Source organism: Lampris incognitus, chromosome 2 (assembly GCF_029633865.1).
Source record: "Lampris incognitus isolate fLamInc1 chromosome 2, fLamInc1.hap2, whole genome shotgun sequence".
Lineage (NCBI taxonomy): Eukaryota > Metazoa > Chordata > Actinopteri > Lampriformes > Lampridae > Lampris > Lampris incognitus.
Window position 1 is genome coordinate 111,186,293 of NC_079212.1, and position 144,179 is coordinate 111,330,471.

General features: G+C 42.1%; 7 protein-coding genes and 1 pseudogene across 11 annotated transcripts; 3 read left to right on the top strand and 5 right to left on the bottom strand.

Moving 5' to 3' along the window:
* Positions 1-19,469: 19,469 nt before the first annotated feature.
* sh2d5 (SH2 domain containing 5) lies at positions 19,470-25,491 on the top strand. 4 transcript variants are annotated; one of them, XM_056272763.1, is made up of 11 exons: positions 19,470-19,483; positions 19,577-19,632; positions 21,264-21,319; positions 21,434-21,514; positions 21,626-21,700; positions 21,854-22,000; positions 22,831-23,031; positions 23,268-23,451; positions 23,944-24,043; positions 24,165-24,324; positions 24,788-25,491. In XM_056272763.1, exons 2-11 carry the CDS (start codon positions 19,620-19,622, stop codon positions 24,992-24,994), a joined length of 1,224 nt encoding a protein of 407 aa, XP_056128738.1. In that variant the 5' UTR covers positions 19,470-19,483; positions 19,577-19,619; the 3' UTR covers positions 24,995-25,491. The 4 variants fall into 4 exon arrangements, with proteins under 4 accessions (XP_056128738.1, XP_056128739.1, XP_056128740.1 ...); XM_056272764.1 differs by lacking the exons at positions 19,470-19,483; positions 19,577-19,632 and adding an exon at positions 20,249-20,334; XM_056272765.1 differs by lacking the exons at positions 19,470-19,483; positions 19,577-19,632 and adding an exon at positions 20,448-20,613.
* A 579-nt stretch (positions 25,492-26,070) lies between these two features.
* Positions 26,071-34,199, top strand: kif17 (kinesin family member 17). Its single transcript, XM_056301168.1, has 14 exons — positions 26,071-26,301; positions 26,554-26,700; positions 27,004-27,105; positions 27,348-27,537; positions 27,883-28,335; positions 28,609-28,700; positions 29,068-29,233; positions 29,502-29,599; positions 29,826-29,950; positions 30,366-30,594; positions 32,811-33,088; positions 33,333-33,393; positions 33,520-33,643; positions 34,009-34,199. The coding sequence occupies exons 1-14, from the start codon at positions 26,071-26,073 to the stop codon at positions 34,197-34,199; spliced, it is 2,487 nt and encodes an 828-aa protein (XP_056157143.1).
* A 4,007-nt stretch (positions 34,200-38,206) lies between these two features.
* Positions 38,207-40,460, bottom strand: zgc:158258 (uncharacterized protein LOC791186 homolog). Its single transcript, XM_056275300.1, has 3 exons — positions 40,356-40,460; positions 39,859-40,054; positions 38,207-39,731 (listed from the first exon to the last, which is right to left on the bottom strand). Exons 1-3 carry the CDS (start codon positions 40,458-40,460, stop codon positions 38,497-38,499), a joined length of 1,536 nt encoding a protein of 511 aa, XP_056131275.1. The 3' UTR covers positions 38,207-38,496.
* Positions 40,461-40,497: 37 nt separating this feature from the next.
* Positions 40,498-59,608, bottom strand: yod1 (YOD1 deubiquitinase). The gene is made up of 4 exons (XM_056275038.1): positions 59,551-59,608; positions 48,291-48,503; positions 47,121-47,908; positions 40,498-40,510 (listed from the first exon to the last, which is right to left on the bottom strand). The coding sequence occupies exons 2-3, from the start codon at positions 48,496-48,498 to the stop codon at positions 47,211-47,213; spliced, it is 906 nt and encodes a 301-aa protein (XP_056131013.1). The 5' UTR covers positions 48,499-48,503; positions 59,551-59,608; the 3' UTR covers positions 40,498-40,510; positions 47,121-47,210.
* An 8,674-nt stretch (positions 59,609-68,282) lies between these two features.
* pfkfb2b (6-phosphofructo-2-kinase/fructose-2,6-biphosphatase 2b) lies at positions 68,283-81,390 on the bottom strand. The gene is made up of 17 exons (XM_056301182.1): positions 81,163-81,390; positions 80,547-80,687; positions 79,652-79,777; positions 78,577-78,673; positions 77,227-77,293; positions 76,921-76,995; positions 76,680-76,736; positions 76,394-76,518; positions 75,870-76,077; positions 75,020-75,166; positions 74,069-74,173; positions 73,759-73,888; positions 72,805-72,867; positions 72,597-72,661; positions 71,531-71,698; positions 70,691-70,713; positions 68,283-68,382 (listed from the first exon to the last, which is right to left on the bottom strand). Exons 2-17 carry the CDS (start codon positions 80,629-80,631, stop codon positions 68,283-68,285), a joined length of 1,641 nt encoding a protein of 546 aa, XP_056157157.1. The 5' UTR covers positions 80,632-80,687; positions 81,163-81,390.
* Positions 81,391-81,653: 263 nt separating this feature from the next.
* On the bottom strand, positions 81,654-99,032 carry phtf1 (putative homeodomain transcription factor 1). 2 transcript variants are annotated; one of them, XM_056273462.1, is made up of 17 exons: positions 98,673-99,032; positions 98,271-98,419; positions 98,114-98,170; positions 97,928-97,997; positions 97,661-97,819; positions 96,909-97,089; positions 96,538-96,658; positions 95,610-95,810; positions 95,050-95,304; positions 94,290-94,418; positions 93,413-93,682; positions 92,776-92,907; positions 92,569-92,655; positions 92,086-92,241; positions 91,808-91,903; positions 91,375-91,500; positions 81,654-82,519 (listed from the first exon to the last, which is right to left on the bottom strand). In XM_056273462.1, exons 2-17 carry the CDS (start codon positions 98,304-98,306, stop codon positions 82,499-82,501), a joined length of 2,097 nt encoding a protein of 698 aa, XP_056129437.1. In that variant the 5' UTR covers positions 98,307-98,419; positions 98,673-99,032; the 3' UTR covers positions 81,654-82,498. The 2 variants fall into 2 exon arrangements, with proteins under 2 accessions (XP_056129437.1, XP_056129436.1); XM_056273461.1 differs by having other exon boundaries at positions 95,050-95,307.
* An 867-nt stretch (positions 99,033-99,899) lies between these two features.
* Positions 99,900-100,764, bottom strand: LOC130108209 (olfactory receptor class A-like protein 1; annotated as a pseudogene).
* A 15,302-nt stretch (positions 100,765-116,066) lies between these two features.
* On the top strand, positions 116,067-116,974 carry LOC130131493 (vomeronasal type-1 receptor 1). The gene is given in 4 exon segments (XM_056301194.1): positions 116,067-116,289; positions 116,292-116,443; positions 116,703-116,763; positions 116,766-116,974. Coding segments are annotated over 4 exon segments (645 nt in total).
* Positions 116,975-144,179: the final 27,205 nt, after the last annotated feature.

The following is a 144,179-nucleotide window of genomic DNA, read 5'->3' on the forward strand; positions in this document are numbered from 1 at the left end:
GGTGGTCACCACCTGGACACTGCTTGGTATTCCCCGCATCACATGTTCTTTTTATATATCTTATAAAGCCATATAATTTTGTTATCCCGCTTCAATGTTATATCCTTCTCTCACTAAGATGTGTGACTTTTTTTTTTTTAAATTTTTTTTTACATGGTGATGTTGGCCGCGTGGCTGTTCCGATGGCTGTTCCGGTGGTGTCTGGACACCGCTTGGCATCCTCCTCATCATATTCTTCATGTATTTTATAATTCCATTACAATTCTGTTATACTCTTTCAATGTTGTATTCTGTAAATTGTGTAAACACAACATCCATTGCACGTTGTCCGTCTTGGGAGAGCGATCCCTCCTCTGTTGCTCTCCCTGCGGTTTCTTCCTATTTTTTCTCTCTGTTAAAGCTTTTTTTTTTTAGGGAGTTGTTACTTATCCGATGCAAGGGTCTAAGGACAGGATGTTATGTTGCTGCAAAAACCCTTGAGACAAATTTGTAATTTGTGACATTGGGTATACAAAGAAACTAAGAATTTTGACTTGACTTGACTTGACTTGACATACTGTCGACAGGAAGTAGATGCATTTTCTCACATGCGTCACAAACAACTCGGGTTTCCGGTATGGACCGGGCAGTGACAGTCATAATAATTTTAGCGTAAAAAAGGCTTTCGTGTTTTTTTCCCAGAATTTTCAACAAAAGGCGGCTAGATAAGCAGGAAAACCCCCCATTTTACTGAAATGAAAATAAGTTTATTTGCATCTCAATCAGTCTGGAAAATTGCTCATTTCGTTGTACACAAGGTTACACCAGCATATATATAGTTTACTTCACACTTCTACCGAAATGCTATATGGAGAGCTGCTAAGAATTCATCCTACTGAAAGACTAAAGGTCTACAATTTGGTGAAGGTCTCTCGAAGGGTGAACGTGAAAGCGCCTGCAGAGGGAAAGGTAGCTTATTTTGTTGGAGCCAGAGCATTCATCCAGGGCCAGGATGAATTGACATCTAGAGGTTAACCTACTCCTCTGTAAGCAAATGGTCAGCCATCTTCCGCACATGCTCCGTCTTGTTTTTGTTTTGTTTTGGTGAATTAAATTCTCAGGGACTAGCAGTTGTCAAAGCCTATTTAGAGGTCAACAGAGCACTTTTTTTTTCTTTTGCTTTGAGACTTTTATTCTGAACTAGATGATGACAGGAATATTTCAGTTTTATTACCAAGACCTTTCTGTCTTTTTCAGCGTAATGGTGCAGCTTCAACATATTTGTTCTACTTTAAGTCTTTATTACTAATACGTTGTTCTATTGTTCGTTCTTCGTGTTTTTATGTCATGTTCTATGCCAGGGGGTTAAGAGATAATGTCAAACGTAAGGCCTTATTTTTGTTTGCAAAAAGTTTCAAAACTGATTTTGTATTTTTTCCAAGAGTCCCATTCTTTTCCCAGTGATACCACTTTTTGGAGATCACAATGGGACAACGATATATGGCTATATCATGGAACAGAAAGATCTGCAGGGGTCTCATCTTTGAAAAATAATTATGATGGTGTTATTTTGCACTGTGAGTGTGACCCAGAGGGTCATTTCATCTGCCAAGTCTTAAACTGCATCAATACTACCCTTATCATAACAAATATCTATGGGTATAATTCAAAGTCTAGTAATGATGTCCTACTAATGGACCTAGAATGCAAGCTTAAACAGTGGCTATCTAAATATCCAGGTGCTTACTTGCTAATAGGAGGAGACTTTAATGTTGTTTTAGATGAAGCTGTTGACAGGTGGCCCCCATGTCAAAGTTCTAATCAAAATTCCTCTTTAAAGCTGTTCATGGATAGATCTGATATTGTAGATATATGGAGAGAGGAATTTAAAATTGACAGAGTTTATACTTGGAGCAACAGGGTGGCTCTATCATGCTTAGATTACAGGCTTGTTTCTAAAAACTTGCCTAAGGATTTGTCAAGGTGATGGCAACTCCACTTACAGACCACAAAGCCATCTACATTAATGTCAGACTTGTATCTGATTATGGTAGTATCAGAGGTTGCTCTTTCTGGAAAATGAATAACTCTTTGCTAAAACATGCTATTGTTAAAATGGAATTGGAACAGATTATTACCTTTTATTGGAATAAAGCACAAGCTGGGTGATTGTTTGGTTGTAATTGGGAGCTCCTAAAATATGAATGTGGTAAATATTCAAGGCAGTATGGAAGTGATTATGTCAAAGGCCGACACGCCATGGAGGAGAAGGTGGTTTCTGAAATTGCTTCCCTCACAAATTTGCCACCAGAGGATAAACGCATTGTTAGGCTTGCAGAGTTGCAGATGACTTGTATAGAGAGGGCCGAGGGGGCATTTGTAAGATCCAGGTTGAAATGGCTGGAACACAGAGAGCTTTTTTTTTTAATTAGAAAAGCAAAGAGTAAAATGTAATATTTTGTCACAGCTGAAATTAATGGGTCTTTTACTGATTATGCAGATGATATATCTAAATTTTGTTATGATTACTATTCTAATCTATGCAGATCAAAGTTCAATGAAAGTAACTTTACTTTGTTTAGTCAACATCTTGATGAATATGATCCTATAAGTAAGGAGGACTGTTTATCATGTGAAGCTCCAATATCAGAAGGTGAAATTAAGGAGGGCATCCATTCACTCAAAAACAATAAATTGCCTGGTAATGATGGTATCACTACTGAATTTTAAAAAATTATTCTCTGATTTACTCACACCATTTCTTTATAAGGTCTATTCAGAAATTATCCAGAATTCTTCTCTTCCAACTACAATGACACAATGAGTAATATGTTTAATCCCCAAACCAAAGAAAGATCTGCTTCTGCTGGACAATTGGAGACCAATAACTTTACTCAATAATGATTATAAAGTGTTTGCTATTATTTTAGCTAAAAGGTCTCAAACTCAATAATTGGTGAAAATTAATCTGGATTCTTGAGCGGTAGACATTAACAATAATATTAGATTGGTCTTAGTCCTCATAGACTAATTCGAGACAAAAGTTTCATATTTTTCCAGGACTTCTGCAAAGCTTTTGACTCCATAAAACATCGTTTTGTTTTTTTTTTGTGTTTTTTTTTCGTTTGTTTGTTTTGCCTAGAACGCTTTGGTTTGGGGACATATTTTTGTAATGCTATGAAAATTCTCTGTGTTACTGGTAATAGCTCGGTTAAACTAAAACATGGGACAACTCAAAGATTTTCTCTACAGAGAGGGGTGAAACAAGATTGCCCTGTTTCTGTTTACCTTTTCCTCCTGGTGGCTCAGGTTGTTTGCCATTATATTAAATCCAGTAGGTTAGAAGGTATCTATATCTTCTTATAAGTCAGTTGGCAGATGAGATGATACAACAAAAATGCCTCTCAGGTAGAATCACCTATAAAGATTATTGATTTATTCTCTAGAGCTTCAGGTTTAGGAATGATTATATTAGAGGGACAGCTCAAGTTGGACGGTTTGGAGACAAAGCAAGAGAGGCAAGATTGAGATGGCTTGGACATGTGTGGAGGAGAGATGTTGGGTATATTCAGAAGGATGCTGAATATGGAGCTGCCAGCGAAGAGGAAAAGAAGAAGGCCAAAGAGGAGGTTTATGGTGGGAGGACATGCAGGTGGCGGGTGTGACGGAGGAAGATGCCGAGGACAGCAAGAAATGAGACGGATGAACCACTGTGGTGACCCCTAATGGAAGCAGCTGAAAGTAGTAGTAGCAGTAGTAGTAGTAGTAGTAGTAGTAGAGACTACTGTCTCTAGAGCTTCAGGTTTATGCCTGAATTTGGATAAGTGTGAGTTATTTGCACTGAAAAACTGTAATGAGGTGTCAATTTGCAACATTCCTGTAAAAGAAAAAAAGTAATTTATTTCGGGATTGTCGTAACTAAAAAGTCCAAGGACAGAGTTACCTTAAATTACAACCCAATGATTGATAAATTAAAACATTAATTTAATATGTGGTTACGAAGAGGTTTATCATTAAAAGTGTGTACTCTTATATCCAAGACTAAGGGAATATCCAGGCTTATTGCTTCATCTGTATTTTTGGATGACAAAAACTGCTAATGCCACTGGTAAAATACTGATTAATTTTCTATGGAAAAATCGAGTCCACTGTATCAGGAAATTTGTAGTTTATAACTGTATTAAGAATAGTGGTTTAGATTTTCTGGATTTTTCTTCTATGAATTATACTCTGAAGATTGACTAGTTAAAGTACTTCTTGTCTAACAGCGCATCCATGTGGAGCATTATCTCTAGAACTGTCTTCAATAAGGTTGGGGGTCTTGCCTTCTTGTTAACGTGTAATAATCAAATTGACAAACCCCCCCTTAAACTATCAGCATATCACAAGCAAGCCTTACTGGCATGGACATTGATTTACAAGCACAACTTTTCTCCACACCGTTACGGAATAACTGCAATAGACTGTCTGTCGGCTCTGCGTTGTGTTATTTTTTTAATGTATATTGACTCCGGGGTTGATGGAGGGAGAAGACAGTAGTACAGATGGACTGTCTCCCGTCTATCCTGATGGCAGGAAAAAAGCTAATAAATGCAGCAAACCTGCTCTGCCTTTAGTATTTTCTTTAGTAACTTGTTTGATAGAAATATTTTATTGGTAGGACAGCTGCTGAACTCTCAAGGTTATCTCATGACATATGAGAAGTTTATTGTACATTTTACTTTTCCTGTAACACCCAAGGAATTTGCTATAGTGATGGCAGCTATCCCCAGTGGTTCAATTTCCTTATTGCAAGGTACTCAATTCTAAAGTACTAAACAAAAGTACTCAAGGTACTTTCGTTATTCCCTTCGTACATCCAAATGAAACAATGTGTGGAAGGGTTTGCTTCACTGAAGCCATACAAAACAATCAGGCTGTCCGTATTGTTTTTCATGGGGAGTTGTTGTAGCTTACTGGTCCCAGTTTGATCAGAATATTCCATGGGAGAAAAAAGTTGGACATTATCTCATAGATATCTTCTCACAAACAAAGTAATGGAGGTTTCCTTTAAAATTATTCACAGGTGGATCATTTTTAAAGGATTTTTTTCCTTTAAAATGATTCACACATCCGATTTCTTTCTAAATATGTGAGAGATTTGGAATTTGAAAAGAAAAGGTGCTTTTGTGATCAACCTCATTCCCTTTCTGGCAAAATTTCACATTCATGCAAGTTTTCTAAAAGGACTCCTCTTTAGAGTGTTTTCACAAAAGACTCGGGACATTACAGGGATACAACAAGGTTTTAACAAGAATGCTGTACAAAACATTGACTTTATTTAATGACTTTTTGTTATGGGAACAGAATTGATAGCCTTGCTTGGCATTTCAGTTAGTTTTCTTTTCTTTACTTATTTTGTTGTATCTATTTTCACCCCCTGGCATTTATGTTCTTGATTGTTCTCATAATGTTTGTAAGTTCATTAATGTGACTATTTTATATATATATATATACACGCAAAGTGCTGTTAAAAAAAAACATGACGCCAAGCAAGAGTCGAGTCCTTTCAATAGTCGCCGCAGTCCTTTCAATAGTCGTTTTAGCTGGTTTTGTTGGACCCATCGCATTTGGGGTCCCAGACGCTAACAGTTTGTTTGTGTTTAGCGACAAAGATTCTGCGTCGAGTTGCTGCTGAGTCACAGTGCGATATGGTTATCCGAAATTTCTGACACTGTCAGACTTTTGTCCAAGTTTATCTTCGGTCACAAGACCGTAATATCGGCCGTCTTTGAACCTGTCTCACAAATCGGAAGAAATTAAAGTAAAAATTAAAGTAAAAATAAAGTTGATTTTGCATCATACAGGATACTAATATAATCATTCCTAAATCTGGGCTCAGAGTTTGACTGAACCTGCAAAAAATAAATGAATAAATAAATTAGATATATGTTATTATTATTATTATTATTATCTGAAGCTATCTTCTGCCTTTCAACTGTAGGTTCCCGTAAACCAGCCATTCTCAACAGGTGGACCGCGGCCCACTGGTGGGCCGCAGAGCACCACCCAGTGGGCCGCGAAGGTACTGCCCAAATAGTTAGCCAGAATGAAAATATTTGTCTGTCAAGTAGTGATTTCGCGTCTAATTACACAATACCTAAATGGCCCAGGGATTTGTGTTAATATATATATTTAATTAAAATACACAACCTTTTTTAAATGAATAAATAATGAAAATAACTGCACAGGACTCGAACGTCATCAGTTAGAGACAAACATTTTGTCGCTGTTAGTTCCGGTGTCTGAAGGAGAGCGCAAGCAAGCATTTGTATTTTATTTCGACTACAGTAAAATAAAAGCATCTGTTTTTAAAGAGAAAAGGTGATGGAGGCGAGACTTCTGCAACAGCTAAGATACCGAAGCGTGTGGTCAGAAAATACGACCCTGAATACATTAAGTTTGGATTCACAATGGCAGGTAGTGATACAGAGCCAAAAGCACAATGTGTCGAATGTGGTGAAGTCCTCTCAAATGAATCACTAAAACCATCAAAGCTGCAGAGACACTTAAACACAAAACACCCTAGATGTGTTGGAAAACCAAAATAATATTTCCAAAGGAAGCGAGACGGGCATCAAGCACAACACAAAGCCATAAGTACGCTAACAACGCAATCAAAAGCTGATCTGAAAGCGACTTACCTGGTGGCTGCTCGTGTAGCTCCTAGCAAGAAAGCATTGACAGTCGCAGAGGATCTCATCTCGCCTAGCGCCGTGGATATGTGCCGAGAGTTACTGGGGGAGGCAGCGGCAACGAAAATCCGGACCGTGCCACTATCGAACGACAAAGTTAGTAGGAGAATTGTTGATATGAGCGATGACATCGAAAGCAACTTCTGGAGAGAAAAGGGGCAAGACGAGTCCACTGACGTTAGCAATGAAGCTTGATTGCTGGTTTTTGTGAGATACAGCTGGGTCGGTAATTTTCACGAAGATCTACTTTTTTGCAAAGAGCTTCCCACCAGAACCACGGCAGGTGAATGCTTCCGCTGCCTTGATAATTACTTCACTGAAAAGGACTAGATTGGAAACATTGTATCGGTGTCTGCACCGGACGGCGCCTCATCGATGACAGTGTAACGGGGGCAGTCCTATGCTGTTCTATGCTGGTCAGCCTGCTGCACGCCCGTCACTCTCATCATTAGCTCTGCGTTGTGTTCTATTTTGGGTGGGGCCCCAGGTGTTGTGGGGGGCCCTCGGTCTCTCATCATCATCATCATCATGATCAAGGAAGGAGGGGGGACACACAGTGTAACAATAGGAACTATTGTTAGGAACCATTGTTTAGTTCCTTGTTTACACAGGGGTCGGTTAGGTTGTTGCACCTGGAATAACGGACCGAGCATGATGCATAACCTTACGTGCCGAAGTTATTATTAAAGTTTATAGCCCCGTGGGGTTGAAACGAGTTGTAACGTCTCATTAGTAGAAGGTAACAACACACTTTAACATGGTGGCAGCGGCGGACGACTCGGTTTGAAGTTTGGTGCGGAAAAGTTTCTAGGAGCGGGAGAGCGGTTAGTGTTCCTAAGCAACGTTCAGTATATGTTAGCATTAGCTGCTAGCGTGAGACTGCCGTGTGACATGGATGGGCTTAAACCACCGCAAACGTTACGTCTGGACTCAAGCAACCTTTCGAAGACATGGAAGGCCTGGAGGGACGAGTTTGCTCTGTATGTGGATTTAGCCAGGGCTGACGCCGATGACAAACAGAAGGTGAAACTGTTCAGCTATCTTGTCGGGGAGAGCGGCAGGGAACTTATGGACACGTTACTGGGCGACACACCGAAGGATGCATGGACGTTAGATGACGTTATCGAGAAGTTTGATGATCACTGCGACCCCAGCGTTAACGAGACTGTGGAACGTTATCGTTTTTTTACAAAAAACCAGGGCACCAGTGAAAATATAGACCATTATGTCATGGAACTGAGAGTGTTGGCAAGAACATGCAACTTTGGGACAGTGAGAGACTCGCTCATTCGGGATCGGATTGTGTGTGGAGGTAACAACACAATCGTAAGAGAAAGACTGCTCCGAGAGAAAAACTTGACACTGGACACATGTTTGCAGCTTTGCAGAGCCGCTGAGCTCTCAAAGGACAATGTGAAAACCATCTCGGGATCGATGGTGGAAGAGGTACATGCAGTGCAAGGAGCACAGTATCGGAAACAGACGAGCAACACTGTGGAGTGCAGATATTGTGGAAAAACGCATGAGAAAAGTAAACAAAAGTGCCCAGCGTTTGGGAAGAAGTGCACAAAGTGTGGAAGAGAGAACCACTTTGCAGCAAAATGCAGAGTAAAACCGGAACTAAGGAAAAAGAAATATGTGAGTAAAATAACAACTGAATCTGAGAGTGATGAATATGAAGATATTATCACCTGTGTAAAAGAAACTGAGAAAACGAAGAAAACTCAGCTTCTCTATGCTGGCATGCTTCTAGGCAAGGACATGATCAAATTCCAAATAGACTGTGGTGCCAGTTGCAATATCATCCCAATTAACCTGCTGAATCCAGATGCCAAATTAGAACACACGAAGAGTGTACTAGTAATGTACAATAAAACCAAATTAAAACCACTGGGAAAATGTAAAGTGAAAATAAGAAACCCGAGAAACAACAAGCTATATCGCTTAGAGTTCCAGGTGGTGAATGCAGCTGGTACAGTGCCTCTGCTGGATAGGAGAGCCAGTGAGGCCATGAAATTGATAAAAGTGCAATATGAAAACATCATGACAATAGACAGTATTGTCACAACAGAAACAACAACAGGACAGTGGATAATGGGACAAATTAAAGATGAGTATGCTGATGTGTTCATTGGCGATGGCTGCCTCGAGGGAAAATACAAAATAGAGGTGGAGAGCACAGTGAAACCAGTACAGCTGCCAAAGAGGCGGGTCCCAGTCGCCATGATGAAACCACTGAAGGACGAGCTACAGGACCTACAGCAAAGAGGGATCATAACACCTGTGGAATGCAGTACAGATTGGATCAGTACAATGGTGGTGGTACAGAAACCAAGTGGGAAACCAAGAGTGTGTATCGATCCCAAGCCTTTGAACAAAGCTCTAAAGCGCAGTCACTTCCCACTGCCAACCATTGAGGACATTTTACCGGACTTGTCAAAAGCAAAAGTGTTCACAGTGTGTGATGTCAAGAGTGGATTCTGGCATGTGCAGCTGGAGGAGGAGTCCAGCTATTTAACAACATTTGCCACTCCATTCGGACGTTACAGGTGGCTGAGGATGCCAATGGGGATAAGTCCGGCCCCAGAAATCTTTCAGAGAAAGCTCACACAAGCGCTGGACGGTGTACCGGGCTTGTACATTATAGCTGACGATGTACTGATCACAGGCCAAGGGGAAACACAGGAGGAAGCTGAGCGTGACCATGATGGAAAACTGAGACTGTTTCTTGAAAGATGCAGACAAAAGAACATCAAGCTGAACAAAGACAAATTCAAGCTGAGACAAAAGGAGACCACATACATTGGACACCGCCTGACGGCTGATGGACTCAGGGCGGATCCAGAGAAAGTGCTTGCCGTTGAGAAGATGCCGGCACCGACTGATGTGAAAGGAGTGCAAAGGCTGCTAGGTATGGTAAATTATCTAGCCAAGTTTTGTCCCCACCTCTCAGACCAGTGCATAGTGTTGAGAGATTTGACACACAAAAACAGGGAGTGGAACTGGACAGCACAGCATGAGGAGGCTTTCCTCAAATTGAAAGAGACTATAGCAAAGGTCCCAGTACTGAAATATTACAACCCAGATGAGGAACTCACAGTGCAGTGTGACGCTTCAGACACAGGTTTAGGCGCAGCGCTCATGCAGATGGGTAAGCCAATAGCATTTGCAAGCAGAGCACTCACTCAAACAGAGCGTGGGTATGCACAAATAGAAAAGGAGTTCTTAGCAATGGTTTTTAGCATGGAAAGATTTCACCAGTACACATACGGCCGAAAAGTGACGGTGCAAAGTGATCACAAGCCGTTGGAAACAATAGTGAGAAAACCTCTACTAAGTGCACCCAAAAGGCTGCAGGGAATGATGCTGCGCATACAAAAGTATGATCTAGATGTAGTATATGTGCCAGGTAGAGACATGCTGCTAGCAGACACTCTGAGCAGAGCTTATCTTCCTGAGAGTGCACCGGATGCAGAACTAGAGACTGTCAACATGGCGCAACACTTACCTATCGCAGCAGACAGGCTACATGATATACGATCTGCCACAAAAGAGGATGAAACACTGCAGCTTCTCATCAAAATGATGCAGCAAGGATGGCCTGACGATAAGTCAAAAACACCTAGGGAAATCAAGCCCTACTTCTCATTCCAAGAGGAGTTAAGCCACCAAGATGGAATAGTGTTCAGGAGTGAGCGCGCTGTCATCCCTGATGCATTGAGGAAAGACATCACTTGCCGCCTACACGCATCACATCTGGGTGTGGAAGGATGCCTACGGAGGGCTAGGGAGTGTGTCTATTGGCAGGGCATGAACGACCAAATAAAATCATATATAGCAAAGTGTGACATCTGCAGATCAATGGACATTAAACAACAAAAAGAAACACTAATGTCACATGATGTGCCAAGCAGGCCGTGGGCAAAGGTGGGCACGGATCTGTTCATGTTTGAAAACAAAGACTACCTCATAATTGTTGATTTTTTCTCAAATTTTTGGGAAATAGATTACCTGGCAGATACCAAGTCAACCACAGTGATACGGAAGCTGAAAGCTCATTTTGCCCGCCAAGGTATCCCAGATATTGTAATCTCGGACAATGGCCTACAGTATTTGTCACAAGAATTCCAGAAGTTCAGTCGACTGTGGGGATTTCAACATAAAACCTCATCACCAGGTTACCCGCAAAGCAACGGCAAAGCTGAGTCAGCTGTTAAGACCGCAAAAAGACTCTTGCTCAAAGCCAAGGCTGCTGGACGGGATCCTTATCTCGCCCTTCTGGACCACCGCAACACACCATCACAGGGTACTGATACCACACCAGCACAGCGGCTGCTCAGTCGCCGTACCAAAACACTACTGCCAACCAAGGCAAGCCTGTTACAGCCGAAAGTTGTGCAGGTGAAACAGGATTTACAAAATAACCAACAACGGCAGAGGGCATACTACGACAGGTCGGCTAAAGACTTGGACACGCTTGCCCCAGGTGAATGTGTGAGAGTTCAGCCTCTCGCACCCCACACTGGCTGGAGAGTGGGCAAGGTGCTGAGGCCGGTCGATAGGAGATCCTATGAGGTCCAGCTGCACACGGGTGGTGTCATCAGGAGAAATCGCAGACACCTCAGGCATGCACCAGGGGCAATCTTCACTGACACTATGGACATGGAGATCAGCAGCCCCAGTCAGCCAGAGAGTGTTGAACCCGGACATTCAGAGAGTGTTCCTTCTCGCAGTGTCTTAGCAGGAAACAAAACCAAGGACACTGGTGACAGGGCCAACCCTGTTACCACCAGATCAGGCCGCTCTGTTGTGCAGCCGCAGCGATACAAAGACTTTGTGACCTCACATAGATGAATGGATCTGTAGCACTAATGGACTTTGGGGGGGGCATGAATGAAAAAGAAAAAAAAGTGAATCACAAATGTTGTGCAAATGTATTAAAGGTTCTAAAAAAAAAAAAGAAACTGAAAAGAGAAAGGATGTAACAATAGGAACTATTGTTAGGAACCATTGTTTAGTTCCTTGTTTACACAGGGGTCGGTTAGGTTGTTGCACCTGGAATAACGGACCGAGCATGATGCATAACCTTACGTGCCGAAGTTATTATTAAAGTTTATAGCTCCGTGGGGTTGAAACGAGTTGTAACGTCTCATTAGTAGAAGGTAACAACACACTTTAACACACAGGACTCTATTTGGCCCACCTTGCCATTTATTTTGGTTTCAAACCCTTCGACAAACGTCCAGTCCTCCAGGGGGAGCGGTGTTTCTTACGGACGTGGGGGTTGAAGCTCAACCACTGCCCGGACTTCACTCGTGTGCGTTAGAAGGAGAAACCGTCCACGGGACTCCGATGTAAGAAAGGATAAACAAGTATTTTATCCCACAGCTTGCAGTATCTTCTTACAGGGATACTCAAGGTTACGTTCTCCTCAATCAGCAAACCTGTGCTACGGTAGGAACACGCGTGGCTCGGCTCGATCGCTGCTTGAGACTCCTCCCACAAAACAAAAATGGCCTCTCCCGCGTTCCCTCTTCCGTGTACCCACAAGACCTCTCTCTTAAAGCGACAGTACAAGTATATGACGGTCGTTATAAAACATACATAAAAGTAAATAATTACATAAAATAAAATGTAGTAAACACAAATAACAGCACACAGACATGATTTGGTGATATTTCATACTCAAACAAAATAAAATAAAAACATTAATTTTAACCTGGTTACAACAGGAATACATCGTGGTGTTGTCAAGCAAATCCAGGAGAGGGCACCGGAGGCGAAGTGGACGTGTTGTTTCTTACAGCTGGGAAATCTGGCTACGAAGATGTCACCAGAGCTGCATGACGTCATGAACGTGGCTGTGAAACTGTCAACTATATTAAAAAAAAAAAACGCTGTCAACTCGTGATGTTTTGCTGCTCTGTGTGAGAGAATGGATGCAGATCATGTGCAACTCTTGTATCATAGTGGAGTAAGGTGGCTTTCAAGAGGACATGTGCTTAATCGCCTGTTTGAACTGAGAAAAGAAGTGCATGCATTTCTTGATGAGAAGCAGTCCCCTCTGACAGAGCATTACATCGATGATGACTTTTGTGCAAAACTAGCCTATTTATCAGACATATTTGATCAGTCGAATCAGCTGAATATGTCAATGCAAGGAGGAAACAGCACCGTGTTTTTGGTTTCAGACAAAATTGAGGGGTTCCAGAAAAAACTCTTCCTTTCGAACAGGGGAGTAAAAGAAGGACGAATGGATATTGTAGCGAATTCGGGAGCCAGCTCGGGACGCCGCATCCGGGACGCGAAGCCGTATCTCCTGCACCACGGGCGACTATGTTCACCAGTAGACTAAAGGGTCTGACCCGTTAGCAAAGGGCTACTGAGCCTATTGATCCGAATGTAGCGAATTCGGGGGGCAGCCCGGCCGGACCGTCACAGCCAGGACGCGAACTCGGATTTTCCGCACCGCGGGCGACAACGTTAACCAGTCGACTAAAAGGCCCGACCCGTTAGCCAAGGGCTAATGTGTCTACTTATTCGTGTACGTTACACTGGAGCAAAATCCAGAGCAGTCATCGGGACGCTGTACCACCGAGCTGACAACGTCCCCACCGACACAGCGGCCGGGCAAGGGCAGAAATCCCACATTAAACAGGCCCTGGTTAGTGTAGTTATCCAGGGGCGTCCGAGAAGCGTACCAACACGGGGATCGTCAGTTTGAATCCCCGTGTTGCCTCCGGCTTGATCGGGCGTCCAATAGGCTTGGTGCATTAATATCGCGCTGCGGAACTTATGGGTGTGTCTGTTTGCATAAGAACTTCCGGTACAACCGGATGCTTACGTCCTACTGAATAATCATGCTAACTTATCCGTCCGAAATTTTAATTTCGTCCGTGAGTGTGTGTGTATATGTGTTTGTGTGTGCGTGAGTGAGTGTGTGTGTGTGTGTGTGTGTGTGTGTGTGAGAGAGAGAGAGAGAGAGAGAGAGAGAGAGAGAGAGAGAGAGAGAGAGAGAGAGAGAGAGAGAGAGAGAGAGAGAGAGAGAGAGAGAGAGAGTGTGTGTGTGTGTGTGTGTGTGTGTGTGTGTGTGTGTGTGTGTGTGTGTGTGTGTGTGTGTGTGTGTGTTTCAAACTTTTAACACTGATGCAGGACGAGTCTGACGGCTTGTGATCTTCATCATGTTCATCATTCCATCTAAAATTAAGAAGATGCGGCCAGTAAAAAGCGACTTTGATTTGGTAGCCATGACCAATACATGTGTACTTTCCAAACTCTTCTTAAAGTCTCCATACATGCATAAGAAAATAAAGTGTCTAATGTCTAATCCAAATACACTCATACCTCCATTCAACAAGGTGACGGATAGACAGCAGTTTAAACAGGAAGCTGTTTATGTTTATGGGACAGCGGGCCGACTTCACTTCTTGGCTATCAAGTGCAGACTTACAACTGTTTTACAAATTCAACCCTTTAAGTAAATATTCGTAAGTGACTTTGGGTGCGCGCGCGCACACACACATACACACGCGCACACACACGGACACACTCTCACTCACTCACACACACACACACACACACACACAATCATGCACTCTCTCACACACGCACACATACTCACACAGACTCTCTCTCTCTCACACACACACACACGCACTATTATGAACTCTCACATACGCGCACACTCTCTCTCTCTCCCCCCCCCCCCCTCTCTCTCTCTCTCTCTTAAAACAAAGCTTCGCTCAACAAACCATACCGGAAGTTCTTGTGCAAGTACTCGTACGTCGGAAGTCGAAAGACGCCATCTTACGCATCCAGGCTATTGGCCGTGTCTGCGGGTGGTAAGCCGCATGTGGGTATGTGTCCTGGTCGCTGCACTAGTGCGTCGTCTGGTCGGTCCGGGCGCCTGTTCGGGGGGAGGGGGAATTGGGGGGGAATACCGTGATCCAACCACGTGCTACGTCCCCCCGGCGAAATTCCTCACTGTCAGGTGAAAAGAAGCAGCTGGCGACCCCATATGTATCGGAGGAGGCATGTAGTCTGCAACCCATCCCCCGATCGGCAGAGGGAGTGGAGCAGCGACTGGGACGGCTCGGAAGAGTGGGGTAATTGTACGGGTACAATTGGGGAGAAAATAAAGGGGGGTTTGATTATCCTAACTGGGCGTTTGTCAAAGCCAGGAAGACGTCCAAACAGTGCATCAGCCGATCGAAGGAAGACGAGGACAACAGTTGCCTGTGCAAACCACTGATTCCGTATGTGGCGGGAGAGTCGGAGAAGTTGAGACGCGTGTTTTCCAAACACCGTGTCTCAGCTTCTTTCAAACCCCAAAACACGCTGCGCCAGAAATTGGTCCATCCCAAGGATCGGGTCCCCCAGCACAAACAGAGCAATACTAGAGTGTACGCTGTTAAGTGCCGGGAGGATTGTCATGACTTGTACATTGGGGAAACCAAACAGACGCTGACCGAGAGGATGGCACAACACAGAACGCGTCAGGGCAGGACTCCGCAGTCTACACCCATCTACAGGCCAGTGGCTCCTCTTTGAAGGATGTGGCTTTGCACATCTTTGATAGGGAGGAACTTTGGTTTGAACGGGGAGTCAAAGAGGCCATCTATGTTAAGAGGGAACAACCAACCCTAAACCGAGGGGGGGGGGCTAAGAGTACTGTAGCGAATTCGGGGGTAAACCACAGCAATTGCCGCGACCAGGACGCGAACCCGTATCGCTCGCATCGCGGGAGACATCGCTAACCGCTCGACTAAAGGGTCTGACCCGTCAGCCAGCGGCCAACGTGTCTACTTATCCATGCACGTTACAGTACATTTGTCGCCATCTTACAAGGCTGTGATTGCAAACATTCTCAAATCCTCTGTGAATAGTACACATGGCCGTTGAAACTCTAGTTAATGGTCACGCCTATTTGTATATGAAACAGATCGTTGGTTTCAGTCGTTATGCAACTGTATTGTTTATAAGGGTGGGGATACCTGCAGTCAGTTTAGACTTTAGAGGCCACCTAGATGAATGATGAAACGTTTCTCTCAATAAACGTTGTGTCCAGATGAACTGATTCAACGTTCTGTGAGATTCTTTAAAGTAGCCCCTTCAGAATTGGACAGTGTAATAAACTTGCCGCATACTGACTGAATGACATTGGGTCCCCAAAAAAAAAATCAGGCTCGATTCTTCCTCCCTTCCTTCCCTCGCTTCCTCGTGTTGAACAGAAGCACATCATCTCCAACATGATAAACTGTGTTTTGTGGTCCTTCTTTTGCACTCGTTTCACATATGCCTGTTTCTGTTTGTCCCAAGACTTGGAGATGTTTTCCGCTGATGTTTATTTTTGCAGTCTCCGTTGACTTTTTTTTTTTTATCCACAAAATGTATCAGAAGTCCTCTCCTCATGAAGAATTATGGTGGAAAGATGAGAAAAATTCAAATTTTTACGAATGTACTGTAGCGAATTAGGGGGGCAGCCCGGAAACCGTCGCCACAGCCGGGACGCGAACCCGTATCTCCCACACCGCGGGAGACATCGCTAACCACTCTGGTTAACGTTGTCGCTTGCGGAGTGGGAGACATGGGTTCGCGTCCCGGCTGTGGCGACGGTCTGCCAGACTGCCCCGCCCCCAATTCGCTAAATTGGTGTGAGAAGTGGGATGCTGAGACCGTGAGGTAATCGGAAGCGCGTGCGCCCAGAGGCGTGAGCGCGTTGATATGCTGAAGCGCGGGGATGCACTTCCCGAAGGAGGGGGGTAGTGTAACGTGCATGGATAAGTAGACACGTTGATCCTTGACTATTGGGTCGGACCTTTTAGTCGACTGGTTAACGTTGTCGCTTGCGGAGTGGGAGACACGGGTTCGCGTCCCGGCTGTGGCTGTTCCCTGACTGCCCCCCGAATTCGCAACAATTGACTTAAATGGGCTTACCCAGAGCCCTAGAAAGAGAGAGTTACGTCAACTCCGTAGACGTCAATGGGCCGATTATTTAACAGCAATGGCACATCATGGGAGCCCCAGATAGTTCCAAACAGTGCGACCCGGGGCAATAGGATTTCTATGGCGAAGGTATGTTTCTCGCATTAATCAAAGGTTAGTTTACAGGTAAGAAGCTACAGCTGACATTTTAATGATGACCATTTTACAAGCACGTTTGAATCAAATTAACGATGTAATTTAAAGCGTGATAGCTCGTCAATGTTCCTACACATGCGCATAGAATGTGTCACGTTGGAATATATCTATATCTATATATAAATGTAAAAATCTGAAAATATTGGTTAGTAGTTACCAGAAATCACGGCTAAGCAGTTCATTTAAACGACCCGCCAAGCTTCGTTTGGAACTATTCGGCGGCTACATGAACCACGTGACCCTCTCGCGTTCTGACCCCTCAATGACATAACTCTCTCTTTCTAGGGCTCTGGGCTTACCCTACGACAGCATGTCATTGAATTCTTTAATAAAGGAGAGAACAGTCGAAACAGTCTTTTCTTTGCGCTTTGATGTTGCAGTATGAATCAGCCTACACCAGCAACTATATTTGCTTGCTCGTTACAGCATCAAACAAAAACACGAGGCACATATAGCTGAAAAACGGGAGGTGCAGCGAGCAAAAAACTTCACTCTCATTGAAAATAATGACAAAAAGCCCAGGCTGCTAAAAGCGCTCTGTCTGAGAGAAAGAGAGGGGGGGGGGTGACAGGATTTGTATTGGGATGTTCAGCAGCTACGGTTACATGCACATTATCCCTTGCCCCGCGTCCCACATATTGCGACGATGTCGCGCATTTTGATTGGCTCTAGTTTTCAAAAGTCAAACCACTACAGGACAGACGCTTCACTAAAATCTGGCTTGTATCCAAGAAATCGGGGAAGGCTGTCGTCACAGGGCTGTGTTTGATGTCAATCAAATTGGGCACACGTGGGTCAAGTGCTAGTTAACCCGTCACCGTCTTTGCCGCCACAGGCTCCCGCCCAACGGGGGAAATTGCAAGTCAACACAAAATCGCTGCAGATTTAGACGGAATATGGTGGACAGTAACAAAAAAAGAAAAGGAAACGCAGCAACAACAAAGACTGGGAAACAATTTATGACTGGATGAAGCCGGTGCAAGGCGAGTCCCAGAGAGTTTTTTTTTGTGCAAAATTTGCCAGTTATTTTTCAGTTTCACACGGACGGGGGGGGGGGAAATGAATCTTGAAGATTGTTGTGTTGTAGTGTTGTCATTCTATGTTAAGTACACCAAGAGAGCCATAAAACTGGAGTGAAATGATAATGTATGTGCAAACCTACATGGCCAATAAACATGATTCTGATTCTGATCTTCCTCTGTCACACCAGCCACCTGCATGTCCTCTCTCACCACATCCATAAACCTCCTCTTTGGCATTCCTCTTCTCCTCTTCCCTGGCAGCTGCATATCAGCATCCTTCTCCCAATATACCCAGCATCTCTCCTCCGCACATGTCCAAGCCATCTCAATCTTGCCTCTCTTACTTTGTCTCCAAACTGTCCAACCTGAGCTTTCCCTCTAATATACTCGTTCCTAATCCTGTCCGTCTTCATCACTCCCAGTGAAAATCTTAGCATCTTCAACTCTGTCACCTCCAGCTCCACCTCCTGTCTTTTGGTCAGTACCACCGTCTCCAAACCATATAACATAGCTGCTCTCACAACCATCTTGTAAACCTTCCCTTTAACTCTTGCTGGTAACCTGTCGCAAATCACTCCTGACACTCTTCTCCATAAATTTGCATTAATATAATGTTTAAATACTATACGATTCTCAACAGCTCGATACTCAATATTTGAGCACCAGAGACATTTTATCTGCAGATTTTTTTTTCGTGCAGGTTTACTTTTGTGATGTTTTTGTGCTCTGTACTTGGGATAATTCTTATTGCTTAAACTGGTTTGCTCATTAGATATTTGTAGATTTATTGGTACTTGCTTGATACTCTTAGATATTCTTACACATTTCAGTTTCCTACATTTTGAATATTGTAACGTTTTCCTTGTGTGTGTGTGTGTTTTTTGTGTGCGAGCAGCCCTTGACTAAATTATTTTTTTCTTTAGAAACTGACAAATGCTTAATTTAATTTTCATTTAGTGCCATTGTCTCCAAACCATACAATTTGTTATGCAACAGTTTGCAACAATTGAAGATTGGATAAAATCCATAAAAAGTACAGGCAAACCATAAAACAATTAAAAGTTATTAAAAGTTGAAAAGCAAGGGAGAGGGGCAAAAAAACAACAACAAACAAACAAAAAAACCCAAAAAACAGTCAGCTGGCCATCGGCCGGAAGTGAATCTGCAGGGCATGTGCAACGCAGCCAGAAAGTTATCGGGTTAAATCGTTTACATTGTACAACATTTATTTTGACTGGTTTATGAAAACTTTTAAACTACCCTTCTGCAGTATGCCTGTTTATTCTGACTGAAGTGTTTATATGGAGCGTTTTTATTCTGTTTGGGTTTTCAAACCGATTATAATCGGAACATTAGGCTCCATATAAACATAGCTGAGTGTTACCTACTGCAGCTTTAAACTGTTCACTTACCCAGAGTCGGATACTGGCAGTTGTGCAACCACCAGGAATGTTGGGCTGGAAAAACAAATTTTAGGAAGGAGAGGATGACTCATTAAATGATAAGCCCTTAATTTCAGATATTTTTAGGGCATAGTATTTACGGACTTTCATGTTTTAGGCATACAGTCTATGGTCTTAGCCGATTCGCTCATTTATAACAAACTGGGTAAGCATTACTGCCGACCATTCTCCAAAGCACAACGCATGACTTATTTGAGGGTGGAGGGGTTTCCCTATTTAATTCAATTCAAACTTTCAGGTGACGAACCCACCTTAAAAGTTTGCTTCTTCGGCAATCCTTCATGTCGCCAATAAGTAAGTAGACATTTGAGTTTTGTTTGTAAATCAGGCTCTCCCCTCCACCCCCCCCCCAGGACTATTTTCTGGCGGAGACAAATTCTGTTGCGTGGTCTGTGTTCAAATGCAGTGTGACTTGACAGTTAACGAAGCGCAAGTGACAGCGAAGCTCATATCCATCCGCGCAACGTAAATGGTGAACGTTGACAAAAAAAGAATAATAGAAAATAAAGAAGACTAGACGCTAAATATTCGCTATGATGGACTAAAGCTGTGCATCTGCGGGTTAACTTTCAAACCGAAACTGGATGCCTTGCTCCGAAAAGTAGGAGAAACACATTGGGGGTGGGGGGGGGGGGGGACTCCAAGTGGAATGCTTCGGGAAATAGTCGGGAGTAACGTAAAGCGTAAGCATTGTTGTGTCATAGTGTTGTTATTCTATGTTAAGTACGCTGAGAGGGCCACGAAGTCAAATTCCCCGTATGTGCAAACCCACATGGCCAACAAAAATGATTCTGATTCGCGGTTTGTCGAAAATGGATTTAAAAACGTGCAAAAATACCGGTGTTGCGCTTTAAATGAGTCGGGGTAATGAAGACACGCCCAGGCACACCTGGGACACAAAGCCGCGGCTGAACCGCGCACCGACCGAGGGCGCAGCCGCAGCATCCAAGGTGTTCCTGTGTGAGGTCGGAGGTGGAGAAACTGTCGGGACTTGAGGTATTAAAATAAAATGAAAAAGAAGAGTGAAAATGTTTTAACCATTGACCAAACCTAGCTATTTCATTACTTTGTCGGTCTCGACACCGATCTGATGGGATAATTTGCTGTAGTCTGGCACTTACTTGCGTTGTCTCCTGGCTAGATCCTCGCTTGTGTTGTATTAACTCTCAGATGTACGTCGCTTTGGATGAAGGCGTCTGCTAAATGAAACTAACGTTGTTGTCTAGCCGAATGTGCCGACGTTTGGTTGCCTTCCTTCCTTTCTGTCTGTTCGAGGTATGTAACTTGGAGCTTGGGCTGTGAATTCGACGTTAGAGAAGTGGTTTGGGGCAGCAGTGTGCGCGTTTGTTGATTTGACGGAGTTTTACAGCTCATCGCGGGGAAGTGGAGCTGCTTTATAAGCAGCTGTGTGTGAATGCAAACGAGTAGCTGCTGCGCTTTACTACGTCTACCTCCTTTCTTTTTAATCATCTATCGCAACTTGAACCTGTCGTCCCAGATGTAAGCTTTCCATTTAGCTGACCATTTATGTTTGACGGATGTGTGTGTGTGTGTGTGTGTGTGTGTGTGTGTGTGTGTGTGTGTAGACGTAGCAAGCTGTTCGTAATGGCGTGTGTTTTATGAGTATTTCGTCCGCCCCCGCAGCTGACTCATTCAAAGCTCTTTCCTATTCCTTTACTTTCGACCGGGAAGTGTGTGTGTGTGTGTGTGTGTGTGTGTGTGTGTGTGTGTGTGTGTGTGTGTGTGTGTGTGTGTGTGTGTGTGTGAACGCTGCGTCTCCTCATGGTTGACTGCCCTTTTTCGTTTTTGACTTTACATCCGTTTTGTCTGTGAATTGTAGCTGGTTAGGGTTATAAACAAGACTGAAACGACTTTTTGATATATATATTTTTTTCTGGTTATTTGCATATTTATATCATAAACAGGCAGCATGGGCGATGCCCCTATCAGGGAAGACGGTACTGTGACAAGACCAGCAAAGGTAAACAAATGACTGTTTGCTCATGTGTCATCCAGAGATTAAACTAATACAAAAGACAGTGATAACACGCGTCTGTTATTTCCTCATGAGTTGTGTTTTGTTTTCTTTTTCAAGTACGTGGGCTCGTTTCCTGTGGATGACTCTTGTTTGGACGACCAGATTGAGCAGCTCCACTCAAAGTTAAAATCACTCAGGGTAAGTGTAGGAAAATGATCACTGTGGAAATATCATCCTTGTATTTTTCCCCCTAAGAACATTAGTGAATAAAATGCCTTTTTCTCATATCTCTCCATTGTCAAACATCAGACATGCAAGCGGAGGAGGCCCGTTTCCCTGAAATTCTCAGTCAAAGGCGTCAAAATGTATGATGAAGATGAGACGGTAAGGGAAAAGTGGTGCCCTCTGAGAAAACAAATGGGTTTCATTGCCTGAACGCAAGTTGAATCATATGCCTAGAAAAATATCTCGGTCAATGATCAGTTTAATAAGAAATATCTATTAGAAAAAAATATATTGTCCTCCTCGGTTGTATAGACCCTTCTGATGGCCCACGCTCTTCGCAGAGTCTCGCTCTCCACCACCCGTCCCTCCGATGCACAGTTTGCCTTCGTATCCCACAACCCAGGCGCCCCGGACGTCCAGCTGTACTGCCACCTCTTCAAGGCCAGGCATGCCAGAGCTGTAAGCACTCCCCTGCTTGACTCAAAACAGTGACCCCAGCAGAAAGTTGTGAATCATATGGCCAAAGAAGGGTTGATGATTTTTTTTTTATTTGATGGTGTAAGGGGGGAGGTGAGTGGCACTCAAATTGCGTGGATGTAATTTGGATTATTAATGCAAACAACTCAAGATTTAGTAAGAAACCCATTTGAAGTCGACATGAATACAAAATATCACAGGCCTACTTCAGCTGTCTTTGCAGTCTCCCTCATTCCTGCATGGGATAGTTGTTGGATGGTACTTACTGAATTATCTGGAAGCCAGCACAGGGCCTATAATTGTAAGACCTCCCGTAAAAATTGTATGAATGCTGATCTGACATTACACAGGTTATCAATATGTGCTTACTGTTATATGACCTGACTGCTAACAAAAAAATTACTATCCATGTTTGTTTTTTTTTTGTGTGTGTCTGGTGGTGGGGTTGGCAACGCAGGTGGACAAGTATTTATTGTGGGTATAGCCTTGGTTGCTCTTAGCCACCCCATAGCGCCACACTTGGATAAAATCATAGCTTATGTTCATCCAGAGTCAGACTGACTGTCAGTTAGTAAATTATTGAGGGCTCAGTGCTAAGAGTCGTGTTTGTTAGTAGGGGCGGGGCGGTCAAACCTGAGATGAAATGGTTACAAGGTGGTTTCTCTAACCACTCGATCACCTTACTACTTTAACCCTGTAGCTTTTTTTTGTCCTTTGGGTGATGGGGTGGAATGCATCCTCTGACTGAAAATCTATGAATATTGAACAGTTTTTACAAGCTTTGTTTTTCTGTACGGTTTTCTCTCCCATAGGCCCAGTTCCTGAACCTCCTGCTTTGCCGCTGTTTCCAACTCTCCTACCTGGAGAAGCACCCGGACGAGGCCGAGGAGGATTCTGTTGGTCCTCTGCCACGTCGAAGCCCTTCACTGCTCAACCATGGCTTCCCTCTCAGTGTCAGCGCCCTTGTGTCTTTCAGAAGAGCCCCTTTTAGAGGATTATTTCCAGGGGCCAAGGTTTGGACCTGAAAATCCTTCTTAATATACAAACACCAATGGGCTACTGCCATTGTTTGAAGACAAGCAGGGACACTTGCAGGACACCTGCTGCTGACAGCTGATTAACGGAAGCAATATTTGTTCCGGTGTTTTTTCCCCTCTTTTTATTATGATTTAAAGATAAAGTAGTTCAATCCAATTTAGATTAAATGGCTACATTTGGTGATTATAGTCTCTTTTTTTTCCATCCGAAGGCAAGTTCAAAGTCCTCTGAGGACCAGATGAGCAACCAGGAGGAGGTCTTCATCAACACCTCTCCCTCCCTGGTGCGCAAGAAAGCCATCCGCAATAAAGAACTGAGATCAGGGGCGTACCGCTCTTTTACTTTCACCCCTCACAAACAGCGCAATGTCCAGGAGCGACTCAGCGTACCACAAGGTGGGCCAAGTCTTCAAAGAGCACTTTCAAGAATGAAAGAGTTTATTAGGTAATGAAAAAACTCGCAGTTTTAGGTGCTGGGTTTTTTGTCACTGGTCTGTTGTGGTGTCACTTTATAGTGTTGTAAAATCAAGTGTGCACTTTTTCTTCAAATGTAGACATTTTTAAGGTGATGGATTAAGTTGGTCTCACATAGGTTAAAGGAGGATGACTAAAAGCTGCATACTTTTGATCTCTACACATTTGTTTGACGCTTGGGCATGTTGGAGCACTTGGGTTTTATGAGAAACTTTTATCACAGTTTGCCTTGTTAATCTTATTCCCATGTTTGAACCAAAGCATTCCATTCACTCCCACTCTACTTAAGGTGGGATTACATTGGACATTTTCCAAGGCAAACACGCCTGTTAGAATACCTTGCCTTTGGGACCTCTTGGAAAGAGATAATGTCGGCTTCTCGATTCTTACTCCTCTTGTATGTATGTGAAACAGGAAAGGACAAAGTGTCAGAGAAAATAACTTGTGCCCCAAGCTTGGCCGAAACCGAAGACACGTTGGCACATGCAGTCTGGTGTTGGGCCGGTATTGCAACGTGAGTGCCATCAACATGTATTTCACTGAACCCAGCCTTAAATTTTTCCCCATGATTTAACCAGCTTGAGGATATCCAGTTATTGGGGTTGGCTTTTTGAGGCCTGTGTGTTGTGTTGCAGTGATAGCGGCTCGTCCCTGCTTGAAGAGGATGTCCTGGGGTCCTACCTCCTGTGCTACCATCCCAAGAAACGCAACTGTGGCTCCCTCATCATTCGCCTCCCCTCCGGTCTGGTCACCCACCGAATTGAGAACACCCGCAAGGGCAAATTCTTGCTCGAGGTTGTGACAAGATGTCATTCACTTAGATTTTGAATGTTGATGGGAAATTTATAATATTATGATTAATAGAGAATACAGTAGCTTTTCAGCCAGATGCTAAAGATTCTAAATGCCAAATACATTTTATGGAAAGAAAATTAATTGCCTCACTTTTTCTTTAAGTTAATTTTTGCATTTTAAGCTCTCATTCTAAGGTATAGAAGCTTATGTCTAAAGTCCCCATGGGAACATTTCTTTTTATAGTAAAATAGGTATTGAAATTGCAATGACGCCACAAACACACAGAACAAGCATAATTTCCAACATCATCACGTGAAGAGACTCAAAGGAGCAGGCAGTAGTACGACGAGATTCATTTGGAAGGTGGACAAAAATATGTATGTAAATTGTATTTGTTTCTCTTACATTTCTGACATATCTTTTTGTTTTTTTTGTTTTTTTTTCTCATTTGTGCATCTGCTAGAAATGCAAGACGGAATTTGGCTCCATAGCTGCCCTGATAGAACACTATACTGAGGCCCCGGGTGAGCTGGCATGCCCCCTGAGCAGTGCCCGTGTGAACCACTGCTATGAATGGGAGGAGAGTACTTGCAAGCCGCAGGCTGCTGAATTACGCAAGAGTCTAAGAAAGAGCAATGCAAAAACTACCCAAAGAGGAAAATGGGTTTGAACCCTGGACACTGGAATGTGTATTACCAAACTATAAGTGACAACTGTGACACTTTTCTTTTTCCTTTTTTGCACAAATGTATCTACACTTTTTAACTTACATCTGATGTCTTTGTAAAATACAGTGCACCTTTCTCTTATTACTGACATTGTTGGCACTTATATGTAATATACTAAGGATGTTATTATTATTATTAAATCGGGATAGGCTATTAAATGTGGCCCTTTTTAATGTAAAAGCTGTTTTTTTAAACTTTTTATACATCTTTTTTGTGTGATATTTTAAACCTTAGTTATTGAAGGCACACACAGCAGAGCTACAAGTGCCTTTCCCCAAGAGCCAGGCCAAAAGAAGACATTTGATCAAACTTAAATGTTTTTCAAAGTTTTACGGAGCAGGTTTCCTATTTTTTTCTTTTTTTATACTGTATACCTACTTATAGGTGACGTCTGAATACCAAAATGTATGACTGATATATTTGAAATACATTTATCTGAGAAACAAGTCTTGCCTCTTGATTTCACGCAATTATTTCTGTACATGTGACCCGTGTTTATGGTTGCTAAGCAACCGTACACGCCGTGGCCAGAGAGGAAGTGGCAGGAGTCGTGTCTAGCCAAGGAAAGTGTGTACTGTCCTGTCCCCCCCCCCCCTCCTCAGTGGCTGTCGATCACTAGTCGCTGTCATTTAACTGGTTCAGCACACCCGCTGGTGATAAGGATTCCGTGGTGGGCATTCGGGGATTAACTGTCAACGTAAAGTTTTCATCACGGCGGTCTTCGAGAAAGCGGTAGCCTAATTTGCTACCACTGGCAACATCTGATGGCGAGAGAGCAGGTTTAGCTGTTGCGTTTTTGTAACATCAAGTTAACTGGTCACGAGATTTTTATTTTATTTTTTTTGTAAGGCTCAAGCTTGTGGACGGTCTACCCCCACCCCCCAAAAAAGGTCAAACGTTTATGTAACTAAGCACGACAATCTGAGTGAAGCGTGGTAGCTGGCCGTGTAGCCGGACGGTGGTCTGTGTACGCGATTTATTTTTAATTCCTCGACGAAGTAAAAACGAATAGTCAAGGATGGGGTCTGAGTCGGTGAAGGTGGTGGTCAGATGCAGACCGGTGAACGACAGGGAGAGGGCTCTGAACTGTAAGACGGTGGTGTCTATGGACTCGCACCACTGCCAGTGCTGCATCGAGAAGCCCGGGGGCACAGATGAGCCCCCAAAACAGTTCACCTTTGACGGAGCCTACTTCATCGAGCAAACCACTGAGAAAATGTACAATGAGATCGCCTACCCTTTGGTTGAGGTAGGCTTGCCAACCGTATTTTACTTTTTTTGTTTTTTGTATGTGGTTATTGTTGAGAACAAGGCCGCAACGTCTAGATCGACGGTCACTGGATACCCTTAATTCAGAATCCGAAACAAAATACAGCAGCATGATACGCAAAGCTAAACCTAGCAGCCTATATCCCACTGTTAACAGCCACAGTCCTCATTAACTCAGGAGTCTGTCTTCAATCATTTGCAAAGGTCAGTGGTTTTGTTTACATGTTGACAGGGGGTGACGGAGGGGTACAATGGCACAATTTTTGCTTATGGCCAGACTGGAAGCGGAAAGTCCTTTACCATGCAGGGTGTGTCTGAGCCTGCTGCCCAGAGAGGGGTCATACCAAGAGCCTTTGAGCACATCTTTGAAAGTATCCAGGTAGCTATGGCACAAGGCAACACATCGGCCCCACAGTGCTGTCATTCCACAAATCCATAACCAAGTTGTAGAAGCCTACCGTTATTTTTAAGAACACATAGCCTTGTTCTAGTGTAGAAATCATATCATGTACTTAAACAGAATTGTACTCTCTCTCTCCCTCTCCCTCTTTCTCTCTCTCTCCCTCTCTCTCTCTCTCGTTCTGTGTGTGTGTGTGTGTGTGTGTGTGTGTGTGTGTGTGTGTGTGTGTGTGTGTGTGTGTGTGTGTGTGTGTGTGTGTGTGTGTGTGTGTGAGAGAGCTAGTGTGCAGAAAACACAAAATTCCTTGTGAGGGCTTCCTACTTAGAGATTTATAATGAAGAAATCAGGGACCTTTTAGGAAATGACACCAAACAGAAAATGGAGGTAAGAACCTATTGGATTGATTCATAACAATCACTATTGACAAATGCAGTCATTATGTAACTTCTACCCTTCTACAACAAACATGATGGTCATCCTTTGTGCACAATGGGTGTTACCTTAGTGACTTAAAAAAAAAGCGGTTACGTGAGTGCTGGAAAGTTAGTGGTGTTCAAACAGGATGACTCGTTTGGTGTTTGTGTGTGTCTGTTTTCCTTTATTTGTGTGTGGTTGGTAAATGCCAGCTGAAAGAGCATCCAGAGCATGGAGTGTACGTGCGGGACCTCTCGATGCACACGGTGCACAGTGTGGGAGAGTGCGAGCGAGTCATGGAGCGAGGTTGGAAGAACCGGTCTGTGGGCTATACACTGATGAACAAAGATTCCTCTCGCTCACACTCCATCTTCACCATCCACCTGGAGATCTGCAACACTGGTGAATGTGCTCACTGCAAGCTAAACACAGACATGCTCCTTCAGCCCCCTTATGTAGGATGCAAGATGTATTCCTTGACTCATAAAACCACCAACAGCTTTAGCAGAAAAGCACAGATATTTGGAAGCCCCAGGTAGGAATGTCTAAATGTGTTGTGTTTAGACAGCAACCCTTACCCCCTGGGTTTAAAAGGTGGTGCCAAATGTTGTTTACTGAATTTACTTGCTCTGTAAAATTTAATGTGAATGTAAAGCCCCCTGAGATTGTGACTGCAATTTAGGGCTATATATAGATCAACTTAATTTTTTTCGACTTCGCCTTCCTCCACCCTCACCTTGTTCTCAGACTCTGCGGGCGAGGACCACCTGCGAGCAGGGAAACTCAACCTCGTGGACCTGGCGGGTAGTGAGCGCCAGTCTAAAACAGGGGCCACGGGGGAACGTCTCCGTGAGGCCACCAAAATCAACTTGTCCCTGTCCGCTCTGGGCAACGTCATCTCTGCCCTGGTGGATGGACGATCCAAGTATGTTCCCTACCGGGATTCCAAGCTGACCCGGTTGCTGCAGGACTCCCTCGGGGGGAACACGTGCACGCTGATGATTGCCTGCCTCTCGCCTGCAGACAGCAACTATGAGGAGAGCTTGAGCACACTACGCTATGCAAACCGGGCCAAGGCCATCCAGAACAGGCCTTGTATCAATGAGGACCCCAAGGATGCCTTGCTCCGGGAGTATCAGGAGGAGATCAAGAAATTACGTGCCCTCATCTCTGGCCAGCTCAGCACTGCAAAACTTTCATGTGAGTTTAATGCATGGACCCAGCCACATCCTAGCCTTATGATAATGGGGAGAGAATGCAAAAAATTCTCAATTAGAATTTGTACAAAATATTACATGACTGCATATGTAGACTGTGGACAAAATAAACGTATTACTTATTTATTCAATGTTTTGATTTTTATTTGTTGGATGTTAAATGATTTGATAGCAATTTGTTGGGGGATTTTCTGTTACTTACCATTGTGAAACCTACTGTCTCTCTTTTTTCCATTTTACTGTTTTATATCTGTAGCTCTTCTGGCTGGTGAGTTGTCTGACTCCCCTGTTGTCCTGCCCGGGCAACAGTCTAACACCACAGAAGCAGAGAAGGAGGAAATTAAACAAGTATGTACAAATCAAGTGCTTGTGCTGGCAGTTTGCTCACAGCGGACTGTGTGAAAACACTTGATGCAAGATTAAGAGTTGTGAAATTTACTGTATATAAATGGGTATATGTGTGTTTGGCATGCATGTGATATGTTGTCATTCAACACACAAGGATTAAAAGAAAATGGTTTCACAGTTAATGGTTATATGAAACTGCAGGTGTTCTCTGACCCCTCTATTGGACAAAACTGTGCACAAGATATGTTGTGGGAATTTCATCAAACACAGTGTGATTGTCCTTACCTTTCTAACAACTGCACAGCAATGAAAAACTGAAATTTAAATGCCAGATTGTTTGTAAGACTACGTCGTTCTCTCTGGGTAGGAGTATGAGGAGAAGCTGGCTAGGTTGCAGGCTGATTACAATGCAGAGCAGGAATCCAAGGCTAAGCTCCAGGGGGACATTGCTACTCTGCATCACTCATACGAAATCAAGCTCGCCAACCTGGAGAAGACCCAAGTCAGTAGGGGGAGCTCTATACCAAGAAATGGTAATCGTCCCAAAGCGTCAGTGTGTTAATTCATGCTATCCACATATAAGGCCTTCAATAGAGCTTCAGCATTGTTAGTTTATAATTTTAAGTCTTAAATCCAGTTTTAGAGCTTTCTAAAGTTATTTTTTTCTTGGCCACAATTACAGCCTCTAATGCCTTTTAATGTTCAGCTTAGACGAACAATAAAGTCTTAGTCTCAAGGTTAATTATAAATATTCTATCAGCCAACACACATGTCATTAAGTGTCTTGCTTTCTAATGTCAGAGAGCTCTAGCGATATGACCCAGGTTCGTGAGGAAGAGGGCTGCCACAGTACTGAAGCCTTGTACCCTACCCCTGCTGAAGAACCAGCCTTGACCAAGGTGCTCTGCCACACTTATTTTGTTTCATCTCAAAGTGAAGTAAATCATTAAGATTTCACACCTTATTGAAATGATTGCTTGTATTAAAATAAAATGACCTATGCATTATTTCTCTAGGTATTAGCCATCTAAATATATTTGTATTTTATTAAAGAGAGGAAATATTGAGGAGTGGATGTCAGGTAAAAATAGATAACATTTTAATTTAGGTTTTCTTGAAATGTAGGGCAAACAGCCCCTGGATACTTATCCAGTGGTCAGTGTCCAAAGAGGACCAGCAGGAGACGGGCACATAGAATCATCTATCATTGCAACATCTGGGCCTCTGGACCAGAGACATGCCCTAGAGCGGTGCGTGTGTTTAAATACTTAATATAGTATATATTGTACAATATGTGAATACTGTATAGCAGAGACCCACTATCCAGAGATTTTCTATTGTACAGATGTTCTATTAAGCAATGAATTGTTTGTTGTTTTTGATTTTGAACTCTGTGCAAAGATACAAAGACAGTTAATGCCTTGCCCACTTGACATCACTAGAAATGCCGATTCTCTGACTCTTATGCTCTCTGTAAATATTCAAAGACATGTCTAAGTCTTTCTACTTCCAGGATTTTGTGTTCTGTATGTTAGTATAAATGAAAAATTATTCAACAACTGTTGAACTTGAAAAGGGTTAGTGCTATTACTCCATTATGTGCCATCCGGGCATACATTCATTTAGTAAAATGTCTTTATTTTTGATTGTCCATTCCTTCCCCAGGCTGCAGCAGCTGGAGCAGGAGGTGGTAGGTGGGGAGCAAGCCAGGAACAAGGAGCTCCAACAGAGACATCAGCAGAGGAAGACCCTTGCCGACCAAAGGAAGTTGCAGCTCGTCCAGGCCCTGTCAGAGAACAGTGAGGAGAGCGAGAGCGTGCTCCTAAAGGTGTACGACTCCATCCAAGAAGAGGTTCACATAAAGAGCCAAGCTCTGGACAAGATGCAAGGAAAAGTGAGGCACCGTGATTAATAGAGAAGAGTGGCATAGAGTTAATGAGTGGGAAGTGGTTCATCGTCTTGTTGTTGAGGCTTATTCTGAGTTCAATTCCAAGTTCAAAAGTTTGTTATATCATTTATGGCAGCACAGTGGCCCAGTGGTTAGTGCTGTCGCCTCACAGCAAGTAGATCCTGGGTTCGAACCCCGGGGTTGTCCAACCTTGGGGGTCATCCCACGTCGTCCTCCATATGGAGTTTGCATGTTCTCCTTGTGTCTGCAGTGGGTTTTCTCTGAGTACTCCGGTTTCCCCCACCGTCAAAAGAAACATGCATGTTAGGGTTTATACTCCCTCTGTGCCCCTGACCAAGGCAATGGGAAAAGAACTGGGGTTGGTCCCTGGGTGCAGCATGAAGGCAGCAGCCCGCTGCTTCTAGCTACACAAATCACAGCTATGATGGGTTAATTTGCAGTAATTGAATTTCCCCAAGGGGATTAATAAAGGAAACTTAAATTAAAATTAAATTAATAATTTGTCAGTTTCTAAAGAAAAAATAATTTATTGAAGGGGCTGCTTGCACAAAAAAAATAAACAAGGAATACGTTACAATATTCAAAATCTAGGTAAATTGAATGTGTAAGAATATGTAAAAGAGTATCAAGCAAGTATCTGTAAATCTACAAATATCTAGTGAGCAAACCAGTTTAAGAAATAAGAACTATCCGGAGTATAGAGCACAAAAAGAAAAAAAACAAAAGAAAACCTGCACAATAAAAATGTAAAAAAAATCTGCAGATAAAATGTCTCTACTATACAGTGTTCAAATATAGAGTATTGCCCTGTTAAGAATTGTATCATATTTAAACATTATATTAACACAATTTTATGTAGAATTGAATATTCACGATAGGTCCCTTAAAAAAAAAAGGGGGGGGGGTCATGCAAGCCAGTACCATCAACCTTGGCTCACATAACATCCCAAACACCCACCCAGCGGAAACTGTTTATATAATAAATAATAGTGCAAAAAAAAAAAATCAAAGATTTTTACGATTTTTACCATCATACATCACTGACAGTTACCAGTGATTTTAACGAGTTTAAAATTGCAGAATCTCTTTGCATTTTGCCATAAAGCAAAACTCAAACGTATCCGAGAGCCAAATGAACGCGTAGCCACGGCTGGGCAAAAGTGGGCAATGCCCACCCAGTTGGCACTCCTGCCCATCCAATCAGAAAGCTTCACTTTGATTGGCAGTGCATTTCACAAGTACCAGCAGCTCCTTGTCTTTCTTTCATGTATACCGCGAGCATTCCACTGTACACTCTAGCTTGTACACTCCACCCAGTCGATGCTCATGCACATCCAATCAGAAAGCTTCATTTTGATTGGCAGTGCGTTTTGCAAATGCCAGCAGCCCCCAGTCCCATCTTTCTTTCACACATTCCACCCTAGTTTGTCCACTAGCTAAAGCCACAGGAATCCCCCCCCCTCAAAAAAACTAGTTAAAAAAAACTATGGCCAAAAAACAAACTAATTTATTAAACTTTGTACAAGTGAGAAAAATGAGGAGGAGGGGAAGGTGCAACCACTTCTGAAGTGGAAGAGCCAAGTAAGTTAGAACGTTGTGTATGATCAGCACAGATACTAGGCCAGCGTTTTCCAACCCAGTCCTCAAGGAACCCCTATCCTGCAGATTTTCATTGTAACCCTGCATAGGTAGCCCTGCTTGTACTTACTCAACCAATCATCTCACAGCACTTAATTATGCAACGCGTGCAACATCTGACATAATTCATTGCTGATTGGTTGAATAACTACAAACAGGTATATATTCAGGGTTGCAAAGAAAATCTGCAGGATATGTGTTCCTTGCGGACTGGGTTGGGAAACACTGTACTAGGCTATAGCTAGGTAGTTCGGCTTCATTGATGAGTTGCAACAGTAAAAGCAATTCTGAATAGGTTAGCTACAGGTGATGAAAATAATCCGTCAGCCTCTGAAAATGTTCAGAGCGCATGCAGAAATTTCAGCTGCCCAATGCATAGCTTATGTAATATGATTATGCTGCTGCTGTTATATATATGTGCTATACACATACGGACTGTGCCCATCTGACTTTTGTCTGTGCCCACCCACAATCAGATTTCTGGCTACGCGCCTGGAGCCAAATATGATTTCTCTTTTTGCATTTGCCTATGTCATCAAATCTATTCCTATATTATGTGACAGCTGAAAGCGGCCAAGTTGGAGATCCGTGACCTGCAGGCAGAGTTTGAGATGGAGAGGAATGACTATCTGGCAACCATCCGCCGCCTGGAGAGGGAGGGCCAACTACTGCACAGCCTACTGCAGCGTATGGCGCCCCTGGTGCGTCGGGACTGCAACTACAGCAATGTGGACCATCTGAGGAAAGAAGCCACCTGGGATGAGGACAGTGGCAGCTGGAGGTTGCCTGATGTATTGGTACAGAAAACGTCACTGCCTTCAGGTAAGCCACAGGAAGTAGCATAAAGGGTGAACACTAATTTAAACTTTAAGCTCAGGGCTACAGAGAGCTTTTTTTTTTTTGCCGTTGAAGCCATGGCTGTTGGGTCAGAATTGCAAATCCTTTCTGATGTCTCCTATCACTGTGTGTGTGTGTGTGTGTGTGTGTGTGTGTGTGTGTGTGTGTGTGTGTGTGTGTGTGTGTGTGTGTGTGTGTGTGTGTGTGTGTGTGTGTGTGTGTTCTCTCTCTCTCATAGTTGTGGCTACCCCTGCTCCTCGACTCTCAGCACATAGAGGCTCAGCTGCTGACGCGGGAGAGATGTTTATGGTGTGTGTGCGTGAGTGTGTGTGTGTGCGCACATGTGTATTTTCTATCCATGCAATTATCTCTCATTCACAATATCTATAATCAGAAATTTATATGGATCTTTACTCTTCTGTCTGTGTGTTTAAGCAGGTGGAAGAGGACAGGTACAAGGAAATGCTGGACCGTAGTGACAGTGAAAATATTGCCAGCAACTACTTTAAGTCCACGAGAGCCATTCAACTATTGGGTGGTGAAACCACCAAGGGACTTGGTAAGACCAGGACTTACAGACTCTGCATGTCCTTACTGCTGGTGAACCAGATGAATGTATTACGTATTAGCAGGTTATTGTTAACTAAATACACTTTATGTTTCAATATTCTTTAGAGGCCATGAGTGCAATTTCTGAGTGCAAAACAATTGTTACTCTGTGTAAAAAATTGTAAGCCCTGGAGGCTCATCAGACACACTCCAATTTTGTTCAGAAAAAGTAATGTTCTTAATTTGCAATTTCAAATCAGAACATGGCTGACAGCCACTATAAGAGCCATTGAGCCGAAATATTTCAATATTTTAACATTTGTCCATGCTCATCTTTGCTGGCGCTATCAAATTGACCAAGCTTTTCTCTTGCAGCCGTCCATTCACCTCCTGCTGTCAGTGGGGCGGCCCATCTAACCGCCAGGGCTTCCAATATCAGCCCGCCTCTTGGCTTGGAGTCGGTAATGCCACGACCATTCCGGCTGGAATCGTTGGGTATCCCTGTGCCCAATGGCAAGGTGAAGCGGAAGAAAAGTAAAACACACGTCCTTTATGAAGGGAACTGAAACGGCTGGTCATTCTACCTGCTGTTATATATCTTTTTTTTTATGCATGCACAGTAATCCAGTTGAATCAGTTCATCTGCACACAATCTTTATTGAGAGAGAAACGTTTCATCACTCATCTAAGTGACCTCTTCAGTCTCATCTTACTGCAGGTATCCCCACCCTTGTAAACAACACAGTGGCATAACGACCAAAATCGGTTTCATATGCAAACCTGCAGTCAGTTGAGACTGAAGAGGTCACTTAGATCAGTGTTTCTCAACCGGGGGTCCGCGGACCCCTAGTGGTCCGTGGTGTAATTGCAAGGGGTCCGTGAAAATAAAATATCTTTAAAAAAAAGATCCTATGACATTTATAGAAATAGGATTATTTTACTCAAATGTGACTGAGACCTTTATCTACCTAAACTATAAAGGGTAACAGGACTTTTTTCTCTAATTACATCTGTTTCACAAGTGTAATTTATTGTATTTTAATAAGAGATCTCGCTCCCGTTTGCATTGTTAAAAGTTACTGCATAAAAATTCTGTTGTTACATATATCTGAAAGTTACTGAATACATATTCTGTTTTGTTAACTATATCTAAGTTACAACTGAAAGCTCTTATTTTTGCCCCAAAGAGTGATTAAATGCTATAATGCAATTTAAAATGCAGTTTCTACTGTTTCTATCAAATTGCAACCCCCCTCCCCAAGATCAGGTGGAGGGGTCCTCATGGTAGATCAAAAATACGCAGGGGGTCCAGGACCCCAAAAAGGTTGAGAACCGACTTAGATGAGTGATGAAATGTTTCTCTCAAAAAAAAGTGTCCAGATGAATTGATTCATCTTTCTGTGAGTGTTCTTATATTCTTATATACTTTCCCCTTTCTCTTCTATTCATTACCACAGCGATTCTGCTCACATACTATGATTGATTGTGAATGTATCGGGAATTATACATTTTAAAGAACCACTGCATATCAGCAATTTCTTAGCACTTTACATGGATATTATGAGCCCCTCAGTGTACTATGAGGGTGTTTTTAATGGCATTTTGATAAATTTTGAACATGACACTACCTCTGTTACTACCTGTTGTCACACTATTGAGCTAGCACAGTGCTTCTAATATTGTGATAATGGCTGACTGAGTTCAAAGAAATGAATGTATTTCTTTTCCAGTGATTTTTGATGCTGCTATAGATGGTGTGTGTGTGTGTGTGTGTGTGTGTGTGTGTGTGTGTGTGTGTGTGTGTGTGTGGGGGGCTGTTGTCACGGCAACATAATGTTGACAGACTGTGTCAGCGCATCGTGTGTCACATCCAGGATCAGCGTCTTATTTCCTCTCTGATGCAAGTGAGAAGCCTGCATATCATCTGAAATGGGTATATGGGTCATGATCTCACATGACCTTGACAGAAATGAGGAATGTTGACCAGGGGGTTGCCTCGAGTTTTGTGTCATGCACTTGGAAATAGACACAGGATACAGACCCCCGATCTGATAGGATTTTGTCCCAGGGAAACCGTATGACAGGGCTTTTGTTTTTATTTCTGTTTTTTAAAAATTATTTTAGCAAGTTGTGTTACAGTCTAAACTCTGTCTGTTGATAATACCGGGTACAGTGAAAATATGAATAGGATGGTCTATTTCATAACACAGCCTACTCTGTAACCGGACAGGTTCAAGTGAGTGAAATCATAGGGAAATGAAACCGTTCCTCAATTTGCTACAGGGAACCAGTTGGAACCCTATCAAGGGTTCATGTATAAGTCCTCAGCCTTCACCTTGAGAACAACTTGTTTACAAAGAAACTAGTAATAACCAGAGACTTCATTTATGCGCTTTTGTGGTTAATGCAAAATACACAATTTGGGATATACGATAAAAAGGTTTTTCTTCTAAACTCAACCCTCTTTGTGTTTGTATCACAATACTGACATACGGCTCACTTTTCTCACTTGGCTCTGGCCTGATTTTTCCATCTACTGTTTGATAATACTTGACCAGCAGCAGACAGCCGTGTCAATGTCAAAAATGTGACACCATATACTGGCACAGCACTCTCTGCTCAGGCATACATTAGCTACCGGCCCATTTTACAAGTCCATTACCATCACAGTGACATTGCAGACAGCAACTTCAGTATTCTTATCTAGTATCAACACCGGGGGCTCAAGACTATTACGTAAGATAACTCCTACCAGTTCGCATTATTCACTGGGAAGAATAGACTTACAATAGAGGTCAAGAATGAACGGCAGGGAAAAGAAAGCGCTGGTCTGTTAAGTAAGGGAGGTTCACACTGAGGCGGGGCTGAAGATAATCCGATAACGCGAGGATAGCTGAGTAGCTTTTCTCATCACCTGAGCGGCTTGTAAGATGAGAGTTGTATGACTGGTAGTCATTCAGGGAGTGAATTGCTGAATGATGGGCCGTGCTAAAGCCAGTGTACATACAGGTTTGCAGGGGTGAGGGTTTAACTGAATAGAAAACCTCTTTGCCTCTTTGTTCAAGACTAATTCTATGATTGGCCTGCAAGGGCTACTGTAAGGCAGGAAATAAGCAAGGGCTTTATTCACAAGCAACCTGAAAAGTTCAGTCTGAAAGAGCACCCCATTAACAAATGCAAGATAATCACAAGAGGGTAGGCAGCTCACTGTACCCTCATGAGATCACATTTCCTTAAAGTTTCATTTCAGGAATGAGCCTGCTTAACTCTTGTTGGTTGGAGCAGTGTTTTATCATTTACATAGCACTAGGAGAGGTGTACATTTCCATATGCTGAAGTAGGTAGAAATGTAACATGTTTGGGATCGCCATGGTTTAGTGATATTTATATAAATGATACAGAAAGTGTGATAATTGTCTTTACCAAACTTCTACAAACCCAGTCTAAACAGCAGATAAAAAAAAAGATAATTTTTAAAAACATGGAGGAAGTGAACCATTATTGCATGAGAGCTCGAAGAGTGATTTGCTCTGAAATAGCTTACTTTTATAAAACACAGAAGAAAAATTTTAAACAAATGACAGTCGAAAAATAAAGGAAAAAAATGCACCCCAAAATGGTGAATATGCTTTCTATTTCATGATTTGAATTCACAAAAACAAAATCTAGCAGAAATACAAAAAAATGATGTTGGACAAACATTTATGTCCTGGGTATAATTCATCTGCCCAGAATCTAAAATGTTATCAGCCCATGCCAATCCATATTCAATTAACACTGATATGCATGTACAAGTCCAGGTATTTCTGTGAATTTTAGTCTCAATTTGATTTGGGTTGTTTTTCCTCTGAGCACAAATACAACTGAAGAATGATGACTAATGACATAGATGAGGCATTTCTTCCTGACTGAATGTCATTTTTTCTAGGGCTCACTGGAGTTGGGGCAAGGCCAATTGTTTTAACAACATTTGTTATGTTTTCTGTGCTGGTTTTGCCCCAATTGGAGACATAATGAAGGCTTTTCAATAATTTTCCCATGTTGGTGTCCCCAGTTTATTAGAGGTGTAGACCTCCCCTATATATGACATATTTTCAACCTGTTAAAAAGCCAAGCTATAGGCTAAATTTAAAGAAGATTGAGTAGAAGCTGATCCTTGAGGGCTATAATCAATATTCTTTGCAGCATGGTGTGTACTCATGGGATTAGTGGAATTAGGCTCATATGTAAAGAGCATGAAACTCAACAGTATTTCATCGATTTCAAAAATCTCTTACCAGATGTACATATAATCAGTTGCATCCTGTTTTTGCTATCCATCTTATATAACTATACATTATATGACAGATTTGGTGTCATTTGGAACTAAAAACATTGTTTTAGAAAAATTAGTGTTTTCTCAGAAATAAAATGTTTCAACACTTTATATGTAGTGTTTTATGGGTTTTGAAGTCTTCAAAGTACATTTTCATATACCTTAAATGCCATTTATACAGCAAAAATAAAAAACAAAAACAAACAAAAAAACACATTTCAAGGAAAGTGACACTGAAGCCACATACTGAAACCAGATAGTGCTGCCCTTTAGATTACTCTTCTTAGGTTGATGCTAAAATGCCAAGTTCTCACTTGCCTCCCACTCTCTTTAAAATGATGAAACTCAAATTTTGTCAGACCAGGCTAAGCAGGCCAGGCTAAGCAGACAGACGTCAAGTCAGATTTATTTGTATAGCCCTGAATTACAATTTAGTGCCAGAGGCCTTTACAATCTCAATTACATTCTGTACAATGAGTGCGCACAATTTGGATGAGCAAAAACCCGACAGAAAAAAACTTGACGTCCATTGCCGCTTTTCACCGATTCTACTCTTTGAGCAGACCAAGCTTTTTAAGTGCCTCTCTCCGATCTGCCCCCATCCCAGGTACCATTATCACACTGTACCCCAGAAGGTTTGAGGATTTGCGAGATAGAGGTTGAGTTGTGGTGGTACATTCCAACAGCTGGGGGTCTAATGCCTTGGTTTGAGCAGTTTCAGAACAACTTCTGTGGCTACCCAGGGTAGTAGAGTGAGGTTGTTCTCTGGGCTGACAGGGTAGGTGGTTCCCAAAACCTGCCTCTGAGCCTTCTAGAGTCACAGCCTTCACTCCATTGGTGAGATAGGTATTTGACAGGGATGCAGAATGTTGCTCACTTCTGGAGTAGTGGTGGAAACTGGCACTGCTCTGCACAGGTCGGCCTTTTGGCTCTGTAGGGACATGAAAATGAGAAAACGATGGACTTCTCAATGGCTTGGTGTGAGCTGGATCTCTTGCAAATCTGTTGTATGTTGAGTCCCAAGAAGAGGGAGATTTTGATGGGGCCAGTGGGACGATGGCCTCTTTTTCTGGCTCTTTGTCTTTCAAGAGGCCCAACTTCTGCAAGGCCTCCATTCTCACCTTTTGGTCATCTGGCAAGCGCTTGCCACAAGATGAAGAGTCGTGGGTTGGGGTTGCTGTTTCATTTGGGTTCAAGACACTATTAACTGAAATACTGGGTGTAATTCTTTTGGGTTTGGGAGCCACAACCGGAGGACTGGTCATAGGCCTATGAGTAGACGCCTTAGAGGGGGCTCTGAAGAGGTTTGTAGTATTTGGCTGAACTCCTGTTGTTGAGCCATGAGGATGCTGGCCCAAGTCTATAGTATGATCAATAGTGGGGCATAAAGGGGACTTCTTGACAGAGGCACTCCGCCGCAGATGGACAAGAGCCTCATAGGACAGAGGTCCTCTAGGTGAGGAACCATCAGTCATCCTACCTGAGTAGTCCTTAGGCTTGATCGGAGGAGGTATCACCACAACATTGACTTCTGAAGGTACAGGATGAGTGCTGTGTTGTTGGTTGAACTTGGAGCCAATTTTGCTGTCTGTATTAGTTATCTGAGGCTTTGAATGGAAGTTCTTGTTCTGGTCTGCAGGAACTATGCTTGGTTTAGCATTGGACACAGTGCAGGAGGAACTGTTGGCCACAACAAGAGGTGTTGGAACTAAATAACTTTGGATGTGCTTGTTGTTTTTAAAACTTTCCTTTATAGGTTCCTTAGAGACACATTTTGGTGTACCTGAAAAATACAAAGTCGTGCACAAATACGCAGGATTAGATTTACCATGTATGTCACATTTGCGTGTGTTAGTGGCTGGTATAGAACATTAGCTATTGACAAATCCCTTTGAAGAGATTTTACTCACCGTTGAGCTTGCTGTTGCTCATGGAAGCTGACAGGTTAGCCATTTTGGTGGCAAGGTTGCCAAGGGTAGGAAGTTGGTCAGGTTCATCATTGGACAGTCCGCTATCGTCCTCCGTGTCCAAGGACTCAATTGTCTCCTCCAAAAACATGAGACATGCCCTCTCTTCAGCAGACAGGTGTTCTAGGCTACCATCGCTCTGCAACACACAAAAACAGGACGTTCCTTAATGCAGCTCAATTAAGTATTCACAACACAAAAGGATCAGTACAAAAATATTAATCAGGATACTTTTTAAAGATTAGAAGATAACTTAAAACTGATGTTAATACATTTTCAGAGCAATTTCTTTTTTTTACAAATTCTGAATGACAAACTAATTTTAAATTGAGATCACAAATAACTTGGTTTCATCAGCATACCGCTACTGATGTTGTTTACTAATGATATAGTAAACAACAGAAATTCCCACAAATAATAGGGTGGGGCATATTACTCACAAATCCAGAATTAGCACTGACAACACTGTCACAGCTGCCAGCACTGTCCATGGTGGTTATAGTCTCGAATCCAGTGCCACCTGGCCACGTATCACTTTTGGGCATCTTAGTGCCCAGTTAATCCAAGTTTAGTAGCACAGATCCTGTCGCACTCTCTATAAAGACAGTTAAATTAGGGACAGTCGGTTAGTCAACATTGCCTTTCAAGAGTTCTTATGTAAGCCATTTTATAAAACTTTAGGTTTCTCAGTCTTTTACACTGACTTTTCATAATATTATCTTGTCAACATAAACCTTTGCATGCATACCAGACTAGGAGAGTACATCTAGCAGTGAATGACGGGGTGTAATGGCCGTGTATTTCTCAGAGATATCCAACTAGTCCTTCAGCTGCATGTGACTCAGATTACAGCACATGCCACTCCTAATCTTCTTCAACAGGCTCAGTTTCAACACGAGTGGATGACAGCACAAATGATCGCCCTAAAGCTATATCAAGTTTAACTATGCTGTTTTACTGTAGCAGTCATGCATTTGATAGTAAAGAGAAATAGGGGATCATCAACATCAGGGAGCATCTAAAAAGATATTGACGGTCAAAGAGCTCAGAGGGTGCAGCCATACACCAACAGTTCCTGGGTTAGAGGTTTGAATTTCCTCTGGGATAAGATGTAAACTAGGTCTTTGGCACTGGGAGGAACTTTGTACCCAAGCCTCCACATAAGAGTGCATAGATTTGTGGCAACCATAGAGTGAACTGTGTAACTGTGCAAACATAATGACCAAACAAGTCAACTGGGGTATAAAAAGAAAGCAAGTTTGATTACTTCTAGACTCCACTCCTGTGTTAATCCCCATGACAACTGAACCAAACAAATGGCAGAGCAATGATGAACCTCTGGTCCGCTGGAGTAGTAGAAAATAGAGCTGGGAGTGTTAAGAATAGTCCACTCAACCACACTTGTTTTTTCTTTTCTTTTTTTACATTGTTTTAATTTATTCTAATGAAGGTATTGTATGTTTTTAGTTCTTTTTTTTAAACTCTGTGTTTGCATGTATTTAATTGCCTTGTGTGTTTTTATCTTGTGTTATAACCATTCATACTGCTGCACAACAAATTGCTCCTCTGGAGACAAAAAGTTCTACTACTACTACTACTACTACAAATGTAATGCTCTGTCTGATCCTTGTAAGAAATGCATATTTGGAAATGTTTCAGCACCTAAGCTGGATGGGTTGCTATATACGTATATAGGTTCAGAATGACACAAAAGCACCACTTTTGCTTTGTCGTGACATCCCCATCTCTGTGAAAACTTAAAGCTCCTGTCCCCAGGCAAATATGAAAAACTGTCCCCATCCATGGGGATACATGCAAGTCATTTGAGGTGTTAATTTGAATAGCCCAAACGCTCACGATCTGGACAGATTTCATGCAAATTGAAGGGGCAGCTGCAAGCCTAGAGACAACGCAAAAACAAGCTGAAACAACTGTACCGGTTGAGGGGGTATTTGGAGTCTTTAAACCTGCAGATTGATAGTAGCACAACAATCAGGTTACATGGGTCGCAGGTGTTGCTCTACATTTAATATGGTGTCAGGGTGCCCTGTTATTTCCTTTGGATAACAAGACCCCCAGACGAGTAAGAAAAGGTCGGACTTCATCGGGCTATAAAATGCTTTCTCATCATAAAAAGCTCATCTGATTTATTTTTTTTCCTTTGTGCAGTCCATCTAGCAACACAGCGGAAAACAAATATGCCACACTAACTGAAATCAGGATGAGCGCGTGGGGGGGGGGGGCAATAACTTTCATTTACCATCCATGACTGACATTTATGACTATGGGTCAAACTGACAGTCGACAAATTTGTTTTGACTATGTTCATAGAGGAGCAACCTCCGACTGCGGGTTTTATCATGAGCATGTGAGGTATGCAGCAAGTTGGACGGCCACATTCAGCCATCTAAACTGCACTCGGCAGGCCGATGCCCTTGAGAGTTTGCGAATCTGACGCGAATAATACGGCTATTTAAAGTGACCTAGCTACGTAGGCTGAAAACCATCCATGTAGCCATTCCATACACCTAACGGCATTTACACTTCATATAGGTAAGACAAAGTGAGTTCGAGCGTTGACAGGGTGGCAACTGTTAAAACTAAAGATAACTGAGAAATGCATCGATAGCTGACTTACCGTTAGACAAAAAATAAAAATAAATGAAAAAAATGAAAAAAATACAAAAACAAATCGCGGCTATCCAAATGCCGCTAAGTTCTTTGGCCACGAACCGGGTGACGTCGCAGGTGATAAAGGGACTTTGCGTCTTAAGCTTTCAGCCAATCAGAGCGGCGCATTTTTCATTAAGCCGCTGCGCCGTCCAGAGCCGTCTCTCTGTTTAGGCTTTCTAATGGGCGGCTCCGCAAACCACCGCCGGACAACCGCGTCGAGGCAACGACACAAGAGTCCGGATCCATCCCCCTCTGTTGTCCACTGCCGGACAAATGCGGAACAAGAGGGGTTTTAATCAACCTGTTAGTTGTACAATATCCGTGGTTCAACTCCCGCGCAACGAAGTCGGTCGTCATAAACTATCACTTCTCATTTTCTCTTGACTTCCATCATGGTTTAGTTCATCCATCGTTATGTTTGTTCTGAGGATGGTCGTTGTTACAGATGGTTCCTCAATCCTGTTAGGATGGGTTGATGTTCCTCAAAATAACACTTGGTCTTAATCCCACTTCACTGGCGCGGGGTCAGTCTAAGGGCACTAAGATTTATCCAAGAGTTGTTTTGTAAGAAAATGTAAATTAAAAGTGGAACAAAAATAACTATTACATCACACGGATTTGAGTCGAAATGATAAACAGAAGTGGCTGTGGGGGGGGGACACACCTAGCCAACACTTTGTTATATAATTTTTATTGTGATACCATATTGGAAAAAATCAAGTAAATCCAGTTATTTCGTAGTGCTTTGTGTGCAAAATTCATTGTTAGTGTCCTTGAAAACTTATGAGAACATGGGAAAAGTGATTGTGTGAAGGTCAACAGCAGCCCATATCTGATGATGTCCATGTGGCCTTTACAAGCCACCATCCCTCCGAATAGAGGGCATGCAGGGTGCAATGAAGCCACCAACAGTTGAACTTTTAAAATCAGTTAATTCATGGAAAAATCACTATCAAACTTTACTATTAAACCCATGGCATTAAGAACTCTGTCAGCAAAAAAAGTTAATAAAACACTATAAAAATGTTGGCCTTTCACATTTCAGCTCGTTTTCGATAGCAGATCCCAATCACTTCATCCGTTGTCAAACAGAAACAATTGATTTTAACCGATACTTATTGTGCTGTAATATTTAAATAACTGAAAAGTAGTTTTGCACTTATTTTCTTCCTTTGTTTAGGACAGGTCAAATTTGACTTGAACATTAAGGGCCAATATCTTGTTATGTGAACCTACCCTGTTTCAATTAGACAAGTGAGCAAGGAGAGGACAATAAAAATATTATAGAAATAAGCCCATTTCAAAACGATCTGCATGACCATATTCAATCCAACTGACCATCTTTGAGATCAAGTCTGCATGTACTTGAACAAGTGCATGATTATTACTTATAGGCAGTGCGTTATCAAAGGACTTAGCAATGAGATGATGGCTGACTCCAGTCCAAGATGTAACGGTATGCCCTCCCCTCAGAGTGGAAAGCATCAAACAATAACAGGCAGGCAGTTTCCCTCTGGAGACATGCACCACACCACAAACCAGTACAGGCAAATAACCATTTGCTCACAGTCCTCTAACAGTACATGTGGAGTAAGTCTCAAGATGAGAATATGAGCAAACAGAAAAAACCCCCAACAACTTCAAAAAAAAAATAGTTATGTAAATGTTAATGAACAAAGCACATTGTGTGAGGACAGTACCTGAACCGTGAACATGTTGAGTGAACAGGGTTTATCTCATAAAGCACTGATTACATTCTTTCAGTCTTTTATTCTCCAGATGTTTAAAAATGGGGCGTTAACTGGTACTTGTTGCACACCCTTCATCCTGGTTTCTGTTCAAAAACGATTTCAAAAAAGTTGATCAAACACAACTTGTCACACTTTGTTTTAAAAAAAAACCACACACACACACACACACACACACACACACACACACACACACACCCACACAGACGTGCGCGCGCGCACGCACAAACTCTACATGGCCAAAAGTATGTGGACACCTGAACATCACACCCATGTGTGCTTGTTGAACATCTGATTCCAAAACCATGGGCATCAAGATGAAGTTGGTCCCCTCTTTGCTGCTGTGACAGCCTCCACTCTTCTGGTAAGGCTTTCCACTAGATTTTGGAACATACCTGCAGGGATTTGCTCCCATTCAGCCACAAGAGCATCAGTGAGGTTGGGCACTGATGTTGGACAGAAGGCCTGGCTCACAGTCAGCATTTCAGTTCATCCCAAAGGTGTTGGATGGGGTCGAAGTCAGGGCTCTGTGTATGCCAGTCAAGCTCTTCCACAGCAAATCAGGCAAACTATGTCTTTATGGACCTCAATTTGTACATGGGGGCATTGTCCTGCTGAAACAAAAATGCCTTCCCCTAACTGTTACCTTAAAGCTGGAAGCACACAATTCTCTAGTAAGTCACTGTAGGTGAGATTAAGAGAGAATAAGATTTCCCTTCACTGGGACTAAAGGGCCCAGCCCATACCATGAACAACAGCCCCAGACCATTATTCCTCCTCCACCAAACTTTAGAGTTTGCACTATGCATTCAGGCAGGAAGCGTTCTCCTGACATTCGCCAAACCCAGATTGGTGAATGTCAATTCACCAATCTGGGTTTGGTGAATTGGCAGACTGCCAGATAGTGAAGCATGATTCATCATTCCAGAGAACGTGTTTCCACTGCTGCAGAGTCCAATGGCAGTGTGCTTTACACAACTCCAGCTGATGGTTGGCATTGTGCATCGTGATCTTACGCTTGTGTGCAGCTCGTCGGCCATGGAAACCCATTTCATGAAACTCCAGACGAAGAGTTCTTGTGCTGGCCTTGCTTCCAGAGGCAGTTTGGAACTTGGTAATGAGTGTTGCAACTGACAGATTATTTTTATGCACTTCCATCACTCGGCGGTCCTGTTCTGTGAGCTTGTGTGGCCTACCGCTTCACGGCTTAACTGATGTTGCTCCTAGACGTTTCCACTTCACAATAAGAAACTTACAATTGACTGGGGCAGATCTAGCAGGGTAGAAATTTTACCAACTGACTTGTTTGAAAGATGGCATCCTATGAAAGAGTCAAGGTTGAAAGTTGCTGAGCTCTTTGGTATGAACCGTTCTACTGCCAATGTTTGTCTATGGAGACTGCACAGCTGTATGACTGATTTTATGCATCTACCAGCAATGGATGTGGCTGAAATAGCCCAGTCCACTCATTAGAAGGGGTGTCCATAGTTTTGGCCATGTAGTGTGTGTATATATAGTACCAGTCAAACGTTTGGACACACCTGATTGAATGTTTTTCAAAATCTTGAATTCATTGGCTATTTCTGAATTTCCTCAACAAGTTCTTTCATTTAGTATGAGTAGGTGTGTGCCATATGTATGCACACATATGTGCATACATATGGCATGCTATATGTTGTAAAAATAAACTTTTAAAAACAAAAAAGTATTAAATGCAGCATGATGTCTGGAACACCCGAGCTTTAAAAATCATACTCCTGAAATGCTGTCATACCCGTGAAGAAAATAAAATAAAAATTAGTGTTTGTAGAATGTTTGTTTAAAGCACCATTATTTTGTGTAAAATTGTTGACCATAAAATAGCCCAACCAATAAACTACATTTTAACAAAAAACAATAGATTATTGTAACACTGAAGTAATTATGTTTACCCTTGTGAATCCTGCAAAGGGACTTTTTCAAATTCCATGCCAAGATCCCACACCACAATCTTAAGGATATTGTTGTGTAAAATCAAAAGGTTGTCACAAAAACAACAAAATGAGAAAGTAACTTGTCTGAAATAGTAACTAGTCCATGTTAGCATAATAACAGCCCGATTGTGCTAGACAATTCAGACTTCAGCAAAAAGGTAGCCAAAGCATTAGTTCTGGGTAGTAGTAGTAGCAGTAGTTGTAGTAGTAGTAGTAGAGATTCTGACATCCATCGCCCAAGAAGGAGAACAAACACATGCTACGTGAACAACAGGATGATTTTAAACAGTCATCCATGGTGTGCTGAGCTTAAGACAACGGCAGATCTGGGTCAAACTGCATAAATAGTGTAAATAATTCTTAGCATTTATCCTAACCCCTGTAGTATACCGAATAGGTTTTGATTTTCCACTAATGAAAATACAGTGAGTGCCAGAGGGTTCAGATAATCACAGGATAGAACTTGTAAAATCAATCACTTTTTTTGTGACCGAAAACTCAATAGGTACAATTTGGATTTTCCTGTTCTAAACTCCACTCATTCAGTACCCCCAACTGCTTAAAAGAAATAGAATACTTATACTCCTTGACCCAGGACTGAAGAACTGACCTGAAATCATTTCCCAACACCCTAGAATTATGGTTTAGTGAAGCCAGGGCATTGAAGTAGCTTTTTTTGTATTTTTTGGACATTGAGGACAGCAGTTAAGAGTAATACTGAACAGGTTAGTGGCTGAAGACGGCATCTGCAGTCTCTCTAAATGTTGTTGGAGAATGTGAGGTAGAGGATCATACAAGCAGACACACTTACAGACTGAGAGACCAACAGAGTTGCCAAATGTGAGGGTAAGGGGTGGTTGTGTGCAGAGCTGGGGATGGGGTGAAAGATAAAGGGGCGCATTCAAACTTCTCCAAAATTAGTGTGGCCTGTCTCCTTGGCATGCTCTCGTGCTTCTTTCTGTCCTACCAGGCCTGTCTGGCACACCATGCAGCGTAGTGCAAAGCGGTTAACGTCTGTAAACTGCCGCTTGCGCCTCGCCTCATCTGCCAACTCCAGTGCCTGGGCCAAGATCACGTCATCAGTGGTGGAAAAGATGGTTTGGGGTGGAGCATCGGAGCCAGACATCTCTTTCTGCAGTGGGTCATAGTGGATGCCGTCGTAAATCAGCAGTACACGTTTGTGGTAGCCAGCGTCCTCCCCAAAACGATCAACACGCACCGTCTGTGTGTCCACCACACAGATCTCGCACTGGTAGAACTTAGACAGGATGGACACCTCTATGGCTCCACCCCAGGTGTCATCACGCTTTATCCAAGAGCAGTACTCCTCGTTGGTCTTGCCCAGGACAGCCTCAGAGTATGCTGTGGGGTCACTAGACACAATCTGGGCAATGAGGCCTCGCATCTCGGGGGCACAAGCGGGGTCATACATGCCACCCTCCACCACATAGGACACGCTGGTAAAGAGGCAGGAGTTGTCAGCGGGAACCACACGTCTTGCCAGTGCCGGGGAGGCTTCCAGGTGTGGTGTCTTGGTCACAGTAGAGTTATCCTGAGGTTTTGGTTTGTTCTTCTCTTCCTCAACAATAAGTGTGTCTCCTGCAAAAAATAAATGCACATCTTGAGAATCCGATGACGATACAAAGTTCAGACTTACTTAAGCAATGCTGAGCAGGTAAGTATCTATCCTTGCGATCTTTACTATTGATACCAATAGAGCTATCAATCAATTAATCAATCAATCAAGTTGCATTTTATATACCACTTTTCTAACTGCAACAGCACTTATAATTGTAATTTCGAAATTCAACCTTGAGTTGTACTTTTTTAAAGTTTCTCAGTTAGGGTAGTTAATGTATTATGTCTAGATAAGAACATCATATATCAGAAATGAGACTATGTAACTACAAACGGTGTGAATTTGATCATACCATTTGCATTTTATTTACTCTTTTGCCAAAAGTAGAAGAAAACAGACTACCTGATTTGATTGGGTAGTCCTTGAGGTGAGCATCTCCATTTCGGAGGTCAAGACTGGAAGGAGGGTAACCAACCATGATTTTCTGCACATCACAGGGGATACCAGTCAACTCCTCCACCTTGTTTTTTAGCTCCCGCACACAGGACTGATGAGTCAAGCCCTGCATTATGTGGCTCCCATTTTTGGTCTTACAGCGAAGCCGCAACATCCTGCCTGGCAAGAAAGGTGTCAGAGATAGTGAATTAATTGAAAATGACAACAATGCAAGTCGGTGCTATGCACCTTAGTTTACCAACAGCATATCTAGTTACAAACGAAACAAGTAAGTCTTTGAATAGTGATGTTAAATGAGATTTTCTGGACATCTTTATTAACAGTTAATGTGAGGTTAACTTTGTGGAGACTGTAAAAACAGAATAAAATATTTTTCAAGGTAGTGAACAGTGAAATACTATGATATTGTGATAAATTCTGACTTCACCAGTCAAGAAAAGTCCTATCCCAGACTCAAGTGTTGGTTACGGAATAACCACCAATTTAAGATAAGACTAGTATAACACAGGGCTAAAGATTGGTTGGTACGACCTGATGTCCTTATATACTTGTGTTTGTTGTCACTATGTCCAAATACCTACAATATGAAATATGATGACATTTTGATAATAGTGATTGTGGTAAAAGGTGGCTGGTCAAAAGTAGCTTCTGATATGTTTTTTTCCCTCATCACTGGCATATGAAAAACAAATAGGCTGCTTGTAGGGCTGGGTGAACAGTTTTTAAATTTTTGGTGATCAACAGTTATGCATTCTATTTCAAATGGCTAAACAAAATGACTTATTTGCAAATCAGAATCATAATTTAGACTTAACAGGCTTTGTTAAATGAAATCAGATATGCAAACTTGGAAGTAAACGCATTGTTGTAATGCATAATGCCATAAAAAATGTTTACGAATAAAAATACAAACACATTTTCTGAGTTGTTCTGTAACTTGAGTGTACAATTTTGGGAGAGCTTACTGGGCAAAGAATTTACACCTTGGTAAATTACATTAGGGGTCAATGGTCTTCCAAGGAAAACAATCAGGATTTTCAACATAATCTTTAGTGTATACATACCGTGTAGGAGCCTAAATGCAGTTTATTGATAAAATATTAATATTTGACTAATTAGCATGCAATGATTTACAGTTCATATTAACAGTAATGCAATAAGTTGTTTGATTCCTTGCACTTATAGGTGTGTGAATAATTGTTGCTTCCTAGTAACTGCATGCACCTTTAATTGTCTTTTGATACTCTCGCGAGGAGAGGTGGAAAAGAACGTGGGGTGGAGTCAGGCAAGGAGAGAGTGGAGTCAACACAGATATTTTTTTTTCTGATGTGGATACGGATGAGGGGAGTTGTTAGAGCATCAAGATAAGGCGTCATTCTTTGGAAACCTACATTATTAGTAAAAAACAAAAAACAAAACTACCTCTGCATGGATTAATGGGATTTGGAACGACCTGACTCGAAATGGACTACGGAAGAAGGAAACTTTGCACGGACATCACGGTGGTTTTAGGGAAAGAAGAGAACAAACTAAATCGTATTGTAGCATATGGGGGGGGGGGCAGCCAGGTATCGCAGCAGCAGGGACGCGAACCCGTGTCTCCCGCACCATGGCTGACACGTTAGCCAGTCGACTAAAAGGTTTGACCCATTAGCCAAGGGCTAACGTGTCTACTTATCCATGCAGGTTACAGTATCTTTCCTTGCTTTGCCACAGAATGCTAATCGAAGCTAGCCTACGAGGACGACAGTGCAGCAAGTGAGGGTGCTGCGGTCTTACACATAACAAAAAGAAAGAAAAAAAAAAAAGAAAAAAAAAAGAGACGTTGTTCAGCTGAAGGAAGTAGTGGAACGCATTTTATGTGTGAAGCTCATTCTATGGTGCTTCGGCATTTTTACTAATTAAGTGTGGAAAATTTCGTTTGTCATGGATGAGCAAGACAGTGAAAAACTAGTCATCAGAGGTCATAAGTGCATCTAAACAAGCATCTAAGAGCAAAACCAGTGCTAAAATAGAAGTGCAAGAAAGAGGTTTTTTTTTTAAATGAGTGAATACAATAAGTGCTAAGAACAAGTAACAGGGTAGTAGTTCTTAAAGAGGTGAGTTTTCAACCTGCGCCGAAATATGGGCAGCGACTCCGCTGTCCTGACATCAGTGGGGAGTTCATTCCACCAGTGTGGGAGCAAGGACAGAAAAGAGCCGTGACCGGGTCGATCGGCAGCAAGGGCCTCTGAGTGACGGGGCAACCAGGCGTCCCGAGGCAGCAGAGCGAAGTGGTCAGGCGGGGGTGTAGGGCTTGACTATGGCCTTGAGATAGGAAGGAGCTGTTCTTTTCACTGCCCTGTAGGCTAGCACCAGAGTCTTAAACTGGATGCGAGCAGCTACTGGAAGCCAGTGTAGGGACATGAGGAGGGAAGTTGTATGGGAAAACTTAGGGCGGTTGAACACCAGACGAGCTGCAGCTTTCTGAACAAGCTCCAGAGGTCTGATGGCCGACGCCGGGGCGCCAGCAAGGAGGGAGTTGCTGTAGTCCAGCCGGGAGATGACCAGAGCCTGGATGAGCACCAGTGCCATCTCGTCGGTGAGGAATGGGCGAATCCTCCTGATGTTATAGAGGAGAAATCTGCAGGAGCGAGCAACCGATACAACGTTTTCAGCAAACGACAGTTGGTCATCCAGAATCACACTCAGATTCCTCACAGTCCGAGTTGGCATCACCACGGTGTTGTCAATGGTGATGGCCAGGTCTTGGTGTGGGCAACCTTTCTCCGGGAGCTTCAGGGGTTGTGTTGCCATCCACTCTGAGATGTCAGTCAAGCACGCATCAATGCGTGTCTCTACTTGTGTGTCAGAGGGAGGAAAGGACAAGATCAAGTGGGTGTCATCGGCATAAGAGTGGTAAGAGAAGTCATGCGAGCGAATAACAGAACCCAGGGATGTCGTGTACAGGGAGAAAAGGAGAGGACCCAGAACCGAACCCTGTGGAATACCTGTAGTCAGTGTGCGAGGCTCCGACACAGATCCCTTCCATGTCAGCTGGTAGAAGCGACCCGTCAGGTAGGTTGCAAACATTGAGAGTACAGAGCCTGTAACACTCAGCCCCTCGAGGGTAGAGAGGAGGATCTGGTGATTCACTGTGTCGAACGCAGCTGACAGGTCCAGGAGTATCAGGACAGAGGAGAGAGAGTTTGCTCTTGCAGAGTGCAGCGATTCTATCTCTGCAAGGAGGGCCGTCTCTGTCAGGTGACCCACCCTGAACCCAGACTGGTTGAGGTCCAGGAGGAAGCGGAAGCGTGTTGTCATCATTTTCTTCAGTCAGATTAAAGGCAGAGATGGAACACGCATAAATAAAGGCAAAGGCTGCAGCTTTAAGGGAGAAGTTAGCCATAAAAGAGGAAGAAACAGATTGGCATGCACAAAAAAAGATACAAGGAGACTCGAGAAAAACTGCGAGAGGCGGCATTTGAGGCCGAGCAAAAAAGAATAGAAGCTGCAATAAAGGCTAGGAAGGAGATGCATGCAATACAGACTGCTCTTGCTGAGTCAGATGCAAACATGGAAATTTTGCAAAAATATGAATACACACAAGCGGACATGAGCATCATTGAAGCTGATACACAGGTTGGCGAAACAAAGGTGAATACTTCCTTTCAACCACCACCACCACAGCATGCCTCACCCACACCTAATGTTAAAAACAACATTCAGCCAGTAATGCATCCAACAGCCTCACCTGCGCCGAACATGGAACTCAATGACGGACCAGTGTTTGATAGTCTATGCAAGGCCATCTCTCAGCAAGCCAACGTCACCGAGTACCTTGTGAAGTATCACAAAGCATCATTATTTCCTGATCTCACAAGTCCAACATTTGAGGGTGATCCGCTTGAATATAAATTCTTTATCAGATCTATTGAACATGGAATTGAAGGCCACACTAGTGACAATCGTGATCGCCTACAATTTTTGGTGCAATACACAAGTGGACAACCGCATGAATTGGTTAAGAGCTGCATCCACATAGAACCTTCAGCAGGTTATGTTAAAGCAAAACAAATGCTAAAAGACTTTTTTGGCGATGACTAGAGGATAGCAGAAGCCTACATAAAGGAGGCTTTGGACTGGCAGACAATCAAGCCAGAAGATGTTGCTGCGCTATACTGTCCTTCGCATTATTCCTCACAGGCTGCTCCGACACAATGACAGATATTAGCTACATGGAAGACCTAGACAACACAGCTAACATAAAGGCACTAGCTAACAAGCTGCCATACAAACTCAAAGAAACTTGGAGAAAGTCTGCCTGTGACTTGCAAGAAAAAAAACAAAGAAAAGAATTAAAGACTTTGTCGACTTTGTCAACAAGCAAGTTAGGTATATATTACACCCACTCTATGGAAACATAAAAGAAACCGCCACAAGCATGAGAGACACAGTATTTTTTTATACATTCATTTCTGATTTTTCCCCTTTAGTGGCCAATCGATCCCTATTTTAGTTTAAACACCCACCCTCGTACTGCATGCGTTCGCCAACTGCATCTCTCCAGCCGGCAGTCTCGAAGGAGACGCCTCACCACTTCCGTGACAAGGCAAATCCAGGCAGAACCACTGCTTTTTCCGACACACACAGAGACGCATTCATGTGACGAACACAAGCCGACTCTGCTCCCCTCCCGAAGACAGCGTTGCCGATTATTGATGCTTCATCGAGTCTGGCCATAGTCAGATCTGATGAGACCGGGGCACGAACCCCGGTCCCCAGTGGGCAACTGCATTGACACAAAGCCGATGCTTAGCCTGCTACACCATCGCGGACGAGAGACCCAGTCTGCAGAAACCAAAACCACAATATGCAGAGACACTCAAACCAAAGAAAGTATTCACAACAGCCATTGTACCCCCCAAGAACCAAAAACAAAGTCAAGACAGAAAATGACAAACAAGCAACACCAAAAACAAACTGTCTCTGGACGCAAACAGCAAGCCTTGTGTTTATTGCAAAGGAGAGCAAGACAGCCTCACAATCTGCAGAAAACTCAAGAGCAAGCCACACAAAGGAAAGATTCTTGAGAAGCAAAGGTCTGTGTTTTGCATGTTTGAAACACGGTCACACGAGTAGCAGCTGCAAAGAGAAAGTTCAGTGTCAAGAATGCTTTCGTCTGCATGCCACACTGCTGCACATGAACACTAAAGACTCGAGAGAAGAAACAGCAAAAGAAAGTTATGAACAACAATCCATATCAAGTGCCCTTGTACAAATGACAGAAACTTTTGGCGTCACTGGGACGGTAAGGAAGATTGTGCTCTTTCAGTCATTCCAGTGCGTGTCAAGGCACAAAAGAGAACCAAGGTAGTGACAACATATGCATTTTTGGACCTAGGTAGCTCAGGTACTTTCGCTACAGTCACTGATAAACAAACTTAGTGTGAATGGACGCAATACAAGCATTGTGTTGTGAACAATGGGAATTGAATCAGTCATGAACACTTGCATTGTGACTGGACTGGAAATCAGTAGCCTGGATGGAAACCAGTTTATCAAACTTTCAGAGGTGTTTTCACAGAAAACCATTCCTGTAACCAAAGATAATATTACCCACCAAGAGGATGTTAACAGTTGGCCTCACTTAAAGGAGGTGAAACTTCCCACTATCCAAGCAATGGTTGGATTACTTACAGGAGCAAATGTTCCCAAGGCCATGGAGCCACTACAAGTGGTCAGCAGCATGGATGGCGGACCATATGCCGTCAGAACAATATTAGGTTGGATGATAAATGGACCACTCAGAGGTGGAAGCGATATAATGGAGACAAACAAATTGACAGAAGTCACTGCAAATCGAATCTCAGTAGCCAAGTTAGAAGAGCTCTGGCAACTGCAGTTCAAGCAGGACTTTCCGGATGCTGGACAAAACGAGGACATCGAAATGTCCAAGGATGATCATCAGTTTATTAACATGGTGTCCCAATTCTCAAAACTTTAGGATGGTCATTACAGTGTTTGCCTTCCGGTGAGCGACAAGTCATTGTGTATGTCAAATAACAGCTCAGTCGCCGAGCAACGTGCGCTGAACCTACAGAGAGGATTCTCTAGAGATGTCAAGTTTTATACAGAATATGTTGCATTCATGGATGACATCATCAAAAAAGGCTACGCAGTGAAGCTTGACAGTACTGAACATGAGCCAACTGAGGGGTGAACATGGTATCTGCCTCACCATGGACTCAGACATCCAGTCAAGCAAAAACTGCGTGTTGTCTTTGACTGCAGAGCAAGCTTTTGAGGAACATCACCTAACCAACCGCTCCTGCAAAGACCAGACCTAACAAACTCGCTAGTGGGGGTCCTCATGAGGTTCCGACAAGAGACCATGGTGGTTATGGCTGATGTGTAGGCCATGTTCCATCAGGTCAGAGTCAGTAATGAAGATATGGATCTCTTCAGGTTTCTATGAGCAGGAGCTTGTTGAACACAAGCTGTTGGTCCACATCTTCAGGACAACATAACCGCCAAGTGTTGCAAACTTTGCACTTCAGAAATGTGCAACAGACTTTGAGGTTGAATGTGGTCAAGAAGCTTCCAAAAACAGTCAAAAGGAATTTTTATGTAGATGACCGTCTTAAGTCAACTACTGATGAAGACACAGCAATTGCCCTTTGCACTGACTTGAGGAGCATGTTGGCAAAAGGTGGATTTCAACAAACAAAATGGTTGAGCAACAGCCGGAAGTTGCTCATCTCAATTCCCGACTAGGAAAGAGCACAAGGGTATCAAGATCTGGACATGGATGAAGACAACGTGCTGATGGAGAGAGCATTGGGAATCCAGTGGTGTGCTGAATCAGATCAGTTCAAGTTTAAGATCAACCTCAAAGATAGACCAAACACCAGGAGAGGCCTGCTTTCCCTTGTCAGTTCCATCTATGACCCGTTGGGCTTTCTCGGTCCAGTAGTGCTGCCCGCTAAAAGAATCCTGCAAGATTTATGCCGGCAGAAATATAGTTGGGATGAAGATCTACCAGACAAAGTCATAAACAGCAGGCCCATTAAAAAGGCATCTTCAGACCCCAATGATTTAGAGGCCTTAATGCCCAACCACCTGGTGTTACTCAAGGTCAAACCTGAGCTACCACCAGGAATATTCAACAAGGATGGCCAGTACGCTAACCGCAGATGGAGGCAAGTCCAGTACCTCACGGACATCTTCTGGAAACCATGGTGCAAAGAATACATCCTGCAGCTCCAAGAACGTCAACTATGTTCCAGCCTGGAAGAAACTTCCGTGTCGGTGATATGATGCTGATTGTGGATGACACATCACCCAGAAATTCATGACCACTTGGAAGAATTGTGAAGACTTTCCCTGACAAGAAAGGCCTTGTTCACCAAGTGAAAGTTCAGACCAAGACTAATGAACTTTGTCGCCCAGTAACGAAGCTATGTCTTCTTCAAGAACCTGAGGATAATTGATGAGCTGTTCTGAAGCCAAGTCCTCATTTGGGACGTGGTGAAGAAAGAGAAGATTTCTTTAGATAGTTGAACCTAAGTAACTTAGCACGTAGGCTCCTTTAAGTTAAAACAAATTTTGAGTAATTGTTTCAAGGACATTGATAACAATTAAGGGCCCGTAATGTAGGAGCCTAAATGCAGTTTATTGATAAAATATATTTATTTGACTAATTAGCATGCAATAATTTACAGTTCATATTTACAGTAATACAATAAGTTAATTGTTTGATTCCTTGCACTTAAAAGGTGTGTGAATAATTGTTGCTTCCTAGTAACAGCATGCACCTTTAATTGTCTTTTGATACTCTCGCGAGGAGAGTTGGAGAAGAAAGGGGGTGGAGTCAGGCAAGGAGAGTAGAGCCACACAGTTTTTTTTACCTCTCGGGCTCCTGTTCTTATTAACCTTTTTTGCTAATGGACAATCGTTCTGTACCAAAAATATCTTGTGTTGAAGTAAACAGTTAAACTTTACAGGGTGGTCCTGTGTATATAATTTTTTTTGTTTATTTCTGATGTGGATACGGATGATGGGAGTCGTTAGAGCGTTAGGTTAAGGCATCATTCTTTGGTCACCTACATACAGTATATGCTGTAGAACAGTCCACTAGCAGCCATATATATTACTGAGCAGTCTTCTGTGTGTCTCTGAAATGCCAGTGAAATTGTCCGTCAGTTATATCACTAGCGGACAAACTATGAATGTGAAACTTGCTTTCCAGTTTGCTGAAAGGCTGCATTGTGTTATTTGCATTTTCTTGACAAGCTACTTTCTGACACATATACACACACACAAAAACAAAAAATTCTAACAGTACATTTTAAAACACATTTCATTCGTATTCATGCGAGTATGTTGATAAATACCAGCCCCTTATAATGGAAAAGCATGTTCATGGCAAAACTGATTATCATAAAATAAGGTCCATAAATCGCAAAATAAGGGATATATGTTTAAAGCACTAAACCCAACGGAGGAGCGGTATGATGGCCAAAACACAGGAAGATGAGAACGTTTTGGCCATAGTTTTATGTTAAATTGAATAATGCAGTGATACTCAACATGAAGCTCTAATAAGCAAGCGTGCAAGTTATGGCACTGATGGTATAAGGCACAGTAAGCAAGGTTAAGAAGCGCTGCGTCACTGCAATTTCCCCCCTTTAGGTCTTAGGAAAAATGATATACTCTGAGACAAAGCCTATTTATGGCATTCAGCATATTAAGGTTTCCTTAGAGAACACACAAGAGGCCAAGAATCTAAATACTGAAAGAACTTGGGAAGCACACAGGAATGGTGAAGGTTTAAATTGGTCATATGGGCTCTGAAGTGTCACATATCATCACAGAAGATGCTACAGAGAAGGGAACCAATTCGGTGAGGTCAGCTGTTGTGAACCGCAGATATGGGGCACCTTTGCCTTTATCAAAGCCTAACATTTTGTCAACACTAAATATAATTTGGCTCTAAGCGTTACACTCTTATTTTATTTTTTCTTTACCCCCCCTTTTTTTCCGCCCCAATTGTATCCAGCCAGTTAACCCCACTCTTCCTGAGCCTTTCCGGTCGCTGCTCCACCCCCTCTGCCAATCCGGGGAGGGCTGCAGACTACCACGTCTCCTCCGATACATGTGGAGTCGCCAGCCGCTTTTCACCTGACAGTGATGAGTTTCGCAGGGGGAAGTGGCGCGTGGGAGGATCATGCTATTCCCCCCTCCCCCCGAACAGGCTCCCCGACCGACCAGAGGAGGCGCTAGTGCAGTGACCACACTTATTTTCAAAAGTCAAAATCTCAACTTTTTAAAATTGTTGATCCGTTAATTCCATGAATGTATTGAAACACTGGATAATGTACAGAATATGGCGGCCAATTCATTCCGATGACAGCTGCGCATACGACTGGCAGTTTGGGACAAACTGCTTGTGTGTCCCATGGTGTTGCCAAGGGACCCAAAGAATTTTTTGCAAGTAAAAACCATCTGATATTTTAATTAGGTGTCACCTGTTAACATTATGTCAGCGGATTATTGGTGGGTTGAGGGAAAGACAAACAATAAAAATGAAAAGCCAGCCAGAATAACAATGTCCAAGTATATACAGGCTGCTTTATAAACAATTGAAGTCGAAGTATCTATGAGTCTAGTTTGCATGAGCGCACAAATGGCATGCATTATATTCACATTCACCATAAAAAGTGACTCGATGATTTAAAACTTGACCATTCAAAGAGTTGCCTTTGCACTTGTGCCATGTCCAGAAGTTTTCCACGCAAATTTTCCAAGCCTTACTTTTCAAATGTATCTCTAAGGGAAAGCGTTTATAAGTCTCATGGCGTCCCGTGACTTGCAGTTTCGAATATGGCCATGGAGTCCATACCAGTTGTATGCACCATGGCCGTTTCTGAGGGCCTGATTAATTCAGGTATGCAATAACAGCGGTCAATTTTGAGGAAATGCCTAATTGTACATGGGGCAAAGTTCATTTTGAGGCCGTCCCACACAAAACTAAATTAAACCACCAGAGTAAAGGTTTCATTCTTTTATTTTACTTCACATGTAAAACAGGACAATTTATTACTTGATCAATAACCATCATCAACCGAAGACTAACTAGATTTAAATGTTTCCACAGCTAGGGTAAAACGTTCACGTCCTTAGGAGCTCTCGCAAAATGCAAACATTCAATAACGAATCTGACTCTGAAACTTTCGTAAATAACCCCCTTCGGTACGAATAATTTTCAAAAACGTCTCCAGCTATACATGTACCGACTGCTGTTAAGTCGGTAACGACGCCTTAATTAGAAATTAATTATGTTTGTACTCAGGGTATTGAGAAATTAATTAATAGTACATTTAAATAACAGGGCCACCTCCGGGTGCTTTGGGCTAAACACAGGATTATGTCAAGTATGGTTATTGGATCACTGATGCTAAACGTATATGAGCCTTGTTTAATTTTAAGGCCGTGCCATTCACAGCTATTCCTCCAACTACACATTTATCAATTAGCATTAAGCTACTAGTTTGTTAGACTCTACATGTTAACGTTACTTAGCCAACGGTTAGTTTGTTATGCCATAGCAATATGAAATGACAGGTATCCCAAAATAATAATTTTAGAAGGTTATAAACTGACTTTGCATACTGTTGGTACTCCGTTAGGTTACACAAAATAAACTGATGATCACACCAGTAACTGTAAGAGCTGACAACTAACATGCTTCTTTGTTCTTTCAGCAAGCCGGTTGACATTAACGCCTTAGCAATTAGCTGCTATGCTAGGCTAAGTCAGCCCTTAATGAACGTCTTACTGACAGCTTTTTCAACAGCTTCCGCTGAGAATACACGTTAATTAGTAAACAACCAACGTATGGAACTGTCTCGCCCGAATCGATAAAACGAGTACATAAGATAACCTAACTAGTGGGTAGTGTTGGGTGTAACGTTTACTAACTCCCGTATACGAGCATACGTTAGATGCTAATCTGCTCAGCCACAAAGTTAACCAGCGTCAGTTTGCTAAACCTTACTGCTAACTTTAGCTTGCCATCTGTGCCTGAGTCTAAGCTTTACTGGAGAAAACACGTTTGCAGGCTTGGCCATTTTTTATTCTATAAAATATGTATTAGTGAAGCACCTCCATACTTTGCTATTAATTTGCCCGTGTGTCTATGAAGTATCTTTTTTTAACCTCTTACCTGGTAATAATAGCGGCCCCTACCTCAAACAATGACCGTCCAATGACGGGCTTTTTCTTCTTCCTCGTCTCTCTCTCTCTCTCTCTCTCTCTCTCTCTCTCTCTCTCTCTCTCTCTCTCTCTCTCTCTCTCTCTCTCTCTCTCTCTCTCTCTCTCTCTCTCTCTCTCTCTCTCTCTCTCTCTCTCTCTCTCTCTCTCTCTCTCTCTCTCTCTCTCTCTCTCTCTCTCTCTCTCTCTCTCTCTCTCTCTCTCTCTCTCTCTCTCTCTCTCTCTCTCTCTCTCTCTCTCTCTCTCTCTCTCTCTCTCTCTCTCTCTCTCTCTCTCTCTCTCTCTCTCTCTCTCTCTCTCTTTGTTTTGTTTAGGTTCACTGGCAGTTGGCAAACAACGATTGATTTGGTGCATTACCGCCACCAACTGGAATGGAGAGTGGATCAGATTGTATATTTACTTAAAAACAACCTCATATCTTCTCAATTAAACTAGTTATTCTACAGGTTTCTGGGAGAGACTAAAAGTCTCTCAGCAGCTGCTGCACACCTCCAGAAACTCGTACAACACCCAGAAATGTCCTTGCTGCATCTACAATTATGTCAATTCGCTCAGATTTCTTCATACTCCAGCAGTACAGTTAATTACAATTGCCAAAAAGGTCAACAAAATTCACCTGGTCCTTACAAAAACAAAAATCAGCATGCTTTTGGAATGACTTGTCCTCCTTATCTTCTTGTCTCACATCATTCTCGTTGTTTCTCTATTCTTTTAGCAGCTTCAGCATACAACAATCCCTTTCCTGCCCTCATCTTATTCACTTTCTCTTCCTTAATTCTTTTTTGGACACCGTGCTGACCCCATATTATGAGTTCCCTTGCAGTGCAGGCACTTTGCTTATGCTTTCTCCACTTTACAATTTTCCACACTGTAGTTGTCCTCCCCACAGCTTCTGAATCCTCTACATACTGAAGCAACATGCCCATATTCTTGACAACAGTGACGGACTGTGGTGTTTAGGATGTCTAGGACATTAACATGTTTGCATAATGATAGCATTTGCAGCTTTGATGCCCAATACGTCTGTTTTTTCACTCCTCTTCCACAGCAAATGAGTTTAATGGGTGTGAGTTTTTGGTGTGCAATCATCCAAAGTCACAACGATTACGTACTTTTTACCCTCTTTTCCACATCTCATTTTATCCTACTGAAACAGTAGCCTGATAATTGATCAACAGGCACCATGACCTTCTTGAGTTTTTAATGTTAAGAATGTTCTAATCCAATTAGTAGCAATGAAAAATATTTCATTTCTGTGAATGTATGTGGTTCATTTAATGAGAAAAGTTTAAGAATCCACTCCATCTGAATACCACACACTTAATTGTTGTCCTCAGTTTTTCACAATCAAAGATTAAACAAATTGACATTAGAAGACACAGGTAACCTTAAAGCAAGACTATCGACAAACTTAGTGTAACACATTCAAATAAGCAGCAGCAAAATGTCTTGTGTAAACAGTGTATTTACAAGTGGGAAAATTAACTAGCCTACACTTCAAGCCGATACATGGTGCTTTTCTGTTTTCATCAATATGACATATTTGCCAATATGCTTAAATGAAAGCAGAGGTGTTATGGCGATTATTTAATTCCACTCTGACATTAAATGAGGATCATAAGTGCATTTTTGCAAAAATGCATTTATTTTGCATAATGCCAAAACATTTCTAAGTCCCAGAAAAAAAATGTTATATAGGTGAAAAAAATCAAAGATGCTCAGAATCACCTGAAATGCCGAGAAAAGTGGTTTTTAGCCATTTTTAGAAAAATGCATATTTTGCATATTTATGCATACGTATGCATAATTTTAATTTTCTGGAATTTTCCCCTTACTCTCTGGAACAATACCTACCACCTCCAAAAAGAATTAGGATCATAAGTGCTTTAGTTTTCGATCCCGCTATCTACACTAACTAACACACACACACACACACACACACACACACACACACACACACACACACACACACACACACACACACACACACACACACACACACACACACACGCATTCCGAAAATATATGAGTAGACTAGAAGAACCCCGCTACAATGTAGCGGTTTGGTTATCCACCGTCTAACTCTCCCTCCTCTTCACCCTGCCAGCTAACCGTCTTCCCCCTGCCCCTAAACCCCCCCCCCACCCCAACTCCCTCCCCCCAAATGCTCAGAATCATCTGTAATGCCGAGAAGAGTGGCCCTCCCCCACTCCAACTCCCTCCCCCCAAATGCTCAGAATCATCTGAAATGCCGAGAAAAATGGTTTTTAGCCATTTTTAGAAAATGCATATTTTGCATAGTTATGCATAATTATTATAATTATTTTAATTTTCTGCTATTTTTCTGGTCCTCTCTGAAACAGTACCTACCACCTCCAAAAAAAATTAGGATCAAAAGTGCATTTTTGCAAAAATGCATATTTTGCATAATGCCAAATCATTTAAGTCCCAGAATTTTTTTTATATAGGTGAAAAAATCAAAGATGCTCAAAATCATCTGAAATGCCGAGAAAAGTGGTTTTTAGCCATTTTTAGAAAATGCATATTTAGCATATTTATGCACAATTATAATTTTCTGGGATTTTTCCCTTACTTTCTGAGACAATACCCACCACCTCCAAAAAGAATTAGGATGATAAGTGCTTTAGTTTTCGGTCCCGCTAGCTACACTAACTAACACACACACACACACACACTAACACCACACACACACACATTATGAAAATATATGAGTAGATTGCAATTGACTTTGATATTTTTGCTTTAATATACCTTAAATGTGGCTTCCAACATAATTTATTGTCAATTTTAACTCCAAGAAATTTGTTTTCTGACACTCTTTCGATTTCTACATAATTCATCATGAGCTTCTTGTTTGAGTTTGTTGACTGATTCCCAAATATCATAAATTTTGTTTTGCTTAAATTTAGTGTTAGTTTATTTGAATCAAACCAACTGTTTAATTTCTTCAATTCAATTCCTACTATTACCAAAAGTTGTTCCAAGTTGTCTCCACTGCAAAGTAAGTTTGTGTCAGCTACAAATAAAATTATTTTTAGTGTTTTGGGAACCTCACATATATTATTAATGTAACAATGGCATCAACATTGAGCCTCGAGGAACCCCACACTTGACTTCATTAATTATGTTTTATAATTATTAATTTGTACATATTGGTACTATTCTTTAGGTAACTGGATAGCCAAGAAAGAGCTACTCATTTGATGCTATATATTTTGTAGTTTATTAATAATAAATCGTGGTCAACATATCAAATGTTATTTTTTTGTTTTTTTTTTAGATCTAAGAATACTCCTACAGTGTATTCTTTATTTTCTATAGAAGTTATCGCGTCCACGAGTTCAATGAGTGCAAATGATATAGTCCTATTAGTTCTAAATCCATATTGTTGTTCACACAGTACATTATGTTTTGTGATAAAGTCGTCCAACCTTGAATAGAATATTTTTTTCCCAGTATTTTAGAGAATTGTAAGAACAAAGAAAAAGGTCTGTAATTTGAGAGTGTGTGCCTATCTCCAGCCTTGTATATGGGTATGACTTTAGTCATTTTCATTTTACATGGAAAAACACCAGTTTTCAGAGATTGATTGCATATATATGAAAGAGGTTTCACCACACACTCAATAATATCAGGAATCCGGAATCAGGAACAATTTATTGTCATTTCTTTCATGTACTTGCGTACACAAAAGAAAAAAAATCGTTTCACCCAGCTCATAGCAGTGCGACACACATCCAAAACTTCCAAAAACGACATCACCAAAAACATACAAAAACAGAGAGAACAAAGCAAAAAAAAAAAAAAAAAAAGCAGCACACAAACAGTTAACAACACAGCCCACTCAGTGCAACAAAGTCCAAAAAAAAAAAAATCACTGTCCAGAGAGCGAACACCAGCCAGGATGATAGCCAGGATATATTTACGTAACTAGTGACATTTCAATACCATTGCAGTCAGTTGACTTCTTACTCTTAAATCTTTTGACAATGTCAATAATTTCTTTTTCATCTGTTCCCTTTATAAAAAAAGATTCTTTTAGCTGTACATCTTTACTTGCCACATCATTTCTACAGCCAGTGCTTGCAATCTCCCCAGCCAAACCAGGACCAACACCAAAAAATCAATATATAAATAAAAAATATAATTGAATTAATTAACAATTAAGTCCATATCATTGATAGTTTTATTATTTTTGGTTAGAAAGTAATTTGGGTATCCAGTTTTCCCCTTTTTATTTTTAATAATATCATTCAATACCTCCCATGTATTTTTTATGTTGATTTTATTGTCCTCTAGTAATTTGCTGCAGTGATCCCTTCTGCTGATTCTCGTAATTTTTGTCAGTTTGTATTTATGTCTTATATGTGTGTTCTGATTCTTTTGTTCACTTCTTTAAAAAGTCTTTATATAATACATTCTTCTTCTTACATGAATTTAATAATCCCTTAGTTAACCATGGCTTTTCGGCAATTTTCTGTTTTACTACTTTCTTAACTAGAGGACAGTTTTTTATTTTATTTTATAAAGAGCCATTGTTATGGCAAAAATGTGTCATACGCTTTATCTACATCTTCCACATACACTTCATTCCAGTCTTGTACCATCAAATCATATTCAACAGAATTAAATGTCCCTTCTGTTCTTTGTCTAATTATTTTGTATGTTGTAACGTCCTTATTTGCCCATGTACAGCTCTGAATGACTTGCAAACACTGGCAGATGGTCACTTGTGTCATTTATTATTAGCCTACTTATTTCTTTCCTATCAGTTACATTAGTGAATATATTATCAATTAGTGTAGCACTGTGAGTTGTTATTCTGGTTGGGCGTGTGATTGAGGGATACAGGCTCATACTGTACATTGAATTAATGAATTCTGTAGTGGTATTGTGTTCAAGTGGGTTTAACAAATCAATATTGAAGTCCCCACAAACAAAAACCATTTTCTTATTATTTATGTTCTCATACATCTCCAATAACTTTTCTCTAAATGTATCAATACATGATCCTGGAGTTCTGTATGTTTTTTGATTTCTCTAGTTCTATTTCTACAGTAATACATTCCATGATATTGTCTACTACTTGTGACATACTACTGACAGATTTACTATTATAGTTTTTGTCAATGTATAAAGCAACTCCTCCACACTTTTTTGGTTCCTATTCATAGATTACATCTCATATCCCTCAATGTCGACCATGGCAGTTTATTCCTCATGAAGCCAAGTCTCAGAGATTGCTATTGCAGTGAATTGGTTCTTCGGCTGTCTTAAACAGTGTTGGATCTTTGAAAGGTTTGAATGCAGGCTCCTACTATGGAAATGTATAATTTATATTACCCCATTCATTTTTAAATTTCTGTTAAACTGTTCCTCAGTATACTATTCACAATGGCTGTGTGCGTTGATGTAGAAATTGTTCTCAGGATCAATGTCATTCTCCGTATCACGTCTTTTATGTTCAGTGAATTCAAAGGTTTTCAGTCCAACTATTTCATATTCTGAGATCAGTAATTGTTGACTAATATCTCCAGTTGGAGATGAATGACATGTGTCAAGGAGGCTTGTCATGGATTGTAATTGTCATGGGTGTCAGAATTATTACCTTTGCTGTTCTCCATGGGTTGTCATCTCTGATACTTGTCCAGCTCTTCAATGTCCTTGATGGCCTGCACTTTAGCTTCCTCTGGACATCCATTCAGTTTTATGAATACTTTACAGTTTGTCTTGGCTTTATCTGGAACTGATGCTCTAGAAACTGATTTGAGGTTGCTAACCAGTTTCTAAGAGGAAACATCAGCAGTGATGATAACTGGACCATCTCCCGGATTCTCCGCACCTACCACACTGCTTTGGAGGCATGCCAAGTGTTGCTATGGCTTTCAAACATACACTCACTCACTTTTGGCGCATCAACCACCATGTGTGAAAACTTGTTCTCAGCGTTGAAAAACGTCTTTACAGACCGGAAGGCGCACTTAGAACAGTTGTCTTTTGAAACGGACTTGATCAAGATTTCGCAATGAGGGGAAGATGATGCCATGCAGAGATGTCATGTCATGTCCACTTGCAGCGGAATCGCCGCCTTCAACTCTACTAGTCGGTGAGTTCAATATTCTCTACTACTACTTTCAGCTGCTCCCGTTAGGGGTCGCCACAGCGGATCATCCGTTTCCATTTCTTCCTGTCTTCTGCATCTTCCTCTGTCACACCAGCCACCTGCATGTCTTCCCTCACCACATCCATAAACCTACTCTTTGGCCTTCCTCTTTTTCCTCTTTCCTGGCAGCTCCATATTCAGCATCCTTCTCCCAATATACCCAGCATCTCTCCTCTACACATGTCCAAACCATCTCAATCTTGTCTCTCTTGCTTTGTCTCCAAACCGTCCAACCTGAGCTGTCCCTCTAATATAATCATTCCTAACCCTGTCCTTCTTCATCACTCCCAGTGAAAATCTTAGCATCTTCAACTCTGCCACCTCCAGCTTCACCTCCTATCTTTTCGTCATTGCCAGTCTCCAAACCATATTCTATTCTATTTAGCAAAAGTATTATGGACGGTATCTGCTGTGCCATTTAAAGTTGTGCGGCTGGCTGCCACGCCACCCTATTTATGAGTGAGTTAAGCAAAAATGCGCGTGAGAGATATCGCCGTAGTGGATGTGGACTGATGGCTATAGGGCCTACCTTTTCTGTATGGGAAGTGGTTGTACTAAGATGCATAAGCTTGGAACAAATTGCTATGTTTTGTGCCAATTAGATAGCAAGCATTTACTCGTCTATTATTTATTTATTGCTTGGGTGCCTTTGATGGTGGTCAGATTGGTAATTTTCCGTGTTAATATCTCTCGCCCCCCTCCCCCCTATTATTGACAATGCTCCTCTAAAAATTTTGCCCTGGAGCCAGGGCTGCTTATAGGGTAGTTGTTATAGGGTTGTTATAGGATGTTGTGTTGCTGTAAAGCCTCTTGAGGCAAATTTGCAATTTGTGATATTGGGCTACACAAATAAAATTGACTTGACTTGATGTCTGCTCTTCCCCTCCTTATCTCATGTCTTCCAGTTCTCATCCCACCGAGGCCATTTCTCCAATTAGTGTGTACAGACTTGCTACTTTCAGTGAGTCTCCCATACGTTCCTCTTATCAACCAACAGTCAACAATAGGCCTTTATCTGTGCACCTGGAGAAGACACTTTATAAGACTACCTTTGTTCTGTTACACATGGACTTTAAGTATCTATCTAAGCAATGTAAAATAAAGTTAAACATTGCATAGGTCACACATGGTCAGAGATTAAACATGATACAGGCAGTGAGGAATATTTCATTTCCATTCATAGTCTGTTGCAAAAGACATTACTACCCATCGTGTTGTTGAACTGCAGTCGCTTTCTTTGTAAAAAAATTAAAAAAATACTCAGCAATTTCCTTCTTTATTATTTTTTTACACAGCTTTTAACTCATTCCAAAAAATCTCAAGTTTCCATAAACATTTTTTTATAGCAGATATATCTGATTTCCTTGTGCAATTGTGAAAAGTTATTCTGAACCATTTCCTTGTTTACATTCATTGGGATGCATTATAGCTAATGCTATAAGCATGTTGGTATGGCCGGCAGCCATACCAACATGTACCCTGGCTCTGCCAAATGATGAAATCCAGGCAGATATGTGCTTGACTGGTACTTGGATGGGAGACCTTCCGGGAAGACTGAGTTATTGGTGGGCCAATAGGGGGCAGTCTTCCCCCTGGTCCTAATAAAAACAACAAATATCAAATCCCAATGCCACAGTGCAGTGACCGGTACACTGTGCTGTAGGAGATGCCGTCCTTCAGATGAGACGTTAAACCGAGGTCCTGACTCACTGTGGTCATTAAAGATCCCATGGCACTTATCGCAAAGAGTAGGGGGTCCCCTGGTGTCCTGGCAAAATTCCCAGCCTGGCTCTCTCCATCTGGCCACCTAATCATCCCCCCCATGTAACTGGCTCAATGATTCCTCCCTCTCCACCTCAAGCTGATGTGTGGTGAGCATTCTGGCGCGAAATGGCTGCTGTGCATCACCCAGGTGGGTGCTACACATTGGTGGTGGTAGAGGTGAGTGACCCCCTTCAATGTGAAGCACTTTGGGTGTCTAGAAAAGTGCTATATAAATATACTGATGATGATGATGATTATTATTATATTGTACAGTAAGGCGTTGCATTTTTTACAACAAGGATGACTTACACAGCAGATATACATTCTGTCTGTTGATCATTTCTATTGGCACACGTGTGAAATGAGTTTGTAGGAGCTGTTGCGTCATGGTTTTACACCAGAGCTTCACATGCAGGGCATAAAGAGGACCAGGGACACACAGAGGGAAGGGGCCAGAAAAATGAACATACAACTCCTGGGCTTAATTTACAAAATGTGTTCTTTGACTTATTCCATTTAACAATAGTTTCAAAGAATATGATAAAAAAAAAGAACTAAAATAAAACATGTAAGAATTAATGTTAAATTATGTCATAAATTAGTTTTAGGGTCTTGATTGATCACATAAAATTGGACAAAGATCACTGAAGATCACTCAGTCGCTCAACATGAAAAACATTTTTTTGGAAAAGAACAAAGGCAAAATTCTTTTTATGAACAAAGCTTGATGCATTTTCTCATACACGAGGAAGGAGGCCAACATCTGGATACTCAGAAGTGGACACGGTCACTGGTTTCTTCAGGGCTGTCATAGTCGACCCCTTCAAACAGGGACTCCTTTTGGGGGGGAAAAAATAATTCAGACAAATGTGGGTCATGTTCACAATATTTGCACCATTGTGGCAGCTATCCAAAAACACAGTAGTTTGATAACTTCCCAGAGGGCCCAGCAGCATTAAGTTTCCATTATAAAAAACCCCACTTAAGTGTGAAAATAAGAAGCGAAGGCAAACCCAGCAATAACCAGACTATTAACTACCCTATATATATATATATATATACACTACCGTTCAAAAGTTTGGGATCACCCAAACAATTTTGTGTTTTCCATGAAAAGTCACACTTATTCACCACCATATGTTGTGAAATGAATAGAAAATAGAGTCAAGACATTGACAAGGTTAGAAATAATGATTTGTATTTGAAATAAGATTTTTTTTACATCAAACTTTGCTTTCGTCAAAGAATCCTCCATTTGCAGCAATTACAGCATTGCAGACCTTTGGCATTCTAGCTGTTAATTTGTTGAGGTAATCTGGAGAAATTGCACCCCACGCTTCCAGAAGCAGCTCCCACAAGTTGGATTGGTTGGATGGGCACTTCTTTGAGCAGATTGAGTTTCTGGAGCATCACATTTGTGGGGTCAATTAAACGCTCAAAATGGCCAGAAAAAGAGAACTTTCATCTGAAACTCGACAGTCTATTCTTGTTCTTAGAAATGAAGGCTATTCCATGCGAGAAATTGCTAAGAAATTGAAGATTTCCTACACCGGTGTGTACTACTCCCTTCAGAGGACAGCACAAACAGGCTCTAACCAGAGTAGAAAAAGAAGTGGGAGGCCGCGTTGCACAACTGAGCAAGAAGATAAGTACATTAGAGTCTCTAGTTTGAGAAACAGACGCCTCACAGGTCCCCAACTGGCATCTTCATTAAATAGTACCTGTTAGAGCCTGTTTGTGCTGTCCTCTGAAGGGAGTAGTACACACCGGTGTAGGAAATCTTCAATTTCTTAGCAATTTCTCGCATGGAATAGCCTTCATTTCTAAGAACAAAAATAGACTGTCGAGTTTCAGATGAAAGTTCTCTTTTTCTGGCCATTTTGAGCGTTTAATTGACCCCACAAATGTGATGCTCCAGAAACTCAATCTGCTCAAAGAAGTGCCCATCCAACCAATCCAACTTGTGGGAGCTGCTTCTGGAAGCGTGGGGTGCAATTTCTCCAGATTACCTCAACAAATTAACAGCTAGAATGCCAAAGGTCTGCAATGCTGTAATTGCTGCAAATGGAGGATTCTTTGACGAAAGCAAAGTTTGATGTAAAAAAAATCTTATTTCAAATACAAATCATTATTTCTAACCTTGTCAATGTCTTGACTCTATTTTCTATTCATTTCACAACATATGGTGGTGAATAAGTGTGACTTTTCATGGAAAACACGAAATAGTTTGGGTGATCCCAAACTTTTGAACGGTAGTGTATATATATATATATATATATACACTACCGTTCAAATATGTATATATACGTATATATATATATATATATATATATATATATATATATATATATATATATATATATATATATATATATATATACAATCAACACATTTTTACCTGCACTGCAAGTCTTATGCATAGTAAAAAATTTACATTCGCATAGAATGTGTATCTAAAAATGAAAATACATGAATATAAAATATTTCTGACAAAGATATATCTTTGTATGAAATAACAGAAAACCACTGACCAGTCAAACAGCCCTATATAGCAACTGTTTTGTCTGGCCGTTCATTTGATTGTGATTGATGATTTGTATTGATACAGTCATTTGTCAGAAACCATCCAAGTATCACTGAACAACAAACTGAACCATTTGTTTTTGCTTTTTGTTTGGATCCCCCCCCCCTTTTCGCCCCAATTGTCAATTGTACCTGTCCAATTACCCCACTTTTCTGAGGTGTCCCAGTCACTGCTCCACCCCCTCTGATGATCCAGGGAGCGCTGTAGACTACCACATCTCCTCCAATACATGTGGAGTCGCCAGCCGCTTCTTTTCACCTGACAGTGAGGAGTTTCGCCAGGGGGATGCAGCGCATGTGAGGATCACGGATCATGTCCCCCACGCCCCCCCCCCCCCAAGTCCCCCTCCCCCGTGAACAGGTGCCCCAACCGACCAGAGGAGGCGCTACTGCTGCGACCAGGACACAAACCCACATCCGGCTTCCCACCCTCAGACATGAATGTAATCAAACATGCTACTGGGTCTTACTGTGACATAATGTATGACCGAGGTGAGTAAAAAGAATGTGGTAAAGAAATGAAGGAAGAGCTTCCAGTTATGTAAGTGTCCAAAATACTCACAGACAGCCGCTTCCTATCCGGGGCTGTGAAGACAGACGATGGGAAGGGAAGAAGAGGAAGAGAAATACATACAAATGTGGAGAGGTGGCTGAAGCATTGTAGCCACAAGGCGAAGCAAACACATTTACACAACACACAAATACGTACACGGATTTCACAACTTGAACACTGCTTTAAGTCTGAAAATAACCCCTGTTCATCACAACTGTTAGGATGATGAGCAATGAGTTGGGATGTGCTAAAACATGTTTCAGCACATGAATAGAGATATATTTCCAGTTTATTTGTGGAAAAGGTCGGTCAAACTGTTTTTGCTGTAAGCGATCTGTTCTTTTTCTAGTCACTTTATAAAGTATTGCAGAAAAATTGCCCTCTCTGTAACCGCCTAAATTCTATGCCCAGAATAGATCGACTTTATAACTCACACTGGAGTTTTCTTTTTTCTTTTTCCTTCCAGTAAGAGGTAGGGATGCTGTGGTGCATATTCACTGCTGACAGCCCAATGGTGAAGCCATGCAAGACAAACAGCTGATGCTGGCGTAGAGACAGCCACATTAAAAGTGGGAAGAGAGAGAGAGATAGAGAGATTAGAGAGAGCAAGAGCGAGAGTGAGAGGGAGAGAGAGAGGGAAAGAGATTAGAGAGAGAGAGGGAGAGAAGGGGAGACCGACTCCATGTTGTTTTCAACATAGACACTGAATCATCGAGAAGATCCAAGAGTGAGGCAAGGGGATGCTAAAGATAAGGTGAAAATTGCGAGTGGAAGTGGGAGCGGGAGCTGGCAGCTGATTAGAAGAGGTGACTGATTTAGAAAAGGGGGACCGGTAATTCCGTCACTGACTTGGCTTTGCTGTCCCTCTGGCATCAGAGCCGATGGGGTAGGGGCAAGGGGAAGCCAGGGCCGGTTGCCGGCGCTGTAGAGCCTAGGACGCTTGACCTGGTCGTGACTGGACAAGGGAGTGTAACTATTCCGCCGGAGTATGGGAGCAGCGTCCCTTGGCACTTTACCCTGGCAGAGGATGGGAGGGGAGGAGGAGGGGGGGAAACACCGCACACGCTTAAGAAATAAAATATCCAGGAGTGCGCACACACACACACACACCACCACCACCACCTGGTATGCCTCCCCAGAAACAACCTTGATGTTTGTCTTCACGTTGATCCACTGCATCAGGTAAAACAACAGAGTTCTTACAGGGGACAATAAATGAGACAACTAAAAGATAACGAACAGACACAACACTACTTGCACTAAACACAGTTTAGCGCCTGTCTCAATCAAGGGAATGGACTTCTTTTTTTTCTTTTTTTTAGAAATGGGACAATAGCTATATGAAATAGATTTCACCAAAAAAGTCACAACTCAAATATCAATAACAATTAGCACAAATCAGTGACAGGATGAGACCAGAGCAGAGTGAACCTAAAGACTACTGTTCAGGCATGCAAGGAAGAATGATCAGCCATGGGCTCCATAAAGAAAATAATCGCAACTGTAACCGCTCCCTAAATTGGACATAAGCTCAAGCCAGTTTAATTCGATAGGAAAGTCAAGAAAAGCAGGGACATTGTCAGGTTTGGTATACAGTGGGAGCATAGGCATAAGCGGAGTAAGAGAGAACAGAACAGGGACATGGGGAAAGAAATTAAGGAATGCAAAGCCCTACAGTTAAGGAGTGGAGTGTGACTGCATTGGGATTGCATTGGACTGGCACACAGAACGAGGTAGAACCTTTTAGACATCGAATTTACATTTGTGGTATAACTGAATAAAGTACCTGTCTAGTGATTCGGAAGACAATGACCAAGCACTTTGCTAATATTTTACAAATTGCAGGTTTCGATTCAGCAATGACAAGTGCATATAAATGAAAAAAAAAAAATCCAGGAAATCTCTTGGGACTTACAATTGGCCGATCGCAATGTGTGTTCACTGCCTCCACATTAAGATAAAACATTTCCACTTTACAGCCTAAAGAGAGAAGGAATGAATTCAAAAGAGGCGTTTGAAAATTATGAGCTGTCATATATCTTTGGGTGTAACGTATTGATACGCTTCAGCAATGCATTGTCTATACGGTGAAACATTAGTGCTTTAAAACTCAGCAGATTTACCATATGCAACAGGGGTGAGCTTCAACACTGTATGAAGAGGACATTTCATATATGGTAGATCATCTAGGGGATGAAGAAAACGAGCATAGTCATCTTGTGTGTGTGTGTGAACGGTAGCAGATGGAAACTTGTATGTGATGTAGATGCCCAACTAATAATTTGGTGCTGAAAAGTAAAATGTGTGCACTTTTATGCTCCCATAAGGATGTTTACTAACAAGATTAATGTTGCGATCCACCAAGAGTCTTTAACAGGGGGCCAATTCCCAAGATGTTAAGAGTTCGTGTTTTGTTTTTGGATTTTCCCCCTTTTTCTCCCCAATTGTACTTGGATAATTACCCCACTCTTCCAAGCCATCCTGGTCGCTGCTCCATCCCCTCTGCCAATCCAGGGAGGGCTGCAGACTACCACATGCCTCCTCCGATATATGTGGAGTCGCCAGCCGCTTCTTTTCACCTGACAGTGAGGAGTTTCGCCAGGGGGACATAGCACGTGGAAGGATCACGCTATTCCCCCCAGTTCCCCCTCCCCCCTGGAGGGGGAAGGAGGCGCTAGTGCAGCAACCAGGACACATACCCATATCCGGCTTCCCACACACAGACATGGCCAATTGTGTCTGTAGGGACGCCCAACCAAGCCGAAGGTAACACGGGGATTCGAACCGACGATCCTCGTGTAGATCGCCACGCTATGTTATGTTATCGCCACGTTATTATGATAATAATTCACTACAAGTCAAATCTATTCTTTACTGAGCATTATGTAATTAATCAGTTATTCAAAGGAAAAAAAGGCTGTTTATTATTGTATAATGTTCACTTCAGCTGATAATCTTCCTAGCTATGAATTTTTACACAACTTTCACTATCCTTTTCTCGTATATGGAGAAGACTATCCATCATGGAACAAACAGTACACTGCACTCAGTGATATTAAACAGGACCTAACTCTTACCTGCACTTTTGTCCAGGAAGTAAGCTAACAGACAACGCATGACTGCCTGATGACAAATGACCAGCACGTTGCCATGTCTTTCCAGCTCCATGATAACTGGCTCCAACCGCTGAACCAGATCCTGGTAGGACTACAGAGAGCCAGGAAAGAAAAATTTAGCCACATCCAAAAGGGCCATGGTTTAATATCAGCAGTCTGGTCCAATTTTGTTCTGAATGCATCTGTTAGTTGAGCCTGCCAAAACTGAGGTTGGTGGCTTAAAGGAACACAGGTAGACTTGAAGCGACAGGGGATAAGCGGGCCAAGTTACCTCTCCTCCTGGGTACCGATAGTGGTATTTGTCCTGGTCTCGTAAAGCAAACTCTTCCGGAAATGAGTTCTGAATCATCTCATAGGTCATCTCTTCACACACACCCTAGAGTAGCATAAGGAGGTTTTGGCTCATGTGAGTGTTACTTTATTATTTACTACTTTATTAATCCCCATTGGGGGTAAATTCTTTCTCTGCATTTAACCCATTCTAGCTGTGTAGCTAGGAGCAGTGGGCAGCGCCAGGGGACCAACTCCAGTTCATCTTGCCATGCCTCGGTCAGGGGCACAAACAGGAGTATTAACCTTAACATGCATGTCTTTTTGATGGTGGGGGAAACTGCAGCACCCGGAGAAAACCCACCGCAGACACGGGGAGAACATGCAAACTCCACACAGAGGACGACCTGGGATGACCAAGGTTGGACAACCCCAGGGTTCGACTCCAGGACCTTCTTGCTGTGAGGAGACAACCACTAGGCCACCGTGCTGCCATGGGTAATGGTGTTTGATGTTGCTACCCAAGAGGCTAAAAGATTTTTTTCATGCAGAGCACCCTCATGAACCTGGCTTCTAACTCACTCTCAAACAGATATTTAGTCTCACATTTAGCTGTACCATCTGTGTAGATTTGGGATTAGGGTAGGTGTGGGTGTTCACAACAAAGTCACACAAGAGTGCACTTTGTGTCCTTAATATATCTATAGTTCACAAAATTTTAACATCAACTATGATGAAAACAGGAAAACAGTTTGGCTACACATGAAGATTGCATAGAAAATAAGGCAGTCTGTTGAGGTTTTGCTTCGCCTCAGGTTTTTGGTTCCTTCTCAGCATGCTGACTGAGGAAGAATGAAAGGCTTAAAATGCAATATAGCTGTTCATATATTATTTGTGCTCCTCATTTTGTTGGAAGTTTAAATGTAGGTGTTTTGACATTGGGGTTACTTACAGCATCGATCTCGTTGAGTATTTTCCACTGCTCATAGGGCACTCCAAGCTCCTCTGCTGTCTGGATGGTCCTTCTCAGTTGGCTCGTCCACACCTTCAAGTTGGATAGTTTATGCTCCTCAATGAAATCACTCAGAGCATGGGCATACTGAGGTGGAGAGAGATGGAGAAAGATAAATGAATAGATGTATCTAACTGTACATCAATCCCCCCCCCTATTTTTCTCCCCAATTGTACCTGGCCAATTACCCCACTCTTCTGAGCTGTCCTGGTCACTGCTCCACCCCCAATCCAGGGAGGGTTGCAGAATACCACATACCTCCTCCGATACATGTGGAGTCGCCAGTCACTTCTTTTCACCTGACAATGAGGAGTTTTGCCAGGGGGACGTAGTGCGTGGGAGAATCATGCTATTTCCCCCAGTCCCCCCTCCCCCCGAACAGGTGCCCCAACCGACCAGAGGAGGTGCTAGTGCAGCAACCAGGAAACATACCCACATCCTGCAGACATGGCCAATTGTGTCTGTAGGGACGCCCTACCAAGCCACAGGTAACATGGGGATTCGAACCGGAGATCCCCGTGTTGGTAGGCAATGGAATAGACTGCTATGCTACCCGAACGCCCCCCCATCTATCTTTTTAAGAGATTTGCTTGCACTTCTGTTTTATCAGATATCAGACAGTGAAGTGTGTGTGTCTGTGTGTGTGTGTGTAGAGGGGTGTTATTCCAACAAGGAATAACAAGTGACAATGTCATAATTTGGATGCTTAAATTATTGCAGGGCTGTGTTGCTTTATCCACAAACCAAAATTTGGATTTACAACCCAAACAAAGGACACAGATAAACATACCTGTTTCCCCCGAGGAGAAAGTTCTGAGTCACCGCCGATGCGGCCCTCGATGTTGTGGTTGCTCTCTCCGTGCCGACACAGGTAGATGGAGTGAGAGTGCACATGAATGTTCATCAGGTAGTAGACTATCTTACTCTGGATATAGTCCTGCACCCGGTTCACCAGAAAGCGCCGGCCTACATTCATCACTTTGATAAAGGACAGGTCCCTGTGAGAAGCAACCAGTCATATAATGGATTGGTTGTCTGTCTCCATCTAGTGACTGTTTTTTTTTTTTGATCAACAGGGTGCAGAGTAAATCCATCCATCCATCCATCCATGGATGGATTTATTTTGCACCCTGTTGATCCAAAAAAAAAAAGTCTCTAGAGTCTCTAGAGTAAATCATATTGACAGGATTATAAAATTCTGATGCTTTGTCTACATTATACAATGTTTTTAATGGAGAGAGTATGCAAAACAGTGCAATGACCCTGTTTAATTAATGCCTATCAAGATAAACATTGAGATCCGAACAGTCTTACTTGTCATATTCGTCAGGATCTAAAGGTTGGTATGTAACCTTGTAGCATTCTATTCGTTTGAGGAAGTCATCCATCACTCTTTCCCTGTGTCTCTCTGGGTAGTCTGGACTCGATACTTTTACTTCCTGTTAAGGTATTTCACACATTTAAGTGACATGAGCAACCATGACAGTGATGACATAACAAATGGTGCATGGATAGTCTCAGTATTAATAGTTTATGAGTTTGACCCTGACCAGGAGTCACAGCAGAGCCCTTAATTACAATAGGTGACATAAGAACTTACCAGAATATTAGCAGCAATGACCTCCGGGTCATCACACACGGACTCCACAAAGAACACCTGTTGGAAAGAGGGACGTTCACTCCAGCACACAGTGACAATTTATATACCACAACAAGCCAACAAATGTTGCATTTAAAAGTGTTATAAAATGCACGTTCATATATCAAAGTCCAATTTTCACTGAAGGATAAGAAGAGAAATATCAGATGAATGTATTATGCTTTTCCTTTTCTTATTTGACCTTGAATGCATTCTCTTTCACAAAAGCCAGTATGAGGTCTCGCCTCTCTCTTGTTGTGTTCGTCGCATCAAACACCTGATGAAAGGAATCAAAGTGTGAGTAATGACAATAAAAAAGTAGTGTGTGGTGTGTATTCTATATTGTCAGGCAGTTTAGGATAAGGGATATCCCTGGCCAGATGTATTCTCTGTCTTGCACATTTAAAGCTTTTGGAAATGAGCATGCTAGAGAGACACAAAAGATAAAAGTCAAGTAAAGAGAAAGACAGATAGATGGAGAGAGATAGGTGGACAAAGAGGGACTCACAGCGATTTGCCCTCCTTCTTCAGTCAGATATGCCTTTACGTCCCGCAGAGCCACCAGAGCACACTGTCTACGGCAGAAAAGCAGATGTTCTCCAGCAATGGTCTTAATAAGAGGCCTTGTTTAATGAGTGCATGCACATGAAAAATAGCAACGGTTTCACACAATACCCAGATAACTAATGTCATATCTCATTCATTAAAGTCCATTCATCTGTTCATTTTGGTTTCTATCCTATATGAGGTACATGTAGTATAGTGGAAATTATTTGGAAGAGAATGGCTGAAGCAAAACAATTTTGCATGATGCAAAGTTCACCATTTTCATAATTCATCATATCATATGCAACTTGATTTCAATAGCTATTTTATTATTTGGTTGTTGGTTTCTACAATTGGGTTTCAAGACTTCTCCAACAAACCAGCATTCTCACAAGGACACCAGTTGGTCTTTTCAGCAATATTGTGTTAAAGACCCTACCCATCAGATGTGGTTCAAAAAGCAACTGCAAATACTTTTGTTTAAGGACCAGATAGGTGGGCTTTGCTATATGGGACAATGTGATCGGTGAAACCAATTGCTAAAGAATATTTGCAGCATCTGTCTGACCCAGGTTGGATACCATTCTTGAGCTTGTATGAGCTTCAGAGTGACAGCAGCAGCTTGTTTAATATCTAGGTCAATACCCGGCATTGGGATTCTGTCAAGACAGGCAGAGCCTATCACAGCCTAGACTACAATTCCCACCTCATTTTACTGAGCTTGAAAAAACTTGCATGATAGAAATACATTCCTACGGCCTTTCTATCATTTTGAAGATGTCGGGATTCAATCTCAATTTCCGTGACTACAAACCAGTTTAGCTGCATTAATTAGCATGACGTGGCACTGATGATCTGTCTTGCATGTGTGCTCATGTCTTCTTACATAATGTCTCCCTTTTGATATGAGTATATGAGGGTGAATTTAGATCATAGATAGTCAGTCGTTGTCTAGACTGGCTGAATCTGAATGAGGAATCCTGGCCCAAAAATAGCTTAGTCACTGGTCCAGTAGTGGAGGCTGCAGAATAAACCAAACAGACCTGCGCTGTCTTGGGGAAAAGTGATACTGACTGCGTCACACAACATTTACAGTTCACGATGCTACCAAATCCCTTACCTACATCAGTAGGTAAGGGATTTGGTAGCATCAGAACATCTATCATAGATCATCATAGCTCTATCATAGATCATCTATCATAGCATGATAGATGCCATGTGAATATCACACATTAAGAATGAGACTGTGCAGTAATATATGCTGACTAAATAACTGGCCATTTTCTACATGCTCTTACAGAGTGAAACTTACTTCCTTATTTTCATGGCTTCCTCGTTGTCGTGGCGGAAGAAATCATAGGACTTGTAAGCGCGGACATATTCTCTTCGGTACACACCCAAGTTAAAAACTACAAGATGAATAAATGGTGTCAATGTTTTTCTGTTATCATTTTGGGTCCACTATTGCTATCACTGCAAAAAAGCAGCTAAGACCAAGGCATGGGAACTACTCTGAAGATACTGTTGAGGTTTTCTTCATTGTATCAGTAACTGCAATTTGAAGGATTCAGCTGATCCTAAAATTGGATTCCTTTTTTGAGATACTCTAGTGCAATACACAGGGAAGGGGGTGTTACAGCAATACAATAGTGACATCAAACTTAGACAATCACATGAAGGTCATTCAAATTTGATTTACTATATGCAAGTGTTATTAACAATGTATGTTAGACTATCTGGATTGAGATCATATGGAGCAATGCACTGCCAAGAAAGTTTCCAGGCAAACCTTATATCTCTGTTACTGTGGGCAGTGTTTGACACATTTGAGCAACTTTTTGCAAAACACAAACTCACCCAGGTTCTCTGCATACAACTGAGAATTGATTTAAGATCCCATCTGAAACACTGTCCTTCAGATAAACCTGGAACACTTCTATTCCTAGGAGGCTTGAACGGTGATTTAAAACAGTCCATTTACCTAATTAAGGCTCACTAGTTTATGGGCCACACTACACCTGGGGGTTTAAAAAGGTGAATATGGTGCGCATGTAATGATCAAGAAAATATGAAATTCAGTTGGCCTTGTTTAAAGAGTTATATTATAACAGGTGAGAAGTTGGCCAACTGATGGAATTTCCCCAGTTTTCCCAATAAAAAAGCTGGTTTGCATCCAAGTACAACTCACTCTAAGTTGTAATTGATGTTAGTCGTTATCCTAAAACCTGATTTAATTATCTAATCCCCAGATGTTTTCTTTTTCATTTGTTCTTCTTTCCAGCCAAATGGGGTATAAATATATAGTGTTTTGGACTGAGACCCTACAAATAGGTCAGCTCACGTACACTTATACAATAAAGTTGGTTAAATCACATTTCATCCACTACCTTTGGTCGGCACTCCAATCCAGTTGAGGTAACGGGTCAGTTTCTTGGACATGTAAGTCTTCCCTCTGGCAGGCAGGCCAATCATTACGATCATTGTTGGAGAATTTGTCATGTAAGAAGCCCATGCTAAAAACAGGATTGGTTTACATTAGTTATACACACTGAAGCTGAATGAAGTCCCTGCATAAACCTAATAATGAAAGCATCTCTATTGTTAAGGAGGATAACACAGATCATATTACATAACAGACTGGAAATAAAATATTGTACAATGCAAAGTAAAACAAGAAAATGTCTGTTGTCTGGCAGAATCTCAATGAAACTTGATCACTGTATTAAATGGGTCCTTATTATGCTTCTGTGGGGAAAAAAGTTTTGACTATACTCAGATGCATGCTATGGCTGTTTCTCCCCTCTATTATAAAGGATTCCTTAGGACTGACACCACATTGTAACTGGGTCATTTGTGTGTACAGGACAGAATATAATTATCTCCTCAGGGCAAACCTGTGTGATTGGCATCAGAGGAGGAGCAGATGAACCACGGACTGTGTCCTGGGAGATCAAAGCAATTTTCTTATGAGCACTGGACTTAAGTGTCCCAATCGCAGGCCATTGTAATAATAGCTTACCGGTTCGTGGATATTCATATTCCCACCATATTTCAAGGTTTTTGTTTTAAATTATGCTGTAACTTAATAGAATTAGACCAAGCGAGGGTTTCACCTTAAGCTTCTTTTTTCTCCTTCTTCTATTAAATCAACTGGAAGAACAACTGATGGACAGATGATACAAGAACTCTCGCAGAAGTTCTCTCAGTCGGACACTGAAAGCAACCATGCAGAACAACAACAACTCTGGTTAAATCTCATCCAGGGCTGTTCGGACCACTTACAGCATTTCTTCTCATTCACCCTGACCTCTGTTTTCTTGGCCTCTGCTGAGCTTGCAGAGCCAGGCTCTCTCTGAATACTCGACATGCTGGAGTCCTTTTTTCCCCCCTCTTTTTTCTTAAAGGGTCATCGTCCAAGGGCGCCTAAAACAGATGAATGAAAAAGAAAAAAAAAAGGAATAATTTTGGCGAATTAATCGATTGTGTGTGTGACATATTCTATGGCTCGCTATTGGAACAGATGGTTGAAATTCACACGCAAGCCACATGCGTTTAAACGTACACATTTGGAAAGGATGAGTCCCTGTATCCACATGGTGAAAAACGTGTTTCCTTGGCGGTTTTTTTTTTCCACGACCAGCCCCTAACTCAAGTATTTAAGAGGGAAGGGCAGCCGCATCACCCGCTCGGTTGCGGACCCACAAGCACACAAAAACAAGCGCATCTTTTCGTTTGTCGCGCGGCACCCCAATATGAATGTGAATCGAGTAGGGCCGCGGCAGCGGTCCCCAATATCAATACTGGATCGGAGGGAGAGAGACCGCATTCGCCTCTTCATTCGAACACATCAGCAAAGCCGTGTTAACATCAATAAATGAATTGGTTAAATGGTTTCTACCTTCTCTGCGGAAACATACAGTGGCACTTGGGACGTGGTAGATGCCCTCGGGATCCTCGGTGCGAGGCTGGGTGCTCAGCAGAAAGAGACACGCTCACGACTCCATGCACCAAACCAGCTGCCGGCCGGTCTGACCGGGCCCCGTCTGTCCTTTAGTTGCTTGGTGTCCTTCCAAGGCGAAGGTGTGTCCCCACGTCATACGTCTCCCTACCGTAACGTTGATAATAGATCTGCTGGTATACACAAACACACACGCGCCACACCGCGCGCGCAGAACAGGCAACCTCACCCGTCCTGAGTCAAGTGAGTCTCCCAAGGACACGGAGTCCGGAGATCCTGCAATGACTTACGTAACACGTCGTGATAAAATGACCCCCCGAGACAACGAAACATCTCTTTCACGATCAGAATTGTATTTTTTGTTTTTTGTTTTACTGCTTTAGGATGATAATGAAGAAACATTTGTGAATTCTGCACACATCAAATGATTGAAAAAAAGCAGTTTTATTCACCTCACATCTATCAAACAATGCATCTCATTTAAGCATAACTATAACGTCTTTGCATAGGTGTTTTTAGTGATCAATGGTCTTTAATAGAAAAGGCAATGATAGAGGTCCAAGAGTAATCATTTACAGGTGCCTTTACAACAATAAAGGACGAAAATTGAATCCCCAATAAATAAAGCCTACTTCCAAGCTATGATGAATTCCACTTCAATAGCACAATAGGTATCAAGTAGTTAAGTCATATGAAAATTCTTTCTATTAGATTGGCTACCCATTGTTATTTACTATCTGTAGATAGGCTAATACACAGGGCTTGTGGTGCAAAATAGGGAAACCATAGTAAGATTATGTAAAACATCTGAAAATCAGATCACATAGAACCCATCTGCATATTGTCTGCATTTCTCATGCTTGACAATTCATTCACCTATCTTTAAATTATGCATGTTCACAAATCTGGATGCCGGTGAAGCCTGCCAAGTTCTCAGATGACAACCAGTGAGAGCCATTTTCTGCTACAAACTCAGGGACATTCAAGGGTCAAAAAGGTGAGGCACTGCATTACTGGGGCAGCCGGTCAAGAGGGGTGGGTCGTGTCAGTTGTACAGCCAGTGGCGTAAAGGCGATTGTCACAGCAGCACAAGCTTGTAGTGTTAAATGACTACGATGGATTCAGGAGATTGTTCAATGTTCCTTGGAAGGCACAGAAGATAAATACACCGTCAGTAGGTTTGCACACGTTGTATAGATGGTTGGCTGTCTCGAGAAGACAAAAGGAGCTTGCCGAGTCTCCAGTGTCACACAATTAGTGGTTTGGCAAATTCACATTATGGCTTGATCTTCCACAGCTGGGGGAAAAAAAGACAATGCAAAGAAACAAAACAAAACAACAACATTAATTAGAAGAACAGAGTGAAGGTCATCTTACTCAGGCAACATCTCCTTGTCAATTTGAATATCTATCCTAGGTAGACACACAAACACATATTCAAAAAAATAAAGTGTCATGTACTGTTGTGTGCTGTCACAGAAAGAAAAAAAATACCTTGATTTTTACTGAATTCCATTAAAAATATGGTGAATGAGTCAAATTCAGACATATTTGGCTGTGCTTGACTGGACGGAGGAAATAATACAAAATCCCTACGTCTATAAAGAATATGCTTATATAAACCTAAGCAATAGAGAAAAATAAAAATCAGCAATGCACATCGATGTTTATTTTCAGGACTTGATCTCTTTTTACATACACTTCAGAGGATCCTTGACTTACTAAACATAGACCGGCAACTATTTTTGCCATCGTCATGCCATTTTGTACTCACCATCACAATCCGGACCCCAGTTCATGTGAGCATGCAGATCTATCTAGGTCTTTGCAGTTTGACATTTCATGTATGCCACAAAAGTTGTGATGAGAAAAATGCAGTGTCTTGGCATTTTAACTATGCTTATTTGTAATACACTTCAAATTTCAACATTAGCCTATATGACAAGGCATTAGAATCATAGCCACAAACTAAATTACATTCTGACATCAACTGTGGTTGACTTCCATCGTCTTTTCTGTAAAACTAGATTTTGAAAAGAGGGGGTAAAGAAGCTGTCAAAAGAGATGTCTTTATTGAACCATTATGATAAGCCTTACCAAACTGATTTTCTAAAATAAGTCTCCAGAAAACTGGGTTGGTTGCAAAATGGGATTTCATCTTCAGTATTAATGGAGCAAAATTTGGTGAATTTGGGTGGGTAATTTCTTACACGCTAGCGTTTGTTTTTGCCAAAATCAGGCTCCTCCGTAAAAAAAAAAAAAAACCCAAAATGTTCGATACGTACCAAAATGGTCTCTGCACATACTTGAACAGTTTTGGCTTTGTCTAAACAAAATTGTCCTTACTAACAAGGGAGGGGGCAGAAAGAGGGATTCATCTCTGGTAGGCAAATTTGATCTCACTTTTTTTTTTGTACTTCCTATAGGGGAAGTTTGTGAAACCCATCAAAACCATTCTGCACACATTTGAGATGATGTTTTGGTATCGTATAGAAACATTTGATCCTCTTGTCAATGGGTGAGAAATAAAGAGAGGGCTTAATATCAGACAGGCACGATTTAGTTCCTGCTAAAATCTGACTCCCCACCTACATTAAAGGCACAAGTTTTAATTTGTACCAAATTATCAGAATTGTATTATACCTGATTTATAATAAATTAAAAATGATCAATTATAAAATTAAATTAAATTTATAAAAAGGGTTTATTGAAGGAATATTTAGTGAAACCCTGTGCCTCAGTAATATTTACAATTTAATTTAGCAGACACTTTTATCCAAAGCGACGTACATCTGAGCTAATACAACACAAGCAAGGATCTCGTCAGGAGGCGACAATGCAAGCGTAAAAAAAAAAAAAGAAAAAAAAAAGGTTCAAGTCCGATAGGACATAGATGTCAACAGGCAGGAGAAGAGTTACATAGAAGAGTTACAAAAACACCGCTAACAGAATGATCCCACGGTTTTCCTCAATTCTCCTCTATTAACACCATGGATGAAAGCATTTGGAGAATGATTTAAGCAAGAGACACACATAATAATTTGATAAAGACATACCTCAACAACTTCTCTACCCCCCCTTTTTTTATATGCATCTTATTAGCAAAGAGTGCACGTCAGCAGTTGTATGGCTTTGAATGTCTCCCTCCTTCACTTTGGCTTTCCCTGGCAGGGTCAGTAGTTATTTGAGGATCTTATCATTTACAGATTAAGCACAGGTTATTGTGTAATTTACAAAGTCACACAACTTGCTGCTATGATGATTAAGTAATTTTTCTGCTTGTTAAAAATCTATCACCCCAACAATCTGGGCAGCCAAATGTTAGCGGCCAATTTTTATTACGCCGTGCAGTCCTGCATTCATGAATGACTGTTTACACTCCACACAGTCCCCCCGGTTAGGTCCATAGGTGTAGATTAAATAAAAACAAAACCTTAGTAATATAAAACATGATCCCTCCAGTTCGTTATCACCTGTTGCACTGTGTAATCCAGCTCTTCTAAAGGAGAGTTCTCTCTCATCCCATGGCTCTTACAATATCCCTGTTAGGAGTAGGCCACGATTTAATACCCACTACCCTTTACATTATGTGTCTTCAACTGTCAGGCCAGATAATTTGGTTACAGTCTGCTGTAGTTTTGCTCTTTTAAATGCCCAGTCCATGTCAAATAAATCTTTCATTCTCAATGAATAGGCTCGGTACATTAATGTCGCGCTGCGGAACTTCCAGGTGTGTTTGTTTGCATAAGAACTTCCAGTACACTCGGATGCTTACCTCCATGTGTCCAAAATCTTAAATTTCATCCGAAAAATCAATGAATCAAACAGGGCATAAAGGGACGTTCAAGTATCAGCGCCGTGAATCAGGCTCCACTGAGCACTGTTGTGGGCCAGTGTGTGAATTCGGGCGGGCTATAATTCTCTTTTAAGTTTCCATTCATTCCCTAGTAACCGCGAGGAAAGAGCTAAGTGGCTAGCGAAGATTCGGAGGGATGCATTACCATCACCAAGAGTACAAAAGTGTGTAGTCAGCATTTTGAACCGGGTGATTTCGCTGTGCCAGCTACAGGTGTGTTAAAGAGGCTTAAGAAGGGAGCTGTCCCCACACTCTTTGGGTGGAATGAGCACTCCAAACCCACACCCAGGCTAGGTGTGTGGGAGCGCCGGGAGAGTCCTGCTGTCACCCCTCTGCCAGCTCTGGACTCCTCTGATAATGAGATGGATGTCAGCAGTTGCCTGCAAGAGCATGACTCTTGCGTGGCTCCTAATCCTGCCGCTTTGGATGATGCCCTGGCCCAAAACGAGTCAATGAGGAAACAAATAAAAGTGCTCCAGAAACAACTAGAGACCGTCCAGCTACAGTCCAAATTCAACCTGAGGCGATTTGCAGGTTCCGATGAGGACATTCAGTTTTACACCAGGTATGTCTGATTTGTATCATTTCATTTAATCGCCCCTGCCAAATTAACTCACCTGTTCAGTCCCCCCCCCCCACACACACAATGCCTCTCTCACACCCACCCACATGTAGTAGATTGCAAGAAGCACTGGCCTGTATGTTAACAACTGTACAGAAGATACAATGCAAAACTACCATGTCATGTAGCTCGAAATATACATCTTAAACTCCCTTTCTTTTTTGCTCGGCTGAGCTACCAAGGAAGCACTCACGATGCGATGTACATCGTTGACCATGATTTTAGGGAGGTCTTGCAAACAGTGAGTGTAAAACAAAGCCATCTCTTCACTCAACAAACCACACCGGAAGTTCTTGTGCAAGTACTCGTACGTCGGAAGTCGAACAATGCCATCTTATTCACCCAGGCTATTACTTCTGTGACAAAGTGGGTGAGAACACACCATTTGTCCCATCATCAATCTTAAATCATTTCCAGGTGTTGGCTTTGCCTGCCACAGTGGTGCAGCCTAAACTCAGGTGCTGCTGATCAACTCCAAGGGAGTATATAAGCAGTAGCTTTGGAGTTGTTAGGGGGCTGTAGGATGTCAGGGTGTAGATGTGTGCACGAGATGTTGAATTGTTGAGTTTTGTTAATTTATTTGTTACTTTAAAGCTCATTTGTTGTGAGTTTTGTTTGTTAGTTTAAGCTCAACTATTGGGAGTTGAGTTTGTTCAGTTCATATGTAGCTACAGGCTGTAAATAAATCATTTTATTATATGGAAACAGTTTTGAGTCTGTCTCCTACATTTTAACCACTCAGGCCAGGCTTCCCCACAACTTCCCTCAACCTTGACTTTCGATTTCTTACCGATACCTGGCTTAAACCTAGGGAGTGCTCCCCTCTAGTGGAGCTCTGCCCACCTAGCTATAATTTTCTGAATGTACCCAAGTTAACAGATCATGGTGGGGGTATAGTAGCTGCTTTTTAGAACCATTACACTTGTATTCCCTTTACTTTTGGTTCTTTTAACAACTTTGAAATCTTAACTTTTAAAATTGCATGTGATAACCCAATTTGCTGTATAATCATTTATCGACCCCCCCCGGCCCCCCCATTCATCTATAGGTTTTCTAAATGAATTCTCTGAGGTATTATCCTCTCTTCATAGGGCCACTATAGTTGGTGATTTTAATATCTATCCACTATCCAAACCGCTTATCCAACTCAGGGTCACGGAATGCTGGAGCCTATCCCATCAGTTCATATTGATAATGCTTTTAACTCATTTGTCATAGATTTTTTTTTTAAACATTTCTAAATCTTTCAACCATGTGCAGCATATCACTAGCCCCACTCATAACCGTGGGCACACCCTTAATTTAGTTTTCACCCAGAACATCTCTAATTCCTTGAATAAGATTGATTTTGTCTCTGACCCCAAAAGTTTTACCTTTGTTGCTTCTTTACCACCTACTACAGTACCTCAGAAATGTAAAATTCATTCTCGCATCTTTAATAAGCAGTCAGCGGCCATGTTTTCTAGTTACTTTTCCAGTATGGCCAGCTGCCCTCCTCACTTCGCCAATGTTAATGACCAAGTTAGTTGGTTTAATGATTTGTGTACATCTGCCCTTGACGTTTCGGCTCCATATACTTCCAGGGCTTGTCCCAGTTATTAACACAACCCCTTTGATCAATGAAAACATCCGTCAAAAAAGAAGGGAATATAGGAAGGCCGAACGCAGATGGAAAAAAAACTACTCTTTAAGTTCACCAATTTCATATGAAGGCATTATTATCGAATTTGAATCAAACTATTAAAGATGCGAGAGCTGCTTACTTGTCTGACTTGATTGAGAGTAATAAACACAACCCTAGGCTTCTGTTTAGTACTAGCAATCAGCTTGTGAATCCCTCTTCCTACCATTTCTGTCTGTTCTGCCAATGACTGTGAACATTTCTTGTCTTTCTTTGTTGACAAGATCAGTGGTCTGAGGTCCAATTTTACCCCATTTCCCCACCTGCCCCTTTCAGCCGTCTTAACGTCAGAATTTGCTCTCATTTCTCTACAGTTCCTTGTAAATACTGTAGCCCTTATGCATCCCTCCTCCAGACCCTGTGATATAGTTCCAATAAAATTCTTAAAATCCATCCTCCCTGGCTGAGGTCCCAGCCTGCTCTCTATCATCAACTGCTCGCTCACATCTGGGTCCACACCTAACTATTTTAAAATTGCCTGTGTTCAGCCTCTCCTGAAAAAAACCCTCTCTTGATCTGGAAAGGGTAGAAAATTATAGACTCATCTCCAAGCTTTTTTATCCAAAATCCTTCAAAAAACAGTTCCGGACCAAATCCTGCAGCTTACTGAGGGTCATGACATTTTCGATGAATTTCAATCTGGCTTTCGTCACAAGTATAGTACTGAGACTGCATTACTAAGAGTGTCCGATGACATTCTTATGCATGCCGATAAAGGTGAATACTCTATTCTTATTCTTCTAGATTTAACCGCTGCCTTTGATACCATCATCATGCCATCTTACTTGATAGGTTGGAGAACTGGCTTGGCATTTCAGGTACAGCGTTAAATTGGTTTCGCTCTTATCTGACTAATAGATATTTTAATGTTTGTATTAACAATCATGTATCCTCATCAGCTCTCCTACTGCGTGGAGTCCCTCAGGAGTCTGTCCTTGGGCCAGTCCTCTTCTCTTTATAAATGCTTCCTCTGGGTCATTTGCTTAGTCACTTTCAAGACATGTCATACCACTGTTATGCCAATGATATTCAGAACTATTTCTCTGCCAAACCCAATAACCTGAATCTACTGTCCTCCCTCCATGATTGCTTAGCTGCCACAATAGGATGTCCCTTAATTTCCTCCATCTAAACCCTGACAAAACTGAAGTTCTCTTAATTGGTCCTGAGAAGTTTGCCACTGCAGTTGTTCAGTTCATTGGTCCACTTCAAACATCAAACCTACCGCTAAAAATCTTGACACCATCTTTGACCAGAATGTCTTTTGGGGGGGTGTCCAGGTAGCGCAGCGGTCTACTCCACTGCCTACCAACACGGGGATCAATGGTTCAAATTGCCGTGTTATCGCTGGCTTTGTCGGGCGTCCCTACAGACACAATTGGCTGTATCTGCGGGTGGGAAGCCAGATGTGATGTGTGTCCTGGTCGCTGCACTAGTGCCTCCACTGGTCAGTCGGGGCGGGGTGCCTCTTCGGAGGGGAGGGGGAACTGGGGGGAATAGCGTGATCCTCCCATGCGCCAAGTTACCCTGGTGAAACTCCTCATTGTCAGGTAAAAAGCGGCTGGTGACTCCACATGTATCGGAGGAGGCATGTGGTAGTCTGTAGCCCTTCTCAGCTCAGCAGAGGGGGTGGAGCAGCAACCAGGACGGCTCAGAAGAGTGGGGTAATTGGCCGGATACAATTGGGGAAATAAACAAAAAGAAAAGAATATATCTTTTGATCACCATTTTACTAAGTTTGTCCAATCCTGTTTTCTTCAGCTAAGAAATATTGCAAAAATCAGAAATAGTTTGTCTTTTAATGATATTGAAATATTAATTCACACTTTCATTTTCTCCCATCTAGATTACTGTAACTCCCTCTACTCTTGCCTCAACGAAGCTACTTTAAATCACCTACGGTTGGTTCAGAATGCAGCTGCTGGACTACTAACTAGAACTTGCCATAGGTCTCATATTACCCCTATTCTTGCATCCAACCCTCCATTGGCTTCCCCTAAAATTCAGAATAATCTATAAGATCTTATTGATTACATCTAAAGCACTGCATGATCTTGCCCCGAGTTACATTTTGGATCTTCTCATTCCTCATTCCACTTTCTGACCACTCCTATCCTTAAACCTCGGTCTTTTATCCATCCCCCACTCCAACTACAAAACAAAAGGTGACCGTGCTTTTGCAGTTTTAGCCCCAAGTCTCTGTAATAACCTTCTCCAATCCATTAGATTTGCTGAATCTTTGGACTGCTTTAAGCGGTTTCTAAAAACCCATCTTTTTAGGCAAGCCTTTTTAATAGATCCCCATCCTTTCCTTCTGTTTTGTTTGTTTTTAGCTTGGTCTGTTACTCCCTGTGCCATGTTTTATATTCACTCAATTTATTTTATGTATTTATTTGTATTTTTTTGAGTGAGTTTAAAGCACTTTGTAACTGTGCTTTTCAAACTAATATATAAATAAAACTATTCTGCAAAACATGTTGGACATGGCCAGTATCAATGCCACTTGTAAACCTTTAGTTTTATCTTCACATAAAACCAAAGATAAAATGACAGCATGTGCAAGTTTTTCTTTTTGTGTGATTCGCAGTTGCTTTGCATTTCACTTTTATCTTTTGATTTGGTTATCATGTTTTAGGGATTTGCATTCATGCTTTACCCTTCCTTATTTGTGACTAGCAGAGGTACCCGGCGTTGCCCGAGGAAAATGTTCTCACCAAAACAACCAACACGATCTGATCTTTACAATATAATTGATGATGAAATATAGGATAATTTATATGATACATGTGATAAACGAATGTCGAATAAACGAATGTTATTAACGAAAATGATCAAATGCCATAATTTTCAATCCATTCATCAAGCTTTTTTGCCAATGTGTGTATTAATTGCTCAGTGCTCAAGCACTTCAGGGTAAACAACGTTGCGTGTGTTATTATTTGGCGCTAGGATAGAAAGCTTTTCTGCACTTCCAGTTGTGGAGGCAGCTACATACAACTGGCCATGTGAGAAACATGGAGCAGAAAGTATACTCCAGTCGTTTTAAAAGTCTGTGTTGGTTTATGGTAAACATCAACAATCAAATGTCCCCCATCACCAATTGCAATTCCACCAAATTGTGCGCCAAGATTTCAATGTCTTTTTTTTAAAAGTTGTACGTGGTCCATCTGGAGGTCACTTTTTTTCTTTTTCTTTTTTTTTGCTTGCTTGTCCAGATGGAAAAGGTTTAAAGTCACTTAGGCTAAGTTCAGTCATGATGACATAGTAGTATTTCCATGAGTAATGGGGGAGATGTTTTGTTTGTGGACACTACACTCCATCGCCACTCGGTGGCACTGTGAGCCAATGGATGGCAGAGAGGGACTGCTGTAAGGGGACAGAAGAAGAACCAGAGCGCGCAAAATAAACGCAATTTCGCAATGAAATCACATTTTTACTTGGTTTTGAACTGCACAATCCTTGGAAAGCGCTGATTCTAAATATACTTTTCTTTTTGTGTTACAATGATTATTTCTAGAGTTTTAAGCGAACATACAAACATACCCTCTCGCCTTATATATATATATATATATATATATATATATATATATATATATATATATATATATATATATATATATATAGATGCGTTTATTAGACACTTTTAAAAAAAAAACTTTTTTCCACCTTTATTGGATAATGATAGTAGAGACAGTAAAGGCAGGGGAGAGAGAGGGGATGACATGCAGCAAAGGGCCTGGGCCGGATTTGAATCCAACCCACTGCGGCAAGGACTCAGCCTTATGTGGTATGCGTTCTATCAGGTGAGAAACCATGGCATCCCCATTCATTAGGCATTCTACTGACTGTACTGGCAGTCATACTTGAAGCCACTACAAATGGAATGATCCGAGTGTATTTTCTGTCATTTTCTATTTTAAGTAAATTTTACCCCCTACCATTATTCCAGAAATGAAGGCGCTGTATCAGTTTAACAGAAAATACTCTACTCACTCTGATGTTAAAGCCCAGCAAGTCACTGACCACAGCAGAGACAGCAGAGAGGATTACAACTCTGGTGATGTTATAGATCAGTGGGTTCACTGTCAGACCCAGCAGTCTGAATGGGGTGTCCAGTTCCTGGTGTGGGTGGAAGGGCAGGGGTAATCAGTATTTTTTTTAATAAACATGTACAATAAACATACTGTCCCATGTACAGTGTGGCCCATATCTATATTGTTCTTGCAATATTTATTTTTCAGTCTTTGAAACACTTAAAAGGGACAGTTGTAATGGATGACCAAAGTTGGCCTCTTGGCCAACTCCTGCGCAAAAATATAATTTTCACATTCAGCCATGATAACATGACAAAATATGCTGAGATAACCCTTTTGAACTTACCCGGGGAAGCCAAGTTTAAAGCCAAAGTGGCGGAATTCAGGCTTACTTTCATCAATTTTGTTGCAAGTTTCAAAACGTTGTTTACAATATTGAGCTCTTCTTTCTTGTTTGGCTTCTTCTCCATCTTGAGATATAAATTGATCTAAAATGAGACAGTTTTACACACAAGGTGGTATGGTCAATGATAGAGGATCTTCCAAGTATAATTTCATCTTTTACTTTGTAAGAAGCGATTAATAGTTGCAAGAAGCGATTAATAGTTGTAATTTTGTTTTTCATCATGTAAATAAATGTGTGTCTATATCAAGATATACAAATCCATACCTGCTCAGTGAGCAACACTGAGGCGTTGCTGTATTTACAGTTGGTCTCAGAGCCCAGGGTGGCAAGGCGCAGCAGGAAGAGGAGTAAGGATGCTTCCCAAACCATCAGCTCCCAGTTGGTCAGAGAGTCCAGGAATGTCTTGTGACTGTGTAGGAGCTAAGATATGAGCACACAGGTCATATTGCTTTGAGTTGTCGGTAGACTAGAAAAGCGCTATATAAAATGCAGTCCATATCATTCCGTGTTGTTATAGCTGGTAACAAACTGCCAATTCAAATGACCTGGAAATAAAAAAACATAGCTTTCAAACACCACTACACCTATATGAAAACTAACTGGATTTTTCTGTGTGTTTCATAAGTAACAGCATTTTCATCTTTTAAAACCTGTATGTGCATGTGTGACTGTGGAAGAAACTGAAAACCAATCTACAAAGATATTATCTCTTATCAAATCAAGGCTGTTCTAGTAGATATAACTGACCTGAGCGCAGATGGTGAAGGAAATGGAAAGGGCTACGAGAAAGATGGTGGAGACAATGACGTCAACGGAGCGCTGGGGTCCTCGTCTCTGTATTGAACAAGCAATTCAATGAGTCCACTGCAAAGCCAGGACCATGAGTGGCCTCTAATGGGAGCAACAGTGTATTAACACAACACCTGAGAACCTCAAAGTTGAATAAAAACTAACCTTGAGAAAGGAGCGAAGAGATAGCCACATCTTTATGTTCTGAACTTTTTTCAGCCTGAAATGTGGGATCTCAGATTTCTTGGCCTTCCGTGCTGATGTAAGGTGGCTGAAGAGCTTGGCAAACAACAGTCTCTGTTGAAAAAGCAAACAAACCCTTGAATAATTTCAGCTCAAGCTGTCCAGATACAACACAAATGATAAAGACCAAACTGTCCACCCCCCCCAAAAAAAATCCTCTTTCCACACTCAATCAATCAGTTGTGAAAAGGGACAAGACAAAGTGGAGACAAGGGGATTGATAATGGTAGTAGTATGATTATTGATCTCTGAAGGGAAATTATTTGTTCTTGCTCCCCTTTAGCGTGGTCACAGTGCAGGTTCAACCACAGAACAGCATCCCTGGATCTGGCAGTGGGGTGGATGCCTGTTGATAATAAACCTAAGCTAGGCTTATGTGGCTGACAGGTGGTCTCCAAGATTACTTGAATAAACCTGGTTCCCACAGGGACATGTCATATTGGTCACAAATGGTGTTTCAAGTCTGTGACATCACAGGTGTGTGTCCCATAGCTGTCTGAGCCACCAGGATATAAACCTAAGTAGAGGGGGAAACCTTAGCCCTATCAGTGCTACTCACCTGTTTATAAGTTCTCTCAGCCACACACATCATGAAGAAGAAGAGGCCAGTGAGGCAGACTCGCTCCAGCATTGTGATGAGGAAGAAGGTGTAGGCTAGGATGTCGGGAGGCCCCATGGCTATAGTTACCAGCTGTGTCAGAGACTGGTGGCCCAGGCTAGACCTGTCCAGGTGTTGGGCCAGGCGGAAGGCAAAGGGAAGCAGGGCCAGGGTGGCAGTGATGAGCCCACCAAGCATCAGGTAACCCATACCTTGCTCCACTAACTTTACCTGGAAATTAAAAAGGATGTCATCTTGTCAAGGCTGCTAAACATGAAGCACAAGTACAGTCCGGCTATAAAATAATTCCTGCGGGTCTGAATGGACACTGAACATACAAATACATCCAGATCATCTGAAGGACGGAGTTATTATAGTGGTTCATGATAATTAATAAAGATTGCCTTTGCAGGTGCAGAACCTGAGCTCCACTTGCAGTTTAACTTTGTCTAAGGCGCAATGGCATACAAATGCCATTGTGCCGAGCCTGTCGACAACACAGGTATAAAAAAATAAATTAAAAAAACAAACATTGTACTTTTCCAAAATTGAAATTTCAAAAGGCTGGAGGATGATTATGGTTCAAGTATGTTGCAAGCCATAAAAAGTTGCAAACCAAAATTTCAAATTCTTTCATAAGATTGTCCCAACTTCCCCCATCATTCATTGTGTAGACCTATAAGCTATATACCTCCCGTCTAGCATCAATGTAAGAAAAAAACAATTCTAACAAGTATTTTCTAGTATTATCCGGCCTAGGTCTGTTTGACATATTATATAGTGCTCTGTCTTTGACCAGGAAAGTTTATATGTAATGAGCGGTCCTTAGGAGGTGTACCCGTGTGAGGATGATCCCACTGATCTCCAATACTGACATGTCTGCCTTCTTGCACTCGCCCTGCTCCCAAATGATGGCACTGACGCGGTCTCTAGATGGGTGGCAGGCCTGCAGCCATGATAGCTGGCCCTGCAGTGTGACAGAACAGTTGAAATGTATTTCTTATTAATGGTCTATGCATGGGCCGACTAAGCACATGCTAGACAGAGTATATCACTGTGTTATGAGGCATAAAATTCAAGTGCGTCTGTTCAATGAGCGTATCAGAGGGTATTAATAAAGTATTAAGATAAGACTGGTATTTCTTTAAATGGTGGAGCATGGTCCAAGATTAGTTATATGAATTTACTGAAGGATAGCTCCCTTGAGTTGTAGCATCTCATTTTCAAGGGGGTCTTATAGACAAATACAAAATTATAAAACGCATACAAACATAAACAGCATTGCATAAAATACACTGCAAATACACAGCCAACTCATAAAAGTTCATAAAAAGGGTCACTGATACTCTGTAATTTAAAGGAGGAAAAAAAAGCAGTGCTAACAAACCTAAAGATACACCTTTTTGACAATAATAGGAAGGTGGGCATCTTAAGTTTGATCAAACAAACTGATCACAAAAAGCCATCAAAGCCCTTAGAAGTAACCTTGACCACCTTCACTTCAACGTTTTTGCATATTTTTGCTCAAGCCATATTTGTTTACTCAAGCAAAAGCAGCTGAGGACAATTAAACAGGACCAAAAAAAAAAAACACTCACGCCAGCCATTCCCTGCTGTAGGCTCTCATCATCGCTACTCAGTGTAGTGACTGGTGGGAGTGTCATGCCACCATTGTACCTCCCCTCCCCCTCGCTGTCACTGCTGCCTGTGGAGGCAGAGTCGGGCCCCTGGAGAAGCTCCTCCCACATGGTGTCGTCTGTGTCAGAGGCAGGCCGGGAGCCTATGCTTGGTCTGAGGCGCTCCAGCTCCCGAGGCTTCACCTTGATGTCCTTAGCTGGACTCCCGCCTCCTTCCTGCTTTTAAAGCACATCAACTCAGGAGTTTGAGAGCGTCCAGAAAGAGCCAGTTTATAGAGTCAGTATATAAGTATCAACATTAATGATAGGAAACGGTCTAAATATAAAACATTCTCTGTGGGTCTGAAAAGATGTTGGATATGAATCAGGGATATGCCAAGAATAAAACAATAAAAAGCCAGAAAATGCAATACAGTTGTAATTTCCATGATTTTTTTTTGGGAGGGGGGGGGGACTCTGCTCACCTCGATGAAGCCTGTCTTACAATCAAAAGAACAAGATCAAGTGCACGCAAGGTGTACCTGAGGTCTCAATGCAGGTTCTGAAAGTAACTGAGCACCTCTCTTCCTGAGGATAGAAATAGATGAAGTGCTTGTTGGTGCAGTGTATCTTTCTTGGCGAGGTGAGAAGTCAGTGACTTGTACTGAGTCTCTCTCTTCCTCTTCCTCTTCCTCACTCGAGAGTTCATCAGATGCCCCAAACCCTGACTTTCTTTTGATGGTCTGTAGTGGCAAAGAAAGGAGAAAACTGAAACTGGCTCCTGAAGCTGTATTCTGATTCGCAAAATATCCATTCAGTCCCGAAGAAACAACCAATCACCGCGAAGGAGCATCCCTTACTCAATGTCAATTATGTTGTGTGTACATGTAGGACAGCCCAGCAATTTGGAAATAGCGATCTTTATAAATACTTCACCTCTAAGAAAACAGTGCTTGATAAAACAATATTGGTGTAACTAAGAGATTTGCTGAGAAAAAATGTAAAGAGGGATAGCTATATCATTCATCTACAGGTGAAATCATTATGCGTGCAAAATTCAATATCCAAAATAAGTTTTTGAATAACATCATTTGATTAAAGCACACAATTCTAAAATGATTACCATAAATAAACAAAGAACAACACATTTCTTTAGAATGCAAGTAATCAAAATTCAACTTGGCATTAAAATGCCTGCAAAAACCATCAAAACAGGTGCCAGCCAAATGCTGCTCAAGTTTGCCTATGGCATGTAAGCCTCTAAACCCTGTTAGCCATTCTGAAAGATAGCAATCTATTCCTTCAGTATTTTGTTGGCTGAAAATTAATTTGACTGCTTACAGATTCAACTGGTTAATGAAAGTCTGATTCCTCCAGTCACTGTGAGTTATTGACCCAGAAGTTAGTTTCATGCTTTGCTTCACACTCCACTAAAACACACAAACAACTCATTCAAATGATTGACTTTACCCTTCTATCCTCGGTTTTGTACAACCACTGGTTTTCTTGAGGCTGCCAGGAATTCTGTTGCTCTGTGTCCCCACTGTCTTCCTTTTCTTCTGCTTTTTTTATCCCTCTGCCTTTCCTTGGCCTGTTGGTAACATAATAAATTACAGTCAAAGACCAGTGGGTATGCGTTTTCCGAATAACATTATCAAAGACACCTGGGCTGAGAGCTTTGGTTAGAGTATAAAGGCTTTTTTTCTTTTACATATAAACTCAAGTAAAGGTCAATAACAAAGGTAATTCTCTGTGCAATGGGTGAGTTTATGCATGCACAAGGGCGAGGGGGCATGTTCGTACGAGCAAAGCAAACATGCAATGCCTGGCGAGGACCTCACCTCCTTCTGCGTGCAGGGCTGGTGCTGCTGCTGGCAGCTGGACTGCCTGAAGGACTGCGGCTGGATTCGGTTGACACAATTTGGCAGTGCACTGTGCCTAGCAGGAGCAACAGACACATGGGCCAAAACACCTCGCTGGCATTTGCCCCGGGGACCTGCAGATACAGCAGCACTGCTGCCACTGTGGAGAGCAAACACAAAACAAACAGTAAGCACAAACTAAGTGTTGAACTGAGCCCCTGGTACAAAGTGTGAAATCATGAATAAAGCATTTAAATATATATATTAAAAAAAAACTATACATGATAACATAAAATAATGTAAAATTTAATAAACAAGAGGTTTCAGACAGGCAGATGTCATATTTGTGTAATTTAGACATGAAAAAAAATGGTGTAAATTGTCAGATGGGGAGATGAAAAACCCAAACCTGTATTTAATTAAGTGGCTTTTTTTACTGCTCATTTACATTTCAAATATCCTGAGTGAGAGGGTTCACCATCCCAAAAAACAGTGTGAATTGTGGTAAAGAGAGGTGTAGTCAAGTCAAGTCAATTTTACTTGTAAGCCCAATATCACAAATTACAAATTTGCCTCAGTGGGCTTTACGGCAATACAACATCCTGTACTTAGACCCCTGCATCGGATAAGGTACAACTCCCTTAAAAAAAAAATCCTTTAACAGGGAGGAAAATAAAGGAAGAAACCTCAGGGAGTCTGCATGGAACATTAGACCTTAGATTTGGGCTAACCTTGCATGAAGTAGATCACCAGGATACATGTGGAAATGTACTTTGATGTCACCTGGATCCACCACTGGAAGAAGAAAGGGAAGAGCAACACTCTGACCAGGCCCTTACGAGTGAGGGCTGTCCAGGGACTCTCTGGCTTGGCTTTGCTAAATGTGGATCCTGAGAGACAATAGAATAGTGTCCCATCCTAAATCTTTCCTCAAATAACCATCAACTGATTTCAGCATGAAGTAGTATACAATTTATACAGGCTATACTCACACTCACCTCTTACCAAGTCAACATCAATGAGGTCTGGCTTGATGTGGCCTGTCCTCTTTGGTTTGGGGTCAATGCCCTAGGTAGTTGGCATCCAGGATAGTTAAGATTCATTGGTGTTGACTGGTGATGTAGCATTTTAAACCTTGACATTTCTCTCTTGGTAAAACAATTTTGAAAAAAAACAAGTCTTACATTCAGATCTGCCTGCTCGAGAGATTTCTCCCAGACTTGTTGATCATAGGCTCCAATCTATTTCAAGAACATCAACATCAACGTTAATCTAATAACGCCGCTGTCTTACATACAATCATAGATGTCTACACGCTTTGATATAGCCAATTACGTTCACCTTCTCTTGATACCAGGCTATTCTTGCCATTGTCATTTGATGCTGGACCCAGTGGACTCGTTGTCAAGTCATTTCACAGAGAAGTCGGAAAAGTACTGTGATTGGCAGCAATCAAGACTTATCACAACACAGAGCACATCGCAGAGAACCTGAAATAACAGTGACGTTAAACACAAAAGCGTTGAAAAAAACAAGCTCAGCAGTTGAGTAAGCTAAACACATAAAACAGCATGTACAAAGTTAAAGGCTCTATCGTAGCAAGTTGCGATACAAGCAATGGAACAAAGTGAAAGTCAGTAAACTAGCCGTTAGCTGACAATTGATATGTAACGTTAGGTAACGCTAGCTAGCCCGCTGTGAACACTATCGTTACATTAGCAAGTAGCCAAAATGCCACCTTACCTGAGACATACAAATCCCGCCGAATATAGAAACAAACTCCTAAGTAATCATTCTAGCTAAATCAAACGATTGGTTGTTGAATACGCTCTTGTCGTCAGTATCGGGAAAGTTGGGCGACTTGGGAGCAAAGCAAGACAATCTTCGACTTGACTAGCCGACATCAACTGGCTAACGAGTATCACTGCATGATTTACACTAAGACCGAAGTCAAAGTAACAAGACGCGCGTCTAAAAGAAATTAACGCACTTATGCGGCAGCTTACTTCAGTGTCAACATCACAGCTATACTAATCGGAGGTGTTCCACTCGAATAATTTGCTCTTTTACCAACATTTGGACGCCCCAAGTCCTCCACTTCCCTTTTCCGGGGTTTCGGTTTGTTGACACGCTGCCCAGAAGTTGTGCGTAATGTTTAAACCAATGAGATCAATGGACGCGACTGAGCTCAGAGAGAGGGAGAGGTCAGGCTAGAGAGAGGTGAGAAATAATAGAGAAGCGCAATAAAAATAATTATAATTGGGGAGATAATGGAGAAAGTTGAATCTGTAATGAACCAAATGCACGGCTTGCTGTGGGCTTACGTATTCAAAATCAGAAACTGTGCTGGCCTGTAAGTAAAGCCATCACAAGGGCCAACCTAATACAAAAAACACAACTATGATCACTGCAGCACAATTAAATTTTGGTCAATTGCTGGACAACAAAACAGCATATACATTAGTGTGGCCAAAGTATTGTTGAGTGGGTCGTTTGACCTACCCCAAGAAACAAAAGGTCCAAAAACTCTTGGGTATTCAATGAAACCAAGCAGCGTCTACTCTTTAGGAACAAATGACGCTCCTAGTCACTACCATATGATGTTTGATTAAGTTTGAAATATTAGTTGGTTATCCTATTAAATTATCCGACTAAGTTTTAGTAGTCTGTGGAATATAGTGTATTCATATGAATCATACTATGAATACTATGAATACACCCCGAATTCATAGCTATACTAGGTCAAAGGCCGGCTTACATAAGGCATCCCATGAACAGAATTTAAAAGGTCCACATTTTGGGAAGATGTGATAGTAGGGCGACCACATCCCTGTAATTTGTAATTGGTCAAAATGTTCAGGGCTTTATAAAATTAGCTTTTTGTAACTGACAGGTGAGGCCACATCCAATTTTAATGCAAAGTGAATGATTTGTCATTATTCCTGAGTGTTCACCGATGACTGTTCTTGCTCACACAACCTTTGCTTTAACCTTCTTGTTAGAGGAGATGATAACCTAAAGGCTGAGGAAAGCATAACAAGATGAGAAGAAAGCCATCATATCAGCCACCAATGGTGAAATTTTTGCCAGTGTCAGCATGGAAATCCAGATCACATTGTCAGTGCTGAAGAAGACCGCATACAGAACCACCAGGGTGACAATGGTTTTGGCTGCCCTGTTCTCTGCCCCACATCCCTCGGTGCGACAAATCCCTTGCAATTGTTTGCTATGGCAGTGGAGAGAATCAATAGCATGTAACCACTGGAGCCCAGCATTAGGCCCACAAAGGAAAAATCTCTCCCTGATACAACAACCTTGTTGATCACATATGACAAATTGTCTCGGAAATCAACATGGCAGAAGCCAAGGTTGAGGGTGAATGCAGGCACAGTGCCATTACGTGAGGCAATAGAAAAGAATGGGGAAGCAATGCATATAGTGATATCAAATAGCCATAGCCATGCAAAAGTGGACAAGACAAGGGAGGGAAGTGGTGGATAACCGCAGTCCTGCAGGAGTAATGGTCACTGCCTGGAAAACACTCAGCATGTATGTGACGGAGACCGATAAAGCCCGGGCAATGCAGTAGGAGTAGATCACAACCTTGCAGTCAGCATTGTTCAGCAGGTCCTTCATTCCAAACACAGTCAGGTCTGGAACGCAGCGTGTGAGCAACAGCATCAGTTTTGTGAAGGCCAGGTGGCATAAGATCATGTCCAAAGGAGGGAGTTTGTGCTCAGTGGCTGTAAACCATCGTCACCACAGCATTCCCCATGATGTCCATACCTGTTTGCAAGAGGAAGGAGACCCCTCTGATGGTCACACATAGATCCATGACACTAAGCTCTGCAAAAGTAATAATTAGCAAAGAAGACATAAAAAATAAAATTTGTTATGAATATATAAACTGGAATACAATACATATCTTCCTATTGCCTTCAGGACTTCCTTGAGTGAAACTGATGAGCTTACTTTAAATTGTAGGATATGATGAAAGTCGGCCTACAGTCTGTTTCGCCTTAACTATGAATAATTGCCAATTAAATTTAAATTTATAGACTCATATGCCATAGAGAACATACGGTTCAACAGTACAGTTTTCAACTCACCCTTAAATTAAAAAAACATGCTAAAACCAGTTAGACCCCCAGGTAGTCTTAAGGGCATGTAGGAAAAGCTTTTTAAAGAAAGATATCATAGATTTAGTGCTATGAGAAATCACACCTGTATGCGCTTATACATTTAAAAAGTGAACATTAACCACTTTATCTTTAGGTCAGGAAAAAAGAGGTATGCACCGTATTTCCCTGACTACAAGTTGCACCAGAGTACAAGTCACACTCAGCAAAAAAATGTGTTGTTGGGAGAAAAAAAACAAAAAAACAAGTCACTTCAGTGTATAAGTCACATTTATATGGTGGTACAGCATTTTCAGTTGAGTCACAATATTAAACAGTGCAATCTAATGGGTTTAGTTGAAATGTAGTGTATTCATCCAACAAGATTACATTGTGTAAGTAGCTTTGGAATATACATAAGTCGCAGCACCAGCCAGATGAGTAAAAAATAAATAAATACATTTAAAAAAAAACAGCAACTCAAAGTACAGGAAATACAGTATGTCTATGATGCAGTACAGATGTCCAGCTCCATAGGAGAATAAATGGAAAATATGGAAGGAGTGACATTTCCTCATACACTTGGTATGATATTATGGAAAGAGCTCACTTGTGTTTTGAAATTTATAGCACTACAATAACTCATCAAATATTAAGGTTCAGAGACAAACATAATTTGTACCCTCAAATTCACTCTTGCTTTTATTATCAATGATGCAGCTTCAGGCAATACAGCCACACAGCAGCCCAGAATATAATGACAGGCTGTAGCTCTGAAAGTGTTTATAAATACTAATTTATATGCCCAAGGTCATATGAATAACATATGTGTGTTCAACTTGAGTGGTATTCCCTTATAAGTTCCAAATCATGTCAGCATTTGAACTCCATAGATAGAAGAAGAGCAATGTCTGTCTTGTGAAATAGAATAATAATATTATTTATAATAATAGTATTATCAATGGGGTTAGACAGCAGAGATAAATAGTCCCAGAAGAGTTACTGTGTGCAGTTCTTATCAATGCAAGAGTGGCTGATGGTGCCATGAATGAGCCAGGAAGAGTTCTTCGGCATGCACAGCTGGCACTTGGGTATACTATGCCTTTCCTTTCCATGTCCTAGGAGTATACTAAAAGACACAAAGAAGCAAGACAATTAGCCGTATAACAATGCACGTCTTCTCTAATTAGGGGCATTGGGACAACCAGCCATTGTTCGTTTGCTTATAGTGTTGTGCTGTTAGCTTCGCAACAGACTGGAGAATGCAGATTTATATACCTCAACAGAAGTTTGTAGCGGTCTTCACATTGATTTGTCAGCACTATCAACAGCAATTTAGAATTCACCTCAAACGCACTCCAGCTTAATGCCTAGCTGTGATATCATAATTTTGCTCTTTGGACAAAGTTAGATTGTGCCTTTGTGATGAGAAAATCGTTTTCTTTTTTTTCCTTTCTCCTGGGAACTGGCCTGGATACAAATTATCACAGAATTTGTAATATCCCCATGTGTTTGTTTTGTGTGTACATGTTCAGAAAGCTAATTAGAATGGCAGGTTCATACATGTTCCTCTCATGGGACTTTCATGATATACACCCTCCTTGTTTTCTTCATGATACGAGTCTTGATATGCCATTTGTTGTTTAATTCTATTGTTCCCCCCTCCCCCAACGACAATAAAAACACAATTCAACCATCAGATGTTGAACTTTGCATTTAATACTGTATAACTGATACAGAATGGAAACACTATTGTTTCGGTGGAATGATATTGGTTTAACTGTCATTAACACATGATGCATGTAATTCTGTGTGAAGCCACTGCTTCCTGATTCCATGGTGAAAACATCTACTTTTATTCCACTCTTTGAATGCCTATACCATGCTCTTAACACATTTAGAGAACCTATTTGACTTCTGTGTGTATAGTTTTGTGTCAAGCACTGAACTAGAGCAGGACCCAGAATGCAAACACACTCGAGGAGAAGGCAAAAATCAAGTCCTTTATTCAGCAGAAGGTTGGGTGCACACAGTCAGTCAGCTCAGCAAAGGTATCCAAAAACGCTCAGGTCTGATCTAAAACACTCACGGGGAAAACACAAGGGAACAAATGCTGGAAGGCTGTCACGCAAGAAGAGCTGGCACAGAGGACAGGGAGCACACAGACTAAATATACTAGGGAGGGAGGCAATTAGACATTAGGGTGGGGCAGGTAATCATACATGCGGGAAACACAGGAGGGCAGGAAGTGAAGGCATCTGCAGCGAGGGACAAGGTGAGAATCAACATAAAACAGGAAGCACGAGACAGGGAAACAAGAGGAGACAAAAACAAGAACTAAACTAAGATGGACTGTGAACAGTTTTGTGTGTATAGTTTCCTCTGTAATTCATAACTTGTAGAACATGTGCAAGCAAAACGTTATCCAAATCAACGCTAGTTGAGTTTTACCTCCTATGCAGATTTTTTATCGAAAACACACATTTCCAATGTTCATGCCAAAAAGAGAATTATTTAGCCCTCCCAAAACCTCAGTTTCTTACTATAAAGTATCTTGGTAGAATTTCCTCATGTACATGGGGTTCCCTTTCTGCTCAACTGCGGGACGTTATGTCTTATCACTCACAAATGAGAAGGGAGACAAGTACTCATCATCTTCTCCCACATGTGGAGTACATTGAGGCTGCATTACATGGACTACTGACATTGAGCTGTCCTCACCGTGACCTCATAATTTTGGTTTGCTGTTGTTTTCAGTAATCTTGTATTATCATTAGAATAAAATAATTCATTAGAACCTATGTCACTCTCTGAAAATCATTACGTCATATGTAAAGAGAAAAAGATCCTCTGGCTCTTATTCTGTCTTTGTCCACTGGAGGACACTGTGATATTGGTTTGTATCTAACCAAGAGATTAAAAAAAAATCCTTCTCATTATGGAGATGGTGGCTTCAAATTTCTTTTATAACAATGAAATGTTTGGAATGAAATGTTTTACTTCAGGTCTGATAAGGATTGCCTGTCTTTTGTCGAAGTAAAACATCAGTTGTGATAAGAGAAACACATTAGTCCCCATCAAGGTGGATAGTTGAAACCAAGGACAACTTCTTCAATAGGGCTGATACATGATTTTTTTTTTTTAATCAGTTGCATGGTGAACAATAGCCAAATCAGACAAGCAACATCCAGTTGGCCAATCTTATGGTTCACTGCATGTTAACCCCATCATTAACATTTACCTTTTTTTCTGTCCACCAAGTGGTTCTGTATAACGTATAAATGAATCTTTACATTGTTTTCTTAAAATACTCCTGCTATTTCCCATCCTGGGGGCAGGTGCAGTCATCTCTATTGATCTCAGGTAATTGGAGGCTGAGGGAAGAGGAGTCAATGGACCATGTAAAATTGACCCAACAGCCGCTACTTGTCCCTGAGTATAAGAACGCAAACAGTCTGGCTTCTCCAGGGGAAAGGAATAATGGTGTTCAGGGCTAAGTCCAATTCAGATTCCATTAACGTTGTCTTTCTCTTTGGTGAGTGTGAATTCACAAGCCTTATAAAGTCAGTTTTCAGATGTTTTTTTTTATGGATGTATGTGACGCTTGCTAGATTTTCATACTTATCCAGAAAGCTTTAGTGATGAATAGCACAAAAATGGCGTGTGTGTGTGTGTGTGTGTGTGTGTGTGTGTGTGTGTGTGTGTGTGTGTGTGTGTGTGTGTGTGTGTGTGTGTGTGTGCGTATATATAGCGTTTTTTTCCGAAAACTTCAATGGTGATGAATGCTCGACTAATGAGGAGTGGAATATCAACATGGATACAGGAAAAAAGACTTTAATGCATAGCAGTATCATATGTAAAGAGAAAACTTGTAGAACATGTGCAAGCAAAACATTATCCAAATCAACACTGGGTAGTTGAGTTTTACCTCCTATGCAGATATATATATAAATATATAATTTATATATATAAATATATATATTATATATTTTTATATTTTTATTATATATTATACATAACAACGCGCACACACACACACACACACACACACACACACACACACACACACACACACATATATATATATATATATATATATATATATGTGTGTGTGTGTGTGTATTGTAAAGTGCATGCATAAGTAGACACGTTGGTCCTTGACTAACGGGTCGGATCTTTTAGTCGACTGGTTAACGTTGTCGCTTGCGGTGTAGGAGATACGGGTTCGCATACCGGCTGTGGCGACGGTATCTCGGACTGCCCCCCGCATCCGCTACAATATGTATATAATCCAGTGAGTCAAGTAAATTCTTTATGAGACAGTACAAGCCTGTTTCATGCCATAAGAAATCATCAGCTGTCAATATAGATGTAGGAAAAAAACGTTTAATACATAGTAGTAAAAGCCTGTCAATGACTTTTTGGCGGGTGATGAATGCGCGACGCACAAGGCAGGCTATTATTGTATGTATTAAAAGTTTTTTTTTTATATTCCGCTCCTCATTTGTTGAGTCTTTTATCGACACCATTGACGGTTTCCAAAAAAAACCAAAACAACAAACGCTCTATTATATATATAGATATATTTATACATAATAATAATAATAATAATCACAATGATCATAATCAATAATCATAATCATAATAGCAGCAACAACAACATCTGCACATAAAACAACTTTTACTGTTGTAATGAAAAAAACCCCCCAGATGTTTTGGCCCTTGGCCTGGCATGTATGACATGATTTGGCCCTTGGGGAAAACTAATTGGGGAACCCTGGTGTAGAGGATATATTGTCCTCTAAGACATAGGGATCAATCAGACATAGTATTCAAACACTGGTGGTTCAGAGGCCCATAGATAAGCAGTCAAACCCTAAACCTAACCCTACATTAACGTTTCTAATGTTTCTTTAGTTACGACAGAGACAAGCCCCATACATTCATTCATCATCATCATCATCAGCAGCAGCCACTTCCACGGGGTTGGGTCACGGTGGCAGCAAGTGAAGTAGGGCACTCCAGACGTCCCTCTTCCCAGCAACACCCTCCAGCTCCTCCTGGGGGATCCCAAGACGTTCCCAGGTCAGATTGGACCTGTAGTCCCTCCAGCAAGTTCTGGGTCTACCCCGGGTTTTCCTCCCAGTTGGATGTGCCCAGAAAACCTCCAAAGGAAGGCACCCAGGAGGCATCCTAATCAGATACCCACCTCAACTGGCTCCTTTCGACATGACAGAGCAGCGGCTCTACTCCAAGCTCCCTCCGGATGTCCGAGCTACTCGTCCTACCTCTAAGGCTGAGCCCAGACACCCTATGGAGGAAACTCATTTCAGCTGCTTGTATCTGTGATCTCACCCTTTCAGTCACTACCCAAAGCTCATCACCATAGATGAGGATTGGAACGAAGATTAACTGGCAAATTGAGAGCTTTGCCTTTCAGCTCAGCTCCCTCTTCACTACAATGGTCTGGTACAGTGTCCGCATTACTGCTGATGCTGCACCAATCTGCCTGTCAAACCCCATACACTGTTAAAGATATCTTTTCTCCCATGCAGTCTATATGTCAGTCGTTTGTATCACGCCATTTTACACATTAATTCAATCCACTCTTTAAAATGGACATAGTGGAAGATTTTCAATGGCATAAAATTGTTCTACAACCAGTAACCATGGCTAACCAAAACCACAAACTTCCATGTTTTGACAATTTAATACAGCTTGGTAATAATCCAAATAGATACAAGGTGGGGGATTTGCTCAAGTGTATTCCCAACATCTTATTCAAGAAAAATACAATCTATTTCCTCATATTTTCTGCATTTTCCCAAAAATATAACATGTGCACAAGAGTCTCCGCCTCCTTACCACAGCTACAGCATGAATCATTGTCCTTTAGTTTAAGTTTTGCCAATTTACAGGGTGTCCCGTACTTCTACTGAATATCTTATGAAGTATTAGCTGAGGTTGCACTTCATGTGAATAGGTATTCCAAAAAGGTTCTTCCAAGAGTCATCTGGGATTCCTTGACCAGCATCGATTTCCCAACCCTTTTTTTTTACGCCCCCCTTTTTTCCCCAATTGTACCTGGCCAATTACCCACTCTTTCGAGCCATCCCGGTCACTGGTCCCCGCCCCCTCTGCCAATTCGGGGAGGGTTGCAGACTACCACATGTCTCCTTCACACGTGGAGTCACCAGCCACTTCTTTTCACCTGACAGGGAGAAGTTTCACCAGAGGGACGTAGCGCATGGGAGGATCACGCTATTCCCCCCAGTTCCCCCTCTCACCTGAACAGGTGTCCCGACTGACCAGAGGAGGCGCTAGTGAAGCGACCAGGACACATACTCACATTCCTCTTCCCTCCCACAGACACGGCCAATTGTGTCTGTAGAGACGCCCAACCACGCCGGAGGTAACATGGGGATTCAAACCGAAGATCCCTGTGTTGGTGGGCAATGAAAAAGATGGCTACGCTACCTGTTCGCCCTTCCCAACCCATTTTTACCCTGCCAACCGTGGCGACTGAGTGCCTCGAATATATTCGTAGAATTTTACTTAATAGTATGTTTCCTTTTTTTGGAAGAGCTCTTGGATTCTAGTGATACCACTAAGTTTAAATTTTTTATCAAGTATACGTTGTACCCTGTCATGGCCTGGTGACCTGTCCAGGGTGTCTCCCCACCTGCCGCCCAATGGCTGCCGGAATAGGCTCCAGCATCCCCGCGACCCTGAGAGCAGGATAAGCAGTTAAGATAATGGATGAAAGTATACGTTGTCTAATTTTTAAGAATCTCCAGGAGTCTGAGGTAGGCAGATTATGCTTATTTTTAAGAGCCTCAAAAGATCTGACTTCTCCATCCTCCACAAGGTCATCAAGACTCTATATGCCCGAGTTGGCCAATCTTTCCCAAAAGTGAGATTTTCCATTTATTAATAGCTTCTTGTTGTATCCCACATAGGCTCCTGGTGTGCCGTATGGATTGGACCTTGTTATTTGATGTACCCCCCTCCATGTCTCTCGAGTGAAGACCAACACGGGGTTTTGAAATGAATTGGCCAACCATGTTAGTCAGAAATGCCTCCAAGGAGGAGGGATGTATCAATTCTTGTTCAATTTTAACCAAAGAAAGGACCTTATCTTGAGGAAGATTCATTTTGGTAAGTTGGGACAAGTAAAAAAGCCCAAAGATACCAGTCAGTGATAGAGAGAGCCCATCCTCTTCTTTAACTGCATATCATTTTTCCCCTGTTAAATAAAGGTCTTTTCCCTGCCCACAAAAAAATCCTCTACCATTACACTGAATCTTTTCAGTAGTACTTACGGGAAGGACAAGGGGAGCATGTGTAAAATTTAATTTATTTTAGGAGCTATCATCATTTCTACTGTTAATTATTGTTAATAGAGATATATTCATATTGGCCCAATTTTGTAGCATGGTCTGTATATCTTGAAGGATGGGTAAGATGTTGTTTCCCATGATTTTTTGTAGGCCCTGTTTTAACCTGATCCCGAGATACATGATGCTCTTTTGCCTCCACCTTAACTGAAAGCTGGCTCTTATGGCTGGGGGGGGACATAGTCTCGACAAGGGGTGGGTTATCTTATCCAAAAAGGGCCGGTGTTGGTGCAGGTCTTTGTTCCAGCCAAGCAGTTACACACCCGTGTCGCCTAATCAAGTTCCTCAACAAAGACGCTACTGGTTGATCAATGGGATCAGGTGTGTAACTGCTTGGTTGGAACAAAAATCTGCACCCACACCGGCACTTTCTGGATAAGATTGCCCACCCCTGCAGTCTAGACAGTGGCAAAGCCTCTGATTTTGCCCAGGTGATTGTGTAACCTCCATACACACGTGACATCTATTAGATGTTGTATTTTTTTTAATATATTTTAACTGCCTGCCCTTTCAACTGTGCCCGAACACCTCCCCACTATATGATATACATAAATTACCCGATTTGACATTACCTTGTTATATTCTAAATGTATGCTATTTCAACAGTGCCCTGGTCATTTAAATGCTTTTTCAAAACAAGTACCATCCCTTACCCCATTGGTTGTAATGTTTTCTACCCCACCATTGGTTGCTGTGCATCGTAACTACATACCCCATTGGTTATAATAGTTCAAATATTTTCTCCTCTGATTGGTTGCTGTCCACTGAAATTAGGAGCGTGACGTGGGGCAACGTTTACTGTGTGTTCTCTTTGTTGAAGCATATTAGCAGCTGATGAGTGCGCAATGCACGAAACAAGCTTGTACTGTTATGTTGTAAAAGTTTTTTTCCCTACATCTATATTGATATTCCGCTCCTCATTTGTTGAGCACTTTTATCAATACCATTGACGGTTTCTAAAAAAAACCCCACTCTCACTCACTCACTCACTCACTCTCTCTCTCTCTCTCTCTCTCTCTGTATATATATATATATATATATATATATACACTACCGTTCAAAAGTTTGGGATCACCCAAACAATTTTGTGTTTTCCATGAAAAGTCACACTTATTCACCACCATATGTTGTGAAATGAATAGAAAATAGAGTCAAGACATTGACAAGGTTAGAAATAATGATTTGTATTTGAAATAAGATTTTCTTTACATCAAACTTTGCTTTCGTCAAAGAATCCTCCATTTGCAGCAATTACAGCATTGCAGACCTTTGGCATTCTAGCTGTTAATTTGTTGAGGTAATCTGGAGAAATTGCACCCCACGCTTCCAGAAGCAGCTCCCACAAGTTGGATTGGTTGGATGGGCACTTCTTGCGTACCATACGGTCAAGCTGCTCCCACAACAGCTCAATGGGGTTCAGATCTGGTGACTGCACTGGCCACTCCATTACCGATAGAATACCAGCTGCCTGCTTCTGCTCTAAATAGTTCTTGCACAATTTGGAGGTATGTTTAGGGTCATTGTCCTGTTGTAGGATGAAATTGGCTCCAATCAAGCGCTGTCCACTGGGTATGGCATGGCGTTGCAAAATGGACTGATAGCCTTCCTTATTCAGAATCCCTTTTACCCTGTACAAATCTCCCACCTTACCAGCACCAAGGCAACCCCAGACCATCACATTACCTCCACCATGCTTAACAGATGGCGTCAGGCATTCTTCCAGCATCTTTTCATTTGTTCTGCGTCTCACAAACGTTCTTCTTTGTGATCCAAACACCTCAAACTTGGATTCATCCATCCACAACACTTTTTTCCAGTCTTCCTCTGTCCAATGTCTGTGTTCTTTTGCCCATCTTAATCTTTTTCTTTTATTGGTCAGTCTCAGATATGGCTTTTTCTTTGCCACTCTGCCCTGAAGCCCAGAATCCCACAGCCGCCTCTTCACTGTAGATGTTGACACTGGTGTTTTGCGGGTACTATTTAATGAAGATGCCAGTTGGGGACCTGTGAGGCGTCTGTTTCTCAAACTAGAGACTCTAATGTACTTATCTTCTTGCTCAGTTGTGCAACGCGGCCTCCCACTTCTTTTTCTACTCTGGTTAGAGCCTGTTTGTGCTGTCCTCTGAAGGGAGTAGTACACACCGGTGTAGGAAATCGTCAATTTCTTAGCAATTTCTCGCATGGAATAGCCTTCATTTCTAAGAACAAGAATAGACTGTCGAGTTTCAGATGAAAGTTCTCTTTTTCTGGCCATTTTGAGCGTTTAATTGACCCCACAAATGTGATGCTCCAGAAACTCAATCTGCTCAAAGGAAGGTCAGTTTTGTAGCTTCTGTAACGAACTAAACTGTTTTCAGATGTGTGAACATGATTGCACAAGGGTTTTCTAATCATCAATTAGCCTTCTGAGCCAATGAGCAAACACATTGTACCATTAGAACACTGGAGTGATAGTTGCTTGAAATGGGCCTCTATACACCTATGTAGATATTGCACCAAAAACCAGACATTTGCAGCTAGAATAGTCATTTACCACATTAGCAATGTATAGAGTGTATTTCTTTAAAGTTAAGACTAGTTTAAAGTTATCTTCATTGAACAGTACAGTGCTTTTCCTTCAAAAATATGGACATTTCAATGTGATCCCAAACTTTTGAACGGTAGTGTATATATATATACACACACACACACATATATGTACAGTGCATCAGGAAAGTATTCACACCCCTTCACTTTCCTCACATTTTGTTATGTTACAGCCTTATTCCAAAATGGATTAAATTCCTTTTTTTTCTCATCAATCTACACACAATACCCCATAATGACAAAGCGAAAAAGGTTTTGTAGAGATTTTTGCAAATTTATTAAAAATAAAAACTGAAACATTGCATGTACATAAGTATTCACACCCTTTGCTATGACACTCAAAATTGAGCTCAGGTTCAACCTGTTTCCACTGATCATCCTTGAGATGTTTCTACATCTTGATTGGAGTCCACCTCTAGTAAATTCAATTGATTGAACATGATTTGGTAAGGCACACACCTGTCTATATAAGGTCCCACTGTTGACAGTGCATGTCAGAGCAGAAACCAAGCCATGAAGTCAAAGGAATTGTCTGTGGAACTCCGAGACAGGATTGTATCGAGGCACAGATCTGGGGAAGGGTACAAAAACATTTCTACAGCTTTGAAGGTCCCAAAGAGCACAGTGGTCTCCATCATTCGTAAATGGGAGAAGTTTGGATCCACCAGGACTCTTCCTAGGGCTGGCCGCCCAGCCAAACTGAGCAATCGAGGGATAAGGGCCTTGGTCAGGGAGGTGACCAACATCCCGATGGTCACTCTGACAGAGCTCCAGTGTTCCTCTGTGGAGATGGGAGAACCTTCCAGAAGGACAACCATCTCTGCAGCACTCCACCAATCAGGCCTTTATGGTAGAGTGGCCAGACGGAAGCCTCTGCTCAGTAAAAGGCACATGACAGCCCGCTTGGAGTTTGCCAGAAAGCCCATAAAGGACTCTCCGACCATGAGAAACAGGATTCTCTGGACTGATGAAACCAAGATTGAACTCTTTGGCCTGAATGCCAAACGTCACGTCTGGAGGAAACCAGGCACCTCTCATCACCTTGCTAATACCATCCCTACAGTGAAGCATGGTGGTGGCAGCATCATGCTGTGGGGATGTTTTTCAGCGGCAAGAACTGGGAGACTAGTCAGGATCGAGGGAAAGATGAATGGAGCAAAGTACAGAGAGATCCTTGATGAAAACCTGCTCCAGATCACTCAGGACCTCAGACTGGGGCGAAGGTTTACCTTTCAACACGACAACGACCCTAAGCACACAGCCAAGACAACAAAGGAGTGGCTTCGGGACAAGTCTGTGGATGTCCTTGAGTGGCCCAGCCAGAGCCCAGACTGGAACCCCATTGAACATCTCTGGAAAGACCTGAAAATAGCTGTGCAGTGACGCTCCCCATCTAAACTTACAGAGCTCGAGAGGATCTGCAGAGAAGAATGGGAGAAATACCCCAAATATAGGTGTGCCAAGCTTGTAGCTTCATACCCAAGAAGACTTGAGGCTGTAATCGCTGCCAAGGGTGCCTCAACCAAGTACTGAGTAAAGCAGCGGTCGGGAACCTATGGCTCGCGAGCCATATATGGCTCTTCCGGTGACGGCATATGGCTCCCAGACAATTTTGAGTTGAAAATTATTATTTTTTTCAAAAAAATCAGTTTGGAACTGATTTTAAAATACTTGTGATATTTCTTAATAATACTGTGTCATTTTAAAGTAAACAGAAATTAGTTTTGAAGATAAATTTCACGGGTCACGGGTCACCCGTGGGTCGGGTCGGGAACCAATGGCTCGCGAGCATGTCCGGGTCATTGTAAAGGTGAAGAAATCAATTTTATCAGATAGCCAACTAGTTTATCCGCTTCAACCCTTGTAACGGAAAAGATGGCGAAAAGAAAAAAAGACGATGATTACCGTGCATTCCAGGCTGCGTGGACAGAGGAATTTGCATTTGTGGAGAGAGCAGGATCTGCGGTATGTCTAATATGCAATGATAAAATTGCATCGATGAAACGGTCAAATATAAAGCGGCACTTCGATACGCACCATGCTTCATTTGCATCGAAATATCCAGCGGGGGACAGCAGGAAAAGGGCATGCGAGGAGCTACAGCGGAGAGTGCAGACGAGTCAGCAGCAACTACGTGTGTGGACCAAGCAAGGTGACGGGAATTCCGCTAGCTTTGCGGGGGCTTTGGCAATAGTAAGGAATGGAAAGTCATTCACAGATGGCGAGTATGCCAAAACATTCATGCTTGATGTGGCCAATGAACTGTTCGATGACTTCCCAAATAAAGACAAGATAATCAAACGAATAAAAGACATGCCCCTGTCAGCAAGAACTGTGCACGATCGTAGCATCATGATGGCAAATCAAGTCGAGGAAACACAAATTAAGGACATAAACGCCGGGACATACTTTTCTCTCGCGTTAGATGAGTCAACAGACGTTAGCCATCTATCTCAGTGCAGTATAATTGCCAGGTATGCTGCAGGTGACACACTGCGTGAGGAAAGCTTGGCTGTTTTGCCAATGAAAGGGACAACAAGAGGAGAGGATTTATTCATGTCTTTCATGGAGTTTGCTAAAGAAAAAAAACTACCGATGGATAAACTTATTTCTGTCTGTACTGATGGTGCACCCTGTATGTTGGGGAAGAACAAAGGATTTGTAGCGCTTCTCCGTGAACATGAAAAGAGAGCCATCCTAAGTTTTCATTGCATCCTGCACCAGGAGGCGCTTTGCGCTCAGACGTGTGGCCAGGAGCTTGGCGAGGTGATGTCTCTGGTCATTCGAGTGGTCAACTTTATTGTTGCCCGAGCTTTAAATGATCGCCAGTTTAAAGCTCTGTTAGAAGAAGTTGGGAATCATTATCCCGGTCTGCTTTTACACAGCAACGTGCGTTGGTTGTCAAGGGGGAAGGTGCTCAGCCGTTTTGCAGCTTGCCTGAGTGAAATCCGGACTTTTCTTGAAATGAAAGGCGTCAAGCATCCTGAGCTAGACAACACTGACTGGCTCCTGCAGTTTCACTATCTCGTGGACATAACTGGCCATCTGAACCAGCTCAATGTGAAAATGCAAGGTATTGGAAATACAATCTCATCCCTTCAACAAGCAGTGTTTGCATTTGAAAGCAAGCTGGAAGTCTTTCTCAGGGACATTGAAACAGGTCGTCTTCTGCACTTTGAAAGACTGCAACAATTTAGAGATGCATGCTTAGCAAGTGACTCCACTCAACATCTGGATCTCCAGCAGCTAGCTGGCTTTACGTTCAATCTCCTGCAGTCATTCAAAGCACGTTTTGGAGAATTTCGTGCGCGCACTGGTCTTTTCAAGTTCATCACTCATCCACATGAGTGTGCAGTGGACAAAATCGACCTGACATGCATCCCCGGGGTCTCTATCGGAGACTTTGAGCTGGAAGTTGCTGACCTGAAGGCATCAGACATGTGGATGAGTAAGTTCAAGTCACTTAATGGAGAGTTGGAAAGTCTTGCGCGACAGCGAGCAGAGCTGGCGAGGGAACACAAGTGGACAGAAATTAAAAATCTTCAACCTGAAGACCAGCTGATTCTTAAAACTTGGAACGAGCTTCCTGTGACATACCACACAATGCAGCGTGTGAGTATTGCCGTATTGACCATGTTTGGCTCTACATATGCATGTGAACAGTCTTTCTCGCATATGAGGAACATTAAGACCAACCTACGCTCACGTTTAACTGATGGAAGCCTCAACGCCTGCATGAAGCTCAACCTCACCACGTATGAACCAGACTACAAGGCCATCAGCAAAACCATGCAGCACCAGAAGTCGCATTAAAAGTAAGACATATTTAATTTATTATACGTTAAAAATACTATATGGCTCTCAATGAAATATATTTAGAAATATTTGGCTTTTATGGCTCTCCCAGTCAAAAAGGTTCCCGACCCCTGGAGTAAAGGGTGTGAATACTTATGTACATGCAATATTTCATTTTTTTATTTTTAATAAATTTGCAAAAATTTCTACAAAACCTTTTTTGCTTTGTCATTATGGGGTATTGTATGTAGATTGATGAAAAAAAAAAGGAATTTAATCCATTTTGGAATAAGGCTGTAACATGACAAAATGTGGGGAAAGTGAAGGGGTGTGAATACTTTCCGGATGCACTGTATGTGTGTGTGTGTGTGTGTATGTGTGTGTGTGTGTGTGTGTGTGTGTGTGTGTGTGTGTGTGTGTGTGTGTGTGTGTGTGTGTGTGTGTGTGTGTGTGTGTGTGTACATACACACAGGGTGTTGTGATGCGTCTAGTGCAGCAGTGTGTAGTTGGAGGGAAGGTGCATGTGTTCTTCCAACCCGCTTGTGTCCCTCCTGCCCTTAGCTTGCTGCCGCTGGCTAGCCTTTGTGGCGAATAGGGAAGCATCCTAGCGTGTAAGCCTTCCCTTGCCAGTACATAGCCTCTCCTTCACCAAGACTCCTGCCAGGCCTCCCCGTGGCCACACATGGTAATTGGGGTCTTGCGGCCCCAGGCTAACTTGGCAGGGGATCTCGGAGCAGCAGTGGGCCCCAGAGATATGGTGTGCAGGCCCTGGCACCTATCAACCACTGCCCCGCTGCCTTGTGGGTGAGTCTGGAAGACATAAGGCTAAGGGAGCTTACCCCAACAGAAAAGCAAGCTGTGGCGGCACGCTTCGACGCGGTTTCCGAAAAACTGGATTTCCGGCAGCCCCCTGCAGTTGTGTGGAGGTGCCGGTCGTCTAGGGATCCCCCTTGCCATCGGAACCATCTCCTCTACAATCAAGTCATGTGGCGTTGGGAGAAGCGCACCCCCCATGCCACTTTAAAAACCATCTCTGCGCAGGTATCTTCTGCTATCTGAGTCCTCAAAGGACCCACAAATAGAAGAAGATGGTCATCATCGGGCACGATGGACAACCAGCAAGCAAGCAAGTGTGTGTGTGTGTGTGTGTGTGTGTGTGTGTGTGTGTGTGTGTGTGTGTGTGTGTGCGTGATGCACTGGTATTCTAAGCTCCCTTCTAACCCTGCTCTGTGTCTTTAGGAATGCAATTTAAGGAGTTTGTCCATGGAATGCCCTATCTGTCCTTTACCAGGGTGGGAGTGTCTGGGAACATTGTGGTCATCTGGGCTTTCCTCTTGGCCTTGTACCAGGACAATCAGTTCCTCCCAGCCAATGCTATTGTCTTGCATTTGGCTTGTTCCAATCTGCTGGTGGTGGGCATGCATTGTCTGTTAGAGACCTTGGCCTCCTTCCGTCAGGTCAGTGTCATGGGGATGTTTGCTGCAAGGCTGTGATCTTTGTCTACAGGACTTCATACTCCCTCTCCATTTGGCTCACTTTTGTCTTGAGTGCCCACCAGTGTCTGAGCATTGCCCCTCCTGGTTCACGCTGGGCCTCCATCCGGGCCCTGGCTGCTTCCATTAGATTCGTTGAATCTTTGGACTGTTTTAAGTGACTTCTAAAAACCTATCATTTCAGGCACCTATTTTATAGATTCCCACCCCTGATTTCTGTTTTGTCTCGTTTTTAGCTTGGTCTGTTACTCCCTATGCCATGTCTTTATATTCATGCAATTTATTTTATGTATTTATTCGTATTTTGTGTATTGAGTGTAAAGCGCTTTGTAACTGTATGTTTTTAAAAGTGCTATATAAATAAAATGTTGCTTGCTTGTTTACTACCTAGTATTTGTCTTCTTCCTCCTCAGTGTCATCAACACCTGCATGAGTTCAACAGACATGTCTTCTTCCTGGGCACCCAGAATGACTCCAATCTCATGAACCACGGCAACAATGTCCAGTTCTGCTATGTACGCTTCCCATCCAAGTTAATAAAGGATGCCAATGGGGCAACCCAGGTGGGCAGGAACATGACACCAATGGCCCTAATGATCCTGTCCAGTGTAATTATCCTGGTCTTCCTCTACAGACACAGCAAGCCCTCCTCCTAAACATAGGAAAAGCTAAGGAGGTTATTATTGACTAGCGCCCACCATACCCCTCTGACCATCAATGGTATGGACATGGAGAGAGTCAACAGTGTTAAGTTCCTGGGAGTTCACATTACAGAGGATCTCTCCTGATCCTCTCATGTCACTGCGCTCTCCAAGAAGGCCCAGCAGCATCTACACTTCCTGTGGTGTCTGAAGAAGGCGAGTCTCCCCCCACCCATCCTCATCTACAGAGGCACCATAGAGAGCATTCTGACCAGCTGTATCTCTGACTGGCATGGGAACTGCAAGGCCCCCGACCGCAAATCCCTACAGCGGATAGTGAAGACAGCTAGAAAGATCATAGGAACTGCTGTCCCATCCATCCAGGCCATCTATGACGCACAGTGCACCCGGAAGGCTCTCAGCATTGTGAAGGACCCCACCCACCCTTTCCACGTCCACTTCACCCACCTACCCTCTGGCAGGGGGTACCGGAGCATCCGTGCTGCCTCCACAAGACTATGCAATAGTTTCATTCCTCAGGCTGTGAGGTTCCTCATATCAACAGCCTGAGCACTTAGACCTTCCACAAAATGACTTTTTGACCGTCTTTCTAGCTGTCCGTGTCAGGTGTGCTTGTGCTGTTTAGGTCTGTGAAGTAATTTTTGCTTTTAATGCACTTTTTGTTTTTAATATTTATTGTGTGTTTTTTATTTTTATGCAATGCTGTGGTCCTTGTGACACATAATTTCATTCCCTTGTATGTATGAGACATGCATATGAGGCAATGACAATAAAAGTAGTCTAAGTCTAATTGTAGTTATGATTATTGATTGCTGTTCTGCACTTTTGCAGACTGCAATTTTTTTTAACCAAAAGCGATCAAAGTGGTTAACTTGTTTACAGTAAATGCATTGTCTGCTGGTTTATTTTGTTACTTTTCAGTACACCATGTTCAGTATGGTACTTAGTACTGTATCACTTTGAATATTAAAGTGCAAATGGCGGCACAGCGGCTTGGTGGCCCAGTGGTTAGCACTGTTGCCTCACAGCAAGAAGATCCTGGGTTCGTATCTCAGGCTGTCCCAGGCCCTTTCTGTATGGAGTTTGCATGTTGTCCTTGTGTCTGTATGGGTTTCCCCCGGGTGCTCTGGTTTCCCCCCACCATCAAAAATACATACATGTTAGGGTTAATACTCCTGTCTGTGCCCCTGACGAAGGCAATGGAAAGAAGAACTAGAGTTGGTCCCCGGGTGCAGCTGCCCACTGCTCCTATACAATAGGATGGGTTAAATGCAGGGAACAAATTCATTGTAAGAATACAATGTCAAATATAGTGGCTATTTTCTTTCTTTCAAATTAACACCAGACCACTTTTGAGTTTGCAACATTTTAAGATTAAAAATCATAGAAAGATAAAAACATGCCAGGCTGACATTGGTATGATGTAAGCAACACAGCTACAGCTAATAAAATTGATAATAATAGATGTGTTAGATTTACAGTATGTGTGCGAATGATCAAGCATTGGCAATAGTCAATAGTATTGGCAGCACCAAAGCGGTGGGGGGGGGGCAAATAAAATTCTGCTTAAGGCCTTATAAAGGCGTGGGCCGGCCCTGCCATTCAGGACAAAGCAACAACTATCTGTACAATGTGGGCTGCTAGGACTGTTATAATTTACCTGTGGGGTATTGACGGCGCCTGTGGTTGGGGAGTGCATTGACTTCTAGGGTGGCTCATTCTGCCTTTGTGTTTAGTGGGTAGAATTTATCTTGTCAAAAGAGAGTCAGAAGAGATTCTTCCTAGTGTTTGTTTGGCTTCGGTGTATGCAGAGGAAACTGCACTGTTCACCATGTAACAGCAGCAATTGTATTTTTGTATTGAAAATACCTTCTCTCCTGAAGAATGTTCACATTATAAACTACACAACAGCATCTTCCCAGAGTTTAGAGTTAAGTAACTGACATGTCAGTTTGGATTGGAAAGCATTCCTGTCTATGGACAGGAAACAGCCTGTCCAAATGATATGATTTATTTTGCATAATAAAAGACAAGCCGGTAACAAGTGTTTCCCATCATGAAGACCCTGTTGCTCAATAAAACACAGCTTGAATCTCCACTAGTGGGGCCAGATATTGTTCTGTTTGTTCATTCATTACGTTCCTTCATCTTAATTGGATGGAGGAATTATAAGTGAATGACTTCAGGCTCTATGTAGCTGTCGGATGAGCCCCAAGCTGTCTGTTTAGTTATAATTAAAGCTTTGAATAGATTCTGGGAAATGTCCTGCACTAATAAGGCAGGTTAATTGCTCCATAGAGAATTGGAGTAAAAACATGATGGGAACACAGTGTTCTTCGGAATATAGTTTAAAAAAATCATTAATTTTCCTTCAGAATATGATTTCTTTTTTAAAATACAAATCAAAACGTTTAAGAATGTATCTAATGATCTGACAACGTCATGATAGACACTTTATAATGCATTTATTAGGTCAGGACATGGGGAATATGAAGCAACACATTGACAATGTAGTAGTTCAAGCATTGGTATGTGATTGTCATACCTCAGCAAAGAAATGGCAGGAACATAACAACCTGTGTGAATGACAGTACCCAAAAATGAATAAAATGGGTTTGCCAGCATTCAGAAATGCAATTATTGCAGTGCTATTCAGCTGCTGCTGAAAAGCAGGTAAGGAGGGATGTGCCTTTCTTCATTGTGCTTATGTAGAACTGTTTCATCTGACAGCAGGTCATTGTAAAAGGACATTAAATGTCATATACAACTGTGATGTTTTCTTGAAAATTTTTTTACCCTTTTTTATAAAGACATTATAACCACTGAGAACCTCCAGTGCCACACTACATTTGCTTCAGACTTTCTCCAGATGACAAATTCCATGTTTCTTATTCTTCACACCACTGAAATCTGATTTGCACATTACACAGACTCCGGTGGAATGAAGGATAGAATCCATGGAGGATTCCCATAGGTAAGTTAGTATACCGAATCCATTTGTAAGGTCTCACTGGGAACGGGACACTTGACGTGGATAACTAACACCACTCAGTTGACAATGTTATTTCTTCTGTTGCTGTCATGACAGAAATTGCAGGATTAGTTGAAAAGGACCAGACATGGAAAACAGGCTCAGCTAAAGTGTGTGGACGTCTTCCTATTTATGTATCTGTGTGCTTCACTGTATGTGTGTGTGTGTGTGTGTGTGTGTGTGTGTGTGTGTGTGTGTGTGTGTGTGTGTGTGTGTGTGTGTGTGTGTGTGTGTATGTGTGTGTGAAGGGTGTGCCAGGTAGGCCTCTCCCTGTACAAGACAGGACCTGACCTGTTTTACCTTGCTCCATTTCACTGGGTGTCTTGGTCACGCCAGTGAAAGCCCTGCAGCCCTGCTGAACATGTAGAGACCAAACCCAAACAAATTTAGCCCTCTATTTCCGCCTTGCATTCCTAATGCCAACAAACTAAAGATCGCAGTTATAGAATACCAATTTATTTTGAAAGTGTACTTGATCTTACCAGGTTTGCCTTACCTTCAAGACTTTTTTTTTGTTGTTTTTTTTGGAGATCAAACAAAACATATAACAACCTGATTGAGATACATTCTATATTGGTGCATTTGTAATTCTTCAGCTACAACTCACCTCGGTGAAGATTACAACGTCTTTATGGCAAGATTCCTGTAATCGGCAGCTACCTGGGGACATAACAGAACAGATCACCGTTACACAACAACAAAAGTCAAATCAGTGCTGTATCTTTGTCTATTGTCAAATACAACTTGAAGCATCGGGCGATTGAACCTTGTACAGAAAGCCCCTGGAAAATAAAATGAACAAAGTTGTGAAGTGAAACGCTTTCAGTAATCCAGCCAGCCTATCCATCCCTGCTGTGTCTGATGTCAGTCTATTTACCTGCACCAGGTAGGAGCGTTTTAGCCTCCCACATCCACCAATGGCGTTGCACCAGCAATGATAAGCCTTGCCCCCTTTCTCCCTTGTAGCCGGTCTACTCCCTAATATAGCTCTCTTGCTTGGGTACTGACCCTAAACCTTCCCCTCCCCCTTTGAAAGCTAATGTAACCAAACATTTTATTAACTAAATACAACGATGCAGGAATATCAGCAAGTTGCAGGACATCAACAACTCAGATGGTAACATCAGTACGTGCAGCCACACCTGGTGTCGGGACAACAAATAAGAGCCTATTCCTATCCATTCACTCCTCCCCTCCAGGTTTCAATTGAAAATCTTTTGACGTTAATTCTGAAAGTAACATTCGCACAAGACAATAAAAGCCAGTAGAGTCGATTTCTTCCTGCAGTATAAGTCAAGCTAGAGCCAGAACAAAGTGATCATTGACCCAATTCACCCCCAAAATATTCTGATTCCGATCATCTTCATCCAAACTTAGTTGGCTCACAAGACTTAGAGTCCGTTTCTCAAATGATCTTGACATTTAAAACACATAAAAAGCTTTCCCCCAATACTGGGCAGGGAGAGTACTCGCTGAACAAATTAGCTGTAAAAGCAAGTTTTTGTTAAGAGCGTGAAAATGTATTGGTGGTAACAACATCTTCTTAAACCTCTTGAACCCCAGTTTTATAGAAATGCCAGACATAATAAGCCCCTTTTAAGTTTGCTGATATTGTTGTTTACATCTCACTCAAAGGAATGTTTCCTTAGGTGAGTTGTTTGAGATCTTGGTTTCCTGCCTGAAACTGATGTAAAATGAAATATAAAATGTGAATGCTGGTGCACGATATCCTTTTACGTTAGCTTTATGGCTTTCATTTTATTCCAGGTCGTGGCTGTAATTCAAATCTGCAAACAGCTCACTAAAACAATTCCAACTTCTCACATTATTCTTCTTCTTCGGGGGTTTTCTTTGGTGTATTTACTTGTACACACTTGGTGTTACACGACATACACTGCAAAATACTAAAATTACATAAATGCAATGTACTGTCAACTGTCCCAGATCATCTGTCAAGACGTGTGCATGTTTAACGAAGTTTTTATTTGATTTGATCAAGACCATTTGTAAGCGAGTTCTCCATGTATGACTGATTTCTCTACATCCACCCACTACCTGTCTCAGTCAGACATGGAAAACACACCGTCGTGTTCCTACTTGCCTGGAATGTTGCACTGCCCAAAAACACGGCACTTCACAGTTGTGATGATGTGACCAAGTTTCAAACAGTGGATCCTTAAGTCATTCCCTCTTCCCAAACATACTGCTGCTACTTGATACCTTGTTTTGTGGAAAAAGCTGTGATGACAGATTTTATTTTGTTTTTTAGATTTATTTAGGTGTTTGATTTTTCATATTCTGACAGCTACGACTTACCAGACAATCCAGCGGTACAGTGTACTGTTTCCCGTATGTGAGTTTAGTACAGCATTAATACCAGATGGACAACGCCTCATGTAACTTGGAATTATGTCAAAATCCGCCTACAGGAAGAAAAAAAAATGCTACACCTGAAGAGAGAAAACAAGACATCTCATCTCACATACAGAAGAGAGTAACATGGACAACAACAAAAATTAATTTTAGAAGTGTGTTTACCTATGTTGTGGCAGTGTAACACAATGTGTATTATAGAAAAACCCCTTTTCCCCAGTATAGCAGAAGAGACAAGACCACACAGATGGGGAGGATGGAGTGTTAAGGCCCTGAGGCCCAGGGCAGTGTCTTGGTTTTAACTGAACCATTCTCAGTTAAGATATGCACTGCTGTGCCTAGACTTGAAAGGCACTGAAAATGCACTGCAATCACTCCACAAGAGCAATACACTGGAAGAGAAAAACAAAACAAAACAAAACAGTGGTTTGCTGAGTTGGATAGAAATACCAGAACTGGAAAAGCGGCATATTAAACCTGAGTATATATAATTGAGAATAATTGCTCTATCATCAGTAACTAAATCTCAATTCTTGTTTACATTGTGAATATGTTAAATCTAAAGTGCCCAGATATGCCAGAAGCATCACAATATGCTAAATGCATTCTCTCTCAGTATGAGGTCTATTGTTCATTATCTGGGGGTGAAAAGTGAGTATCAGGGAGAGATGATCTCTATGGGCATGTCAGCTTGTGGAGATTTCTCCTTTGATGAGCCAATTGGCTGTCCTCCTCCAGGGAACCTGATTCATGCTGTATGTTCTGTTAATGCAAAAAAGCTCCGCTCCCAAATTTTAATCTCCTTTAATGACTGTGGTTAAAGGCATCTGGACTATGGGTGCTAAAACTGGGGGGGAGAGTTTAAATCATCGCCTGTAGTATCCGTGAGATGCCTTGTGTTTGTAGTTGTGTGGTTCCGAGCGCATCAGATAAGACAACTTTCAAGTTTCATTTCAGTAAATGGTGAGAAAAGTAAACCAAACCACACTGAACTATACACCTACTAAATTGTAGCTATGACCCCAATGACATAACCACACTCTGTTACTCCTGTTATTCCCAACATTCAAGCTAGGTTTCTGCTCAGGTGTTCATCCAAAAATAGCACAAGCAACGTTTACATAATTTCCTCTGCATTCTGTATTTCTGGATATTAAGCAGCACGAGCCTTTCAACAGCAAATTTGAGCCAACAGTGTGAGGAATATCTTTTATTTTGGAAAAGAAACCACAATACATAGTGTAACTTTTGACATGAAACTGATGGCAAACATTTACAAATCTAACCTCTGAACCTCTTTATGTTCTATTTATTTTGAGAAGATTTGCTCTTTCAAGAGATGTTCGCAGTTCAGCATGGCTCAGGAGGTAGTGCAGGTCGTCTAGTAATCAGAAGGGCGCAGGTTTGATCCCCAGCTCTTCCAGAGAGCATGATGAAGTGTCCTTGAGCGAGACACTGAACTCCCAACTGCTCCTGATGAGCAGGTTGGCACATGAATGTGTGTGTGAATGGGTGAACGGGAGGCATACACTGTTAAGCACGTTGAGTGGTCGGTAGACTAGAAAAGCACTGTATAATACCGTCCATTTACCATTTATAAAATCTAGAGGGAATCAAGGTGGGAAATGTTTAATTCAAAGGGACCCAAGCTGTCTCCGTATGATTAAAAAGTACAATAATCTCTTTTGGTTTCATTTGCGCATGATATCCTCTGATTGAGTAAATGAAGCAATGTTCTTGCCTATCTTGCCCCTCCTAAATGCCACAGAGATGGAATTTTCCACAACGCCGTTCTGTGAGTCTGCTGAGGAATGCAGACAAGATGGAGCAAGTCGGTGGAGAAACTACTCCCTCTTACCTGGAAATATGTGCTGCACAACTTCACTCGTACGCACCATGTCCAACTCCTCATTAGGGGAGAATTCTGCCCGAGGAGGTCCGATACTCCCCGTGTTACTATATCCTCCAGAATACAAAGTGTACGCATAGTTTTAGCTGACTGCTGCGAGCCTCCTGTTAAGGGCAGCTGTAGGAATTGCTGGGCTTCAGCAGCTTGCATTCAGTGAGTTTCTTCACGACAAATGGAGAAATGCTTGCAAATGGCTGAGAGTAATTAGTCCAAGTCCTATTATCATTTATTTTACATAAGTTGTTTGATGAAAGAGGCCACATTTGATCTGTTTAGCAGTCAAACACCTCCAAATGCCTTAAGAAGGATGGAGAATGTGTCAATAACAACTCAAAACTGTTTACAAAAATTCAAGGTCGACGGAGACATTTATGATGGTACTATTAGATAGACGTTGATTGTTTCCTGTGTCTCAGAGCAGCTGTGCAGCAACTCGTAAATGTTATACCACGCAAGCATGTGCCAAAAAAATTCTCATCTCTTTACCAGTGTCCTTCTGAGAAGAGAGAGATGGAGACATATGAAGAATGATCAGGCAGAAATAAGGAGGGAAATCGTGCCTGTGTTGGCTGAAAATGAATTTATATGCCATGGTGAGATGGCAGGATCCATTTTTACAATGATTTATGCTTAAGAACATGGCTACATAGTTTCCATCTCACAAACACACATTTTAGAGAGACTTAAGTGAAACACACGGGCCAGGTCTTAAACTTTTCAGGGGATGCCAATAGGATGACAAATGGCTTGGAGGAGGTATTGGGCTGGTGACTGTGGTGATAAGGGACATTACTTAGACATACAATGAAAAATTGAGTGTTTCTCCGGAACAAGTGGAGTTACTCCACCCACACAAACCTGAATTATGGATCTGATGGGTCCACCTTGTATAATAAAGCTGCCAATGTCAGTGAAATCACAGAAGACACGAGAAGAGCACTCACACCATCAGTTTGTACCATGTCACATGGATCAGCCTACCGAGGAAGCCGAGATCCCTCTTCCATAAAACCCAGAGGGGGGTGGGGAGTGGGGAATGCAGGACATTTCAACTGGGAAACAGTTGGAAAAAAAGGGTGGAAAGAGTACCACCTGTTGACTCTTTATGGTACCGCAAAAAAAGGAGCACGTTAAAGACTAACACACTTATTTTTTAGCCTGTCTCTCACATATTGAAAAAGGTGAACAAAGGCGTGTAGATAAAGAGGACGGAAATGGTGGTATGGGGAGTGGGGCTGAAGGTGGTCGTGCTGTTGAAGAACACCTTGCCCCAGATTCCCACAAGTCTCACGAGGTGTATTGCCTTTCTACTTACCTCATATTATATTGCTCTTAAATGCTGGGCCATGTGTTGCCTACATCATATGGGGTATCAGCGTCTTTGATGCCCTCAGATAATGTAGGGTGGTTCTGTTTTACCCCAGAGGAAAGAGAACGCACAGATTTTCTCCCTCAGAGCAACCGTGTGTTGTGGTCTCATTTTGTTGTTGTTGTTGTTGAATTTATCCGCAGGGGAATCAGTCATTGTCTTAGGGAAATGCCAAAATGTCAACTCCAAGTTTTTACGAAAAGGTTCATTACCTCTTTAATGCAATACAGTCTGCCATTGCAGTGACGTGGAGGTAGATTTTGTTTCCATCACAGAAACTGGAATACTAAATTAATATGTGATAATACGGATATAGCTTCCACTTTGGATTTATTCATTAGTAATGAATGTGGATCTTGTGATTATTGTGCCTTCGAAGGAAGGTAGCTCAGTTTGCAGTATAACTGCTGTACGCTATTCTTTGACAGTTTTAAATTACATGAAAATGCATTTGTGTGGCACAGTTCTTTATTAACAGGATCCACCAAGTGGACTGGTTCGATGCATAAACCTGTAATACTATAAATATCAAACTCCATAAATTCATTAAAAAAAAAATGCCGGTAGTTGGTTGACCAAACTTATGGACAAAGATAGTTTGGTCAGGAAACTGATCGCTGACCCATATGGTCTCAGCCATGTACTAACCATTCACCATCACAATTGCTCCTGCTAAAGGGTGAGGTGTTAAACTGGAGGAAACCAGTTTGTGCTGCTGCAGTAAAGATTGCTGGACTACTACTCACCAACCTCCACCCCACCTGCTACCTGTTAGATCTGCTTCTATGTACTGTATGGGAATTTTTCTGTGACCTTGGTAAGATATTAGTGCACTCTATGTGCATACCGTACCTATAAGCAGATCCATTCATGGCCACAGCTAAATCGTATTGCCACAAAGTATGCAGTAAAGCATACTGTTCAGTTACATGAGTTGTCTTGGCTAAACTGTCTTAAAGCAGCTAACAGCATCTGGTTTTATTTACTGAACAGACTGTGCAGTAGTTTAAGTATCCTACCTCTCAGTGCTCACCAAGGTTGATAGAGACACAAAGCCTCATGGCATGCATGATGGCTCACAGTTTTGCATTAAAAGAATGCCACACATCTCTTACATTCAGAGACTATGTGAACAACCTTAAAGGTAATTCAATAGGGTATTAGATTCAATCAATAGGGTATTAGATTCAATTATACTTGATTGTCATGTCCTCTGACACTTGTGATAGATTACAAGCCATCACTTGCTTAACATAGGCCTACATAAAGAAAAATAGATGAAAAAAAATCCACACATGGAAACATAAATTAGACATCATGATGGTCACTGGACAAATCTGGTTGTTGTTTTTCCATGTATGATCACAGTCAAATTAAAGGCATGGAAACAGCTCGGGTCAGTAGTTCTGTAAATTTGACAGGCTCTGTAGGAGTCTCACGATGCTGAATAATGTATAGACACATCTGTCTGGTGCAGCACTGCAGTAAGCTGGACGATCAATGGCACAGGAACCGTGTGGGATTAGCATTCACAACATCGCCAAGGCAACGTTTCTTCGAATGCCAAAATCTCAGGTCACCATATTGACACAGCCTCATCCCCTGTAACAGCAGGAATCCATATTGAGTATAATTTTTGAAGTCGTGCCCTGGAGCACAGGATGTCTTGCAGAGACTGCTTTGTGGATGGAAAGGAGCTGCTCACTAGCAATGGTCACTTCATTCTTCAGCTCGCTGTCTCTGACAACAATATCTACTAGTACTAGTTTACAGGGAATATAATAGTTATAATCAGATGGAGAGTAGAGTTTTGTCTCCACAAGTTTGGGGGATATAAAAGGCTGGTAACTGTCTGAAGAAAACAAATACCTAAATACTATATCTAAATTGGTTCAGCTGCAATCTCTAGGCTACTATTAGTAGCATTTGTATTGATGCAGCCTATTGGTATAGAAATTCTATGAAGGATCATTGTAAAGGTTATAACTTGACCATGATTTAACTTTTCTCATGATTTTCTTCTTTGCAGCCAAAGTAGTATAAGTGCTTGCAAAAGCTGACAGTAATTAGTCCATATAGTCCCAGTGTCATTATCACATATTTTCTAATAGTTAACATGGTCAGATGAATTAAATATGTGATGTTTGTAGTGCTGATCACACATTCCTGAATAAATGTGAACATATCCTTGTTATGTTGTCAAACGTTTTTGTTGTGCAGAAAATAATATATAGATACCAAATTCCCATTCCCTTTAAGTACCGTAGCAATATATCTGCAAAACTATTAGCAGCACAAATGCACATTGCTTTTTAACTTGATGGCATGGAATCAGTTCATGGGAATGAGGCTAAGATTAAGCAAAGAAGATTGTCTTCTCAGGTGCAATGACATCATTCAAAATATGAAACATGATCCGTGTGTTCACTAAACAGCTACTGTCGATCAAATGCATTTTTTGATGAGATCAGAGGTTGAATAAGATCAAAGGCTCTGCTTTGACATCGTTTAGCCCTCACGTGTAATCGTGTTTTCTTTGCTAGCTGGCTTGCCACACGTTTCTGAAAGATCAGTCCATTTGAAATTCAATTAAAGTTGCTTGCATGATGCACTGACAATAATGTGGTGTAATTAGTTAAAATGGTCATGCAAAATGATACCTTAAGGGCAGGTGTTTCAAGCTATCCATAGCGACTGCTTATTATATATGTGATTTTTATGATCAGCTAGTCTTTGGGGTCAACTGCTTTTTTTTCTGTTCTCCACTCCCTCACTTCCTAGTAACACATTTCATTACAGTCCATCCATGCACACATTATTCACCTTAGAGTCACATTGATTGATCAGTCACACGGCCGCTAATACCTGTAAGGGGGAGACTGCCCCTAGTAACCTCTGGTGACAGTCCTGCCTTAAACAATGAGAAGAATTGAAAGAGATAGATTACGAGGCTAGGGTAGAGGCACAGCAAATGCAAGGAACCAGGGAAAAAGAAATGATGGAAAAACCGAGAGGCGACGACAGGAGTTGTTTGGAGATGGCAAAACAGCTACTCAGTCCATTTCAGGCCATGTAAATCAATAACCTGATCAATAACAGCTTGACGCTTTCTCTTCACAGATAGTTACACAGAAATGATTTCTCCTCTCATTTCTACAACTGCCCATGTGTAACTTCCTGCTATTCATGAGTCAGATGTGTGCAAATAATATTGAGAGGATTTGTGGGGGGCACGTTCCCTGTATAGCTTATCTTAGCAGCAGTGCAGTAATAGCACAAGGCAAGAACAGCATTAAACCTCAGAAGACTCCTCTCTTCTATCCACCTGCCAACCACTGCCTCCACCTTCATACACATGTGAACAAGCGCAAACATACATATCTGGCCTTTTAGGTGAGATGGAGGACCCCGTTCACCTCAGATTTACCATTGCTTCCCCTCTACACCCCCATAGTCCATCAGGATGGACTCATCAACAGTCAAGGGCAAAAACCACATCACCACATCACCTCATCATCTCCCCTCAGGACTAGACCTTCCTCCTGACCTTGGAAAATGTCCAAGCCAGCAGCACATCCTGCCTCAGGAGGGAAGAAACGTGTCCAGGTCTGGGTTATTGGCTGAAGGTCAGCATTGCCTTGCTGCATGCTGAGTTTCACTTGTAAGGGTGGAGCAGTCACAGTTTCTTCCCTACTTCTTAAAAAGACAAAAAAAAAGAAAGCCAAAAACACACACCCATCTACCCAGAAAATATCATCTGGGCACGCATGCTCTTTTCCCAGCAATGCCTTGCTTTCAACTCAGATACATCCATACTTGGGACCTATCCGTAACAACCAGATTCTTTGACTGTTGTTACTCACGGAACAGCTTCATTTGCACAGCATGGAACTAAGCGCCTTGCTCAAGGGCACCTTGAGGCTGGTTGATGAGGGAGGGTAGACCACTTCTCATTCATTTCATTCCACCCACATTCTCCCTGCTAATTCCATAACATGAAAACAGTAACATTATAGTCACAAGACCGGCTCTTTACCCCTGGTTACCACGGCTTGTTTCCTCTTTGTTCGTGATGGTGAAGGGGACTGGTTGACAATAGCACATTCATTCATTCAGTCTGACAGGACAACATTTTCTATAGCTCTCATTTCTTCTGAACTTTAGTCAAAAGTGAGTTTCATCCTAAGTTCATAATTTTGTCTATGGACTATTCGCAATATGGGGATTGTTACTTTCGAGAAAGTACCTCTAATGAAATGTGACACTGAGTGCTGTTGTGCTACACTGGAGTGGTGCACTGTGAAATGATTATGCTTGTAGATGGCAGCGCAGGAGAAACTACATTTCTTTAGCTAAGTGGACCTCTCCCCCTGGGCAATCTCTGAGCAGCACACACACATCATAAAGCATGGACGGCATTCACTGATACCTTCAGCTGACTATATGTGTACAGCACATTTCAAGCACAACATGCTTGGAGGGATGAGAAAAGAGGTCCATTAATAATAAAGATGGGGTCTAATTTGACATCGATCACAGGGTTTTTTTCATGATTACTTGTAGTTTATTGATTAAGCACTCCAAGATGGGAACAAAGAGCACTTCAGGGGGGATGATTACACTGCTCCTGCTTCTGCTTTTGCAATCAGTAATCATCCTTTATATCTTTGATATCTGAACTCCATTGGCAAAAACCAAAGTCTTATCCTTTAAGGTCTACATTTATCTAAACTGCATTCCAATGTGACACATATTCACCCGGTAAATAAATATGTTATCCATGTGACATCTTTCATTCTCATGGTGTAATTTGGTACACAGTTTTACACATTTCTATTCACACATCACAAATGTCTGTAAATCTGGTGATGTGAGAGGCTACATGCTTTTGCACAAGAGTGTAAATCTGTAAGTTTGTGTGAGCTGTAAGTCACTGAAGTCAACTTCCTTTCAAAGATTTTTCTTTTGCATTTTTGCCTTTATTGGATGGAGGACAATGAAGTGGCAGACAGGAACCAAGAGGAGAGAGGGTTGAACCCTTTAGCTGACTGGTTAGCGTGGTCACCTGTGGTCTAGGCGACCCAGGATCGATTCCCGGCTGCGACGATGGCTGGCTAGCTGCCCCCCTGAATTCGCTACATTGGTGCCAGAAGTGGGATGGTGATACTGTGAGGCCATCGGAAGCGTGTGGGCCCAGATGCGTGAGAGAGCTGCAATGCTGAAGCGTGCTCCTTGAAGGAGGGGGTGTAGTGTAACGACCACGGATGGCTAGACTCGCTAGCCCTTGGCTAACGGGTTGGACCCTTTAGTTGACTGGTTAGTGTAGTTGCCCGTGGTGCGGGGAACCCAGGTTTGATCCACAGCTGCCCCTTGAATTCTCACTACATTGGTGACAGTGGTGGGGTACATATGCGCTCAGAGGCATTAAGGAGTTGGTATGCTAAAGCGCGGGGACGCGCTTCCCGAAGGACGGGGGTCGTTTAACAGTGTAACGATCACGGATGCGTAGACTCGCTAGCCCTTGGCTAAAAGGTCAGACCCTTTAGTTGACTGGGTAGCGCAGTGGCACATGGTTCAGGGAACCCAGGTTAGAGTCTTGGCTGCGACATGAATTTGCTACATTGGTTGAAACAAGGGGAGAGAGCGATGGGTACGACACACAACAAAGGGACGTTGCGGTTATGTGGCGTGCACCGTAACCATTCGGGCACCGATATCAACTTCTTTTTGGCACTTTGCACAGAAACAAACCTGGATTTCTTGATTTCCTCATAAAAAATCAGCCATGCCAATAGAAGCTCTGTGTTGCAATGTGTCGCTTTCCTTGTCAGTCTTCAATAAGTTGCTTCTTGCTACTGTTATGTTCCTACTGAGTACTGACCCAATTTCCCCCTGCAATCATTAAACCTGCTACAAGAAATGTCGATTTGTGTTGACTTTGGACATCTCTGTGGAAAAAAAGTAGTAGTATTTCAAGGAAGAACAACATTTTACGTAAGCATTGGCCCTTGTCAGAGATACCTACTTTCACATTCCAGTAGCTCGTGCATTTGTTCTGAAGGGAAGAGCGAGAGGTGTGTAGGTGTTTTGGAAAACAGGTGCAGTGGGGTAACATATCTCCAATCATGAGTATGTATCCCATCTGCGTGCCATAAATCACTTTGTCAGATTTCACAGTTAAACCAGCCCGGAGACAAATGTTTTGAATCATTATATGGTAATATCTAATCTCGCTGATGGTCTCATTTGCTTATGTCGATCTTATAGAAGCATCACTATTAAACTGAGACCCATAAATAATCAGTAAAAAAAAACCTCCTTTTAGCGGATTTAGGGTTTCCTCTTATCCCATAAGGGTTATGTTTTCATTCTGATGCAGTGATTTATCATACGGTTGGAGCTGGTTAAAATACAGTCCAGATTTCCCCCCATATAATGAATAAAACCATACAAACACAAAACATTGTACTTCATCATTAATAAGCAGAATTAGTTATAGAGAAAGAGAACATCATAGCAAGCTTTCACAAGGAAGCACTGCAAAGCTGTATTGAATCAACACTGCACACTATGAACACAAAAGAAACCAATTCTGCTGAGGGAAGAAAAACAGATTGCTGAACTGTTAAAAAAATGACACGTGCCAAATTTGAATGGATATTCTCTGGTCTGTCTCTAATATGTCATGTTTGCAAAATGTTAAATGTCATTCAACGACAACCCTCCCAGAAGGTTGGCATACCACTTCTTGCTACAGTGGATTATGAAAAGATTGCAAATGGGCTAATTTGCAGCTTTGACAGTACTAGCCTCAGCAAAAGGGGGTGGTGGTGGGGGGGGGGCAATAGGAAGTAATAGGTTCTCAAGTGCCGCTTCAGCGACCGCTGTGATGGGAACTCAGTGGCTGAAAGTAGGCATAGGTCAGGGTTCTCTGGAAAGTTTGACAAATTAAAAACAGAAAACCTTTGACATTTATCATGCTAGGAGTCTGCAAAGGTCATTGCCTGTGCTTGCTGTTCTCATTTCCTTTCCCCCATCCCCTCCAGCCATGTTGTACTGTGATAGCTTATAGCCTGCTGGAGCTGCAGCGGTGGGAATAAGAAGCTCTGACTTCAGTGAAATACTCACAGGATGGTGATATTTCTCCGTGAGTATATTCGCAAAGTCCACACATATGGTCTAGTACATGGAAATGTTTAAACTTTGGAGAAGTTTCTCTTGCCATCCTCTCTGCCGATATTTAACTTGCGCTCAATAAAACTCCATGTTGTTAACAATAAACCGAGGATAAGTTATGATGTCAGTTCCATCAGAATGGCATTTAGCAGTAGACTTTTGTTGCATGAGGAGCAGTCATGGGCATGTAAATAACACTGGAAATTTCATTTGTGATTTCCCTGCTTTACATCATTCCGCACCATAAACACTGAAGTTTTGTAGCATCACTGGACCATGACTGTCTCATTTAAATGTTAATACTATTCCCATCCTTCATAACTTAATGTGCTCTGTGGCATTTTCTGCTAATCTCTGAAATGGTATCTTATGTGACAAGCCAATTTACGGCTGGAGTTAACCAAATTGCTTGAACATTGTGATGCTCACACTATAATAAATCCTCTGGGTAAAGTTTCTACTCAGATTATAACAAAAAAAAACTGCTAGAAAGTCATATACAATCACTATGGAATTCGCTTATTGAAATGGGAAGCATTAAATGCACCAATGGAAATTCCTTTTGAGTAGGTTACTTTGCAGTTCAGTAATCATTACTTTTTAGGACTATGTCTAAGACTGACCCTTTGCCCTCGAAATGTAAACGATGGCATGAGTGGGCCAGAGAACAGTTTGAGGCCTGACACCAGTAGTAACGCTTCTGACACATGATAGCTTTGAATGGCCAGAGAGAGAGAGAGAGAGAGAGAGAGAGAGAGAGAGAGAGAGAGAGAGAGAGAGAGAGAGAGAGAGAGAGAGAGAGAGAGAGAGAGAGAGAGAGAGAGAGAGAGAGAGAGAGAGAGAGATATCACTAGGTGCAAATTTGATTTTGACGCATCATCTGTTTGTGTGGCCTTTCAGGGAATATCACCACTGTGTATGACCCAGATCACGCCTGTTTGTAAATGAAACAGTCTAGAGATCCTTTGCTGGCATTTTCTCATTCACTCTCCAAACCTGTCTCTCTGAAAGTCATCCTTCCCCTGCACATTCAGACATCAGCACAACCTTCTAATACCTCACTACCTTCCATCTGACCTGATGATAGTCAACAGCATTGATAATCCCTTTTCATCTGAATGAATGCATAAAAATGGCTCCCTGGCACACTTGCTCCAATTACAGCTGAAATTGTATGGGCTCTCTCCCTGTCTGTGATGTGGGTTAACCTCTGATGAGGCTTTGGAACATCTCAGCCAAGAAAGAGGAGGATTAGTTATTTTAGTTGAAAGCTATTGTATAAGAAAGGCTCCGTCAGAGGATGATAATCATTTAGACTGGGAATATGAAAGAGGAATCACCAGGATACAGGAAATCAAAGGTTTAAATCCAGCGATTAGGATGAGTAATCCTATGCTAATTGTGGACTTGCAGTGTGCATTCAAACTGAGCACATTCTGATCATTGAGTGGGACATACGTACTATTTCAAGCATATCAAATCTGCTTTAGAACCAGAGGAATCCGTTAGCTATTTCACTCTCAGGTAATACAATGCTGACTAACATGGCACATCAGGGATTACCATACAATAACAATATATTCAAATCCTAAAGAAGAAAAATGGTCTTGATTAACTACAACAACGATTTCAGCAGGTGCTGAGCAGCAACTGTTTTGTAATTTGGCTAACGGGAAGCCCTTATACGCTAATTGTACAAGCTAATTTGGCTGAGGTGATAAAAGGGGGGGTGATCTAACAAGGTACTCTGAGAAGGACCATAACAAGCCCATCTTGAACTGTCGCCAAGCACACCAACAACACACAATAATCGTATGTGGAAGGTTATCTTCATTTGCAAAAGTAAGACAATTCAGCCTGTGGAATGAGCAGCCAGAATGAACAGAATAAATGAAGCAGAGAGAAAAAGAAATAGAGTCTCACACACACACACACAAACACACACACACACACACACACACACACACACACACACACACACACACACACACACACACACACACACAGAAATGTGCTTTGATTTTCTTTTCCAAAAATATGCCCGCCTCTAAGCTTGCATCCACTAGTCTTCTTCAGGATATCCAACAGAACTTCTTCTCCCCTTTCATTCCATCCAGTTCTCCCTGCAGAAGAATTTCCTGAATTCGTGAAGGCATTGTATCTGTTTTTCTACCTCTTTCACATCTCCTTTCATATCTGACATCCTCAACTAGCCTCTGGACAGTGCACTGCAATCCCAGGTGCCCTGCTGATCAGATGGGTGATACTGTAATTGGCGCCGGGGGAGGTTTATTGGGGCTTTCAATAGAACGGGGGCGCCGATCATCTGCGCTCCCATGGAGACACCATGGGGCAGCAAATACAGATGGGTCTCCCCTCCGAAAATGCACCCATCACACAAGCTAATTCAAATGTCAATCTTGATAGCAGACTGCAGGGACGATAGTGTGGTACAAGGGGCTGGACAGGACTGTCAGAGTTGTAATCATATTCCTCTCAGAGAAAATACAGATTTGGCCTCAGGCGTTGCTCTCTTTTCTTTGTTTAATTTGTGTATGAATGAGCCACATCAAAAGTTTGAGGAAAGTGATACAGATATTTATCAACAGTCACATGATTACTTTGGACTCGCAAAACCTGCGCCCATAGCCTTGAGTGTGAGCATTTTCTCTCTATTCTGTTTAAAACCAACTGATTATCATGCTGGAAGATACCATGATTCTGGGTCGCTTTGATAAATCAAAGTCTGATCAATGCTCTCTCCATCACACAGATCGCCTTTAGAAGTGTGTTCATGATAAAATGGCCGACTGTTTCACAGACTACACAGGCACATTTCTGGAAGGAATATCGCATAGATCGATCAGATAGATGAACCCACCTACAATTATGACGGGCCTTTATCGGTCTTTCCTGGCCCTTTCTTCTTCTTCTCTGCTTCATTCATAAATGAACAGAGATTCTCTTTTTATGCCATAAAGCTTCAGATGGAACCAAGACAAAGTCAAACAAGATACAGGAATGAAGACGGTAGGAGATTTTGATCAAGGGAACTAGTTATGTTGAGGTAAAACTGAAATGTTTTGACTGGAGATTAAAATAAAATTGGTTTATCCTCAGATTTTTCACACACACACACGCATGCACGCACGCACGCACGCACACACACACAAAATGAGCCAGTTTCAAAGCTTTCAAATTTGCAATTCATGATATTGGGCTATACAAATAGAATTTACTTGTCTTGACTTCCTCCTTCACTCCAGTAACACCCTAATATGCGGAACCATGAAACAGACACACAATGCAAACATACACACACAGAGACATCATATTCAATAATATTATATGCCAATAATACACACACAACCCGATATAACACTGCTTACAATAAGCTAAGGGTTATGGGAGGGTTACTATTTTGTAGGATAAGAAACCTTCTCATCTGAAGAATCAGTGTCACCCAAATTCTTGCATTTTGTCTTGCCGTATTTAAGTAAGGGAAATGTAATAATTCAACAGCAGACCATATAATAATTTCATTACAGTGAAATTAATATATGGTCTCTAAAGGGGGGAAACTTTGAAAGCCTGTGAAGCCTTAAAAAATAGCTCATATTACTAAGCTAAATGGGCCAGTCCTTCTGCTGTACTTGTTTTTTTTTTTACATTTTTTACCCAGTCTCATATCATGCATACAAGATGCCTACCTCATGCATGCATTTTAAAAGGCATTGCATCGTTTCCAGCTGGGGCCTCGTTCAACCGCGCAATGCTCTCCTGTTGGAAATTGCACATTCACTGACATAAGACAGTTGTTTTACTGTTTTCGTTTTGTTTGTTTTTTTTACAGGTGGTAACTTTGGTTGGTGTACCAGCAAAAACATGGTATAGTTTTCAACTCCACCTCTACTATACCACCATGACTTTCATAATGGTTTCTGAACACGTCATGCAAATTATTGCTGAATTTGATTACATGTTTGTGGTAAGTGCACCTATAAAACCTGACACCAACGCACTCCACACGCTCCAACATGCACCACCGTTGTTCACTCCAGAAATACGTGAAAGTAAACACACTATTTCCCCCAATACTTCCACACTAAAGCGGAACTACTGAGCCTCTAATTGCTACTTTGTCCTGCTATTCTGGTTTCCTGTGGTTTTAACACCACTGTAAGTGTACGTAGCTATGTGTGCATCATGTAGTTGTTTTGTTTCTTTATTGTATTCTCACTTCTTCTTGCAATGTTTCTCAGGGCATGCTGAATCAACATATACCCTCGACATGTTAACAGGACCTCACCGTCATGGCACAACTTGACCACATTTCTACACTTGGAATGGGCTTCCAGGTGGCGTGGTGGGTTATTCCGTTGCCGAATCGGTGGTTCGATGTTACCTTCGGTTTGGTTGAGCGTCCCTACAGACACAATTGGCCGTGTCTGCGGGTGGGAAGCCGGATGTGGGTGTATCCTGGTCACTGCATTAGCACCTCCTCTGGTCGTTCGGGGGTAGGGGGAACTGGGGGTAGCACCGTGTCTGGCCAACTGGCTCCACGGGTGCCATATTGCCTACCAACTAGCAGGCAGCCCCATATGCGCGCCGTGTATTTCCATCATTCAATACCAGTACGCACCAGAAATTACAGTGCCTCTCAAAAGTATTCATGCAGTGGTATGCAAGTCTTAAAAATGCTATTGACAGCCTCAGAAAAGCTCAAAACCCTTTCTGAATAGTGTCAAAATGTTGTCCAAATCCTTTAATCTAATAAATTCATGTTCAAGTTGGGGGTCACAGATCAAGTGCAGTAAAAGAAATCAGGAGGAAGATTGAAGCATTCCATATAACAGGGTATGCTATGAGCCTTGTTATGTCATGTGACCAGCTTAATAAGATAACTGACCGAAAGTCGCCTCACTTTTGACTACTGTTAAATAAGAATTTAACATGATTACTGTGTCTGTCACCTTATTAATTGGTCTCATGGCAAAATTAGGCTCACAGCTTACCCTGTTTTGTGGGTGTAATGTACCATGAACGGCTCACTCTTAATTTCTATTACTAGACTTTTATTTATCCCACGTCCCCAACTTAGAGGAAAGAAAATTTATTAGATTAAAAATTTAGACAACATATTGAAGCTATTGAAAAAGGGGTTTGGCCTTTTAAGGCTACACCACTGCGTAAATAATTTTGAGAGGCACTTTATGTATTTTACATCATTCAGTACCAGTATTTAAAGTTCCAGAAATTATGGATTTTCCATCATTTCAATCCCAGTTTCAGAGAACCAGAGTAGGTGGTTTAACACCAGATCAGGAGCAGAGGCTATGGTAATAACATCTTTCACTTTTTCAGTCCATGATGAAGATGATGAAATCAGGAAGAAACCCACCAGTGGTCATAACATAGTCACAGGCACTGAGCAGGAGCCTCTGCTGCATACATATAGATTTTAACCCAAAGAATTTACTCCAGAGACTTTAGTTTTTATCCACTACACTACTGGTGTGGTGGGTAAATTGGTGATCAGTACCAGTATTAAATATTTTGAAATGTTTAGTAGGCTACTAGTGAATGATAATGAGCAATAACATCAGGGACACTTGAGAAACATTAGGCCTACCTGTTTCGAGGTTTAGCCAGTGCCATATGGCTAAATGTTTACTCCTCCTGCTATTATTGCAACAGACATTATGTACATGTAGGCCTACTGTATGCATTGAGGTGCAGAGGTTGCATGTACATTTAACGCTACTGTATGCATTGAGCTGCAGAGGTTGCACCATGTACAGCCAGTTAAATAATATTGGGGTGACCAGTTTCACTGTGACTAAAACATTAGAAGGGAGACAGAAGTTTGACGTTGGAAAATGTTTGCTCCTGTTTGTAGTCGAATTGGTGACTTAATAGCGGAAGAAGATGAAGAGGAACATGAGGGAGATAGGTGAGTTGTTACTGTCAGTACAATACAATTTTTCAAACATGTAGATTACTGCATTGTATAATATGTGTATTATATATATATATATATATATATATATATATATATTCACTAATCTTTCAATAGTGGATAGCTCTGTTCTGACACATCATCTTGATAACAGGAAAATGTGTGGATTTATATTGCTTCCCACATGTATGACATATCCTCATGTGTCCAGTGAGGTTTGGGCGACGTGAAGCCCCTTTCTGTGGAAGACCAGCTTGACGCAGTAAAGAAACATATCACTTTCCTGGAGGACGAAAATAAAAAGCTGAAAAGTGAGCATTTTGGTCTAGAACGCTTCCAGTGTGCGCCCAATCTGATCAGGTTTTACACTGGTTTTAAGGATTACCACACCCTCAAAGCACTCTTCCTAGCTTTACAGCCTACTGCAGAGTCCATGGTGCGATGGACTGAAATGCAAAGGAACAGCCATAACCTAGAACACATTTCTGTGTCTGGCTTCCATGCAGAGCATTTATCGCTGATTGATCAGTTTTTCCTGTTCTTGTGCCGTGTGAGGCAGGGCTTTTTTGCTCTGGATTTATCTGTACGATTCAATGTGTCGCCGGCCACAGTCAGCAGGAACTGTACGACGTGGGCCAACTTTTTGCTCTTTATGTTAGGGACCCTCCCAATATGGCCTAGTAGAGCAGCAGTAGACGAGCTAATGCCACCAGTATTCAGGGAATTCTACCCAAACACAAGAGTGATACTAAACTGCACAGAGATCCGCATCGAGACAGCTAGTTCGAAGGTTTTGAACACCATGACATACTCCCATTATAAAAGTAACACTACACTGAAATCCCTAATTGGGATCACTCCCTCAGGGTCAGTTGGCCTGGCAAGTAATCTATACACAGGATGTATTTCTGATAAGGAGATAACTAAGAGGTCAGGTGTTCTGGACCTCTTAGAGTCAGGTGATGAGGTCTTGGCCGATAAGGGCTGCCTTATCAAAGACCTGCTCAATGAAATAGATGTAAAACTTGTCATCCCTGCATTTTTAGGCCAAAGTGGACAGTTTAGCTGTGATGAGCTCACCGACACACAGAGTATTGCTGGCTTGAGAATACATGTCGAACGGTCAATAAGACGCATAAAGGAGTACCGCATTTTTGATGGAGTCATACCCCTTTCACTAAGTGGAACAGTCAACCAACTGTGGACTGTGTGTGCTCTCCTAACAAATTTTCAGGAACCACTGTTTTAAACCTTTGTTAAATTCAGCTGACAAGAAAATAGTGCACAAAACCTTAGATAGATTGAAATATATTTAACTTCATTTCAGTACAGTCCCATTTTTTAGCCCACACCTTGAGATGAGCAATCACTATCTTAGTTTAGTAAACAATTGATGATTTGAGTTGGTAGCGAGTTCCAGTTTATTGCTACAACAGAATGACAGCTGACCGAACATATTTTAGTTTAAAATGAACCAACAGTTTTGTTAAGGTTAAAGGACAAAGAATGAAAATATTGTAGATGGGACAATCTAATGTATAAATATTGAATGCACAGTATAAAAATGAAATGTATCTTATTTTTTATTTTATAGTGATTAAACAGCTTCTTTGAATACAGCCCTGTGTGTGTGTCTCTCCTCACTGGCACAGGAGAGGCAGAAAGTACTCGAAAAAGAAAAGATCCAGCTTAGTTTTCATATTGTGGTAAATGACGGTAGGTGCTCGAGGTTGGTAGTCCAAACCATGTTTGCTGCTGGCCCCGGCTGCATTGATTTCTGATTGAGTAAGAAGGGGGTGTGGCTAAGTTCCCACCACTTGTTTTTTTTTTAAATCCAACATGGCCGCGGCGTGAAATGGGCGTATAGTGTGATTTCCCATGCGCTACGTCCCCCTGGTGAAACTCCTCACCGAGTGTCAGGTGAAACGATGCAGCTGCCGACTCCAGCGAGGGCGTGGAGCAGAGATCGGGACGGCTCGGAAGAGTGGGGTAATTGGCCAGATACAATCGGGGAGAAATATGTGTGTGTGTGTGTGGGGTGTATATATATATATATTATATATAAACAAGTTAGAATAAAGAAAACACCTTCCTGCTTTGTACGGGTGCAGAAACAGTGGTGAAACATCATGTGCATAGATTTATCTACACCTGAAATTTACATTCATGGTAATATCTATGGTGTTTTATGTATAATACTCAGTCTTCTGAAAATTATAAGCTGTATCGCAGCATTACTATCTGTAATGTCCGTAGACGCCTTGTCTTACTGACATAAGAATAATTCAAGAACGAGCCGACTTCGTAGGTTCTTAACTGTGTAGCTTTTACTAGCGTTCATCCGACATACAACCTTCATAACATGCGCGTCTCACTTCCTGTATACGTCACACGCACTGCACGTACACCCGTGAGTAGGTCAAGTTAAACACGTGACCTTTCATTCATTACATCTCCCCCTCTAAGATGATTTTCTAACCTGTATATCACCCCCCTTTTCACAAAAAAAATAAAAAATCCCCCACAGTACACAAGTCCATACGCCTCACAAATCCAGCCGGATTGCAGGCTTGCTCACCCTGCCAGAGCGAGTAACATATGGTGTGGAAGTTGGCATTTCTGCTACTCGGGACTCATCCGTGTTTCCACTCTCCCCTGGAGTGACATGGTCAGGATCCCTGCTGACAAAGGTGAGTGTTTTAGGTGTGGCCAACAGGTGGCGCCTGTTCCTTCTGTAATGTTCACCTTGAGCTGTCTCCACTATGTAGGATCTGGGAGTGGAGCTCTGACTGTGAACAACTGCTGGCATTGTCCATGTTTTCTGTCCATCAAGTTTGGTGAGTACTGCGTCACCCGAGTTCAGTGGGCGCAGTGTCCGCACGCCGTTCCTGCGGTCGTAGTAGAAAGCCTGCCTCGATTTGGCTGCGGCGTCAGCGGTTTTGATCAGTTCCTCTTTAGGCCAGGCCGGTTTCAGGTTATGCTGCAATGTGGGTAAGGTGGTTCTGAGTCTCCTACCCATGAGCAATTCCGCTGGACTGGCTCCAGTGGAAGAAGAGGGTGTAGCTCTGTATGTCAACAGGGCGAGGAGAGGGTCTTCCTGCCTTAATATGCTTTTGGCTATCTGAACAGCCCTCTCTGCCTGTCCATTACTCTGGGGGTAGTGTGGGCTTGAAGTCACATGGATGAAATCATAATCCTCACTGAACCTCCTCATCTCTTCTGAAACTAGCTGTGGCCCATTATCACTAACTACAATTTCAGGGATACCAAAACGTGCAAATGTAGCCTTCAGCCTAGCTACAACCTGACTGCTAGTAGTTGTTGGTAGATTTAGGATCTCCAAAAACCTGGAATAATAGTCAGACACTATCAAGTAGTTTTGCTTTTTGTACTCACACAGGTCTATGCCAACTTTCTGCCATGGTCTGGATGGGAGCTCACTTGACATTAAAGGCTCTTTTCTCTGTGTGTTCTTGTGTTCTCTGCAGAATTGACATTGCTGTATCTTTGTTGTAATGTGCTCTGTCATTTTGGGCCACCACACTGACTGGCTAGCTCTCTCTCTGCACTTAACTATCCCCTGGTGCCCGTCGTGTATTCTGTCTAAGATCACCTCCATCATCTCTGTGGGAATGACGATACGACTGCCTCTGATGACTAAACCATCTACCTCAGATAACACCCCTCTCACCTGATAAAAGTCTCTGACTGTCTCCGGCACTTTATCGACATACTCAGGCCAGCCGTGTCTGATGAAGCCCAACACTGTCTGGAGCTGCAGATCCCCATCCGTGCTCTGTTTTATCTCCTGCATCCTTTGAGGTGTGGCAGGCACCTGGCACACGATGGCATCAATGTGCGCTGCAACATCATCATGAGAAGCACCATCTCCGTAGCGCTGCTCTGGGCCTCTGGAGAGTGCATCAGCCACAGCTAAAGTTTTGCCTGGTGCGTATTCAGCCACTGCATTGAAACGCATCAGCCTCATTAACAGTCTCTGGCACCTAATGGGCACATTATCCAAGTCTTTGCTGTTCATGAGAGGCACTAGTGGTTTATGATCGGTGACAAGTCTGAAATTGTCAAGCCCAAACAAGTACTTCTCGAACCTTTCACATGCCCAGACGCTGGCTAAGCACTCTTTCTCGATCTGTGCGTACCTTGTCTCTGCGTCACTCAGCCGTCGGGAGCAGTAGGCCACAGGCTTCCAGTGTTCCCCGTGCTGCTGGAGCAGAACGCCCCCCAGCCCGTAGCTGCTGGCATCTGCTGACACCACCGTAGCCTTAGTGACGTCATAAAAGGTGAGTACCGGGGCGGTGGCGAGTGCTGCTTTAAGGTCTTGGAATGCTGTGTTCTGTGCAGGTCCCCACAGCCACTCTGTCGTTGCTTTAAGCAGTCCATAAAGCGGCTGACCTACAGTGGACAGCTCTGGGACGTATTTTGCCAAATAGTTCACCATCCCGAGGAACCTCTTGAGTTCCGTCACGTTCTGGGGCTGAGGAAAGTTCTCTATTCCGGCCACTTTGTCCGGGTCAGGTCTGATGCCTGCCTCGTTGATGATATGACCAAGGAAGCGGACTTGTTTCTGTTTGAACTTGCATTTCGCTTGGTTCAGTTTGAGACCTGCTGTTTCAATGACCCCCAGCGCCTCTGCTAGGCGCCGGTCATGGATTTCCTCAGTCTCTCCATGTATAAGGATGTCATCCATGTACACCTCTGTGCCCTCTAGCCCGGTCAGAGTTTCCGCCATCTTTCTCTGGAAAATCTCTGGAGCACTCGTTATACCAAATGGAAGGCGGCAGAAAGCATACCTCCCAAATGGGGTGATGAAAGTGGTGAGCCCCCTGCTGTCTTCATGCAAGGGGATCTGGTAAAACCCACTTGCTGCATCCAACGCTGTGAAGAACTTTGACCCTGCGAGCCTTGGCATTATTTCCTCCATAGTGGGCAGCACGTATTTCTCACGTTTCACCGCTCGATTCAGCCTCCTGAGGTCAGCGCAGCAGCGAACCTCTTTCTTGTTCGGTTTCAGCACCGGCACCATAGCGGCGCACCATTCTGTGGGCTGAGTCACTTTTTCAATAATGCCCTCATTTTCCATACGCTGCAGTTCTTTCTTAACCAGTGGTACAAGTGGCAGCGGTATCCGTCTGGCTGTATGCACCGCGTATGGCTGGGCACCCTCCACCAGAGTTATTTTCACTGGGTCTGTTTTCAGCAGTCCACTTGAACCGAAAACTCCACTGACCTCATTCATCCGCTTCACTAGACCCATCTCCACTGCCTCTGGACGACTCAGCAGACAGCTGCCTCTCCCCTTGATCACATACACTGGAAAGGAGTATTGTTTCTCCTTGTAGTTGGTTGTGGCTTGAAACTGTC

Excerpts from the sequence above, each read along its gene's own strand:
- sh2d5 (XM_056272763.1), top strand. Across the intron at positions 23,032-23,267 it reads GATTATTTCCAGGGGCCAAG|GCAAGTTCAAAGTCCTCTGA; the intron begins GTTTGGACCTGA and ends TTCCATCCGAAG. Across the intron at positions 24,325-24,787 it reads AGGGCAAATTCTTGCTCGAG|AAATGCAAGACGGAATTTGG; the intron begins GTTGTGACAAGA and ends TGCATCTGCTAG.
- kif17 (XM_056301168.1), top strand. The coding sequence starts at position 26,071 with ATGGGGTCTGAGTCGGTGAAGGTGGTGGTCAGATGCAGACCGGTGAAC. Across the intron at positions 26,701-27,003 it reads ACATCTTTGAAAGTATCCAG|TGTGCAGAAAACACAAAATT; the intron begins GTAGCTATGGCA and ends TGAGAGAGCTAG. Across the intron at positions 28,701-29,067 it reads AGAAGGAGGAAATTAAACAA|GAGTATGAGGAGAAGCTGGC; the intron begins GTATGTACAAAT and ends CTCTCTGGGTAG.
- zgc:158258 (XM_056275300.1), bottom strand. The coding sequence starts at position 40,460 with ATGCCCAAAAGTGATACGTGGCCAGGTGGCACTGGATTCGAGACTATA. Across the intron at positions 40,055-40,355 it reads TCAGTGCTAATTCTGGATTT|AGCGATGGTAGCCTAGAACA; the intron begins GTGAGTAATATG and ends TGTGTGTTGCAG. Across the intron at positions 39,732-39,858 it reads GAGCAACAGCAAGCTCAACG|GTACACCAAAATGTGTCTCT; the intron begins GTGAGTAAAATC and ends TGTATTTTTCAG.
- yod1 (XM_056275038.1), bottom strand. The coding sequence starts at position 48,498 with ATGTTGCGGCTTCGCTGTAAGACCAAAAATGGGAGCCACATAATGCAG. Across the intron at positions 47,909-48,290 it reads GGACTACCCAATCAAATCAG|GAGACACACTTATTGTTGAG; the intron begins GTAGTCTGTTTT and ends TATTTTTTGCAG.
- pfkfb2b (XM_056301182.1), bottom strand. The coding sequence starts at position 80,631 with ATGTCGAGTATTCAGAGAGAGCCTGGCTCTGCAAGCTCAGCAGAGGCC. Across the intron at positions 76,078-76,393 it reads GATCCTGACGAATATGACAA|GGACCTGTCCTTTATCAAAG; the intron begins GTAAGACTGTTC and ends TGCTTCTCACAG. Across the intron at positions 72,868-73,758 it reads CTTCCTGGACAAAAGTGCAG|ATGATCTACCATATATGAAA; the intron begins GTAAGAGTTAGG and ends TTCATCCCCTAG.
- phtf1 (XM_056273461.1), bottom strand. The coding sequence starts at position 98,306 with ATGACAATGGCAAGAATAGCCTGGTATCAAGAGAAG. Across the intron at positions 95,811-96,537 it reads ACAAAACCGAGGATAGAAGG|ACCATCAAAAGAAAGTCAGG; the intron begins GTAAAGTCAATC and ends TTGCCACTACAG. Across the intron at positions 91,904-92,085 it reads CAGTGTTGCTCACTGAGCAG|ATCAATTTATATCTCAAGAT; the intron begins GTATGGATTTGT and ends GTCTCATTTTAG.